General features: G+C 27.8%; 7 protein-coding genes and 1 long non-coding RNA gene across 14 annotated transcripts; 4 read left to right on the top strand and 4 right to left on the bottom strand.

The window, feature by feature from the left end:
- Nucleotides 1-13,481: 13,481 nt before the first annotated feature.
- LOC119602630 lies at nucleotides 13,482-18,630 on the bottom strand. Its single transcript, XR_005231358.1, has 2 exons — nucleotides 13,775-18,630; nucleotides 13,482-13,735 (listed from the first exon to the last, which is right to left on the bottom strand). It is a non-coding gene; the product is annotated as an uncharacterized LOC119602630 (long non-coding RNA).
- A 12,313-nt stretch (nucleotides 18,631-30,943) lies between these two features.
- On the bottom strand, nucleotides 30,944-125,696 carry LOC119602620 (calcium/calmodulin-dependent 3',5'-cyclic nucleotide phosphodiesterase 1). 3 transcript variants are annotated; one of them, XM_037954230.1, is made up of 8 exons: nucleotides 125,105-125,696; nucleotides 89,479-89,904; nucleotides 84,901-85,393; nucleotides 84,690-84,803; nucleotides 83,797-83,859; nucleotides 44,064-44,313; nucleotides 35,609-36,770; nucleotides 30,944-33,132 (listed from the first exon to the last, which is right to left on the bottom strand). In XM_037954230.1, the coding sequence occupies exons 1-8, from the start codon at nucleotides 125,532-125,534 to the stop codon at nucleotides 33,068-33,070; spliced, it is 3,003 nt and encodes a 1,000-aa protein (XP_037810158.1). In that variant the 5' UTR covers nucleotides 125,535-125,696; the 3' UTR covers nucleotides 30,944-33,067. The 3 variants fall into 3 exon arrangements, with proteins under 3 accessions (XP_037810158.1, XP_037810159.1, XP_037810160.1); XM_037954231.1 differs by having other exon boundaries at nucleotides 83,797-83,856; XM_037954232.1 differs by lacking the exon at nucleotides 83,797-83,859.
- LOC119602623 (polycomb protein esc) lies at nucleotides 75,413-78,060 on the bottom strand. Its single transcript, XM_037954239.1, has 4 exons — nucleotides 77,804-78,060; nucleotides 77,622-77,743; nucleotides 77,393-77,564; nucleotides 75,413-76,485 (listed from the first exon to the last, which is right to left on the bottom strand). The coding sequence occupies exons 1-4, from the start codon at nucleotides 77,879-77,881 to the stop codon at nucleotides 75,568-75,570; spliced, it is 1,290 nt and encodes a 429-aa protein (XP_037810167.1). The 5' UTR covers nucleotides 77,882-78,060; the 3' UTR covers nucleotides 75,413-75,567.
- LOC119602625 (serine protease inhibitor dipetalogastin-like) lies at nucleotides 92,354-92,819 on the top strand. The gene has a single exon (XM_037954241.1). The coding sequence runs from the start codon at nucleotides 92,492-92,494 to the stop codon at nucleotides 92,726-92,728; it is 237 nt and encodes a 78-aa protein (XP_037810169.1). The 5' UTR covers nucleotides 92,354-92,491; the 3' UTR covers nucleotides 92,729-92,819.
- On the bottom strand, nucleotides 94,699-95,171 carry LOC119602628 (ovomucoid). The gene has a single exon (XM_037954243.1). The coding sequence runs from the start codon at nucleotides 95,052-95,054 to the stop codon at nucleotides 94,839-94,841; it is 216 nt and encodes a 71-aa protein (XP_037810171.1). The 5' UTR covers nucleotides 95,055-95,171; the 3' UTR covers nucleotides 94,699-94,838.
- On the top strand, nucleotides 97,320-97,904 carry LOC119602627. The gene has a single exon (XM_037954242.1). The coding sequence runs from the start codon at nucleotides 97,431-97,433 to the stop codon at nucleotides 97,647-97,649; it is 219 nt and encodes a 72-aa protein (XP_037810170.1). The 5' UTR covers nucleotides 97,320-97,430; the 3' UTR covers nucleotides 97,650-97,904.
- On the top strand, nucleotides 98,008-99,488 carry LOC119602624. The gene has a single exon (XM_037954240.1). It carries the CDS (start codon nucleotides 98,743-98,745, stop codon nucleotides 98,977-98,979), a length of 237 nt encoding a protein of 78 aa, XP_037810168.1. The 5' UTR covers nucleotides 98,008-98,742; the 3' UTR covers nucleotides 98,980-99,488.
- Nucleotides 99,344-109,803, top strand: LOC119602621 (maltase 2-like). 5 transcript variants are annotated; one of them, XR_005231356.1, is made up of 9 exons: nucleotides 99,344-99,678; nucleotides 99,762-99,877; nucleotides 104,176-104,326; nucleotides 104,813-105,150; nucleotides 105,208-105,495; nucleotides 108,262-108,648; nucleotides 108,709-109,055; nucleotides 109,129-109,307; nucleotides 109,505-109,773. XR_005231356.1 is itself a non-coding variant. In XM_037954236.1 (8 exons), the coding sequence occupies exons 2-8, from the start codon at nucleotides 104,182-104,184 to the stop codon at nucleotides 109,578-109,580; spliced, it is 1,722 nt and encodes a 573-aa protein (XP_037810164.1). In that variant the 5' UTR covers nucleotides 99,344-99,877; nucleotides 104,176-104,181; the 3' UTR covers nucleotides 109,581-109,773. The 5 variants fall into 5 exon arrangements, 4 of the variants coding, with proteins under 4 accessions (XP_037810164.1, XP_037810163.1, XP_037810162.1 ...); XM_037954236.1 differs by having other exon boundaries at nucleotides 99,344-99,877; nucleotides 109,167-109,307; XM_037954235.1 differs by lacking the exons at nucleotides 99,344-99,678; nucleotides 99,762-99,877 and adding an exon at nucleotides 103,638-103,762 and having other exon boundaries at nucleotides 109,167-109,307; nucleotides 109,505-109,803.
- Nucleotides 125,697-144,179: the final 18,483 nt, after the last annotated feature.

Raw genomic sequence — 144,179 nt, 5'->3', positions numbered from 1 at the left:
GGTCCATCACCACCCCCTATCCGCCACCCGGGGACGCGCTCGGTAGGAAAAATCTGGAAAACTCCCCCGAGAATGTCAAACAATTGAAAAAATAATTTTTTGGTTTCTGAAAATAAAAAAGATTTCGATAAAGAAAATATATTAAAACAATTGTAAAAAAAAAATAATGTGTGTTTGTGTTATAAAAGTTGTGTCCGAATCGTTTTTTTGTGCGAATTTTGGACCGGAAATATTAAATATTTGTTGTTGTAGCTTTGTGTTGAATTCACACAGAACGTGTAAGTGTGAAGAGAGAAAGCTCTTTTATTCGTGGTAAAGTTTGAGTTGGCTATCTATGTCATCTATCATAGATGACATAGAAATTTTATAACACAAACACACATTTTTTATTTTTTTACAATTATTTTATTATAATTTCTTCATCAAAAACTTTTTAATTTTCACAAACCAAAAAAAAAAATATTTTTTAATTATTTGACATTTCATTTTTTGTTTTTCTAATTTCAAATTGAAGGTGCAGAGTAGCATTTTTTAGTAGGAAACAAATTTATGCAAATCGAAAAAATTAAAGAAATTTACATTTTAGCAAATATAAATGCATGAAAAATATTAACATGCTTTTATAAATGCAATCTGCAATTCAAAATGTAATAATGTAAGAAAATATTGTACTATTATTTCGACCGATTTTATGCATTTTTTAGGCATTTTATGTGTGGTAAAAAGCTTTTATACACTAACACTTCTAAAGAAAATCTTACTAATACATATTTAGAGTTAGGTTTTTTTGACAGCTGAGTTAGGTTTTTTCCGGGAGAGTTGGCCTTCTATGGTAATATTCTATGTCATCTATGTTCTATGCTGTGTGAATTCAACACTCTGAGAGATAAAAGAACAACACAAATCTTTAAACTGATTTGATGAGCTTATTGCAATGAAAAGTATCCGGTTTATTTCAAAGGGAAATAAACAAACTTTTTAAAAAGTAAAACATAACAATATGTTATATTTATACATCTGAACTAAATAAAAATGTATTACAGCCATATACATATATAGGATTTATTTGTCTTAAAGTTCGTTTTTATTGTCAAAAATCTGTTATAAAAAAATATATAATATAGACGAATATTAGATAAAATAAGATTTATGAATACAAGCGTAATGAGTATTTTTAATTAATTAATGCATTTTGTTTAGGGCGCAACTACGAGAATACATATGTAGGTACACTGTACATACATAAAGCTTTTTAATCTACTCATCCTAAGGAAATAAGAGAAGTTGTGTTTTCCCATATAAGAATTAATGATTCAAATTTTGAATAATTCAAATCTAATACAAAATGGCTTTAGTCAGTGTTTCTTAATTACTTTTGTAAAGGATTAAAGAAAAATATCAACATTAAGAAAAATATTAATGCATATCGTTAGCTTAGTACGCAAACGTAACGAGTCCATTTTTTATAGAAATTGAAATTTTAATGCAGAATGGTAGTATAACTTGAAATACACATGTTGCAATCAAAAAATTACCTTATTTTTACTTTAAACATATATGTACTTTTGCTGTGCTATGCAAACGTGCTAAGTTCTCAAAACAATAATAAAAATAATATGATAACAAATTCTTATAGATGGGATCCTACCCGGTATTTACCCAGTAGTTGGAGTATTTTTGGGGTATTTTATATTTTTGGGGTATTTATATATCATTTTAAATGGAAAATTTGGTGTCCTAAAGACCCAAACCTTGGACTAATCTAACGTTCATATGTTTGTGAATGTGTGTTATTAAAATGAACAAAATCTATCTAAAATTGCTGAAATATGGCGAACAAATAAAGAACATTTTGTTAATGGTTTATCTCCGATACTCCGATACCCACTTATCTTATACTTAAATGAGAAAGCCTTTCAATAAGAGTTTTTTCGGGCAAAAAATTTATTTGCAAAAATGTTTTTTTCGGGGAAAAAATACTTTGTCTTCAAATATTTTAAAACGATTCTTATATATAAAAAACTAAACTTGAATGAAAATAATTGTTAATATTTATAAAAAATATGAAAATCCCCAAAAATAGCACAAAAATTATAAAAAATCCCCAATTTTTACAAAAATCCCCAGATCCCTCCCCACGAAAATCTGCCCCCAAATAAAACTTGAAATCCCCAATTTAGGGACAAATCCCCACATCTGGCGACACTGCCAGCACGCTACTTCTTATTAAAACCCATTTAACTATTTAATTTTTAGATAACTAGACATAAGTTATGTTTACTTAATGACGGTACTAGAATTTATGCATATGTGGAACTAATTTTGATTAGGTCCAGAAAAATTTAAATTAAGTGATTTTCGGATGTGGAACTTGTATTGGTGCAATGACTTATTATGGGTCGATCTTGCCGAAAAAATTTAGGTGAATGTTTTGTATATTACTGTCGATCTTTACTCCGACGTCGATATTTTTAATGAACTAAATTCGTTCAAGTGTTTTTTCAAACGATGTTGATTATCTTATTTCGGAGCTATGATTACAATTTATTAACATACAATTTTTAATGAATTACATATTACTATCATTATGTTTTTCAGTTAAATAATAAAGAATTTTAGTTTAATTATACATATTTTATTTATATTTTATTAAATTATTCGAAAAAAAAAAAAACATTTTTATTCGCCATTCGTTTGTATAATCGAATAATTTTTAAAATTTAATTAAAAATTAATAAAACAAATATTGTAAATTTTTATTCGATTAATTTAAAATACTACGTATAATTGACAACTCTAATACTTATGTATGAACATTTCATAAAGCCCCCTTCACACAAGCACACAAGTAATATGATATGTCAAAATTTTGTGTAGAAGAGTACAGATGGGATAGTCTAAACACAATATGTAATGAAACCATCACACATTGAAAAAAAAATACGGATGAAAAATTTGACAGTCGTATGGCACTCTTCATGTTTTGGAAAGAAAAACAAAAAACAATCAAGTCGCATTAGATCAGGGCCCAAATTACGGCATACGATATCGATCGAAATCTCATTAGAATCTAAATGGAGATTTCGATCGATATCGTATGCCATAATTTGGGCCCAGGGATGTATTTTTATGTGAACTCATACAAAAAAAGTGTATCAGCTGTTTCCATCTTACTTTGTTATTGTTTTATACCAATCCACGGTGATCAATTCCGGCCAAAAATAATTTCTTTCAATTATTTAAATCTGATAAATTAGATTAGTAGATTATAGTTTTAAGGTTTTTAAATTAGATTTAGACACTTTTACATAAATGAAGGCTATGGTTTTTCCTTAAAGTTTTTGTTTATAAATTTGCACGCGTTTTAAAATAGTCTTAGTAAGAAATCATTCCATGTGGTTTTTCCGACTTTGTGCGGTTTAATTTTTTGGAGAAATTAAGTGATTGGGGCATACTTTAAAAACTAAAAAAGCTATACAAATCCAAAGTTTGAAGGATCATACAAAAGAAGAAGGGGCTAGAAGAGGTTGAGGGAACATTGTATCTCCTACTGTTATACAGTGCCGGCAAAAAAAATAGAAACAAGAAATTTTTTCAGTGCCAGACTATATGGTAAAATTTGATGATCAATATCTCAAATGAAAGCTATTTTTTTATACTACTACAGTTATTATAAGTTTTTGGATTCAGGAAAAAAGTTTTTGGATATAACTGAAATAGGCATTGGAAAAATAATAGAAACAAGTTATTATAATGCCTTAGGGACATAACGTAATAAATCAAAAATATATTTTTTTAATTTATTTTGGGAAGTTTCAATAAATAAATCGGTAAAAGTTTTAAAATTACCTATAAAACTATTTTTTGAAAAGATTTAGAGTCGAAAAAGTTTTGGACCCATTGATAGATATTAAAACTTACCGATTTTCAAAGCAAATTTTGGCCAATTTTGAACTACTTAACAATTCAAGCAACTTATAACGGGTAAAAATGGAATTAAACATCAAGGTCTTTGATGAAATGTTAAAAAGATGCTAAACTAAGTTAAATTAAACACAAAAAGTCCATGAGGATTTAGAATTTGGGATTAATACCATCATAGAAACGATATGTTCTATTATATAAAAATTAAAATAAATATAAAAACTAAATATTTGTTATAGTTTTCGTTTAATATTTTTTAGAAGACTAATAAGCCTATTTTATAAAAAAATAATGAAAAGAATATGTTTGTAAGATTTTATACCATATAAAAAATGGTTTCTATATTGATAATAATTCTTAATGTCAAGTCCGGTACGATATTTTGATTTGTTAAGAATTTTCGATACTTATTTGACTTGTTTCGCTTAAATTTAACTTATTTTACCATATTCTAAACTTTCAATCAAAATATCTTTGTAATTAAGTCCATTTTTACTCGTTTTAAAGTGTTTGAAATATTAAGTGGTGTAAAATTGGTCAAAATTTACTCTGAAAATCGGTAAGTTTATATATCAATGAGTCCATATTTGTTTTACAGATAACTAGCTGTACCCAGTCTGCTTTGCAATATAAATAAAAAAACACTTACACATGGGAGGTGACACGCAAATTATTGCAAGTTCGCCAATTTTTCCGAACGCTAATAAGGATTTTAATGTAAGCTATGAAAAATGAGAATAATATTGTATTGTATTTAATTAATCAATCCCCCCATTGAAAGTCCGCCCATTTTTCTCTAAATGTTCACATGAATGTCAAAGTTCTTCATGTAAAATTTGAAGATTCTAGCTTCTATAGTATCACAGATATACAATTTTTTCTATTTAATTCATAAGTGGGTTTCAAGCCACCCCCTGATGAAAGTCCGCCTTTTCCCCAAAATGTTCATATGAATATGAAAGTCCTTAGTGCAAAATTTTAAGAATCTAGTTCTATTAGTTTCCAAGATAAAAGATTTTTTGTGCCGCTCCCCCATTGGTAGTCCGCCGATTTATTACCCAAAATGTTTACAGGTATGTTAAAGTTCTTCGTGCAAAATTTGAAGATGTTAACTCTAATAGTTTCCAAGATAAACGAATTTTTATATTTAATTAATATGGGAGGTGCCACGCCCCTGCTGCTAGTGCGCCGACTTTTTATCCTAAATAATCATATTGAAACTTAAGTGGCTCCGACAAAATTTGAGGACTCTAACTATTATATTTTCTGAGATATACTGATTTAATATTTTCTTAATATGGAAGGTGCCACGCCGACTATAGCCATTCCGCCGATTTTGTCAAAAAATATTCTTATGGATGTCAAAGTTGTCCGTGCAAAATTTGAGGACTCTAATTGCACCAGTTTCCAAATATAGGACTTTTAATAGTTATTTAGTAAGTAGGCGTGGCACCTCGCCCACTTGAAATTTCAAAATAAAAAGTAGCCTATTTTTCTTTCCAGGCATACAGAAACACACTATGAAAATTTCAACAAAATCGGTTTAGCCGTTTAGGCGGCTATAGACTTCAAACAAACATACATACACATAAACAAACAAACACACATTATTTTTTATATATATAGATTTTAAAACATTTACCAATATATTTTATTATTTGTTCATGTTATTTAAGAAATATTGAAATGAAGACGCTCGACCATCGTCAGGTTCCATACACCCCATAAATTGCTTATAAAATAGAGAATGATAGATCGATGCATAAAGCCTATTTATTTTTTCAAAAATACATTTCTTATTGAAACTTCCCAAAATAAATGAAGAAAATATATTTTGGAAATGTTACGTTATGTCCCTAAGGCGTTATAATATCTTGTTTCTATTATTTTTTCCAATGACTATTTCAGTTAAATTCTAATAAAATTTCCCCAGTCCAAAAAAACTATAATACCTGAATAACAGAAGAAAGTAAACCTTAATAACTTTTAAGATATTGATTATCAAATTCAACCATATAGTTTTGTAGAAAATAGATTTTCCACTGAAAAAATTTCTTGTTTCTATTTTTTGCCGGTACTGTATATCTGGAGTAAGTATTATAAATTTCATCAGCAACTTCCTGCAACTTTAGTAATTAGAGCATTTTTAATGACTTCGTCTATTACAAATGCTGAACTTTTCCATATATTTCAACTTCATAAAAATAGAGAACGAGACGACATGTCGCGACATATTATCAATAATACAACATCATATATAGGAGGGAACGAGCAATCATGGACTGAACTAAATAAAATTTGACAGAAGGATTTTACTGCCTATAAAACTTGTTTATGTTAATATTAATGTTAATGCTGATATTTATCACTCAGTTAAATCCTTTTTCTTAAGGGGCCTTATATAGGGAATAGGATAAATTATGGACTAATTCTCATAAACTTTAATATACTTATTTAAGTTCATATGAAACATGTTTTTATTTTTAAGCCAGTGTTAAAGTGTTAAAACAATTTTTTGAATGGAATGGGAGGTAGGGCCAATTATGGACCAATTCTCATAAAACTGTATAGTGAAATTTAGGTTCCTATAAAACTTGTTTCACGCAGAGAAAGAATATATTTGTGGTAACCATAATGTAAGAGCAATATATTATGGTTAGAATTATGGTTAAAGTTAAAACATATTATGATCATTATTAGTATCAAAAATATGATGATTATATGATATTATGATCATTATTAGTATAATATTATGATTAAACATATTCCTAATATTTCATCATAATATAGTTTTATTGATCATAATGTGATGTTGTGGCATCGTATTGTAGTTTAAAGTAACTATATTATGGTTTCACATAATCATAAAATGGTTTCAAGTTATCATATTATTGTTTCAAGTAACCATATTGTAGTTTCAAGTAATCACATGGCTTCAAGTAACCATATTATGGTTACATATTAAACAATATATGGGTAATCCAATATGTTCGGCGTAAATTGTAATTATTTTTTTAGTTTTCTTTTAAACAAACACAAAACTTCCAAGCACTGGAATTCCCATAAATAAAAGTTAATATGTCCACACTTTCATGGCAATATTAAGGAATTTTAATTTTTTTTAATTATTAGTTTTTATGTACCATAAATATACATATGTATACATAAAATATATTTTATATTTCTTTTAAATTATGTAATGTTGTCTACGATATTTTTAGATATTATTTATTTCACAATCACGATCCTATAGAAGTCATAGATTTTTGGACGGAATTTACCACCGTGCTATCGTGTAAACACAAAAAAATATAAATCATACGACTTTTATTAAGTTTTTTGTTATACGGATGGAATTTTATTTTACATTTTCATTAGACTTTACGTATGTAATGTGTGTAGCTATAAAAATTAATATTCTCATTTTATAAAACGAAACTTAATGAAATGAAAAATTTGAATCTAAAAAACTTTGAAAACGTATACACTAGAGTGGGTCAAAAACACGTTTTTCTCTAGGATCAACTTTTAATAATGAAATTATATAGTATTATAACGTAAAATGGAAGACTCAAATATTATTCTATTACTTTGAGAGTTAGAACCCGTTCATCGCCGTCAAACTTTGTAAATGCGTTTATATGGGAAAATTTCTTTTTTTCGATTTTTTTTAAAGTTAAGTCTTTAAGTCTTTTAGCAAAATCGTAATGTATACAGAATTGTCCATAAAGATAGAAAAACTTAAAACTGGTTAAAAAATGTAATTAATAAAATACCCTTGAGAATTCAAATTGAATGATTAACAAATTTTTAATTTCAATTTGTAATAGATTGAATTCAAACAAAATTTTTATCATTCAGAGGGAATTTAAAAATCAATAGGAATTGTTGAAATTTATTTTAATTCAATTTGTAACAGATTGAATGCAAACAAAATTAAAGCATTCAGGAATTTTACATTCTATAGGAATTGATTCATTAGAGAATTAATTCAACTACATCGAATGCTTTAAGAATTAATTCTAGGAATTAAATCTTAGGGAATGAGTTTGAAGAATGGTTAATTCTTTAAAATATAACTCAATTTCAAATAAAGAATTAGGGAATGAATTCTTTTAGAACTTTGTAACAAACTTGGTAGGAAATCTAGTTTTTCTAACACTGTTTTTATTTAGCGCAACATTTTTTAAAAACTAAACTTTAAAAAGAAATATATCCTTTAAAAAGATTTATATGTATTGTAATAAAATAAGCACTCACCTTATTTAACACTTCCTATTTTTCTTGTTTCATTTCCGCAAATAACTTTAATTACTCTTTTTTTAATTTGCTTTTATATTAATTTTCACAAAATTTTTCTTTATATTTTTCCTTATTTACAGATTTTTCATTTGCTTTTTATATTTATTTTCTATTTTTTCTTAGCCTTTTAATATGCTCTATTATTTATTTTAAAAACTTTTTATTTCCTCATTATTTTAGTTTTTTTTTTCTTTAAAAGATCAACAATTTATTTCCTTCACTTCATTTGAAAGCTTATTGCTTATTTTATTATATTTATTTCCTCATTTTCTTTACTAAACTTATTAAAGCTCTTTTCCTCTTCTTTGCTTCACACAAACCTTTATTCACTTCCCTCTATAAAAACTGTTGCACTTAACACATTCTCCGCACTTCCATATTCACATACATATGTACATATTTATGTATTTATCAACAACGAATTGCCAAACGCCGACCGGCACAATATTTTATATTTAAAAAAAAAACTAATTTTCCCACACTATTTTCACTAATTTACACGTTATTTTTTAATAATATTTTTACACAGAAATATTAACAAACATTTATATTTTATGTTTATGCAAAAATATTAACAATTTATTAACTTTTAACCGGATTTTTTAATTAATTAAACGACCACTAATCACCAAACAACCGAACACTTTCGAGATTTCTAAAAAACTAAAAGAGAAAAATGCAAGTAACGATTCTGTTGTTGTTGTTGCTGCTGCTGTCATTATTTGATTTGTACTAAATTGTTTGTTGTAATTTTATGATGTTGGGTGGTGGGGGACAATATTTTAGAGTGCGTAAATAGATTACGAGCACAATTTTAAGTAATAAGTGCTTTTAGTGATGGTCAAACTAGGGTTCTATAAATCGACTTTAAAATAATCGAAGAATCGACTTTTTGTCGGAAAATGTCGAAGTTGACTTTATTGTCCTATCGAAGTCAAAAAGTCGACTCTCTTGTAAGAAAAAAATCGAAGAATCTATTTTGCAAATAAAACTCGAAAAAAGTTGAAAAAATTCGAAAAAAAATTGAAAAGTGGAAAATTTAATTTTTTTTGCAACAGTTTAAATTAATTTAAATAATTTTTAATTAATTAAAAATATATTTAAAAGCATTCCAAAATTTTCATATTTTTGCTTCAAGTATGAAGAAGATATTTTTCGATCAAGTCGACTTTTCATAAAAACTCGAAAAATCGACTTTTCATAAATCTTTTTGTTTCAACTATAGAACCCTTTTCATTCCTTTCTAAATGTTGATTTTTGGAATATCGAATAACCCGGTAGTTTTACTTTGCAAGACCGGTTTCGAATAATTTTATTTGCTTTAAATTAAAATTTTGAAGTAAATAATAATACAAGCCGTTTGTAAAATTTATTGGAATAACCACATAAAACTACATACTTGATAACATTTTGTTTTCAATAAAATTTTATCAATCTTAAGACTTAATTCCATTTACAATAATAATAGAAGATATTTTATATTTGCAGCTGACATTTTATGGACTGTAAATCAGACGACTAGATCTTAAGTTATAATCTTTTAAAAGGGCTTTGTTCTTACAAAGAACACACTGTAGTAAATCTGGTATGAACAAAGATTTCCCTGCACATTCCTGGACAAGGAAGGAAAATTCAATGGTATCACTTGTATAAGATACCTTTCATCCATCATAATAAAACCCAGGACACTTCTCAATCATCCGAAACACTCATAGGGAACAACATCCGACACACTCACTCTAGATATACAGGCGGGTAAGATCCGTATACCCCTACATCCAACGCTTAGTCCCACAGTCACTCCTCTGTGGGTATCTGCTGGCTTCGACAATTCCTCTTCCCGTGGGTTTAAACCACAGCCACTGGCCACCCGTAGTACCTGATTATGTGGTTCCATATTTCGACCGCATGTCTAATCATTCCAAGGATAGGCCGAGGATACATTTGATTATCACCAGTTTATACTCCTGGCAGACTAGAGGTATTGGTAGCAAATCTTTTCCGCTGGATTGCAATCACACCAAGATGGGGTCTTTCATCAAGGTAACATGCCCCCAGGGAAACGTGAGAAGGATATATATAAGTTTGTTATTCCGTTTGTATTTCCACAATATAATTTTCCGACCCTTATAGATAGCGGAGTCGATTAAGTCATGTGCGTCTGTTGAAATCAATTTTCTGAAGACCTGGGGTCTTCAAATAAAACACCAACATCCTTTCATCAGTACATTGTTTGGCATATGTAAAGGTGTCCCTAAGCATTATTTACCAGGCATGGGGGGTAATAATTACACAGAGTAAATTATTACAAGGTCAATTACAATTACTTGTAATGTGTAATTGAACAATAACCAATTACAATTACTTGTAATTTTTTGTGTAGAAGAGAACGGATGGTATCGTCTAAACGCAATATGTAACGAAATCATCACACATTGAGAGAATTTTTTGAAATGATAAAAAAAAACAAGCAAGTCGCATTAGATCAGGGATATATTTTTATGTAAACACATACGATAAAAGTGAAACAGCTGTTTCCATCTTACTATGTTATTGTTTTATACCAATCCTGTAAACACAAAAAATATAAATCATACGACTTTTATTCTCTTTTTTGTCATACGGATGGAATTTCATTTTACTTTTTCATTAGACTTGTCGTACAGAGAGGTAACACGTTTCTGCACTCTCCTTTCATGTTTTCTATAACGAAAGTGTATCTGAAAATTCGTAAGAAAAATCATACAATTTTAGAAATAACACAAACAAAAATACAGAAGATAATATTTGGTCGAAATTTTAATAATTTCAATGCCACAATTTTTCGGACACCTCTAGTGCACATCTACGAACGATTACCTTTGAAATGATATATTTTTTGCCAAGATCGGATGTATACTGTAAGCAGTGTTGCTACAACAAAATTTTTTGTCTGGCCATAATTCGATCTTTTTGATGGTCGGTATAAAAAAATTATATTTACATAGTTGTTTTATTACTAGTGATCAAAGATTTTTTTTTATTTTTTAAATTTAAAAAAGAAAATAAAAGCAAACAGCATTTAGTACAATTGTTTGCAAAAAATAACCAAAACGAAAAAATAATTCACATGTACACATGCAACATAAAAATGACAAATTTTAGTTAATAATAACCAAAGTGACAACACCTACTGTAAGAGTAAAATATTTCTTGGTGTTACACACGGAATGGCAAACAAAAAGGGTATAAAATATCTACATAAAAATAAGTAAAATAACTGTGAGTTAATTTTTATATGTTTTTTATACATATGTAAGTTTGAAAATAAAATGTCTATAACTTTGTACAAGGTAATAAGGTATTTTATACCTTGTTGGACTGGGAATTTTCTTTAGAAGATAAGATAAAAAAGTCCTATTATTTACCCAATTTTACACTTTTCAATCGATTTCAGGCACGTTTTCTCGTTATCCGATTTGGCTAAAATTTACACCAATTAGTTAAGAACACTAATGAATAAAATGAGACCCATCCAACCGAATTTCATTGATGTATGTATGTATCTTTTATTGCTTCCATAGAAAATAAAATTCATACAGTTTATATTTTATTAATTTATTTATTTAGTTACTTTATATGTATATTTATATTTTAAGTATTATATTTAATATTAATATTAGCTGTGTATATTAAATATATGGATAATAAATTTCTTTCATAAAGTTTTTTATTAATTTGTAGATTTTGTCATTTTTGTTTTATTGATTTTCTTACATTATATTGTTGTTTATTATTTTATAATTTTACCGTGATTTTAAGTTTATTAGTGTTTTTAATAGGATGTATACTAAAGGTACCTAGAAAATATCGATTTTCCTAGGATGTATAATTTTTTGAAAAGTGTAATACTAAAGGTACGTTCATGCCTATGGAATATCTGTTTTTCTGTTTTTACGAATATATCGATTATTATAATTTCTATAGAGAATTGAATTTCCTACATTTTGGTTGAGGAATATTTCCGTATAACATTAGTTGTTTTCGAGCACTATAACATTATTTTTTCATTGCAATGACATTTTCAAATCTTAATATGTTTAACTCCAATACAGATAATGTCGCATTTTTTCTTTCTAATATTAGCTAAATGTACATAATTAATATCTGCTATATCCCTTATCAAAGCATCACCCTCTGGCCCATAGTGCAGAAATATATTTAAACTGAAATCAGACTGCGGCTTCAACTAGCTCTAATATAGACTACCGACTTTAATTTGTTTTCAATATTAATAAAAGCCACTCTTTTGAAAATACAAAAATTGTTACAAAATATTTTTTCAAACATAATATATCTTTGAAGTAATCACTTGAGAAAGTCTTGATTATTGGTTTCCACATTATTTGCAATTAAAATAATCAAAAACATCAACACAAAATAGGGATTACGTCTTTTTCCTCAAAATAATTGATAGGTTTGAACGAACCTTAAGTAAACAGATTATATTTGTTATATTATCTTTCCAAATAAACAAAGTTCTAGGGATTTTTTCAACACTCAAATTTAGCAAAAACGACTAATTAGAGCATATTTTGCTTGTATTTTTGTTTACATCACGTGTACATGCAAAAAAAGAGGAAACAATGCAAAATGAATATTCTTTAAAGATATTTGTTGTTGAAAATTGTCAATAACTTTGATATTTGTCTTTGATAATACTGTTTACACCTTATTGGAAAGATAATTTTCTTTAGAAGATAATATTTGTATCAAATTATAAAAATATTTATATAATTGTATTATTTTTAAAGAAAGAAAGCCAAAACCTCCAAAAAAGCTACATCTTTAGAATTTTTATTACACATTTAAGAGTTTAGAGTAAGAACATTAAAAAAAACTTTCAGATGTTAAAAATTTTTGTAACAAAATATTTATTTATTAGGAGGATCTTTTGATTATAATTATAGTAAATTTTATAAACTTTATCTGTTTTTGAATTAATTTTAAATTCTTATTGACAATATAGACCCATCGAAAAAAGCTCTATATTTTTTGGCAATTGTAAATTTCATTTAATGTAAGACTATATGTATGTATATCGTAATTTTGAAGGAAACACGAATTAGTTTGGAACATATGCTGTTTTGTAACAAAAATATGCATATGTATAGTCGTGCGTGGCCGAACATATGATACTCTATAGTTATAAGAATAATTTAATAAATTATTTATTCATCAGTACTTATAAAAACTATAAAACTTGTTTCGTTGTGTTTTTTCCCCGTGATATAGGTATATTTAACATAATTATGAGCTTAATAGCACTATGGACAGATTTAATAGTTTTTCATTGGTTGATTAATGGGCTCGGTAAATGATTCTAAGACGATTAGTAGGTGAGTATGACAGATATTTTTTACCGTCCCCACTAAAGTGGTTTAGGGTATGAATAGAAGAATTTTATTTAATTATAGTATGCGAAAATTGGTCTTTTTTGATCTAGCGCAATTCTAACCCTTTCAAAAAGCTCCTAGCAACACTGAATGGGGGTGAATAGACTAAAAACATTCTACTACTTCAGAAAAAATGCCCAAGCCAAACTCGGACAGTTGTACAAATTTATTATTTTTCTTGTTGTAATTAAAAAATAAATATTTAATTTTAAGTATTTTATATTTTAGAACGAGAGACTGTTTGGGATAGAAATGGCTAATTTTGACAATAAGTATGTAAACTTTGTTTACATTTTTATGCTAATTAAATCCCTATTCGACTGAGATTTGATGAAAAACACAGGTTTTAGTTAAGAGAAATTATGACAGGACTTAGAGTTAACGTTTTCATGAAGTTTGAATGGATTAACAGCAGCAAAAATTACAGTTAGTGAGCTTTGTGTAATTGGATCATTATCCTAATATAAGAACCGCCTAACAATAAAAGCCATTTTCTTAAAATTATTGGTTAACTTATTCCTAAATACCATTATTAATTTATTAATCTATACCATTTTTAATTTGCAAAGAAACATAAAAAATAAAATTTTTTCTACAAAACTAATATACATACATATTTGGAACGGATGGTCACCCGGAAAATTTCCCAAAATTTTTTAATAAAAAGGCTTTTAACGATAAATGGTACTTTAATCATAATAAAGGTGAAGAAAGACCTAAAGTGCGATTCTGACTACTGTAAAATGTTTCCTAGTTCATGGAAACATCATATCAGAGTCTTGACACAATTCCTATTAAGAAATTATCCGATTCTCTAAACAAACATATATTTTTCATCTAAATTATGTAAAATAGTGATTTAGTATAAAAATGTGAAAAATTTTACTTAAATATCGTCAAAAATTAGTGATCTCATCTCCATCACAAACAGACTCTAATTCGTTCAAAAAATAAAATAATTAAAATTAAATATTTATGTTTTAATTACAGATTTTTACATTTAGATTTCCGGTGCGGGTTCCTGTTATCTGATTTGACACACATAAGTAGGTTCGTTAGTTTTAGACACTAATGAAAAAGACCCATCGCAGGAAAATCGATATTTGTTGGCACCTCTAATGTACACATTCATACAAACATATTATAATGTTATTTACTAAATAAATCTGAACTACAGTAGATCTTAAAAAATATTTTATTTTAGAAATAAAAAAGGAAATATTTAAATTTAAATAAACATTTTCGTAGATATTATTAAAAATGAACTTAATGTAAGTATTTGTATATTAGGAAAATAGTTATAGTTTTCTGCATTTTAATCATTATTTTGCATTCCTATAGTTTTAGATTTTTTTGTGTTTTTTTTTTTTTAATTTTATGATTAACAAGTAATAAATTGTTGCAGCTGAGTTTTAAATTTAGGTTATTGGTTTAAATTTAACCATACTACAGGTTTTTTAATGTATGTTAAAATAATTTTGTTAATAATTATCTTAATTTCTTTATAAACCAACTAATTTTAAATGATTGCTTTCTTTTCAATGTTTTTGTTAGTTTTTTTTATTTTTTAAATTATTATTTTTTGTCTATTATTTTAATTTTTCTAAGCAGGCGACTACAGTTTATATTTACTAAGCTTATTTTTTTGGTTCAACTAATTTATCTACTGCTACATTAGTTTTAATTATTAATGTTTTTATGTATGGCTACATACTCAAAATGTTTTTTACTTTAGTGTTTTATAACAAATAATTATTGCAACAATTTTGAATAAATTTTTATTTTGCTTAAATATTAGAAACGATATGCTTAACGGATTTAAACTTTGAAGTAAGACCCAAAAAGTTAACACCTTTTTTAACATAAAATTTATGTTTCATTTGTTTATTTATTTTTTTAATAACAAGTTTAATTTTCACAGTCTTAGAGGCACTGGGTGCTGAGAAACAAAAATATTTATAGCATATAGGGAAGAGAAGAAAAAAAAAAGAAAAAAATAGATCGAACTAAAAAGAAAGAAGAAAATACAAACAAATAAATGATAATTTTTACTGGTGCACTATTGAGCTTTGATGTACTTAAATATGTTTTTCGTGCAAATTTTTTAAGTTGATATATAATGTGACAGTGTGTTGAAGGAAATAAGGAATGTTGACAAATTAATGATTATTTTAAAAGGTTTAAATAAAATTTAAAACTGTGGAGGATATAATACATACATATATGGGCAATTATCAAAGTTTATTAATTCTTTGGAAAATTTTATTATTCACAACTTTAGTGGTAATAACATCTCGAATAAAATTTTTAGAAAATTGAATATCGTTCGTTGTTTCGCACCACGAAATTCGTTCGTAATATATACGAAAAAAGGGAATTTTGAATAAATATGGTAAAATTTACGAAATATTAATTTATGCAAACATTTTTGTTCATTTTAAAATAATTTTTCTAATTTTAGCTCAAAATTATTCTCCACACGAATTTTTAATTTTTTTTATGAAAATAATTCGTGAATAATATTATACTTTTTCTTAAATTTTATAAAAATGTTGTAGTTTTATTTAATCATAATATAGTTAATATCATTATGTTTAATTTCGCTAAAATTTAAGAAAAAAATATTACGAAAGGTTTTCGTACTTTCGTAAAAATAGAAAAGGGTTTTATTAAATAATATTTCGTATTATACACGAAATTTTTTTAAATATTACGAAAATAGAAGTTACGAAATTTTTTTCGTAAAGTTGAGCATGGATTATTTTCAGTGTAGAAAATTTAAAATTTCGTAATTAAAAACTTAAAAAAATCGTTAGCTTTGTTATTTTTTTTACTTTTTTTGTCCAGATCCTTAAACTTTTGGACAGACATACATATATTGTTATATATCAAAATACTATAATTTGTAAGTTTTTATGGCGTTTAAGCGTCGCAGAGTGGGTTTGATGGCACCTAAAATGGCGATTAATTCAGGGTAGCCTTAATTTTAATGTGTATGTATATTAAATTTTTTGGGACGAATCATCGAAAATGCATATTTTTAGCGTTACTGACTGATTCATCATCGCACAGCCCAAACGACTGGAAAATTGTACATTTAGGGGTAAAAAAGAGAAAAAACGGGTAAAAATGATTTTCTTAATTTTCTTATACAATGGCTCACACTGGGAAACTTTTGATTTTTGTGTGTGAGAGAAAGAAAAAGAAATATTAACCATCTCTTTCTCTCACACACTAAATCAAAAGTTTCTCAACAAAAGTTTTCCAGTGTAAACCAGGTCTTAGTGATACAAGAACATTTTAAATACACCTGTATCTACTCTTGGGTGTCTGGTACTTTCTGAAAATTCGTACTTTTAACGGGTGAAAATGTGTAACAAAAGTGTTTTTGGTATCTTTTTTGGTCCTTTGTAAATTTGTATCTAATAAACGAAAAAAAAATTTAAATATTTTGGATATACATATCTTCCAAAATTATTATATTATTTATATTAATTTTATATTAAGGGCCATTATTACAACAATTATTATTAAGGGCCATTATTACAACTTGCCTTTAATGTTCGTAATAATAAAAGGTAACTTTAAATAAAGTGAGGAATAATGTGAACTTTAAATATTTTCATTACTACAACATAATTTTTGTTATACTTTTAGCCGTTAATAATATTTTTCATATGAAAAATAACATTGAATTTATTTTTCATTCATATTTAAAAAAAAAAATCCTAAAGCTTACGTTAAAAGATAAAGGTAAGGTGATCTTCCCGTTAGCCTATCGGACACTTTTAGCTAAAGTTGTCTTGTAATAACGAAAAACACATTATCTGTACGATAACTTCCTAACTTTAGTTATTGGCAAGTTATAATAATGGGCCTAAGAAAACTATTTCGACTTATTGGCGTATACCTATTAAATTACGTACTAACTCCGTAATATGTATTGAAACAAAATATTTGCTATTTCATTGGGGAAAAAGTACCAAAAAGGGGAAAAAACTGGAAATTTAATTTATTTAAACTAATTGAACCAATTTTTATAAAATTTTCAAAAATAGTTTATTTACTCACACAAAATAAGCTATTGGTACATTATTTTGGAATTTGGGACCAGATTCGGGTATTTTGTTTGGTACTTTTTGAAAGCACAATTTTTCTGGAACAAATGAATGCATATTTGAATCGATTATATCTGGAACAAATGAATGCATATTTGAATCGATTATAGATTTAAAGACGGAATATTTTGTAAACTTAATTCTCGAAAAAGTATATTCCTAGACTAAAAGGGGAAAATACTCTTTTTATTAGTACTTTCCATAAAGGTAGAATTTATTCCACTTTTGGTACTTTTTCTTTCTTCAAATGATACTATTTGTATGTTCTATGGTATGAGTTTAAAACACATGATTATTAAACATACTCGGTCCTTTTTGAATATGATTCTTTATGAGAGAACTTTTTATCTCTCAAATGGTACTTTTTTGAATTTTCTAAAATATTCTACCTAGAAACATAAATTTGAACATATGTACATGGTCCTGACTGAATAATAATCTGTAAGTGGGGACTCTTTGCTTCTGTTCCATTCTTCAAATGATACCTTTTTGATTCTCTATAATGATAAATTTCTTATATATAATATTATATATAAGAACAGAAACATTAATAAAACGTTTATTCAATTAAAAATTTCTATAAAAGTAGTAAAAATGTATGTATTTATTTTTGGTTAGGTAGCGAAGCTCCCGGGGTTATTCATAAAATTATAGCTTGTTTCAGAAATTTCGCTGTAACTTTAAAACGGAAACTGATATTTTTACAAATTATGTTGCAAATTATAGCGTACATTATATTTTATGCAGAACTTTGAAAATAATTCGACATTTTGTACACACATAGAAATAGATTTAGTTTAAACTTCGAATTTACTTTTTTGAAAAAAGTCAAGGAATAAATTTTTAACATTTTTTTTTTGAATGAATAATAATAATACTATACCTAAATATAATTATTTCTACCAAAAAGAAAAATTTTTAAAAATGTTTTTCGGTTTGTTTGCAAATTTTTGGAAAATTTATTGAATTTAATCTTAATTTAGAAATTTCGCTATAGCTTTGAAATAAAATGTAATAGATTTATAAATCGAGTTTTTATAATAAATCATATGTATTTCTTATTAAAAACATAAGTTATAAATGTATGGTAAAGTCCAGAATTTTTTAATGAAGGTGTATGAAAAAAGTGACTTTTCGTCCTTTCCCAGTTAGCATTTTATGAAGATTTTGATCACATTCGAGTCATTTATGGTTCTTCTGCTCGATTAAAATGATCATATACATCGGGAGAAAATGGTACCATTTTTTAGTAATTTTCAGTGTAATTTTTATGCTTGTTACAAACAAATACAATAATAAAGAAAACAGTTTTTGACCAAGCGAAATATAATTACAAAACAAATGTATAAGAATTATATTTCGAACATCTGGATGATCTATTTATGATTTTGTTATTTTTTTTTTTTTCGAATAAATCACATATTAATCAATCATTGGAATAATTTTTTAAGGTCGCTACTCATTAATCAGTTGGGTGACTAATCACCAGACTTAGTTTAGTGAATAGTCACCCAACTACTTTCCTTAGAAGATTGTTAAACATAGCCAATTATTACAATTATAATTAAAACATTATATAATTAAAATTTCTTTTACAGAAAAGGACTCAGTGTACTGATTAATCATTTAACAATCTTCCCTATGCTAGCTGGGTTTATACGCGTGTAGACCTACTCACAACTAAGACAAATCTGTTCACGTGAAAGAAGGTACGTCAGAGTTATGGCGTTTTTTATATTTTGTAAAATAGTTGCACATTTTGATAATAATATTCCTTCTCCTGGACATAGTCTTCACCACAATCAACTAGAAATTTGTTAAAAAAAAGTTAAGAACTATAGGAAATATTCGATGTTATAGGTAACATATACCAAGTATGCTAACCTCATGACCTCCACTGTTTAACTGAAAATGCAAAATATTTTTTTTATATTTAAATATCGGAAGTTTAAGGTTCCAGTCTGAAATTATTACTTTATTAATGTTATATCCGAGAAATAAGCACTCTTTTAGCACCAAATTAAAATGTTTACCACTTTAAATACAAATAACAATATTTAGCTCATTTTGACAGCTCACTACAAGTGAGATGTTTGAAATTTTTTTACAGCGATGTAGAATTTCATCTAGTTTTAGTCAATATTACATATTATGACAAAAACTTATTTGAAATTTCAATTTAAAAAAAAGTTGCGACGAACTAAAATATTACATAAGTTATTGTTATTATCTACCAAACTAAATTTACTTTGCTAAAACAAGAAACATCCTATTAAATCATATTTTGTTGCAATTAACTTTTTTAAATTACATACATAATACATAATGAACAAAAAAAGACTAAATCATTTTTGCCCTAGGGCCTTCCGTTTAGCCAGAAAATGGACTTTTATGTTTTCTCTAAAAAGTTGAATTTTGGTGAGAAACAAAAATGATCACAGATTTTAATTCTTTTTGCCCTAGGCCCTTCCGTTTAGCCAGATTTTCTGCACGGGTTTTTGTTATCCGATTGGATTAAAATTTAACATCAGTTTTAGACACTAATGAACAAAAAAAGACTTATCCAAATGTGTATACATTAGGGTGGCCCCAAAATGGAAGTTACGGATGTTCCCACCGAAAATGAAAATTTAGTTCATTCTAAGATACCATTTTTTTAAATTTTTGTTCTGACGTCAATATTTGGCTGGAGCAAAGGATAAAAAGGTCCTTTTTTAAGGTTTTTATGATTTTTATCATATTTCTTGCAAATACACCATATACAAATTTAGTATCATATGAGGGATCTTTGGGAGACGATTTCAATGATATAACACAAATTTGTATATATCTCCAAAATTATTATAAATGTCGTAATTTTTCGGAAAATTTTTAAGTTTTTTAAATTTTTACATAAAATTATTTAATGTAATTAATTGAAATTATTGATTGCATTATAAACTTTATGTAAATTCACCGAAATGTTTTTTTCTGTTTTTCGAAATTCGATATATTATGTTTTTTATTTAAATCATATATTTTAGTTTAACTAAAATATGAACACAATTTATCCTAAGCACCTACTTGTTTGTTATGCTTGTTTTGTTAATAATGGTTTGTATGTTGTTGCTTACATTATTTTTATATGTTTTGGTAGCGTACATAGGGGTCTATAAATTCAAATAAACTTCGATCTAGATTGAATTTTGAAAAACTGTAAAACCGTTTCCGTAGAGTTTATTGAGGATTATTATGTATTAATTTCAACGAATTATATTGATATCATCTGTGTTAAAATGTAAAAAATCTGAAAATTTCCCAAAAAATTAGTAAATTTCGATTACTTTTGCTTTTACACAAAAATTTCTAATAAGCAATTTAAAGCGTCTCTAAAGGACCTTTCTAATGATATCAATATTTCATATCTTTCTTTTGGAAGAAATATGAAAAAATCATAAAACCTCAAAGAAGGACCTTTTTATCTTTTGATCCAGCTCACCAAATATTGACGCCAGGACAAAAATTTTCAGAAATGGTATCTTGGAATCAATTAAACTTTAATTTTAGTTGGGAACATTGACACCTTATTTTTCCTCCATACAAACGAGGTCACCCTAATGTACATATTTAATAAATATTCCCCGTAAAAAATCCAAAATAAAAAATTATAACTCACCACATATTATTTTGACGCGATAAAATATTGGGTTGTTATGAATTTAGACAATATAATTTGCTACATATTACAAAAAAAAAATTACATACATACTACGCTATTTTACTACAAGACTGGCATAATTCAAAATTCGGGGTTTTAGAACTGTGTATTACAATATGTTATGTTTTAAAGTATTTATATAATTTTATCTATTTTCAAAAATGTCTACTATTTTCGTTGTCAATACTAAAATTCAAAGTTTTTCATACATACATACATATGTGCATTAGAGCGGCCCCGTTTGTATTCAGGAAAAAAAGGTTTCAATGTGCCCAACTAAAATGAAAGTTTAATTGTTTTTATTAGACTCAAGATAACAAGAACAGTTGTAAAATATTTTGTGTTATTTTTATTTTATTCTGTTAGAATTAAAAGAATTAAAAATGTCTTTCAAAAATTTTTGGAAAAATAATATTGAAAACCTAAATAAATATTAAAGGATAAAAATTTTAAAAGATATTTTTGACATCTTTTTATCCTGACAGTATAAAATAAAAATAATACAAAATATTTCCCAAAACTTATTGTTCGCTTGACATCCAATTTGACATTGTTTGATCAGTAGAAGTATTTAATTTTTTTTTTTTTGAAATTTTACTTTTTAAAATTTTGAAGTCCTTTAAAAGGGACACAGGATCACGAAAACAAAAAACGCAGTTGTTCTCCATTAAATTTATAGTTTCAGACGTATATCATCTGGTTCGTGTTTAACGAATTTTTTCTCTTTTGTCGGACGGGGTTATCAATCAATGGAGGAAAAACGTTTTTAAAAATGTTAATGAAAATTTTTAATATTAAGATCCAACTATCAGTTAAGACATTATTGCTTATGGCAAGAAATAACACATTCATTTTCACACATAAAAATATATGTGTACAGGAAACTATGGACCATTAGTATTAACTCTGTGTACTCAGTTTTTCATAATCAGCTCTTATACTCCTGTAAAAGGACTTTAAAGTTTGAAGGACATACGATTTCAAAAGATGGAATTTCAAATTTATATAAAAAAGTTGGTATTAATATTAATATCAAATGAAGCTGAGCTGCTCTGCTTCAAAATAATATGATTTATTTCAATTCAATCAACAACACTAACAACACACTATTTGTAGTTAAGCTGTAATTGCTTACTCTAACAGCTTAATTACAATTGGAACCACAACCGCTATCGACAATGAGTTTTCATACATTTTATATGGAGAACAAAATATCGTCTTGTGGTTGGCGATATTGTGTTTGAAATAGATTCTATTCAGCGTTGCCACTTTGGTCCAATTGGACCAAAATTGGTAGTTACAAATCTTTGAAATGACTTTAGGTAGTTTGGTTGGTAGGTTTAAATTTTGGTCCAAATTTGGTAGGATGAGATAATTTTGATCTCAAGCATATGAATTTATAAATATTTCTGACCTATTTATGGCAAAGTAATAAGAATTTTAATAAATACGTCAATCTTAGGTTTATCCTTGTTAAGTTTATATTGTTTGTTCTAAGAAAATATTAAGTTTCTATGTATTTCTAGATTTCTGATTCATGAATGTTAGTTAGTAGTTAGTTTGAAATGAGGATGTTATATAAAATCCAAAGGAATACTTGTAGGCCTGCATCGGTCCCGTTGTGAACTTCCTAACCAATGCCTCAGGTGGGAATCGAACGCACGACGTCAGGTCTGACTATAACATAAACCACTAAGCTACTGGAGGCCACACTAATTCATTTTTTTCTAAGAAGCCAGATTCATGAATGAATATATAATTTGGTTGGTCTACTACCTTACAAACGGAATCACAAAATTAATATATTGATATATTGATTTTGTGATTCCGTTTGTAAGTATATATTTTTTCTAGGTTCTTATTAGATTCTAAGACGATATAGCCATGTCCGCCCGTCTGTCTGTTGAAACAGTTTTTTAAGAACTGAAATCTATGTCGATTGGTCCACGATTGATCCTATTACAGCCATATAGCCCCTTTTACGGAAAATAATTTTATTATCAATAAATAACAAATTAGTTAACCGTAGTATAATGAAAGGATTTATCCATAAAGTCCTCAATTTATACGATACATGCTGATGGTGGATATACATACATATATGATTCGTCATAGCCGAATATAATACTATTACAATTTTCTCGAGAATGATTTTGGTACAAATTTTGTCGAAAAAAGCAATTATGTATTTCATAACTATATAGTACCAAAGTATTTGGAAATTTAGTCTAATTACGTAAAAGTAAACCATTGATTCTTTGGAACAAATCATTGTATGATATTACATATTAGTTTTAAAAATAATGGAACTGTAAACAGAAGCAATTGTCCCTAAGGAAAAATTTGGTAGTTTTTGTAACGTTTTGGTAGTTTTTTGTCGGAACTTTGGTAAGAAAAATAAATTGTGGGAGGCAACGCTGATTCTATTATACTTTTATTGCGCTCTCTAGCGATCTTCTCATTGTTCTCTTATTTTTATGTTGTTAATATATTTATGTTATAATATATTGCTAAAAATCATGCAAAATTGCAAAAACAGGGTTGTTATAATGCGCATTTTTCGCCATGTTTTATTATTAATCGAAGATATTGAATGAAATAAATATAAATTAAAATGAGAAAACATTTTATATTTGTTCCCGTATTTTGTTCTGAATAATTTTTTAATCATTCCTATTTATTTCCTAAAAATACATAATTATAATTTAAATAAACATCATTTTGCTTTGATTTTTTGTGGTCTGTCGACAGTCGCTTAATTTTAATTCGTCGCTCGCTATTTTTGTGTGGTTTATCGACAGCGGTTCCAATTGTAATTAAGCTGTAAATCAGGACTAAGAGTTATCATAATGTGCAAAATTACATAATATCTGTGCCATGGCGAAATCGTAACTTGAAGTCAATTCATCAGCTGATTGTTATTTTTAAATGAACGTTTTATACAACTGTCAAAGTGTGTTGCCAGAAACAGAAATTCGTATAAACATAGGGATTAATTTCATTTTCAGGATACTAAAATAATTTAAATTTGTAGTTAAAAAAGTAATTGTTGATATTATTAACATTCACTTTGTATACATACATAAATATTTATGAATATCTTAAACATAATGTTCTTAATGAAAACTGTTTAAATTGAAGGAATAAAAACAATATATTTACAGAATGAAACAATTTAACATTTTGTAGTAAAATCATTTCAAGAATATGGGATAACAATAACATAATAATTGCAGTTTTCACTCTTGGTAGTAAATAACCCTTGTAGGGTTTATTATTATTTACATCAACTCAACAACAAAATGTATTTTTTTTAAATATACAATGCTGTATTAGATCTATGTAACATGAAAAAAAGGTCTAGTATATAGGCTTGATATATTTATTAAAAAAAAAACAGCTAGCTGAATGTCTTACGGCCACAATTATTTTATTTTGATTCTTAAATCAATTAATTAAAATATCGAAAATATCGTGTGCGCTAAGCGATATAATGGAGGTCAAAGGTCACAAAAATTTGTTTTCGGCGAATATATTGCTTAATATGCGTCGCACGCATTTTAATGTAATGATATTATCGCAGGTCCTTTTATAATTAGAATTAAAAAAAATTTGTGGTCCCAATCCACATATTTAAAGTAATATTCCCACAACATTTTATTAAAATTAGTCTTCATCTATAAATATTTTGTAACAATTCTTTAATTTTCATAAGAATAAAAACTAGGGTTGTCAATTATTCGTGTTTAAAATTATTCAAATAAAAATTTACAATATGTTTCATTCGTGTTGTCGATGAAATAAAAACGAATAGAAGTTTTTATTCGAATGATTTAATAAAATATAAATAAAACAGAATAATATATACCTTGAAAATGACACCGTTTTTTCTTTTTCGAGTATTACAAGAATCAGTTATTGAAACTTGGTAGAAAACGGTAATAAGTCGGTAACTTAGTTGAATTTCAACCGATTTTAAATTTCTCAACGTATTTAAATACATATTTTTATTTTAGTTTTGCACCGTTTTTCAAGGATGTTTTTACAAACTATTTTATATAATAACCGTATTATTTATTAATGAATTATAAAACTATGTCTGTGTAAAACGCAACTTGGGTTTTAAAAATCAGTTAACAATTGACTAAGTTAATGATCTTTTTCTTAATATACAGTTGTTCAAAAACTAATTTTCTTAAAGATACTTTATATGAGAAATGAGGTTAAATGTTGTCAAATTAATCGAATCTAAGACTTAATGAACCAAATTAGTTAGTGTTTATCTGTTTCACTTATTGCAAACAGTTTTAAAACAAATGCAATCAATTTTAAACGTGGAAGCATTGTTTTAAATTGCAAAAAGTTTTGTTTCAATTATAACAAATCTTTAGATTTAGTATTTGTTTTACAAAATATTTCTTAGTTCGTAGAATATTCGTAGAAAGTAACATTAAAATATCTTTCGAATATTCGATTAATCGAATTTTCGAATTATTCTTTATTCTAAATTGTAAATGTTTATTCGTTCAAAGAAAAACGAATCTTTTTCCCCGATTAATCGAATAATTTTTATTCGAATGACAACCCTAATAAAAACCCCATGGTACAAATTAATATTGGTACCAAATTAAAACCGGTTATCTATATTGGAGCTAAATGAGGTCGTAATCTGATTTCAATAAATTTTAGTGGAAATATTTTCCTGACTTTGTGGATTACGTTCACCGTTTTTTTAATTATATTCATAATTATGACCTATGGCCCCATCGGAAATTTAGGATAGACGGACATTGCACTATGGGTCAGAGAGTGTTGCATTGATAATTTTAAATTACGTATCTTTAGCTAATATTAGAAAGACAAATTCTGATATAATCTGCTTCAGTGTTAAAAATATTAAGATTTAAAAATAACTGCAATGAAAAAATAATGCACTATAGCTCGAAAACAACTAATGATACGCAAAAATATTCTTCAACCAAAATGTCGGAAATTCAATTCTCTATAGAATTTATAATTGCATTAAAATGCGTACGACGCATATTATGAAAGATATTTGCCAAAAACAAATTTTTGTAACCTTTGACCTCCAATATCTCGCTTAGCGCATACGATGTTTTCGGTGACATTTAATTCCTTACTAATTATGCTAAGGAGAAGCTATGTATGTGCCAAATTTCATTAAGCTATCTAAAATTCTGCAGTAAAACATTATTTTCCTGGGCAAAATATAAATTTTCTAAAATACAAAACATAAATAAATAAAAAATTAAACAAATTGTGATCAACAATGCTATTGGGATATACGAGGAACAAGAAATATCAAAAATATTTTGTAGCAGTTGCACTAAAGGTGAGTTCTTTGTAATTTTTTGGTTGATACTGCTGTTGTTGAGTTGACAATTATCGGCCGTGTATAATTCGGGTCGTCCCGGAGCGGAGATCCAATATATTTGACTATATAGTCTAATGAAGTTTTGACCGTGAAAATTACAACTTTAGAGACAGATCTTAAAAACAAAGAAAACAATTAAGATGTCTCCCGGCAATTAGATTGTGTCTTAAGCTGGTGGTAATATAATGAATGTTTTAAAAACTCCCAATGACTACTTTAATCTAGTTGTGTTAAGACATTTCGATTCTATTTCACTGATTTTTGTAATAAACTTTAAAATTTCAAATTTAAGTTAATTTTTGTGTAATAACAAAACATTGAATTTAAATTATAGTTTTAAGTAGAGAAATGTTGGCCATATGGGATTTTCTTTATTTACAACATATACAAACATTTTTGGACATATGTAAATATGTAACTATACAACTTTTGTTCTTTTGTAGAATTGACTTCACCTTTTGATTTCGCTATGATCTGTGTTTTTAGTTAATGGAAAATAAAAATAGATAAATATTTTAATTAAAAATGGATTGGTTATATCATGCGGAGAGCTTTAGGAAATTAAAAAATATATGTATATATTTGAGCTTTTCTTCTTTCCTTAATTTATTTTAGTTGCTCTTATAATTTATTTTCTTTATTCATAAATACAATATAATTTGCATTTAATTTATATTAGTTATAAATACTTAGTTTCATTAATTTATTTTTGGTTATACATATTAATTTATTTTATATATTTATATTTTTGTGTAATTAGATATATATATATATATATATATATATATATATATATATATATATATATATATATATATATATATATATATATATATATATATATATATTTATATATATGTATATATTTGCATGTATATATAAAGTTTATTTGTTTTACTACCTTAATAAAGCTATGATCCCAATTTCAGCTGATATTATGGTACCTACTGCTAAGTGCATTTACCATTGCTCTGAACAAAAATGTTATGTAAGGAAGGGATTAAAACAATTCTCATTATTTTATTTTTGTGTGAGGGAAATGTAGTTTATTGTTTCAGAGTAATGGTAAACCTTAAAAGACTGGTCCCGCTATCAGACATTTTGAAAAATGTTTTTGTTTTGTATTTATTTTTGTAACACTTAGTTATTCTTTTCTTGGTATAGTTATTACCCATTCATGTGTTTTTTCATTTTTTTTTTTTCGTTTAAACAAAAACCAAACTAAAAATAACTTCAAATAATATTTAAATTGGTGTATTCTTGGTATAAAAATAACTAAAGTTCTTTCTTTTTTGAAATGTAGTAAGTATGTACATAAATACTTATGTACATATGTAAGTATTATGCATTTATTATGTGTATGTATTAGATATTAACTACTTGTTGCTTTTAATGACAAATATTTGTAGTTTTTTTCTTCATTTGTAAACTCTTAGCAATAATATATTAACAGTTTTCTTTCTGATTAAAACAATAAATCGAAGTTAAAGCGACATGGCCATACATTAATTTCTCTCTCAAACTTACTATTAAGGCTTGAATATAACCTTGAATATAAGCTTGAATATATAAAGTCGTTGGAGGTGACGTTTAACGCTATTGGAAGAATTTTGAATTTAATAAGGATGTTGACCTTTTATTTATTTTTTTCTCAAGAACCTGCAAACAAATTCAGTCAAATTATTGGATTTTTGTTTATACAATAAAATTGTTGTATGAATGTTTTTATAGTTCAAAAATATGACTTCATATCTTATTATTTAAGTAATATTTTAAATATATAATTTGCGCATCTAATCTTAAATAAAATTAGTTATCAATTAAATGTAAAACGTTTTTAAGTGTAGATGTTTTTTGGGCTTATTTCATATGTTTTTTATTTGAAAATATTTAATATTTGAAAATCAGGGCAACATTAAAGAGAGAAATTAAGAAAACGTAGAGAAAATAACATTAATTTTATTTTTGATTTTCAACGTCAACGTTTCTTTTTGTATGAAAATTGTGAAAAACGATTGGTTATATTCAAGCCTTTAGTTGTGTTTTTTTTTCGAAGTTTATATAAATTTTCCGTACAAATTTAAGTAGGTATAAATTTCATAAGTAGCGATAGATTTACTTATCGCCTGTATTAATAGCTGTGTTTTTCTTTTAAATTTATATCTAAATTATAAAAACTTCGAATAAAACGGTATGTCTGCTTAATATGAATTTGACAGAATTCTAATTTTTAATTAGTTTGGACCCAAAATGTTTCCACACCAAAAAAAAAAGCAAACAAATTTAGACATTTTTTCCAATATCCTTTGAAATTTTGTATCTGTCAATTTGATTTCACTTAAATTCACAAACCATCACAAAAGTGATTTGTCGCTAGATATTAGCAATAATACATTTTAAGTTTCTACTCTAGTATTATTATAATAATAAACAAAGTACATACAGAAGGGATTAAATCCGTGAAAGTTTCGTAACCCGCTATACCGGTTGATATTTTTCAAATTCAGAAAAAACCGGTTAACCGGTTTTTCATTACAATTAAAAAAATATATTTTAATTTGAAAAACTTAATGTTTATGTTTAAATTTGATTAATAAAACATGGCCCTAAATGATTTTTAACAGTTTAAAAGATTATAACTTTAGATCTAGTCGTCTGATTTACATTATTTCTTTAATATAAAAAAATTAGGAAAAAAGTGGGACACTTCTGTTAAACATAAGGTACTATGTAATCCTAGCTTATTTTAAAAGCCCTGTTTAGGAAATTTGCATAGGCATTCCAACACTTCCATAAAATTTCAGCCGTAAATTAATTATTGTAATTGGAATATAATCTTAAGATTGCTAAATTTTATCAAACAGTTATCCATTTTACAAATAATTTTTTTTAATTAATTAGGAAAATCAAAAAAATTTAACCAAAAGAGCTGTAGAAAAATATACTCTAGTTCCTCGACTCGAATATTTTTAAAATTTAGACGGGCTGTATTATTATTTACTTAAAAATTTCATTTAAATAATCTTTGAATACAAAGCAAATAAAAGTATTCGAAACCGGGTTTTAAAAAGTGAAAAAACCGGGTTATTCGATATTCGAAAAATCAACATTAAGAAAAAACCGACACTGGTAAAGCAGAAAAAACCGGTTTTAAAACCGGTTGGAAAATCGATAAAAAGCATACAATGTCGATCACCCTAGTATTCACCCACTTTGCTCTAATATTATTTGCCTGCTTACCGCGTAAGTGAAAGTTTATTTTTGAATTTAAATGTTTATCAGACATTGAGAACACGTTAGGAATATATTTGCCATCAATAACTTATTTTGACCAAAATTTTAGTTGTCACTTTTTTAATATAACGACTCGATTTTATTGTTAACAAATATAAATAAAATAAAATTTTTAAACCGATATTGAACAATTCATTAGTGTAAATTAATCAAAAAAAATTATAAAATAATAGGGCCTGCCACAGAAAGTTTCAAGACTTTGAATTATTTTTTTTATATTGTTATTTTTCAAAAAATAAATCTACAACTCTTTCGAAATTTTGTTTAAAGTTGTAATCAATTTTTTTACTATGTAGTAATTCCACTTTCGATCGAAATGGAACACTGTGACAGAACCCAATGTTCTATCCCGAAGTGTAGAACATATTCAAACTCCTTCTTTTCTTACGTATACATAATAATCTGATATTTTCATAAATAATATATTACTTATATGTGTAATTTATATTATATAAAAATTTCAAACGTTATAAAGTATTAAATTCTTACAACTGAAATACATAAATGTTATACGAGTAATTGCAAAACAATCACAATTTCGCAATTTTAAAAATTAAATTTTATTAAGTGGAAAATTACAAATGTAATACGATCTTTAACACATACTATTTTATGTCGGATCCTGGAAAAATTCATCAGTGATTAAGTTCCGACTACTCCTCCTGCTTCACCGAACCGAAAGTAGTGCCTAACTGTGCTATTTTTTTTTAAAAACAATTTCATTTGTGTGACTGAAAATAAATAGTTTTGAAATACAGTAATGAAAAATAAAACAAAAATTAATTAACTAAAATTTTATTTTGTAATCATATTTCGAGCATCATTATCTACCACTGTGCATATTTAAACAAATATTGCAAAAGAAGATACATATGCAATTATTAATACCAAATAAATGTCTCGAATAAGTCTAACAATAGTAACAATTATAATAAAACTGAAAGTACACAACACGCGTTGAGGCGGCAACCCTTTTCACGCTTTTATAGTACAGGGTCAATGTAAGCGGAATGCTGACGTATGCAGCAATCATTCAATCGCTTCCCGCTTAAAAATTTTGGTGTTGATTTTCAAAACATTTAAATGAACAATTTGTATGACAATTGATTTTTAAGCGGCCGTGTGGCAAAGTTGAACAAAATTCAATTTTGCCACGTTGCCGCTTCTCTCGTCATTGTCAAATCAAAATATTCGTAATGTGTCAATATTTTTATATGGAAAATTTTGTAAACACACTAATTTTATTAGAGCTGGTAATACTGCTGCCGCTAGTTTTCTAGCATTAAACGCGTCTGTCAGAACAGTAAAATCAATGTATTTGTATGATGCAAGTTACAAATAAAAAAGCTTAGGATGCCTTGACGCGTATAATGCTTAAAGCAGATCTACTATTGTAAGCGTCACAAGCAGCGCACGAACACGCCAGCTGATTTTGATAATTTATATTATTTTTTTAATGTGTGTTTATCTATTTTATTAAATTAAAATGAGTTTAACGGTGAAAAAATAAATAAAAGCTGCAGAAAAAGGCGAAGTTCTCCATCAAAAATAAAACGAAGTAACTTCCAAAAGAATAACATTTATCACCACTTCCAAAGTAGCACTTTGCCTTCTGAGGATGATGATGTTTAAAGACTTCCGAATAAGCGAAAATGATTCTATTTTCATATTTTCAATGTTGAAGATATATTTTTTGTTCTTACATTTTTATGAGATAAAAACGTTATTTATATTTGAGTTTTTGTATTAAATGTGTCTATTACCCTAATTACTGTTAATATTATTTAAGTCAAATTAGTTGTATTCTATAATACTACAATTTCACTTCCAAATAAATTGCTGGGTCTTTCTAAATAAAACAAAAATAGGCGCTTATTGACGCGTAACTTGAAGAGTAGAATGTATAAAAAGCATACAATGCTTTGACGCGAAAACGCGTAGTATGGATCTCCAGCTTTTAAAAGTTTTCGCGCTTTATAAACTGCAAGTTACACAGTGCACGTCATTTCAATCTTATTTTCATATTTTAAAGGATACTATTGCTTTAAAATCAAAAATTTAAGTTTTTTATATTTTTTTAAATATTTGACATTTATTGTTAATGAAATGTATTTATTTTAAAATTATTTTTGTTCTACAGAAAACAAAATTCGCGGCAGACGCATTACAAACTACAGTGTACATACATATATCTTGTTATATGAAAATACACTAGTTCAACTTTTTTGATAGAAGTCTATAACGAATTGCGGCGAACAACGCGTTTTGTGTACTTCTCCCTTAAGGACAATTGTGTTTAATATAATGGTAGTAATAAATAGTAATACGTAGTATAATTTTAAGTTTTTATATGTATTTCAATAATAATACATATGTACATACTCATACATATTTTTGTTTGTTTTTTGCTTACATAAAATTTCAATACATTCTCTAGCATACATACATATGTACGTAGTTTATTAATAAATATTAAATAATTAATTTTATACAATTGAGTTGCAGTTAGTACACTGCATTTTTTTAATTTTTCTTGCATTTAATAATTGTATTATATATTTACAAATAAATTGTTAAACTAGGGGGAAATGAAAAAATTTACAAAAAAAAAATAAAGAATATATTTATCAAGCGTATTTATGTGGTGTTTTTGTTATTATTTTTAATAATTTCCTATTTTGTTGTTGTTGTTTTAGTTTTATATTAAATTGTTACAATAAATTCTTAAAATAATTTTTAATTAAATTATTATTAATAAATTTTGTTCATGTTTTTTTTGTTCTTAAAATTAAATTTTTTATATTTGAGCTTTTTCTTCAAAATGTGTCGCATTTTACTTCTGAAGAACGGTTTGTTCAAAAGGATACTGCTTGTGTTTTGGGGTGGAGAGTGAGAAAACAAATTAATTCTCAATTGCTGGCTTGTCTGCTTCTTCTAATGCTGCTGCAACTGCTCTAGCTTCAGCGTCTGAAAAATGGCAAACTTGTTATTAAACTGTATGACATAATAACTTTGAACGAAAATATCGTGTAAACTATATATTATATATTTTATATTTAAAAAATTAAACGCAATTAAGCTGCTCACTTTTTTCACCTTTTTAATGGTAAGAATATGGCCTTTAAAAGTCCATAATTTTGTAATCCTCCAATATCCAAAATCTGATTTATTTATTACACATAAAGCTATGTATATATATACATAGCTTTATAGATTGTAATCGGTATCGAAAACGAAATTCCATACATTTGCACCTCAAAAATTTGTTCTAGAAATCAGCAATGGAAATCAGAAATGTAACAGCAACGAAAAACAAATCATTTTTTTTCTTTCATATGATATATCAAATTGATTTTCAGAGGAGGTCCTTTTAGGATTTCTTGTGTTAATTTTGGTCCGAATTTGTGGTCTAAATAGAATGAGTCTACTATAGACAAAGAATGTGTATACTTTTTGGATTTACGACGAAATAAAATGGAATCATACCACTTTAAAACATAAAAGGTTCAAAATATACAAAATTAGCTGTGCTAAATTTTGTTCTGGAGAAGTCAAAAATAAACCAAGACCGTAATTTTCAAGCGAACTGAATGAAATTATGGCTCAAAAAATAATTTAAAAAAATTTTAGTAACCAATCCCGGGATTCGGGATTTTCCAATCCTGAAAAATCCCGGGAATTTCGGAATATCTATTTCATAGATTTTTTTGCTCCATAATATTTTACCAATATTCAACAAATTGGCATTGGAAAAACTAATAGAAACAATTCTTAGATATTATTGCAAAGGGGGCAGAAGCTAAGATTCCATAAATGCGTTTTTGGATTTAATTTTGAATATTTTAATTATAAATGAAGTTCTTAATATAAAAGTATACTTTTCACTTTGTTTTTTATGATAACGATCGTTTGTTCACCGTATGGTTCCTGACAGCTGATTCAGGGGTCCCACATTCAAAATTTCTGAGGGAATTGAGGACCATTCCAAAAAAATATTTTTTTATTTTTCTCGTGTTGCTGTTAGTCGGGAGACTCTGACTTCTGAAACTTTCATAAAGAAGAGAACTTTTCGCATTTTATGACAAAAAAGCAACAACAACATTATTGGAAAAAAACGAACATATGTTTGGATGTTTATTGGTTTTATTGCTTTGTGTATTTTGTTGTTGGTTTTTTGTGAGTTTTGTTTCGTTTGGTGTAAGTCGTTGTTGTTTTATTGTTTTGTCTTGATAAAGTGATACAGTGGTTTTCCGGTTTAACAAAAGATATGTCAGGCCCATTCATAAAAACGAAAAATTCGTTAAACCGAATAAAAAAAATTATATGATTTAATGATAAAAATATGGTAATGGAAGGTAAGAATTATATTTTTAAAATCCGTTTTAATGCGTTCATATAGATTGTGACCATTTCTATGCATTTTTTTGCAGTTTGTAAATTTTTTTTTTTTTAATTAAAAAAAACCCAAATTAACGATTTCAAGAAAAAATCTATTAAAGTTAGATAAATGGATTTTATTCCCATGTGTAAAATTCTGAATATTTTCGAGTAATTTTGTTGACAAACAATTCCATTTCTCTCTGTATTTTTAAAATAATCACAAAGTTTCTTTAGATAAAGATTTTTACCTTAAAATGTACATATATCTTTTTTTTAATCTTATTTATATTTCAGAACATTATTTTTATATGTAAATTTAATTTCTATTGTAAGATTTTTTTTTTTGAATTTCAAACTGTGTATTCATTCAGTTGGATTTAGAATTTCAATTTTAAAGGCTTTTGGATAATTATAAAGTTTAGTGCTCTTTTTGTATTGTTTTCACCACTTTTTATAAAAAAATTTTTAGAAATTCGTTATATCGAGTACAAAATTGACTCATTTATTCGTAATATAAGGTATTCAATGAAAAAAAATTGCTCATTCGTTAAATCCCGAATTCGTAAACTGAGTATTCGTTAAACCGGGAAACTAGTGTATTTATTAAATTAAACCTATGGTGAAGAGTATACATATGTACATAAAAGATTCGACAAAGGCGAACTCTACTTGTTTAGTTTCAGTTTTCGTTATCGACGATTACATCTTTAAAAAGGTAAACGAAACGGGCACTTTTGTAGAAAATGTATATTGATTTTATAAACAAACTATATATTCAAATTAAACTGTGAATCTATTCGTATTTATATCGACTAGAAACAAGTTAAATAAATAAATGTTGGTTATTTGTTGCTAAAATAGTTAAAACAAAGAAATATTTCTCAGAAATATTTCCCTGAATATTAACAACATAGATTTCGCTTGTGGAAATATTATTTTTAATTCTTAGAAATATTTTGCAGTTAAAAAAATTAAAAAATTTCGTATTAGTTAGTTGGTTGCGTTGTGCTTTTCGGTAAACATTAGTCATAAAAAGACAAATAATAATAATAGATCCTCTAACCTTTTATTGCCTGTTCCTTCCAAATTTTCTTATTATCCGTTAGACATGTAATCCATGGCTTTCGTATGGTAAACTTTTGTTTGAATGCTGATGCCGCTGTACTACTGCTACCACCCCCAGTTCCAGTACCCTGGATTGTCGACTTATCGTCCCCAGACTTATTTTCATTACTCTCTTCGATAGCTTCACACGTTGTTGAGCGATTGCGCAGCGAGTTTTTAGCATTAGAAGTTGGTCCGTCGATAGGAACGTCCCCAGCATCTATGCTGGCATTGACATTTTTACACATAGGTGCTATAGGGGCCAAAACATGTTCCAACATATCAGCCATTACCGACATACTGGGATCTACAATAAAATCGATAAATCCTATCTGAGACTCCGCTACTAGGGTATTATTTCGATCACAAAGTGGACTAAAGGGCAGTCCCAGCTCACGTTCGAGATCACCTTGACGGAAAAATTCTTCTAACAGTAACATTGTCCAGCGATGATGCAGATTCCATCGTTTGGCAGGATGTGAAATATCACAACAATGTAAAACCAGGGCTAAAGCTTTCGACTTGTCGACTGTAGCCTCGTTGAGCGTCAATAAATTTTTCATGTTCTTAAGCTGTTGAAAGTGGAAGGACATATCGGTCGATAAAACCATATCTATAATTAAGGTTCTCAGTTCGCGATATTCTTCGCGCGACAGGTTGGATAACACGTTACAGTCGTCGTCTTTGAGTAATCGAAAAGCGGCACTGATGTGATGATTTTCCAAAACTGCACGGTCATTATATAACAAAGCCGTTTCGGAGCCTGACATCACATGAAAATTATTGGTGGTGCCAGTATGTTCATAATCATGAATTAAAGCCGCCAAAAGAGTGGCATAAATCTCTAAATCCGTCAACCAATTCATGAGACCCGTTTGGCACAACATATGATGTACTGTTTGGGTGACATCAGCCGCATGTAAATTATTATGATATGGATTGCGATAACGACAGTAGCCCTCCTCGATGCGATTGAGAAAGGTTTCCAAGGTAGCGGGGGCGATTTTAAATTTATGTATAATGCCATAACGATTGAGCAAATCATAGCCGATATATTTGACAGGTTGGCCATTAGCTGCTTCTGCCAAAGCGAAAACATCGAAACACCAATCGTCCAAAGTCTGAAAAAATTAATGAAATTAATTTATTATACACAGGTTTAATGGTTTATCTCAGTTTTTTTCAGTGGCAACAAAAAAGTATATACATATCGTCACACAGTGGTATAGGAAAAAAAAAAGAGGGAAATAATTCGGTAACTTCTAAACGGTTAATCCGATTTTAATGAAATTTGGTGTGCACAAAGAGGAGGTGTTGTCGAGTTTAGGTTTTGAATTTGGACCTTATAGGCCAACCAGGGGCCCGGCGGGGGGTCATCAAATTAGGACACCTCGGCTATGTTAAATTTTTAAAACGATCCTATTTCTTCATTTGAGTTCCGATTTAAAAAAAATTTCGTATATAGAATCTCCTCATCGAGCACTATAAAAAATGTTGTCATAGCAGTAAATTATCTCTTATAGTTTAGGAGATATTCGCATTTGAAAATTAAAATTTTAAAATTTTTACCGTCCTTACTTTAGTTTTTTTTGATAATAGCAGGTCCAAATATTCCCGATTTTCGCCATTTTTTTTTATTCGCTTAACAACAAGTTTATATATCAAGCAGTGAAAGAATTATGTAAAAATCATGACTGAGTCCAAAGTTATAGGCATTTTAATTTAAAAAATTAAAAAAAGGCGATTTTTTGTCATTTTTTTGGGAAAAAAGTATCTTTTTCTTTTTAAGTTATCTAAAAAGTTTCTAAGAAGATGTATATAGAATTTATACTTTTTGGAAAGCTGACTTTACATAAAGTACGATAAATGAAACAAAACCTAAAAATTTTTGATACCGAGGGGACCAGGTCCATCCAAAAAAACCCTATTTTTTATGGAAAATTAAATTTTGAGCAAAAATTCTCAAATCGCATAGTCGATATCAAATTATAGTGACCTGTTTTATATGACCCAATATGTTCTTAATCATTTTGTAACGGGTTTCGATAACCCCGCCCCTGGTATGGATATAATAGGCAAAAAACTAAAAAATCCCATTTTTGGGATTTTTTAAAACTTTTTTGGGAATTCCGGGATTTCTAATAAGAAAATTCGAAATTTTGATTTAATTTTGGATTTTAAGTAAAAAAATCTACCTAACTGTAAAATTTCATCAAAAAATATTCATAAATAAAATTTTTATTGCAATTAGAAAAATTTGTATCTTCGCAAAAACTGAATAAAAAACATTTTTTAATTTTTTTTAAAAAAAGTATTCCGCGAATTTTTTAATTTTCAAAAATTATATACAGTTTTGAAAAATAGACAAAATTACCTTTCCATTGATATATAACATGCCTACCTAATGTTTTTTAAGTGACAAATTAATTAGGGAAAACTCAACATCTTTTAGAAAATTTGCCTAGCACTATTATTTTCATCCATAAGGTTAACTCTTAAATTTGTTACATATATGGATGAAAATAATAGTGCTAGGTAAATTTTCTAAAAGATGTTGAGTTTTCCCTAATTAATTTGTCACTTAAAAAACATTAGGTAGGCATGTTATATATCAATGGAAAGGTAATTTTGTCTATTTTTCAAAACTGTATATAATTTTTGAAAATTAAAAAATTCGCGGAATACTTTTTTTAAAAAAAATTAAAAAATGTTTTTTATTCAGTTTTTGCGAAGATACAAATTTTTCAAATTGCAATAAAAATTTTATTTATGAATATTTTTTGATGAAATTTTACAGTTAGGTAGATTTTTTTACTCAAAATCCAAAATTAAATAAAAATTTCGAATTTTCTTATTAGAAATCCCGGAATTCCCAAAAAAGTTTTAAAAAATCCCAAAAATGGGATTTTTTGGTTTTTTGCCTATTATATCCATACCAGGGGCGGGGTTATCGAAACCCGTTACAAAATGATTAAGAACTTATTGGGTCATATAAAACAGGTCACTATAATTTGATATCGACTATGCGATTTGAGAATTTTTGCTCAAAATTTAATTTTCCATAAAAAATAGGGTTTTTTTGGATGGACCTGGTCCCCTCGGTATCAAAAATTTTTAGGTTTTGTTTCATTTATCGTATTTTATGTAAAGTCAGCTTTCCAAAAAGTATAAATTCTATATACATCTTCTTAGAAACTTTTTAGATAACTTAAAAAGAAAAAGATACTTTTTTCCCAAAAAAATGACAAAAAATCGCCTTTTTTTAATTTTTTAAATTTAAATGCCTATAACTTTGGACTCAGTCATGATTTTTACATAATTCTTTCACTGCTTGGTATATAAACTTGTTGTTAAGCAAATAAAAAAAAATGGCGAAAATCGGAAATATTTGGACCTGCTATTATCAAAAAAACTAAAGTAAGGACGGTAAAAATTTTAAAATTTTAATATTCAAATGCGAATATCTCCTAAACTATAAGAGATAATTTACTGCTACGACGACATTTTTTATAGTGCTCGATGAGGAGATTCTATATACGAAATTTTTTTTAAATCGGAACTCAAATGAAGAAATAGGATCGTTTTAAAAATTTAACATAGCCGAGGTGTCCTAATTTGAGGACCCCCCGCCGGGCCCCTGGTTGGCCTATAAGGTCCAAATTCAAAACCTAAACTTGACAACACCTCCTCTTTGTGCATACCAAATTTCATTAAAATCGGATTAACCGTTTAGAAGTTACCGAATTATTTCCCTCTTTTTTTTTTTCCTATACCACTGTGCGTCACCTAAAGGGAGAAGCAAAAGACTATTTAAATTGAAAAGTTTGTTCCAATCAGCGCGATTTATTTTTATAAAATAAACAAATTGTTTAATAGTGAAACCTATTATTTGTTTTGATAGTTGACATTGACGTACATAAAAATGGATAAATTGGACTTTTAAACTTTAATATTTAAATGTTTTTGTAGATAGGGACTTTTTCTGCAATAAAATCGATTTTGGATTTCTGGTTAGTTAGGGCCGTTGGCGTTTCAGGTGACGATATGTACATTAGAGTATCCCGAGGAAAAGCCTTTTTAAGAATTTCATGTAGGAATACCGCTCAATCGATGCCTATTAATGTACTGAACACAATAAAAATAAAAACATTTTTTTTGGAATGATCCTCAGTTCCCTACCAGCGATTGAAAATCTTTACCTCAGTATAATTTTTAAAAAATATAATATTTTCGATTTTTTCGAAATGGATCTCAAAAATTCCGTAATTTTAAGCTGATTACGGGAAAAATAATTTTAAAATTTTTGTAGAATATTTTTGGTCCACAAAATGATTTTTAGTGAGTTGGAGTCAAATTTGTCGTAATTTTTAGCTTATACACAAAAATATTTAAAAATTAGTTTGACATTTGGTTTACTCAGTTTCAGAATTTTTTGAAATTTATATGTCTCTTATTCACACATGAAAACATCTATATTTATATTTATTAATATATTTATTAATATTAATATCAAATGAAGCTGACAATCTCTGCTCAAAATAATATTATTCATTTCAATTCATCATGATTAAAACAGAAAAGGGAGCTTAAAGAAAATTTGTCACAAAATAGTATTCAACAATTTTTGTTTCGAAAATGAGACCTTTTTTAAATTTAATTTTTTTTTTTAGATTTTTTTGTCTAAGTGAGTGAAATAAATAATACAGATAGAATGTACAGATTTCATTTGATACCAATATTAGCATAATACAACACATACAAATATTTAAATTATTTGTTTGAAATTGTCAGTCCTTTGAACTTTGGAGTCCTTTTATAAGGACATAAGAGCTGATTATAAAAAACGGAGTATGCAGAATTGCTATAAATGGACTCTAGTTTCTCATGCATATCAACTTTTCTATGTGTGAAAGCTTTTTTCAAAAAAGGGTGTAATACAATAAAAGTCGTTTTGCAGACCAGAAATACTCTAATTTTTTTGAACATATTGTACTGAGATCAAGATTTTCAATCGCAGGTAGGGAACTGAGGACCTTTTTCAAAAAATTGTTTTTTATTTTTCTCGCCAAATTGAAACGCATCGTTTTAGAGGTATTCCTCCTAAAAAGTGGTCCACGGGACACCCTAATGTACATAAGTTGTTTTTTGTACTTCTCAGAAGAACTTTTTACAGTTTTAAATTCGAAAGTAAATCACTTATACATAGTTGAGTATGAAGATTCAATTTTTCATTGGTCAAAACTCTGTACCTTTCAAACCGATAGAAATATTTTATATTTTTTTATTGAATTTTTCCCCAGTTTTAATTTTATTTAAATCAGTTCAGCAGCTGTTGAGAAATTTAAGGTTGAAGTTAAACATTATTATGAAATGCAGTTATTTTTCAAAATACATACATATTAAATACATTAGTTAACAAATCTGCGAAGTCATATTTTTCTGAAGAAACGCGATGTAACATAAATACAGCTAAATTAATCTGTTTTTTTTTTTTTTGCTTTTCTGAAAACTTAGTGAAAACCCACACATATTCAAAACACGGACGAAATGCAGGATGTAATAAATAAGGTGAGAGCATTTCGGCAACAAACACAACATTATTTTGTTGTCTAGAGTTAGGTTTTGTCAAAATAAAATTTCTAAAATTGAAAAGTAATAAACATCGGAAAGAAATAGTTTTTGTGTATTTTACAATATTACACCGTCCAACACTCAAAATTAAAAACGAACCAGATATTATAAGTCTGAAACTAGAGATTAATGTCCGAAATCAGAAAGAAGAAAAGAAAACAAATTTTAAAATTTTGTATGAACTACTCAGTTTTTGTTAGTGTTTTTCTGAATACGGGCCTAAACGAAGCAAAACTGAGTTCAGAGTTTTTTATTTCGTTATCCTGTTTCCTTGTAAAAGAACAAAGAAGCACTTTTAAGAAAAATGTATTAATACTTCTTTATTAATACTTTGAAATAAAAAGTAATAATCTAGAACATTTGCACCATGTAGGTCTGAAATCTTAAGAATTCCAAAGCAATTAAAAGTTTTTCATAATCTCCCATTAACCAGTTGGTGGGAATCGAATCTACCACCTCAGATCTACCAGAATAGAACACTAACCTACCGTAGCTCTGTGGACCATTTTTCGAAATGGCGGTCAAAAATTATGTTTTTATGATCACATATTTTAAAGTTATGTTACTTATTTGAAAGTAAACACTCGTAAACCTCGGGAGTAAAAAAATTACAACTGTATTTTAACACTATCATAACGAACAGAGTGATCAAACATAAACTATCACAGCATTTTGCTTAATTTTCAATTTTCTTAGTAAATTTTTAAATGATTACTTTAACTTTAAAAAAAAAAAGATTTTAAAGTGAAATAAATTTTGTAAAATTATTTGACTTCCAAACTATTACTGTTAGAAAAAAATAAGTCTTTATGTTATATTATTAGAACATACAATTTTTTATAGTTCCAAATTTACCAAAAATCGGGTAGTTAATAGACTAATTAATAGACTCCCTCGTAATTCCGAGGGAACAAAAAAGAATAAAAACAAACAAAAAAGTTCTATACTGTGATATAGCCCGAACCCTCTCCTACACTTGTATACCCCATTATATATCCTGCCGGATCCGCAATTTTTCTCACTCAAAGTATGTTATTTTGTGAGAAATTTACGAATAAAGCATTTGAAACGTGTGTGTGTTTCTTTGTATTTTTATTTTTAGTCTATATACTGAAAACCGATTAAATTCACAGTATCTCCTATAAGTTTAGAAGAAACGACTTATTTTTTTTTTGAAATTTTTAATGGGCGAGGGCCCACATTAAAAATAAGTATTAAAATTCTTATATATAAGAAACTTCAATAGCTAGAATTCTCAAATTTTTCAAGAAAATTATAACCGCTAAAGTCAACAGTACGAGAACCAATGTATATTTCAAACTAATGGATACCTTATCACTATTTTGTTGTGCATTTCTGATCCATACAAGTCCAATGCTGGAAAATGGAAAAGTACCTCTATTGAATTAGACGAAGAAGCTAAACAAAATATTTAGAAGAAATATTTACTATTTTTTTTATGTATCGTAGTTTTTAAGTACACAGAGCTTATTATAAATACAAATTAGTTTTTAATTAAAAAATCCTTTACCGAAGTTACTTACATTTAGAAACGATAGTCATTTAAATTTAATCGTCTATTAAAAAACCAACATTGGGCCCTTGTGAATATTAGAACTAAAAAGTTTTAGGGGAGCCAACGTTTGACATTTTCTGACAAGATTAAAGTTATTTTTTTTTAAATATTAGTTGTGAACTAAAAACTAGAAATATAAGATTGCATAAGAAACAAAAAATAACATGATGTAACACTTCACTTTATACTTAAATTCAACTAAAAACGGAAGAGTTGACTTCAACCCCCCATAACTTTTTTCTAGAAAACCGATTTTTAAGTTATGGCAATAATTGAAGCCCTAAGTCTCATCTACCAAACAAAAAAAAAAAAAAAAGGGTTCAAAAATTCCAATTCAATCAAAAGTTATAGATTTTTGACTGCCATCTGGTAGTGTGGTCCACTGTGCAGAGGTTTCAAATTATTTTTTTCAACTTAAACCTAAGAATAAATTCTAAGTCAAAGAAATGTAGCATAGAGCAGTAGCATCTGCGGCCATCAACTCAAACAAATTTAAAAAATTGTAAATATGAATACTACAACCAATTGTATATCCACTACACCTTGAAATACTTAAAAAAATAAATTTTTCGTTTTCATAGCAACGAGATACATACATATATTAACAGCATCTGTTTTTAGGGAATAAAAAAAAACATATGAGTGTTAGATTAGTCCAAGGTTTGAGTCTTTAGAACATCCGGTATTTACACACAATATTGCCAACTACCGGGTAAATCTCATCTATAATGAATCTCATCTATAATGATAAGCCATTCGTAGCGCCTCCCAAACCCCCCTCACATGTTGTCAAAATTGCATATCATTCCTTTGTGTAAAACATGAAAGCAATAGGTAAAAAATTAAAAAAATAATCTTTTTATCCTTCGACCCAGCTTATCAGATATTGACCCCAGAAAAAACTTCGAGAAATTATATCTTGGAATTGGCGAAACTTTAATTTACCTCGTTTTTCCTCGTTTACAAACGTATGGGAAACCTCTTCAGATATGAACACGCACCGGTTGAGTTGTTACACATATTTTATGTGTTTTCCTATATTCTGATGCACAAATAAAACATTCGTTTGGCCTGGTTCTGAACTTAATTTATTACAAAATTTAAAAAAATTTCCCATCGTTATTTGTAGGTCCAATTTCATGTTTGCAAAAACTTTAAACAAGTCTTAAAGTACAATTATATTTTTTATTTTATATTTTACACTCACCTTAAGTACTTTGACAACTTCTGCAGGAAATTGTAATAATGCTGTACTTGATACCTTGCGATAAATACGATCCACAAATATACCAGCACGTATGGCATGTGCCACCGAACGGAATTTGGGTTTCTCATCGTTTTTTTTGCGTGTTGTTGCCAATTGTCGTGTAAATGTCGAAGCCAACCACTCACGAACTTCTGGCGGAACAGCATCCGGTTGCACTTCAGAAAGTTCATCATCTTCATCGGCAAGACGTCTGTTGGTTTTTTATTAAAACAGTGTGATTCCATCAAATTTCATTATTGTGTCGTTGTTGGAGTTTTGTTAAAAAGGAAAGGAGATTTCAAGGATATTTAGGTTAAGCGTACAACAGGAAGTAAGGAGGGAAAGAGAAGAAGAAAATTATTTCAATTAGTAAACGAGTTTTCATATATGTAATTTTAGCATTATTTTTAAATGGCTTGAAAGAAATACAGCTTCAAGTACAATAAGAAACGAAATCCAAAAAAGTATAAACTAAAAAATATATTCTAATAATATATTAAAAGATCTTAAATTTAAACAAAATTCAACAAAGAAAACCAAAAAAAAAGATGATCCTTAAAAACGTACATATGAATATTTAAAGAAACTAAAAAAAAATATAATCTTCTTTTCGATCTTGTGATTACAGCATCATTGCGAATATAAAAAAAAATTTTGGATATAATATACGAATATCTATTGAAAAAAGAAAAATGTTAGTAAAATTTTGTTTTTATAGTGAGTGCATTAAGAATTATTGAGTTTCAATTTCTTTATGTAAGTGTAAACTGCTGGAGGAGAGAGTGAATCTTTAATGAATGTGCCAAAATAGGAACATACATACATACATACAATGTAGGTAGATGTGCAAGATATTAGTGTATGAAAACTAAATGACATTTCACATGCTTTTCCTGGAAAGTTTAAATTTACAAATATTTATACATGGGTCATTTCAATAACTTTCGAACAGGTTTGTACCTTACCCTTTCCGATATTAATGAAACTTGGTACACACATTCTTTGTATAAATTAGAAGTTTAAAGTTCTCCAAAACTTTTCAAATTGATTTGACATCGTATATATTCTAAACTATTTAGCCGATTTTAATTTTTAGTCCCTAATTGAAGCCTATGGCTTGTAATTTGACAATATTTTGTTTAAAATTTTAGCGTAAGTATAATGACATTAAAAAACGTCTTTTAGGATATCCCAAAAAAGGTACCTTCCATTTATTTTATTCATTCACATAAAATTGCAACAATATATAAAAAATTCAGAATGGGACAATGAGGGGATCTCAAGTAAGCCAACTTTTAGTAAAATAATCCTCATCATTTCCATACAAATTTCATAAATTTTAATTTTATGTTAATGAAACATTTAATTTTTTGTTTTAAATTTTTTAATTTATTTTTGTGTTCATCATGAAAAAATTATAATCTTTGAAATTTGTATGGATATGATGAGGATTATTTTACTAAAAGCTTATTTACTTGAAATCTCCTCATTGTCCCATTCTGACATTTTTATATTTTGTTTTGAGAACACTAAAAGCTCTTTTTGGTGAAGGAATAAAGAATGGAAGATGCCGTTTTTAAGATATCATTATTCTCATTTTTAAAATATAATATTTTTCCAAATTATCGTTTAACTACAAAGCATACGCTTTAATTATGGAGTAAAACGATTTAAATAGGATATATAGTTTAGAAAATAATATGAACTTTGAACCTCGATAAAATCTCAACCGTTACGAATTTAAAAATTTTGGAGAAATTTGAAATTTGGTACACATATTTCATTGAAATCAGAGAGGGTCATGTTTAAAATCACACTTTTTTGTTCGAAATTTTTTGAAATTATCCATATACATATATACTTAATAGTACAAAACTATGATTATTCGGATATAATATTTCGAACTCAACTATCACATAAATGTTGTAATATTGTTATACAGGTAATAGGTTCAGACCAAAGTAGTACTATTTATTATATTAATTTGTGCATGCATTACAATAAAAACAAACATTAAATGGTTTCTCGTACATACTAAGTAAGTATTACAGAAAGAATTATAGCTACAATTTTTGCAAACACCTTTTAGAAAAAAGTTTTATGTTCAACGAAAACTTTAACTTATTCAATAAATGTTTTTGTTAAGTTTGCCACCGTATGGAATACAATAACAAAATAACTCAGTAGGATTTTGAGTTAACTTAAAGCTAACTTAGGGTTAACCACAAATGAGTCAGAGGAGACTATTCAGTTATTCATCGTAATGTCATAGGAAGGAGACAGTACTTACTCACTTTGCACCAGTTCCAGCTAACCAGAATTTACCTCATTATGAGTTAGCTTCTGGTGCATAAATAAAAAGCAATTGATATCCCAAGACGAAGAGCTGTACCAACTATCATTAACCTATTAAAAATTCCATAGCTTGATCATTTTTTCGAATCATTTTTCTGGGCTAAGACAAATAAAATTGAGTTGCCACATCATATAAAATTATTACATTTGTTTTGCAAATGTTAAATAAATTAAACAAGAGTGTTATATTCGGCTATGCCGAATCTTTTATACCCACCATCAAAACTGTGTACTTATTTATTCTATGTACTTATTCATGCAGTATATATTAATATCTGCAATTTTATTGAATTGAAGAAGATTTTTTAATCCTATACACTTCGATTTTGTCGAATTTTATCGCTATATATGATTTTGGAGAAAGTTATGAGCGATTCCTATTAAAGTAATTTAGGGCGATTTTTTTGCTATACTGATATTTTCAAGTTAGGTCAATTATGTATGTAGCGCTGCTTTTAAAATTAAGTGGGGAGATTTAGGTTCCCACAAAACTAGTTTGTGTTGAATTTCATTGCAATACTGACATTTTAAAACTAGTAATAAGCATTCAAGTTATTTATGAAGGGGACCTTATATGGGGATTATTGACCCCTTCTTATAAAATTAAGTGGGGACGTTTTTGACGTTTTTGTTCGTGTAGAATTTCATTGCAATATTGTTAATTTAAAGATACACTGAAACAAATCCATGCCTAATATATACAAAAAATGTCGTACATTGTACGAATCGTTTGTTGTTTCGCACCACGAAATTCTTTCGTAATATATACGAAATTGTACGAAATATTTTAGTATAATGTAAAATAATCTTGAAGAAATTAATTTACATAAATTGAAAAAAGGCAATTTTGAATAAATATGGTAAAATTTACGAAATATTAATTTATACAAACATTTTTGCTTATTTCAAAATAGTTTTTCTAATTTTAGTTCAAAATTATTCTCCACACGAATTTTTTTTTTTTTTATGAAAATAATTCGTGAATATTATTATACTTTTTCTTAAATTTTAAAAATTGTTGTAGTTTTATTTAATCATAATATAATTAATATCATTATGTTTAATTTCGCTAAAATTTAAGAAAAAAAAAAATATTACGAAAGGTTTTCGTACTTTCGTAAAAATAGAAAAGGGATTTATTAAATAATATTTCGTATTATACACGAAATTAATGATTAACCATGGTGCCCTCTATTATACGAGATTTATTCGGTTCTTTTTGAACAATAAAGCACATTGTGAATTAAAAGAAAAGGGAAAATCTCCTTACGATGAGTCGGAATCATATACATATATAAGTACGTACACATGTTTAATATTTTGGAAACAATGAAGAAATAGCTATCTGAACTCCTTTCAACAATTTCTGCTAGGACCAATAGGTGAAAAAAGTTACACTCATTTGAATAAAACACTGTATGAAAAAAAATATTTTTTCATCGAATTTTCGATTTAAGGTCCGCGAAGACGAACGAAGAAATACCAAGAATGAACAATATTATGCTTTTATAAATGTTATAAAAATAAGTATTGAAAATATTTCCAAATTTATTAATTCGTAATAAGCACTGTAGATAAATATATAAAATAAACTATTTTTTTAATGAATTGACTTTGCGACCTTATTGTGGAAGGAATTTATTTGCAATTCAAAAATACTCCACATAGGACTTTTGGGAAATCAGTTTTTATATTGAAATGTTCTTCCCATTTTATGTACAGATTTTAATTTTCGTTCGAAATTTGGGTTTAGAGGTATATTTGATAAATTATTATACCATGCAGCGGTTGTTAGCATTACATCCATAACATCAGCAATATTTATCTTTTCAAACGTAATCTATCTTAATTAGTGGACAAATTGACCAAAATGAAGAATTTAAGACGGTAATATAAAAACTGGTATACAGCATCATTTAAACAATCTAAATAAAGAACTAAAAGTCGCGGTTCTAATGTGACAGTGGAAGTCAAAGGTCATAAGTATCAAATCTTTGCATATATCTCTATTATTATGCATCGTACGACTTTTAATGGTTTTGTAGAGAATACCATTTCCAATATTTTGGTAAAAATTATTTTCGCGGATCATCAGTTGTTTTTGAATTATTTTATTTTCATTTTTCTTAGCTGTACTACTTAAAAATAGCAATAAGATTAACACTAATAAAGATATTATGATTACTATTCCTGCATAAATTAGCAGAAAATACTTTTTTCTTATTAAATCATTTATCTTAGAATTTCGACTTATTAGCACAGCATCTGTCTATGCAAAATTTCAAATAGGTTTAGAAGTTGCAATTATACTTTCAATTTGAAATATAACTTGGTGGACTTAATCTACCAAATACGTAGACTAGTCCAACAAATTTTCATAAAAATTGTGCTTTAAATAAAAAGTTACAATAGAAATATTAACGGAAGGACGGACAAAATTGAATCGAACCATAAAGTGATTGTAATTTGATGAATGCACCAAAAGGCGGGAGATGATCCGTTACTTACGGAATTATAATCACTAGTGTAAATAAAATATTATTATAGTGGTTTTAAGATTTAAATAAATATATAAATGCTTTTGTACGCATAAGTATAACCAGTAGAGCTACAAATTGCAATAATAAAACTTTAAGATTATTAATGCGAACGGATTCATCACCTCAGCAGTTCGGTCGGACAGTCCCGAACTCCCTATTTAACCTACCACATTGGGTTGCACCTAGCCACCTGACCAAGTGACTAGCTATTTTAACATGTGCTTGTCCTACGAGGAAGTCAATCGTCACAATAGGTTACAAAGAGGCAGACAAGTGCTTTGAAAGTGTCCCTCTCTCGCTTACAAAGGGGACACTATTATCTTCATCCTCGTTAACAAAGACTATATCCGTGACGTAAGACGAATTAAAGCCAACCAGGTGGTTTCACGTTAGTGGAAATCACTGTCTTTTTCGGATGACTCTTTGTCGAACTGCAGGGACGTGTTAGGGTCTGTTTATATTCACACAAAATATTTTGAAACAATTTTTTTATTTTTTTAACTCTAAAATTAAAAAATTTTAGTGATAATTTTATTTTTTTAACTATAACTCAATTGAGTGATAGTGTAGAAAAAAGCAATACACTCAAATAGTTAAAAATTGAGTGAATAAATAATAAAATAAAATAATAAAGAATAAAAGTAGTGAATAATTTTGAACTACCACTAATTATTAGTGATAGTTAAAAATTAGTGCACTACCCCCATCTCTGATAATTGCACATAAATATAATTCAAAAAATAAAACTTAAACTTTATTATGAAGCTTAATTCATAATAAATATTATTTATTCTATCCCAATCGACGAATTTTTTGTAGAGGATGAAAACAAATTTTTGTAGAGGATGAAAGATGGACATTCGTCCCAATTGTGCGTGTACTAAAAATCAATAGCAATAGTTTAATTTTATTTTGGTTTTTGTCTTAACACATAAAATCAGTTTTCGATATCGAGTGGCTTACTAGCAAGGCCTTCATATACATACATACATATGTACATATGTATATAATTTGTTTACTGTTTCAGTCGGTGTTTTTGACAATAGAGTTCTGAAAAATTGCGATAACATGTATATCGATGTAGTAGACCATTTTCAATTAAAAAGTCCATTTTCAAAAAAATCACAATTGTCTATATGAAATGAGAGGGCAGCACAAAGCATATATTTATACTATATACATAAATATATGGACACTAAATTAAGGAAAACAAACAATAACACATTGATTAATAGTTCCTGCTATTTGAATTTTGAGGATTTTATGAAAAAGATTTTAATATTTTGAGAAATTAGATTGATATTGGTTTAAAAAGTGTTTACAAGATTTTATTTCGTTGACCTGTGTTATTTTCAAAACGAAAAATATATGTATATGCATATACAATTTTTATTTAGCTTATTATTATTTTACTAATGAACATTTTAATAGTGTGCATTATTTTATTATATATTTTTTATTTGTTTTTAAACACCAAAAATCACTTTCCTTTCAAAATCGTAATAAAACATTTTGTTTAAAATTTCGGCTTTTAAATGATTTCTCTTTATTTATAATTTATTATTTTTAATATAAATTGAAACTGAAAATTAACACACATATAGAGAGGTATTAACACAACAATCACATGTAAAAATCACATATCACACTACTTTGAAACAACACAGGAAAAAAGATATATATATACATACATAAGTATGTATATGTAAATTAGAGTGTCCCGAGGAACAGCCTTTTTAAGATTTTCATACAGGAATATCTCTCAATAAATGCGTATTAATGTACTGAACACGAGAAAAATAAAAAATATTTTTTCGAATGGTCCTCAGTTCTTTACCAGCGATTGAAAATCCTGACCTCAGTATTATTGCTGAAAAATAAAATATCTTCGATTTTCTTGAAATGGGACTCAAAAATTCCGTAATTTGAAGCTGACTACGGGAAACTTTTTGTAGAGTATTTCTGGTTCACAAATTGATTTTTAGTGGATTCAAATGACATATTATTTTCACTTTTTAATTTTAGCTTACACAGAAAAATATTTAAAAAGTAGTTTGGCATTTGGTTTGGTCCATTTCAGAATTTTTTTTTATTTATATGCCCCTTATAATACACTAAGAGCTACAATCTCATTTTCCGGTTATCGTTTAACCGGTAGATATTCTGCCGGTTAAAATAATTTTTGTATGAAAGCTGTCAGTATATCGTTTCGATAAAAAATAACAAGACATTGAGAAAACGGGGGTTAAAGTTGTTTTGCTTACCAGAAATATACTAACAAAAATTTTAATTAGTTTTTACATAATTTAATTAGTTTTTACATAATTTTTTAGACCAATTTCGAAAACATTGCGGAAATGTTTTTGAAAATATTGTACTGTGATCAAGATTTTCAATCGCAGGTTGGGAACTGAAGTTCTTTTAAAAAAACATTTTTATTTTTATCGTATTTAGTACATTAAAACGTATCGTTTGAGATGAATTAGTCCAAAAAAGTGGTCCACGAGACACTCTAATGTACATATATATATAAGAAATTATCAAAGTTATTTAATTCTTTTGAAATTGAAATACATAGACAAGACTTCCAGCCTATAAAGTGGAAAATTGTAAAACTCTAACGTAATCGATTTCGTAAGTTTACAAGATTTAAAAAAATCATAACTAACTTTTTTACCCTCATTTTATTTTTTGTCCATAGCTTTAAATTTTTGAACACTATTCTTTACTGTACTACTAACTAACGACACTTAGGAGATATATTTTTTACAAGCTAGGCGCTGACGACCCTTAATAAAATACAAAAATTGAAACAACCAGAGTTATCTAATTTAATTATACACCTAAATATATCAAAGATTTTATGCTAATGCGATCATAAATGTATTTAAAATGTCCATGTAAGCTAAAAAACGTCACTTTTATCTAAACACAAACATGAACAAAATTGGTCAAAATTAGCATCATTTGCAAGTTTTACTAATTTTCTGGTATGTATTTAATTCGCTGGATTTAAATTATTTTTACATAACATATCTTTTAAAATTTATGTCACTGATGCGGGATAGTTTGCTGGATATTTTGAGATCAAAATCTTATTTTCATGAAAATGGCAGATAGAAACTATTGAATATAGTCCAATAGTTTCTATCTGCCATTTTCATGAAATAAGATTTTGATCTCAAAATATCCAGCAAACTATCCCGCATCAGTGACATAAATTTTAAAAGAAAAAAATATTTTTGGCAATTTCATAGCAGTTTTTAAATTTCTCTATCTTATAAACAGAAAAATTCTGAATGCAAAACTCTCTATCTCATCCGAAAATTGCTTCAAACTCTATTATTTTGGATAATTTTCTGTTGCAAAACAAATGTTTGTACTAAATTGGACATGCTAAACACAAATCCGCAAAAATATTTGAAATCGGTTTAATAGTTTTCGAGATATCGCACATTATGATACTAATTTGATTAATTTTATTGTGTTTAACCTTAAAACATTGATTTTGGACCAAAACATTATAATCTGTTACTTTTTCGACAATTTGGTTTCTATTATTTTATTAAATTGCATAAAATATAATATTTATTGATATTAAATCAAATAAAAAATTTATATTTCTATGAAACACTCATTATCTGAAGGTTGTAAAAAAAAATTTTCGTAGAAAAAAAAGCTCTATCTGATATAAAGTTGTGAATAATTCTGCAAATAATGCAAAATTTTAAATTCTTTTTATATAACGATTTAGAATATGGTCTTAAAAATATATTGTAGAAGAAAAAATTCAAAAATCCTCACGAACTGGCGAAATAAACAGTTTTTTTGCTCTCCTGAAAAATTGTGTTATTTTAGATAGAGACTATTGAATATAGTCCCTCGATATGTAAATACTATTTTTTATTTTAAACCCGCTATAACTTTTGCACCCCTTGGTCAAAACGAATGGATTCATCACGCGTTAAGGACTGTATATATTCACACAAAATATTTTTAATGTACCATAATTTTTTGGATTTTTTAACTCTAAAATTAAAAAACTTTGATAATTACTCATATACACATATACAATTTATATATATACATTGTATTTTTCTTCGCACACCTTTTCTTGGTCTCCTTGGCACGGTACTGTATAATAAACTGAATTAGTTCCACTGTTATAATACTATTGCGGCTATTTTGGCGTGTTAAGCGACTCATATCGCCGCTAAAGGATTAAAATTTAAGACACGAAAATTATTTTATGTGAATGAAATTCCTTTCGTTTTTGTTGTACTCGTAGCACTCGTCGTCGTCTTGGTTTTACTCGTTTTGTTTGTTGTTGTTGCGTAAAATACAACATAAAATTTTTATGGAAGAACATGTACAGTTTTGGAACTTAAGCACTTTTTTGCATTTAGTAGGACATGTCGAACTTAAACGTTACCTTAACATAAGAAAGCCGTATCTAAAATTCAAATTATTTTTCGTAAGGCGAAAGAAATCTAATTAAAAACAGATGTTTGAGATCAGGGGACAGTTTTAATGCAGTTTAAAATGTTTATTAAATAGCTATTATTTGCCAAATCAGAGAAAATGCAAATTTTCTTTTATTTTATGTTAGATACGTCTTTTTTATAGTAAGGTGACGATGTGTATGTACATTAGAGGTGACCAAAAAATATGTATCTATTTTGGCTATTTTTATCAATTTTTATTGATTTCTTCAAAAACAACGCCATACAAATTTTTTTATCTAATGTTATGTTTTATACCTTATTGGAAAGATATTTTCTCTAAAAGATAAAATTTTGTTCAATTATTAAAAAATATATTTGAATGGCATTATTTTTGAAGAAAATAAAAAAATTATTATTATTTTAACAATTTAACAATTTTCAATCAATATCGGGCCGTTAACCGATTTTACTACAAATTTACACCAGAAATCTGAGAAAAATAGATAATTTTTGGGCTCTTCTAATATACATACATATGTATGTATATACTAGAGTATTCAGTTAATTCCTTCATTTAACATTATCCCACTTTTGTGTTAAAATTTTTTGTAAAATTATTATTTTTCAATAATTTTTTATAATTAATCGCTTAATAGATTGAATACTCTAGTACATACATGTACAAATGTATACCAACACTACGTTACGTAGTTTATTATATATTGCGTTTATTAGACAACAATTAGGACAATTTGTCATGAAATTTTGTTGGTGTTTCCTTGCTGGTTGCTTTTTGCTGGTGGTGAGTATGGTTAGACATGCGTGCTTAAATACTTTAAAAAAAGTTTGAAAATTCGTTCGCGTTTTTTAGTGTATTTCGTATAAATTTGGTGGTATTTTGCGCGTTTTGTGTGTCTTTACGATGAGGTTAAAGTTTAAACTAAATTGTGTCCAAAAATCATCCATCCGCTAAGTCAGCCTATTCATTCTTCTATTAGTAATTAAAATAAATTTCTTTTATTTTTCTTCTTTATGTTTTCTCTATTTTTCGCCAACTCACGCTATTTATTTACATTATTTTGTGGTTAAGTTAAAACTACAAAGAATATTTTCCAAAATAAAAATAACAATTATGTTGTTACTATTAATAGCACTTTATACAATTTCGGTATTTTTTGCCATTGCATTTGTAACACATCGAAATATTGGTTTGTAGACCAATGTATTTTAAATTAAAGAAACTAAAGATTCTTTCCGCATTTTTCTTCTTTTCTTTCCGCATTTTTTTCTTCTTTTCCATTCACGTTAATAATTTTTATCATTTAAAATTAAAAACATATACATATGTCCGTTAGAAGTGCCCAAAAATATCGATTTTGTTCGGGTATTTTTTTAATTATTAGTATCGAAAACTTACTTCTGTAAAATTTTACCCCAGTCGGATAACGGCAATTCGTGCGGAAATCGATTGAAAAGTGTAAATAGTAGGACTTTTTTTGATTTCTTCAAAAATTATGCCATTGGAATTATATTTTATTAATATGTCGACCAAATCTTATCTTCTAAAGGAAATTGTCTATCCAACGAGGTAAATATCAATTGACAAATAATAAAGTTATAGGTATTTTCTTTCCACAAATATGTAGCAAAGACGACTAATTTGTTTTTTGTATTTTAAATCACTTGAACATGCAAAAAAAAAAATATGAAACAATGCAAAAAATGCATAATTATTTGAATATAGTACTTAGTTAAAAAAACACACATTTGAGCTAGACTTATAAATGAACGATATGCACTATTTGAGTTGAAAGTGTTATGAGTCCAAAAGATGTTGCAATAATACTTGATTTTTTAGGATGAAGGGCAATAGGGAGCTCCAAAATGCATTCTACTCTGTTTTTTAACTAAAAAATCAAATTTGAAAATCTTTCTTGCACTGAACAGAATTTGAATTAGAGCATAGCAGAAAAATTTATTAATTTTGAATATCAATGTTTAGTAAATTGAAGGGTGCATACGTGTCGACATTGGTCATTCTTTAATTTATATATTAATGTCATCCTTTAAGTAGTTATTTCTTATACGTTATATCAATTTCTATATTCCCAAGTTTTTTTGTATTCACCTAGTACTTGTACAATTCTCGTTTCATATTGCATGTATTTTTTTATTACAATATTTTGTCCATTTAGGTTTATAGTCAACATGTATATATATATACATACATATGTATGTATGTAGTCCAGATAACAACCAACATCTATTTTAATGTCAAGGAGTCATGAAATGTCAATAAGAACAATAATTTCTATATACTTATATACATACATACATAAATATGTATATGTATGTATGTTTATATAACAATTTGTATGAATGTGTATGTCTACGAATCCTTTTCAAATTCGTAACATATCAGAAAATAGAGCACTGAAGGAGCAGATAAAAAACAGCTTGAACCTTTTATACCCTACACCACTTAGTGGGAAGAGTATATTGGATTTGTGCTGATGGTTGCAACGTATACCAATTGTATACCAATCGGCTCAGTATCATTTTTTGAGTCGATTATGCCATGTCCGTCGCAATTTTGAATTGGATGAAATTGGTACACGAATTACTTCCGATTTTTGTTGATATTGGTTCATTATTTCACCTAGCCCCCTTAATTGAGATTTGGAGCTCATAATTATACCAAATACATTATTATCCCTACAAAAATTCAACTAATTCTGAAAATGCTTCAACGTCGTTAATTCCCTTATAAACACATGTTTTTCAATCAAATTCGGCATTATTCACTTTATCCCAGCAAAAACTCGGTAATGGATTGTACTTCCATAACCACTTACTTTTCAATGACTACTACTTACCGTCTGCATTACTTAGAAGTACTCTAGTAATGACTTTCTTCTAATCTGATATAGAAGTACTTTATTTTCGGCTTTGTCATTTTGTTTGCACATTTTATTTAATTGTGTGCTAAGAATTGTGTTTTACAAAAAAGAAAAAATTAAATTTGTATGTGAAAATCATTATTGACGCGCAATAAAAGTGAGTGAGTAGAACATTTGACTAACAAACCGACGTCCCTGGTTCGTATTCTAGCTGGCTATTTTTATTATTAAAAAAATAAAACAACATACTAAACAACTTCTTTGTAATAGAAATAGCAAGTACTTCTTTAACTCCCTATTTGTAAGCGAGCGTGGAAGTACTTGCCTCCAATGACATCACCGTGTTAAAATAATGACTTAAAATGCTAATGAAGAAGTAGTGAAAAGAGGTTTTATTAGCTTTTTAACTCATTACTTTTCAATGTAAGTTTTTCTTGGGATGTCAACAAAAATCCCTCAACCAAATTTTCATCAAAAATATATCGATAATAAGAAAAAAATTCAACATAAATGTATCATATGGTCGGCCACGCCCGTCTATATTTTTTACTTGTTTTATTCTTGATACGATTGTACTTCTCGTGCAACCGGTTAGGAATAAAATTATAAAACGGAAACTTTTATCTTGATTCTGAATTTGTTAACGTGGTGAACACTTAGAACACACATACATAGTACATCATAAGCAATAGTTGGGAAAGTGATAGAAGGTGGCAAGGCAAATTACGGCAGAGTACTCCAATGGACTGTTTTACGTGTATTAACATTTATTGGAAGGATTTGCATGTTAAGTTCTTTTTGCTATTTAGTATTTGTTTTGTTATTTCGTTAACAAACACATTTATTCGGTATCACCTAAGCTCAATTCATATGCAAAGTTTATTATATTTCTTTACCACTTCCTTAGATGGTGGAATTATTAAAGACAGTTAATTTTAACAAAGATAAAACTAATGACCTTGGAAATTCTGAACCCAAACTAAACCGTACTTAGTTTTGGAAGAAATTTACAAAAGCGGTAGGTATAACCGCTTTTGAAAATTTCAAAACATCTGGCAAAAACATCTACAAAATTAGAAATACGTATTTAAATGCAGTAGATGTGCATCACTGCAGCATAATAAAAAAAGAAACGTTTAAAAATGCACCACTTAGAATTTTGCGTCAAAAGTTTTTATTTGCTCTGATTTAGACTCGGCAATTTTACTTCCGAAAGTTTTTATACCCACCATCAAAAAAGATGGGGGTATATTGTTTTTGTCACTCCGTTTGAAACACATCGAAATATTGGTCTAAGACCCAGAAAAGTATATACAGTGTATCACATAAGTATTCGAATTTGGTTGTACTTTGAAAAGAAACATAATTTAATAATATTTTTTGTTTGTGAAATGAATATTTAAATTTCTTATATTGTCTAGAGAGTCCTAAGGTATAATATCACACTCTTTAAAATTTGGAAGAATTACATTTACCTAAATTGATTTAACTTTTTTTAAAAAAAGTCCATAAAATTGCCTCACAAAAGTATTCGAATTTTTCCTGTATTTCATATATGACCATATTATACGAAACACAAAAATTATAATCGAGTGGTTTTTTGTTTAAAATTGTGTTAAGGGGTTACTACCGACCGAAATTATATATTTTTGGCCCATTTGTTCCACAATTTTGGAGAATTTGTACCATCTTTTCATGTAATATCATTAAAATGGCGATTTTTTACCATATTTGCAAATTTTTGTTTCCTTTTTTTCTGAAGTAAACCCAAACTTTAATATTGGGATTTAATATACCCCTTGAGGTATCTAAAAATAATAATTTTTGTTATAAGGATCTGTACTTAAAAGTTCCAAGATGTATTTTTGGTATCGTTCTTCTGTTTCTAATTGAATTGTATGGATCTTAAGTCCCTTTTCTTACCACTAGGGTCGTTATTTTCCGACAAAGTTGGCTATTATACATTCATGTACATATTAGCACTAATATATTTTAAATTTTCAATACATTATATCGGTATACAACTCCAAAACATGCCTTAACAAAACGTCATCCTATACAGTAGATTTGAGTTTTTACTATTCGTAACTTTCACGCTTATGTTGCCCATTACAATAACAATGTAAGTCCAAAATTTTGGGTTTATTTTGATCATAGTAATCAATATTTAAACAGATATCGATATTTTTGAGTTAGACCATAATGATATAGTGGCATGTAGCCTGGAGGTCATTGGTATATAAAAATAATGATACTACCATTGAATGGTGTTTCTTCGAGGCATGCTTTGGAGTTGTACACTTCCACAATACATTGAAAACTTAAAATATATAAAAGCTGATATCTACAAGAATATATACAAGAAAACTTTCCCCGAAAATTTTTTACCCTAGTATTATGAAAATGGACTTAAGTTCCAATATATTGAATTAGCGACAGAATAATGATATCAATAATATATCTTGGATCGTTTAAATACAGATTTTTGTAACAAAAAATGCTATTTTTAGATACTCCAAGGGGTCTATTAAATCCCAATATCAAACTTTGGTCTTATCTCTGGAAAAAAAGAGAAAATACTACAAATATTGCCAAAAATCGCCATTTAAATGGTATTACATAAAAAGAGGGTACAAATCCCCAAAAATTGTGGACCAAATGGGCCAAAAATATATCATTTCGGTTGATAGTAACCCCCTAAAATAATTTAAAGCATAAAAACCAGTCGATTCTAAAATTTGTGTTTCGTATAATATGCTCAAATATGAACAACAGGAAAAATTCGTATACTTTTGTGAGGCAATTTTATGGACTTTTTTAAAAAAAGCTAAATTAATTTAAGTAAATGTAAATTTTTCAAGTTTTAAAAAGCGTGATATCAAACCTAAGGACTGTCTAGACAATATAACAAATTAATTTTTTTTTTTTTTGCACACAAAATATATTATTAAATTTAGTTTCTTTTCATAGTTTACCTAAATTCGAATACTTATGAGAGACACTGTATGTATATTCTTGATCCTCATTAGATTCTAAGACGATCTAGCCATGATGAAATTCGACATAAGCAAGTTTTGTATGAGCCAAAATTATAGAGCATTGCAAAAAATTGACATTGGAGCCACAATTTCAACAAACACTTAATTTTCTAATGCAATAGAGCGCATTTTAGAAAAGTTTGCTGAAAAAAATAATAAAATTAATAACAAAATTAAACAATTATTTGTAGTTAAAATGTAAACAAAATTATTTCTAATTAATAATAAGACAAATTTTGGACTTGGAATCAGAGTTTCAGGAAGGATGAAAAATGTTGGTGTTGCCGTAGGAAAGCATCTTCAAAAGCTAATCGAAATTTGCAATATGGCTTGGTATTTTTTCTGACAACACAGAAATACATATAAATCTAATATCAATTATTTTCGATTCGAAAACAAAAATTTTCGATTTTGTATGTTTAATACACTGTGCTTCGAATGCTTTTTCTTTCGAATCAAAACACCGAGTAATCCCTTGGATCGGTCCATAATTAATCTTAATTCCCAAATCGGTATTACCAATAATTTCCCACATACATACATATAAATCAAATATCAATTATTATCGATTCGAAAACAAAAATTTTCGATTTTGTATGTTTAATACACTGTGTTTCGAATGCTTTTTCTTTCGAATCGAAACACCGAGTAACCCCCTGGAACGGTCCATAATTAATCAAAACTCCCATAAAAGATCCACTTCCGAAAATTAATTAAACGAACATAATTCATTAACAAATAATCATATCGGGACAAAATTTAACAGGAAAATGTTGTTTACATAAACAAATTATTCTGTCGGCCAATAATCGGTCATATCTCCCATATAAAGCCCTCTTCTGAAAATTAATCGTTAATAATTTCAGTGTTATTAACGGTTAATAACACTGTAAAAATGCCGATACATGTAAACTAAACTTTTGATCGTAGAATCTGTTGGCATACTCCGGTTTGAAAAGTTAGGTCAAAATAAGGAGATATTTCACTTTCAAGTTTTTATTGACTCCGAAGAGTCAAAAGAAGAGTATGTGCCAAATTTCATAAAGACGGACATAGCTAAATAGACTCAGAAAGTGATGCCGATTAGTATACTTTAAGGTGGGTGTGGAACCAATATTTTTGGGTGTTACAAACATCAGCACAAACTCATAATACCCTCCCCACAATAGCGGTGTAGGATATAAATATTCTTAATTACTTAACGCTGGATTCATAAAAAGCAAGAGAACAACGATTTACATCTATTTTCATCTTGGGCGTTAATCAGTTAAGTTATTTCGAAAATGGACGCAAACCCCTTATTTATACCATAACTGTTTTTTTATTGAATTATGTATTTGATTAAAGTTTTATTGAGTAATGTTTGTATGTGTAAAAAATAGCTTGTTCTTCTTGATAATTATTGAAATTTTAGTACACACAGGGTGGGTTATACTAAATTAAAATTCTTTGTAGTTTTGAATATTAAAATTTAATTTGCAGCAAATTTTAACACGCATAATTTTGTTTCTATTTATATAATATACATTTTTTATTTTGAATGAAATTAATTTCCATTTCATTCTAAAAATAAGACACTTTTATTTATTTTTCTATCTGCCGCTCATACATTTCACTCTTAGTTGCCGCAGAATGTTGTTGCACCAACATTTTATTCAAATATCAATTACAATATTCCAATTGTACATTTTATTCACACTTTGATTTTTCAATCGGCACTGAATTCTTACAGATAGATGACTTCACGTTCAAGTTTAATTCTTACTAACAACAATGACAATAAAAACATTAATTTTAATTGAAATAATACCCTGTTTGTTATTGTTGTACTCATATCTAATATTTTGTGTATTTTGTGATTTCTTCGACTTATAAATATTTATTTTCGTAGCGTTATATGTATGTATGTCTCCCATTTTATCTGAGGCAGTGATTACACCTTAAAAAATACTACAACTAGAACCTGAACATGGCTGATATGATAGACGGTCTAATATCAAAGACCCAATGACTGTTTGTTTATATCACATTATTATTAGCCTGCCCTTAGTTTTAATCGTATTTGAAGAATTTTGAAATATTTAGTATGTGATGAATATAAATACATACAATTGTATGTATGGATGTGTTCTAAATACTCGCGTTTATGTATTTTGTGGCGTTAATTTTATAATATCCCAATATACCAAACGATATTGAGGCGATATCATCAAGGTATAGTGTTTTATGTAATAATCTTATGGGTCTAATTTATTTATAATATTAATTTCCATGAAATTTCGATAAACATATGTATGTGCATAGCTTTCACTGTCAAAGTTTAACTGTAACGAAATTTACATCTACAATTAAATATATAGTTAAAATTTAGTTTTCCGTTTATTTAAATTATTTAAATGTTACTTTAATTACTTTATTTGATTTATTTCACTTTTCGCTTTTTTACAAAGTGATTTGTGGGTAAAATAAACGTGGATATATAAGTAATTTGTAAGTCTAAAAAGTAATTTTCTTGTGGCCGTTGTCGGGATTTTAGGTTTGTGTGTAGGGATGCCAAATTGCGAAACCCTGATTTTTAATATTTTTAAAAAAAATTTAAAAATCGCGATGTTATATATATATATGTTTGTTTATTTGTTCGTTTGGACTTTATAGACAGCTAAACGGCTGGACCGATTTTTCCGAAATTTTCTTAGTGTCTTCCTGTATGTCCGGAAGGAACTATAGGTTACTTTATAATTCAAGTGGGCGACGGGCACCTTCCATATGAAGAAAACATTAAATAAGTATATCTGAGAAAATATAACAGATAGAGTCCTCAAATTTTGTCGGAACTACTTTAGTGTCAATATGATTATTTAAGGAAAAAGGTGGCGGACTAGCTGTAGGGGCGTGTCACCTCCCATATTAATTAAATACAGAAATTCGCTTATCTGGCAAACTATTAGAGTTAGAATCTTCAAATTTTGCACGAAGAACTTTAATATTTATCTGAACATTTTGGGGAAAAGGGCGGACCTTCATGAGGGGGCTTTGAACTCCCACCCCATATGAATCAAATAGAATATTTCGTATATCTGAGAAACTATTAGAGCTAAAATCCTCAAATTTTGTCGTTTGTCTGGGAAACTAATAGACCTAAAATCTTCAAATTTTGCACGAAGGAATTTAACATTTATTTGAACATTTTGGGGAAAATGGGCGGACTTTCAATAAGGGGGTTGGAACCTCCCATATGAATTAAATAGAAAAAATCTTATGTCTGGGAAACTAATAGAGCAAAAATCCTTTGAAATTAATGTGAACATTTGGGTAATAAACTGACGGACTAGCAAATTGGAACCTCCCATATGAATTAAATAAAAAATTCGTATATCTGAGAAACTATTAGAGCTACAAAATTCAAGTTTTACATGAAAAACTTTGACATTAATGTAAACATTTAGAGAAAAATGGGCGGACTTTCAATGGAAACTTGGTTAACTTTAATTTACGTGGCATCCGCAATATGTAAAAATGTATATCTGGAAAACTATTATAGTTAGAATCTTCAAAATCGTGAAGGGTAGCAAAGCACAGCGTATTATAGCTAGTGTATTATAAAATAAGATAATTTAAAAATTCTTTTATTAAATAATATGCGTAAGTAGAAAATTTAAAACAGTTTAGCCTCCATTGAAATAAACTTTCAATGGTAATCGAGATCGACCCTCTAAAAAAGTATTATTTCTGTACGAGATATAAGAAGCAATTATTTGTGTATTTCCTCTATTAAGTATCTTGGATTTTAAAATTTTATATAAAAAGCATTCCAAAAATATTTAAAAATTAAGTAATTTTTATATAAATTTTTCCTCTGAACACGGTGTAAATATAGTTTTATTCTCTGTATCTAGATAGCACTGCATTCAAAGTACAATTTTATTATTTTTTGTACTTTGAGCCAGCAAAAGTTGAGAAATGCATTACATCGAAGTAATCCCAATACTAGTCCCTTGCTGAAATTATGGGAGTACAGGATCTGCAACATAGTCCTATGTAATGCACACTATGGACCATGTTGTTTTCAAAAATAATAAACATAATACATGCCTGTTTTACATAGGACTACTAAACGGATCATGTACTCCAATAATGTTTACAGGCGAGTAGTTTTTGGATTACCTAAATGGATTATGTAGTCCAAAAATGTTTGCAGGGGAATTATGTTTTATTTTTGTTAAAAAAATATCGTGTGCGCCATCATAATCACACGACTTTTTTGACAAATTGTTGCCTTATTGTTAACTTGCGCAGGCCTTTAATACATAGTGGGTGTATTAATATTGTAATATGAAATAGAAATTGTGATTTTTTTGCTAAATTATTAGTACATTTTGAAAATTCATTTACATTTTCCGGGATTCCGATATCGTCATTTCGGTATTTATTTTAATATCCCGAGTCCCGGATTTGCAAAATTCATTACCGATCGGCATCCCTATTTTTGTGCCATAAATATTAACACGATTTTGTTTCTAGTTATTTATATAAATAACTAGCTATACCAAGTATGCTTTGCTACCCTAAAATCAATGTAAATAAAAAGTAAGAAATTATAGTCGGGCGAGGCCGAACAGATAATACCCTACACCAAATATAAAAATAAAATGTGATTCAGTTTTCGTAATAAAACATTTAAGTGGAAGTGTACCTTGCCTTAGATATACTTATGGCATTTATTGTTGAATAAAATTGTGGACATTTAAGTCATATTTTGAAGGAAGCTTTGTATGTGTATATTAAACATAATTAAGAACTAAAAACCCTATTCGCCGGCTTCCAGCTTCGTCTATGGTACACATTTTTTATTTAATTCTTATAGTGTTCAAATGTTCACATGGATGTCAGAGTTCTTCGCGGAATATTTGATGATTCTAGCTCTAACAGAATTTTGTACTTAATCCATATGCGAGGAGCCAATCCTCCCTAATGATTTTTTCAACATGGATGTTACAGTTCTTCGTACAAAATTTTAAGATTCTAGCTCCAATAATTTCCTAAGAAAACGAATTTTTGTATTTAATTCATATAAGAAGTACCACGCCCCTAAAATCAAGTCCGATAATTTATTACCCAAATATTGACACAGATGTCAAAATTATTACTGCAAAGTTTTAGAATTTTAGCTCTAATAGTTTTTGAAATAAACAATTTTTTGTATTTAATTCATATTTGAGGTGCCAAGGCTCCTTATGAAAGTCCGCCCATTTCTCTCCCAAATATTCACATGGATATTAAAAGTCTTCGTGCAAAATTTTAAGATTCTAACTGCAATAGTTTCCCAGATAAACTAATTTTTCTATTTAATTCCTATGGGAGGTGTCACGCTCCTATTGCTAGTCCGCCAATTTGTTGTCCTAAATGTTCATGTCGATACTAAAGTGGCTCCGAAAAAATTTTTGGATGCACCCTTGTTTACAAAGAGTACATCCGTGACGTGAAAGACAATTAGAGCTGGCGTTGTCAACTTAGACCTTTTAGCACTGTTTTTAGTGCTGTTAAAAATTTTCGACGCGAACAAATTTCGAGTTAGTTCCTAGTGCTTTTTCAAAAACTTTGGTAGCACTAAATTTAACATCGAGGAAATTAAGAAATATTTTAAAAATCATAATTTTTTTTAGGTAATTTTAATTTAATTTTATAAAATTTTCTAATCTGTTCCACGATTTCGAAATTATCGGTTACATGTGTTTTAGATGATATCGTTTTTCTGTTCCTATTTTTTATCATTTAAGTAAAGTAGAGAAAGTCTGTTAACTAAAAGTCTAATAACTAACATAAAAATTACGAAATTAAGTACGTTCAAGTCAATTTCTGAGGAGCACCTAAGACCTATTCGGGAGGCACAATTGGACAAATTATCTTGGACATTACGACCTTTTGTTTGCAAAATTACACTATAGGGGTATAGGGTATAAAAACAAGCTTTTAAATTTATATTTTTTAATTAGATCGATAATTTTGGTTCAAAAGTATTACACTCACAACTCTTTAAAAGCTTACTCAAAAATTTTGTTATCCTTGATACAATATTTTATTTTTTGGTTTAAACATATTTGTTAGTTTTATATGGCTGACACTTTTTCTTCCCGAACGTAGTATGTATATCCGAGAAGTCTCATAATTGCTTAAAATACTAGGTTAAGTTCGGCGTTTGTTAGTCAAACTTTTTTGCCTTATGTCATTGAAAGTTTCCCTTTTTATATCCTACACCACTTTAGTGGGGAGGGTTTGTTCTGATGATTGTAACGCACAAAAATACCCATCCGTCTCCGTCCATCCGGCTGGCTGCCCATAATTCAATTAATTCATATTTTACTCGTTTTTTTTGTGTAGATATTTTTGTTCACATTAACTCTGCTTGCAAAACAAAGCCAAATGCATAATTTTTTTATATACATATGTATGTCGTCTTGCTTTAAAAAGAAATAAGAATATTATAAAATATTATTTCCTATGCATACTAAAATGAAAATACATATGTAGTCAATACAAGAGAACACATAATTTCAGGAGAGCAAATACGGTTTATTTTGATAATTCGTCAGAATTTATTCTATATTTAAAGTATTCATATGAGTTTTTAAAATTTTGCAAATTATTAATTTTGGATAAAAAAACTAACAGATTGAGAGTTTTTCATAGAAATACAAAAAAAAAAATTTTTTTGATTTAATATACATAAACTTAACGCCAGTTTAGACTATACAAAAGCGTGTAGATTATAAGGTTAAGTCATTTCATTTTCGGCGAATTCAGGAAATTTATATATGGAGTTTGATAGCGTCGGTTTTGAGAGAAAATTATTTTCCATGAAAAAAAATCATCTGTTGAAATGACTTCACCTATAAGCAATATGATCAGTCAAAACTTCCTGTAGAAAAGAACGGATAGAATAGTTCAATAAGAAACCATCACACATTAAGCGAAAATACAGATGAACAATTTTACCGTCGTATGGCTCTCTTCATTTTTTTAAATGATTCATGTTTTTTTTTACTAAAGCGACATGGACATACATCCAATTGGATCTCTCAAACTGCAATTTTTTTATTATGTTAATAAAAAAAAACTTAAATTAAAAAAATAGCTTTTCAATTTTTCTTTCCATCTAATATTACTTTAGCATTGCCTCCGACCTACATACATCACGGAAGCAATTTCAAATGTGAAAAACTTAAAATAAAAACTTGTAGGTGTAACTGCAAGGTAACTGATATAAAAGTAGCGAGAACTATTCTATCGATTTCAAATATCTGGACAATTTCTTTTCCAAATTGCCAAGAATACTTATTAAGAATAATCGATTTTAAAGTATAGTTTGAAAAATATGCAGTTTTTTGCATTCAGAAATAAAATCTTTCGAGTCATAATTAATCTGTTGTCTGTAAATTTTACTTATATCACAGATATTGGCTTAATTGCTGAATATTTTGCCATATAATATTAAAAAAAAAAAAATTAAGAACATATATTCGTCAAAATTTTAGAAAAGAAACATATAATAATCCGGTCGGTAAGGATTTTTATACTATATTCTAAATAAATACTTATTCAATATATTCAAAAGTGTGTGAAAGTGCGTTTTTGGTAAAATCTCAAACACGTATGTATATGATTGAGTTTAAATTGTGTTATTTTCGAAAACATTTACATAATTTAATAAAAAGAATTTCTTTAAAACGGCCAAACAGAATATTAACAAAACGTTTATAAATTAATTAAAAATGTTTTAATATTTTTAATACATATATGGAATAGAAAAAAGTTGCAAATATGATACGTATGTATTTACACTACCCTAAATATTTTGCCCATTTTAATCCCACCTTAAAAATGGGGATAAATTGATTTTATCGATTCATAACTACTTTAAACATCTTGCCTTGACCGTATTACACATTATACAGAAATAGTTGTTTTAAATCCATTGGTGGGTAAACAAGGTTAACATATTTAAAATTGTTAAAAAAAAATGTTTAAAAATATTCTGCATTTATCGTCTAGCTGTATGGAATAATTAGTGGTTCAGAAAACCCTTCAATGCATTTTATATAAAAATTTTACTTTTTAAGAATCAAAATCGTATCGTAGTAAACATAATTTTTTTTGAGAAATATATTTCTTTTTTAATAAAATACATTAATTCATTTTTGTACACAGAAAAATATACATACATACCCCATTACGTAATATTGACATTTCATTAAAAATATTTGATTAATATTTTGTTACTCCTAAATTACTATCGAACGTGTAATTTAATTGAGTTTTCATTGAATAGACCAGTTTACCAATGGTTTCCTAAGAAATTTGTTCATATATGTATCTTCATAAGAGTACTTTTTATGCTTTATTGCCGTTTTTCTTATCATATGGTCCAAAAATTTTCACAAAACTTCAAGGAGGTTTGAGTTAGAACCCTAGGGAAGAATTAAATTTTTATAGTACATTGCAAGAACATACATTTCAGTACAAGGCCCATTTTGGGTACTTGCCCTGTTAGTGGTTACAAGGATTAGTACGATATGATTTTGATTCATGTAAAATGCATTTTTAAAGACGGTATGTACAAATATATACTATTCTGTGCCACTGAACATACTTATAAAAAAGAGGTACCATTAAACGGTACAACGCATGGGAGTCCAGTTGAGGTTTTGAAAGTCATTTTAACCTTCATTTTAGATCGTAAATTTGCAACTTTTTTCAACAGACATTTCATAATTTGTATTTTTTAATATTAAACGGAAACCAACCCCATCGTGTATAAAGGGCAATTGTTGTTATTGTTGATGTTATTGTGTCTACTATCATCACTGGTACTGGTCTGCTGATGGTGTTGCAAAGTGACATTTTGTCGATTGCGATTACGTCTTTTAAATAGAGTAACATTTAACGAAGCACTGGAGCATTGAAGTGATGATGAGGCTGATGAACATCGACTATTTGTTTGTTTTTGTTCAAGATGTGGGAGAATGCAAGGAAAGAAGAAATAAGTCATACTTAGCAAAATACATATTTATATAAATTGAAACGTGAGCTTAAAAACTATGTAATTCATTTTACTCATTGTACTTATTTCTACCATTAAGCTTGTTTTGTTTAAAAATACATACGTTGAGAAAATAAATCAACTTTAATATGATGCTACGGGATTTTTTAAATAAGAAAATAGGTGAAAAGCTGTCATTTAACAATTAAAAGTGATGAATTAAACATAGTGGTTATGATTAACCATTACTATAACATATATTTTATTTTTGCACTCTTTGAGATCTTATCTAAGACTTAGTAGATACAATATGTTAATACACAATCAAAAGTTTTAATTTTTTTTTTAAATATTATAATATAATGTATTTTATATTATATACATACATAGGTATATACATATGTATATATAAACGGTCTCCAATAATTAAAGACTTAATACTTTTATTGAAAATTTCACGTGAACTAACTAGAATCTATATTATTTCATACAATTGAGAAAAATGTTGCTGAAATATTGTTAGAAACTTTTCACATGTTATTCAACAATACGAATAGATTACTACTACTTCAGTAACATTATTTTTTTTTTTTGTATAAAGTTTTTAAAAATTGTACGTGAAATTTTGAACAGAATACCTAGCTTAAAACTAAAATACAAAGTTAAACAAAACACCAAAGTTATTCATGTACAAGAATGAACATGTAAAAAGAAGAACAAGAACAAGCATGTTGCAAGGTAGCGAAAGGGTCAAGGCCAAGCTTTAACATATGAATTATATAAAGTAGGATTTGTACTTCAATACATATTTGATAAACCAAAAGTATAGTGGTCAGAATACTTCAGTTAAATTCTTAGTTATCAATCGATTTGAGAATTTAAATCAATTATTTCGGCTTAAAGAATAATAGAAATAAACTTAACATATTATATTCTCCTATTTCTATTACATGTTTCAATTACATAAAAGTTCGACACCTGCTTCTTCATACATATGTATGTGTGTATATTACAACATTACTTTCAAACTTTCACCAATGCATGATAGTATCACTAATATTAATTGAAATTACAAAAATATTTTTAAAATTAACAAAAATTGTTATGTAATTTAAAATTAATTTCTTGGTGCTAAACCACGATGCATTTTGCATAATGTACGAAAGTTTTCGTGTATATTTTTGACGTAGTGAACTTAAATATAAATATGTAGTGTATATAGTAGATATGTATTTTTTGCAAAAAATATTTTGACCTAATGTGTGCTTTGTCAAGAGCTTAACTGGCAAAAAAAAAAATTGACATAAAATAACCTTTTACACTCACATAAGAAACCATTAACTGGGAACCAACCAACCCAGCAAAAAAAATTGCAGTAGTGCAAAGGAAATGTAAGTTTCATGACTTCTTTAATAACAGTGCTAATACAACTCATTCTAAATGACTTCCTAAATTCAACCTATTCCGCAGTTAAAAAATTTCTTTAAAACTTAAAAAATTAAGTCAGATTGTTAATTTAATCAAATAAGATTTATGTGTTATTAGAAATAATTTTTATTATTAAAATTATTTTATGTATTTTCCCATATTTATTATAATATTTTTCTTAAAAATATTTAAAATATCTTCCAAAAACACATACAAAAGAAATAGCTTGAACCAATGAAACATCGTTTTCGAATCATCGAGTTTGCATTGGTTCAATTATTCGAAATTCTCGCATAAACACATGATCTCCAATGACACGCTAATGTTAAAATCATGCATGTTTCATCTAAATCGAACCACTTCGTCATCACTTGCACCTCTGATTAAACAACATCTTTGTCATGTAACTTTTTGCTGGGAAACAATAGAAATGTAAAATGACCTGGCTCACAAACAATGTCAACTAGAGCTGTTTTGAATGCTCTCCAATAACTAACACAAAAGTACTAAAATTGGCTAAAATCGAAAAAACGAAGCAAATGTAATTTGCTAGAAAATAGAGAAGGGAGCTAAACACGAAGATGAAAACAGCATTTTGTTACGATATGAGTTCATTGCATGAATTTTCTGTTGTACGTTGCCTTTAACTTTCTTTTTGAATTCTTTGGGGAAGACAACACAATCGAATAAAATGACTTAATAAAAAAATAGCAAAAATTAGTAATTGACATTTCATGTCTTGAAAATCGAAAAATATTAAATGGAGAGAGATATTGAGGGTTAGTCAATGTCAAATAACATTAACTTAAATTGTTCATAAATTGCTAAAAAGAATTTAATTATTTATGTGTTTTTTCCAGAAATTTAGTAACCTAAAGGCTTTATTTAGGTTGTCATCGTAGTTATAATTGATGGCAATAACAATTAAATTTTTTGTTTCTCTTTCAATGGATAAAGTTTTATTTGACCTTAATGGGGACACGTATAAAATTTAAATGTTTTTATATTTTCTGTTCTTAATAAAGATGTTACCGAAATAAAGACCTAAAATCTAATGAATAAATCAACTTGAACCAACAAAACTTTTTTGACTTTTTAATCCAATATTGTTGTTGAAAAAACTAGAGAATGGTATACAGAAAAAAGTTTTCAATTGTTTACAATTTGTACCACTTTTTTAATTGACTCTTATATGTCATACACGTGTACTGGTTAAATGCAAACATTGTCTAGTGTTGGATTTTGTCTATCATTTCAATTGTGACTGCATTTTATGCATGAACACAGACACCTTTTATCCGTTTTTGAAATGTGAATTATTCTCGTACTATACGTGCAATAACAATTTTAATATTACCTTTTGAGTTTTCTACAATATTTAACGTAGAAATATCATATTAAACATGCCCTACAAACATTTGGAAGATATCGTCCATAGAAGATATCAAAGCAATATTAAATTTTTATAATTTGGAAGAAAATCATCCAAGCAATATTTTTTTGATATCGCAATGTTAATATTTAAAAGTAAAATCGGCAATAAACAATAAAAATATTTAAATTAATATTTTTTTGATTTTGTAAAGTATTTTTTGTTGCCAAATTGTTGTATTTATTTCTGTAAGAGGATTTTCATCCTACGCAATACGTTTAGGATATCGTTATGTTATCGCATAGATGATATTATAGCAATAAAAATATTTTTTTCAAACTTCAAAATATTTTCAAAATAAGAAAAAAACTAATTTTTTTAAATAAATCTTACTACAATAAGTTAATACGCGATAAATCAAGACGACATCATTACAATGGTAATTTATGCTTGGAAAAATGTAAGTTTATCTTTATTTTCACATAAAAAATGGATAGTCATGATGTTTTGGTTTTCAGAGTACTTAAAAGAAATCAATATTAAAAGAATCTTCCTGTGGGTAAAACAAAATTGTGCTGGGGAAACGTTAATTTGGCATATTTATATTAATATATTTTCCATATTGTAATATTTTATTGCTAACACTAATAAATGTGTCTTCAAATTGCCAATTTTTTAATTTCTTATACTTTTCTTCCTAAAGATATTAGGAGAATATCTCCAATATATCTTCCAGACGATTATCTGAAGATATCTTCTTATTTTCACCATGCTGATTATCTAGCAATGTCTCTTTTTTGTCTTCTAGGAGTATTGCTTTCGTATTGCTTAGAAGTATCCCCCTGGCCGCACAATCTCTCCCGAAGGACGTATCTTCCGCAATACGAATATGATTGTTGCCGCAATAATTTTTTTCTTCTAAGCAATACGAATTCGTATCGTTTTCGTATCTTCTTGCTTGTAGGGATGGATAGTCCTGAGTAAATGAGAATCTATAAGAGGGTATTTTTTTCGTTCTTCAAAAAGTACTTTTTGGTTTTCTATAATATTATACATGCAGGATCCACACATAGCAAACCACACTGGGTAAAAATAAAATAATTTTTCTTAAAATATTTGCTAACTTTTCTAATTTATGATTTATACAGTAAAGGAATTATTGAATTTATTCAAATTGTTGCTAAATCCTTGTTGAAATTAATCCTCGGTTCCATTTTAGAATTTAAATTAATTTTTAATTAAAACCGTTGTAAAATTAAAACCTGTTTAGAAACTTTAAACTCCTTGCTACATGAATAGCACATTTTTCAAAAATTAACACAGATTAACTCCCAATTTATAACAAAAACATATTTTAAAAGTGAAAATTATTGATATTAAAAAATGTATATATACTGACAGGGGATGGAAAGTGAGATTTTGTTTCAGTATCAACAAATATTTCAGAGGGTACTTTTTTGGATCAGAGAGTACTAAAATAATTTTTTCGCTAAAATTTTGTAACTTTTAAATACATTATATTTAGACATTTTAAAATAATCCGCAACGGAAGTAGAAATGTCATTATATGTTAATATGATGAATCTGTGTTCGTCCCTCAATGTTAACCTTTTAGATACAGTTTGATAAAATTTGCTATGTAATTTCTTGTCCATAGCAACTTTGTTAAAGCAGTTATTATACAATTTGCTGTATTTTAATAAATCCGGTCTTAATTAATATCAGGCTAAAAATTTGTTGTGATTGTTTATTGTCAATATATCGCTTAAATATGTTTTATTAAACTAAAATCCGACGTAGGTGTTCATTGTGCTCCATGACATGAGACTTCACACAGAATATTTGTTCGTACATCTGATTCTGAATATGTCATGAAACAATAATTTCCCAGCAAAAAATAATTGATGTCATACTTTACAAACGACAACTTAATCACATCTAAAAATGCGATTGCATACTTTTCGCTTTTATAAACCAAACATATACTTACAAATTAAAACACAATTAAAAATGAGAAAAGAGATGTAGAAAAGTCACTACAAACAAAATATTCGAAGTACTTTAAATTTTGATGAAATTTACATAAGCGTTTCATTGAAAGAATGTGGTTTATTTTTAACGTACAAATATCGGATTTTTACAGCTTCTAAAGATAAGATTAGATGTAGTTCAAAGTTGTCAAAAATGAACAACATCCCTCCAATGACACGCTAATGTAAAATTCATAGGTTTTTCACCTGAATTTGAAGCACTTCGGGTTACTAGTTGTGATGAAAATTCTACATCTTTTTCCACACTTTTTTTGCTGGGTTGCTTTAAAGTCCAAATATTTTTGACCAAAAACTTCTTTTATTATATTAAATGCTTAATTTCAAAATATATTGCTTTATATTAGATAGAAATTGAAAATGAAATTCGAGTTTATATCTTTTGGAAATCATTCAAAGTCAACTATTTTTCCAAAATTGAAATTTCTGGTAATTTTCTCATAAAATATTAACAATGGAATTTAAATTAGATTAATAATATTCATATAATGTCAATCAAGATAAAAAAGTTTTAAAACTAGATCTCTTTACTTCTGGTAATATTGAAGAGAATTCCATTACTCTATAACTTTTTAGCCGTTTTTTCCAGAAGTTATAGTGGATGCATTTTTGAGATTTTTTTAAAAATAAAATTAAATAAATTTTAATAAATATTTGAAATTTTAAAGATACTTTGGCCCCCATTTCTCAATGTATGTATTGTCATTTTTTATCGAAATGAAATTTTTATAATTTTCATACAAAAATTATTTTAACCGGCAGATTGTCTAACGGTTAAACGATAATCGGATATTAAGATTGTGGCAAAAAATGAAATATCATAAGTTATACTGTCCTAATAAATTTTTCGAATGGACCTCTGTATAATTTGTGAAAATAAAATATCTTGGATTTGGAAATGGGTCTCAAAAATTCCGTAATTTTCAGCTGATTTACTTTATTTTAAACTTTTTGTCAAAATTTTCGTAATGTTTAGCTTACACAGAAAAATATTCAAAAAATAGTTTGGCATTTGATTTGGTAATTTTCAGAATTTTTTAAATTATTTTGAAAATTATATAATCCATTGTCCTACCACGAACATGATATTTTCGAAAAATCCTACAGATATTATGCCCCACCCAATCAATCTCATGATTTTTTTTAATGCACAAGCGGTATTTTGTTTACGCCACACAAGTCTTCGGCTTTGATACCGGAAAATGTTGTATACACTTTAATTTGTAACAAAATAAGTTTTCCAGTTGTATTCCGCTTTGTTTGCGTAATTTTGGGATACTCCAAGTGTTACTTTACTTTCGTTACTGAAATAAACAGTTTCTTAAGTGAAACACATGCCTTATATTGATTCAGATGATGAAAATTTTGTATAGTTTGTGCATTTACAGATACATTTTAACATCTTGTTCAACTCTTGGCTATTTCAATGACACTAATATCTGAATCATGTCTCATATCATATATATTAAACAAATAATACTGGCCTACATATAATTTGAGAATGTTTTGCAAAAAATGTTTCTTCATTACTCATTTTAATAATTAATTCTTTGATTTTGTTTAAAATTTTGGTACCGGCATTATTCTTACACTTATTTTAAATGTAAACAAAGTAAAAATTTAACGAAAAGAATTTAAAGCAGTCCTGACATTAGAAATTAGAATACATCTCATTTTAATTCACAATTGTATTTTAACTGTTTTTCTTCTGTACGGACAATTTTTTGAGTTTTATTATAGAGGTGTTGCGTTTAAAAAAATAAAAAACAAAGTATTATTTAAAATGTTTGCAATTAGAAAATAAGTATCACCTATAATAAAAACCAATTATTTTGTAAATCGGACAAATATTATTTGAGTCATTGTATGTATAAAACTTCCTGAAAGTATTAAACGCTGTGAATATTTTGTGTCACTTTTTCAAAAACACTATTGTCCAATTTACAATTGGTGTTGTACGGTTGTATCGTAGTATGTCGTAATTTTTTTATTGATTTATTTTTGTTTCAAAAAATTTTATTTGAACAATTTTTATGACATACAACGATACGACATCGATTGTGAATTGGACATATATTTTGAGTAATAAACATTAAGTTGCAATTAGGCAAATTTTTTTAATAAAATACAAAATTGAATTATATTCCTTTTGTTATGATTAAAACAAGTTTTATTTAAATATTTTGATTTCGATTTAAAATCATACAACGAGAACGTGAACATTTTTATAAAAAATACTAATGACAACATAATAATGAATGGATTTCTTAAACATCTACCTACTTACAATCGTCCCCTTAGTTTAAGGTGAGTGTATGTCGGCATTTTTACGATTCCAACGCCAAACGGTACCATCATCACATACCCAAACCAAAACATTTGCATCTCGCGAAAAAGCTGTTTGTCTTACAATTGAAGTACAGCGTACATTATTCAAAGTGCTACAATGAGTATGCTTGGGATCTGAAGGATCTAACTCCCAAACATAAACTTTCCCATATTGGTTGCCCAGTGCTATGATCTTATGCCAGGGATTAAAACCGAAGCGTACAAACCAAATTTCACATTCGTCATAATCGAATTCACAGATAATGGTGCAGGAAGCATCATTCGGTTTTAGTTGAGAAATATTTTGGTGTAGTTGACCAGGCTTCCAGCAAACAATAGAATTCTCGCATGACTTGGAGAGTACAAAATCTCCAAACCACTGGACACAGTCCACATAGTTGCGATGAATATCGCGTGTTGAAAATTCCGGAAAATGTTGCATGATTGTGGGGAATGGTAGTTGAGATTTATTGGGATTAAATGTGCGAGACATTTCAATGGTTTCTTTAAATTCCTGGGTATCAATGCGCCACAGTTTCAGTGAGTGGTCCATTCCACTGGACATTATACGTTCGCCACGTAAATCAAAGTCAATAGAGAGTACCTCGTCACGGTGGCCTTCAACACCTCCAAAAATAGCAATACAAACATGTGTCTGTATATTCCACAAACGTATGGCATGATCTTTACTACCAGACAACAACAGATTAGGCTGACGTGGATGAAACTTCAATTCATTTATTGCTTGACCATGACCTACATAATTTCCCACCGCTTCGTTTCTTTGTATATCGATAACTCTTATGACACCACGATAACCAGCAGTGGCTAAAAGCGGTACAGATAATTTAGAATCGTAAGACCATGTGCAGGTGTAAAAAACTTCGTCGGGCTGTTGTTAAAAATAAAAGAAAATTTAAAGAGATACTAATTCAGGTTTCACTAGACGAAGGATATTACAATACTTATTAGGGAGCAGCACTCTACAACGTAATCTTAATAGAAGAAACACGTATATAACATTTAATTTTTATTTCGTTAGGTGGAAGAATTTGATACGCTTTTCTTATTTTATGTTTGTTTTATATTTACATATGATATTTTATTTCGGGTATCTCCGACAGGTTAGTTGGCAGTGTTTAGTCTGTCGGCCTATATTCAACAAGTGCCACCTCAACAAAGTGTAGATTCAGTAGGGCAAAACAGTTAAATTAGTGAAATATTGCACAAAAAGAACATTTTTTCCATAATACATTTTTAAAAACCTTACTAATTTCTACTTACGTATAATATTTTATATTTCGCATTTTTTAGCCAACTTTTTCGTCAAATATTTGTTCAGTTGGCATGTTTTGTTCACAGAAAATAATAAAAAAGCTTTGCTATATTCACACCATATAAGTTGGACAACTCACGGAATATTGCCATACAGAATTAGTCATATAGAATACACAATTTTCATACTATAAAATATTTTTAAATTGAGAAGTAGGTACATGCCAACATTTTTTTAATTAAATGCACAGTTATTAGCATATTTAAATACATTTTAAGTAAACTTATAAACGGCCCTTTCTAACATTTTAAAAATTTCACAGGAGAGGCTAAAAACTATTTAAATTGAAAAGTTTGTTTCTATAAGCGCGGTTTATTTTTGTAATTGTACTTAAGTTTTCAAAACTTAAGTACAAATTCTTCCTAGGTAAAACTGCAAAACCCGCTCTTATTCTTTAATGGTAGTTTCTGAGAGCTGCTCCTATAATTTTAATTTTTATATACAAACAATATTTTAAACCTACATCAGGATCGGCATAGCACATTATTAACTTAATACCTCCTTTGCGTGGACACTCATAAACGCTGCATCTATTGCTTCCCGCTGTCGCAAAAATATTGGGTTGGTCTTTGCACAGTAAATAGTTAAAGGCCACGCCAAATATGGCTTGACCATGATCCTCCTTTAAATGACAACTTGAATAGAAATAAATCATTTATTAAACAATTCTTCGTGTTGGTAATAAATCATACTCATATTTGAAAGCCGGTACATTGACATGTGATTTACTATGACGACTTTTTCGACGGCCTCCACGGGAGCCAGGTGATTTGCTACGCGAAGTGGTGCTGGTGCTGACGCTAGCAGTTTCATCCTAAAGAAAAAATTATTATATTTTTTCCGGCAGAAAGCTGAATAGGTGTGTGTCACTTACACAAATCGATTCATTTTCACTATTTTCTGCTTTGGCACTTTCTTTGGGAGATAATTTATCGGCTTTTACTTTGGACATGTTATTTTTATTTTGCTTTTATTTGTTGTTTATTTTATTTACACACGCTGTTAATTTTGTTTATTGCCATTAATTAAACTTTTTGCACTTTAACAAAACTAGATAATATATTCAATATACATTTCAAACATAAACATTGTGTAATGACAGCAAATTTGGCGGGTAAAATTTGTTAATGTCAGAAACACGGCATTATCGACAACAGCTGGTTGCTGGGGAATAGGCATTATCGATAAGAGATACCAGACTGAATCAACACATAATACTAGGGTTCTATAATTGAAACAAAAGGTCGATTATGCCAATTAAACTATATTAGAAACGAAAATGCCTAAATATTAATAAAACAAAAATCTTAGGGCTTTGGCGCAAACTCTTTCTATCGAACTCGGTTATAATGAATTCTCGGTTATTACGAACTATTTTTCAAGTTTGAAAATTTGGTAACTATTTTTATACAAAAACATTTCTTTTAACGAACTCGGTTATAACGAATCCTCGTAAAAAAAATTACTTATTCAGTACAATTTTCCTTTTTTCATAGCGAATTTAAAAAACCATGTATTGAAATCATGCAGCTTTTTAAAAAAAAAAAAAAAAAACTTAATCTGTTAAAAAAATATATGAACAAATAAAATCAATGGTGGCTTTTTGCATAGAATATTTAAATAAATTTATATAATTCATTTTCTTTTAGATGCGTAAAATGACACTTTATTTTTTGATCTACAAAATCTTCACCCGTGTTATTACGAACTTCGCTTACAACGAACAAATTTAACTGGTCCCTCCGAAGTTCGTTATAAACGGGTTTGACTGTTCATATACATTTTATGAAAAAAAGTATTTTTAAATGAAATATATTTTAAATAAATTTAATTTTAAAATAAATTCATTTACATACATACATGCATACATACATATCTATCACATAAATTATTTACATAAAAGTGTTAAATCTGAGAAAAGACATGCTGAAAAACATTAAAATTGAATTGATATTTACAATAGCATAGATTTTAAGATTAAGAGGACATAGTGACAATAGAAGAGAAAGATCATTTAAGACAGAAGTTAGAATAGAAGAGAACAAAGGACAAGGGCAAAAACTCTTAATTGTTTTCAAAATATTTTGTTGTGGGAGAGTATTTTGTTTGTGTAATATTGTTTTATATGTGTAGGCTCAGTTCTTAAAAGCTGTTTAAAGACAAACAAACAAAAGGAAACAAATTCATTTGAAACAAAATAACTTAGGTAAATAATTCAGTTATACAATAAATATGTTACGGAAAATAATATTATGTACGTTTTGTTTGTCGACATGGATCTGGCCCAGACCGGTGTTCTTAGACGTTTCTGCCTCTGTATGGTTGCTTTATTACTACAACTGCTACTGCTAACTGAACTGTTGCTAATATTATCCGATGGGGCTTGTCGAGAGCTTGAGCAGGTGATGGTAACAGTCTGTTTGTGTGCATCGTCCCCGTCTGATGCATTTCGTATGCCAGGGTTATCCCTGTCCACCGGAGGTCCCGTGGGACCACTATGTGTCTGAGGGGCTGAACACACTCCCTTGGTGCGACTGTCTATGCTGGTTTGATTGTTAGACGCATTTTGTGTTTGAAAATTTGAAGCTTCAGCTGAGAGCTCACTTCCCTCCGTCGTACTGCCCAACATGGAGCAGGTAATGTTAATATTGTTGTTCTCATTTGAGGCAGCATTAGGGTCCAATGATGAATGTGTTGTGTGCTCATGTTGACTACATTCAACATTTTTACAGTCACCATTGCATCGTTCATCCTTTGTTTCCAATTTGTTGCCTTGACTAAGGTAATATGGGGATTTAATTAATTTTATTTTGTGTTTTATGGTTTTATCGTTTCGTTTAGTTAGGAGTAGGTGGGGTTTTTAAAGAGTTTATTGTTGTTTTAGCGTTTTATAGACAAAACAACAGCAAATTCAGCAATTAGCAGTGAAGTAAGAGCAACCAATTTCAGAAAGGCAATCAATCAATTTTTTAAATTTGTTTTTAAATTCACATGTTGAGTAAAATAAATTGTAGGCAGTTTAGAAGGAGGAAAAAAGATAAGAGAAAATGTTTTTTAAATTAAAGTTATTTGTCGTATCCTGCAAATATAATTATTGTACAATGACAAAAATAACCTGAAAATGATTGAACAAAAATATAAAAATGTAGCTAAAAAACGAATACCATCGATCCATAAATGTTTGATAAATATTACGTTTATTTTTTATTCGCCCCATCGAAGCTGTTTATGTTTCCCCCGAAAATTTAAATTTTAGTTCATTTTAAATAAGATACCATTTCTTAAAATTTTTGTCTTGTCAACTTTTGGTGAGCTGGATCAAAGGATAAAAATTTTCTTTTTTGAGGTTTCAAGATATTTTTCAAATTTCTTACAAAGAAACTATATATGTATGTACATAAATATGGTATAATATGAAAGTTTTTCAAAGGCGCTTTCAATATTAAATATTTATATGCGATAACAAAAGTATTAACAAATATTAAATTTTTCGGAAAAATTTTTGGTTTATCATATTTTTACATAGAATAGAAGAACATATATTTAATTAGTTCAAATTATTACATATTACGTATCCTATAATATCACTAATGAAATGTTTTTTCTGTTTTTCAAAATTGATCTAGTTTGTATTTTGTTGAAATTTTTCGAAACACATTTCTCCCTGATCTTGTGTTAGCTATTTAATCAATATGATCATAAGATTTTAATTAATATATGTACATACTTCCTTGTAAATATATTTTTAATGTTGTTGTTTACCTTACTAAGCGATGTTTGGGATGCAAGTTGGTTTCAAATAAAATTTGCTCTAGATTAAATTGCGAAAAACGAAAAAAAACGTTTCGGTGAAATTTAATGCTTTTTGATATACAAAAAAGATTTCTCGAGCTAAAGTTCGAAATATTGGAAAATATATGTATATTTTATTTTATAAAACAGAAAAACTAAGTTTTAATTTTACATTATTGGACAATCAAATAAAGTAGTTCTAGTTTCTTTCCCAGAATGTATGTATTTTTATAACCCAGGGTACAACAGCAAATATTGAATTTTAATGTCTAAACAAATGGTTGAGGTACTTGAAATATATGTATATAACCCTAAAAAAATAAAATGGAATCAAAAGGTGAAGTTAAAAAAAAAAAAAAATTGTAACTCGTTCCCATTTTGGAATGACTGTGTCAATGACCTCGAAGTCATAAAATCTTTTTTATTTGCATAAAACAAAAAAGTCGAAGTAAAACTTTTAAATGGTTTATGATACATACATATGTATATGTATGTATATAAATTTTAAATTAAATTTTAAAAAATTAAAATTTTTTCAATTTTTCAAAAATTATAAAAATTTCTATATTTTTGAACTAGAGCAATAATTTTTAATATGACAAGACCTTTCATATTATTTTGATATTATACTTTGAGTGAAATATTAAAAAATGGAAGTGTCTTAAAAGGTTATCAACAAATTTGTCCATTTGGAAGTTTTTATTATAGCCTTGCATTTGTAAAGATTGCTGATTTAAGATTGAACATTAAACATTTTCTTAAAAACATAAACGATTTAATGGTCTAGTAATTATCATTAAAAAAAATAAAAACAATTTTAACATTTTCCTTATTTTGTAAAATTAATGTCATTTTGACATTTTAATTAATTTGTAGTTTTGTTTTTTATCGTTTGTATATTTTTTTAGTAAAGTTTTAGTGTATTATTCAGCAAAATTGTGATTAAGTAAATGCAAAAGTATTTTATGTAAAAATAAAAATTACATTTTATATTTGCTTTCTGGAATTTTAACTGTTTGTTGTTTTTTTAAATTATAATAATACTTTTTGGCTTTAGAAATAATTTATACCAGAGTTAAACAACCATGTTGTTAAAAAAAATATTTTTTTATGACAAAATAAAATTTATGTATTTTTGCATGTCATTTTAGATTGATATAGTCAGTCATACATACATACAAAATTTATCACTTTATTGTTTGTTAAAAAAAAAATGTTTTAATAGTTTTATTTTTTAGACGTCGTTTGCTTTGAAAAATATAAACCAAAAAGGACATTTTTCGATTCACTATGTTATATTCTTTGTTTGGACTGAACAGTAACAAATGCATATAATACGAGTTAATGTAAATTAAAACATCAATATTTATGTATATGCACCTTTTCTGTATGATCCGAAAAAAATTACATGTAATGTTGAAGGAAGCGTTTTTTTAAACTGCATACAGTTACTTTATTTGCATTAAGTCTTGTAATGAGTTCAATGAAATGTTTGTTTGGTATCCTTGGTTACCTTGTACTTTTTTTTTTTTGAAGAATTAAAAATGCTGAAAATTTTAAACTGATTTTTTTTTCATCAAGACATTAAAATATTCTATTTGAACATCTTAAATTCACCGCAACTAAAGTAAAATTTTTTAATAAAAAGCTACAAAATATGTTTGTATGTGTAACTCCAATGAATTATACTCCATTTGGAAAATAGCTTAAATGGAGAATATACATTTAAAGTTGAAAATTTCTTTTGTAGGTAATTTGCTGAAAATAGATTTATGTGATAAAGATAGCTTATCCAGAATAGAAAGAGATCATTATGAAAACACCAAGAATTTAAAATGACACAAATAATTCCTATATATATAATATTAAAACTGTTTTCTCCCTCTCTCTCTATTGAGAATCAAAAGTCACATTAAAACTTAATTAAAATTGTCTACATACACACAATAATAAACATTTAGATAATTTATTTTTAAAGGTTTGATATTTAAAAGATCAAATCATTTCAAAATCCTAAACTAAGAAGTAACGAATTATGTATAATAAAGATTTGTGTTGGGATAGTGTACATTAAAGATTGTAGGCATTCTTTCTAAGAGATTTAAAGATTTCATTAGGCCAACAGAAAATGGACTAAAAAATACACAAATCTAAATTTGATATTTACTTTCTATTCGCTGTTCTTTGTTCTGTTAATAATATTCAAAAACATGTTAATGTAATGAAAACGACAATGAATTTAATAAAGAAGATATGAAGGGATAAAATGCGTCTCAACTATGTGACCGAAAAAGTATGGGAGTAATTTTTCATTGTATTGGAACTTGAAATACAATGACTGACTGAATGATGATAAATGGAAAGTACATTAACAGAATCATGCTTGTAAGATACAAGAAAATTTAAATGAATGTATAATGAAAACAGTCCTAAATAATAACACCAAAAATATAAGACCCAAACACAATTGAGGCGACGAAAGGACGATGACACGAAAACGTATATATTTTATATTTCAGAATTTTTAACATGGAATAGTCGATGTACACATGAAACTAGACGTGGCTTCAAGAAACCTTTCAAATGATACCACATATTGTATATTTTGTTTAAAAAATGTAAAATTTAAAAAAAAATGGATAAAAAGGTACTTTTTTGTAAACGGTCCAGCTTACGAATCGCCATCGATAGACTAGAAATATTTTGGGAACAATCATAAATCAAAACAAAGATTTTTTGAAGCTGTATAAAATATATACATATATATGTATGTATGTATATTAGACCATACAGACTCTTTTAAGTCTAAAAATTTCACCTACAAAAAACGTTTTTAAAAACCTTTAAAAAAATTAAATTTTAATTTTTTTATAATTGAAATAACAAAAAAATGGAAAAAAATGGAATTTATTATTGTAGTAAAATTTATTTATTTTACATTTATAAACTTTATGTCGCCTTAATTGTGTTTACGCTTTAAATCAAAATTCTCTTAGATTTAAGCTACGAGGAGGCAATATAAAAATGTAAGGTTATAAACGAAAACTTGCACAAATAAAACACATGAAAACTTACTCTTCACATTCAACGGACGAGCACGAATTTTGCCTCAACTTTGATTTACCTGTCGTGGGACTTCTCGTATTTTGAAATTTGATTTTTGATTGATGGTGATTGAAAATAGAAACAAAATATAATAATGAAGAATTTTATAAAAACTAAAAATTTTATTTAATTATGTTACATACATAAACAATAACAAAACAACAAAGGCACTTGGCTAGATACACAAATAAAAAACAAAAATGGCAGGTCGGGCTGCTGATGAGGGAAGAAAAACAAAATGGTTTCCAATGAACGAATTCTGACAAATATGGATGATATTTAAGCGGACATCGAAAAAAATCGATTTTTATATACATACATATACAAACACAAACGATGGATGACATTAAAAAAAAGTTTAACATTGAGCATGACTTAAACGATTAAAATTATATTTGTTTTTTATTCCCATTTAAACTGTTGAAGCTCTTCCATACGCTTAAAAGCAATAAAGGAATATATATTTGTTAAATTTATGTAAATGAGAGAGAGAGAAACCTTTAATACTAAAATTTTCATATGAGTTGGTTATGAATTAAATTAGTCAGCCTTTTTAAATTAAGCGTAATATTCTCACCATTCACTTCCAATTTCTTGCGACTTGTAAACTACTATATATATATATATATATATTACCACTAAAAAATTTGTTAGTTATATTTTAATTTTTTTTAAACAAATACTTGGAGTCATGGCGATCAAACATAAATAGGCTGTAGATTTTACGATTATGTTATTTTTTTTATAACATTTTGGGAGCTGTTTAAGTTACTAATAACAAATTAGCAGATATTGTCAATTACATTGCGATCAGCTTTATAAAAGCTTAATACATAACATTTGCTAGCTTTAAAACAACTTACTTGGATTCATCGAGGAACACGGCCTCAAGGACACGTGCAGCATAATGTAAATTTTTTTGTAATACATCGGCTTGTATTTCGCCTGTATTAAGCATGCGCAGAAGACTTCGAAGTCTGGAAGGGGAAAATTAAGAAATTGTTAATAAACAAAAATAAATTTTTTCGGAACTTTTGTAGTTTTACCAATCTACAAAAATAGAAGTGGCCTTACCTTAATGCTGCTTTATCACATGCATCTGGTGTATCGACAGCTGGTAAGTTTTCAGTAGCTAAATCGACAGTAGACGAAGTTATAGTTAAACCCGATGCCGCGCTAGACGCTGAATCTTCCCTTGTATTTTCCATTTCATCGCCCGGCGTTATAGTATTATTTCCCGAATTAGGTGAAGTTGGTAACATTTTTATATCTTGGGTCCCAGTGGTTGTGGCGTTACTGGTCGTGTCGAAAATGGCTGATTGCGCCTGTGATTTATTTGATATTGGTGCTGTTATATTGTTGGTGTGTTGATGTGTGGAATCGTTAAGACGACTGTCGTGAGAGTTGTTGCCACTCGATGATTTGATCGTGGTCTCGCTTAATAAACTATGATGAGTTGAGGATGATGGTGTGGGTGTACTAGCCAATGAATATAAATGCTGGTTATCGTATTGGCTGAAACTTTTACGACTATTGGAACGGCGCACAATGGTAAGAGCTCCGTGTCCTTGAAAGAGGGAGAGAGATAAAAAATAAATTAAAGCAATATACAATGGATGAAAAATTATTATTTTTGACATCTTAGATAACCTTTAATATATAGGTAAAATATTCGATGCCATTTTGCGAGAAAATGGTGGGTGATAAAGAAAAACAGATATCAGATTCGATTTCAGCAGCTAAAAATACATTAAAAATTGTCCAACTGGTTTCAAGAATTTTTAAGACCCATTTCGAAAAGATTGAAGACATTTTTTTAACATATTGTACCAAGATCAAGATCAAGGCCCTTTCCAGAAAAATAGTTTTTATTTTTCTTGTATTAAGTACATTAAAACGCCCGTAAACGCCTACTATGTAAACGTTGCAATCAAACTACAGGTGCTAATTATGAAGATAATTTGATGATATTTTACAATTACTCCCTTTTTACCCCAAAGACAACCCCATTGAAATGGATCCAATATACCATGAATGAAAATGAACTTATCTATGTGCCAGGGATGGAAAATGAGATTTTGTTTCAGTATCAAAAAATATTTCAGAGGGTACTTTTTTGGATCTTAGAGTACTAAAATATTTTTTTTTGCTGAAAGTTGTTAATTTTTTAAATACACTTTCACATATTTAGACATTTTTAAATAATTAACAACAGAAGTAGAAAAGGTATTATATATACCGTAGGGTGATCTATTATTCGACATTTTCCAAAAACCGGTTTTCGAGTAGTTCGAATAGTTGACATTTGAAAAAAAAACCGTTTGATATTTTTCAAATTCAGAGAAAACGGATTTTTATTATACATAAAAACATCTAGTTTAATTTGAAAAAAAATTATGACCCGAACTGATTTTTTAAAATAAACATTATTTCTTTAATGTAAAAAATTGGGAAGAATCATAATCCTAGTTTATTCTAAAGTCCCTGTTTAGTAAATTTTCATAGGCATTCCAACACTGCTATAATATTTCAGCGCCAAATTAATTATTGTAATTGGAATATAATCTTAAGATTGATAAAATTTTATCCAACAGTTATTCCAATCAATTTTACAAATAATTTTTTTTAAATTATTAGGAAAATCAAAAAAGTTTAACCAAAGGTGCCTTAGAAAAATATACTCTAGTTTCTTGACTCGAATATTTTAAAATTTAGACAGGTATTATTATTTATTTCAACATTTAATTGAAGTAATCTTTGAATACAAAGCAAATAAAAGTATTCGAAACCGGTTTTTAAAAAGTTAAAAAACCGGGTTATTCGATATTCGAAAAAATCAACATTTAGAAAAAACCGACATTGGTTAACTGAATAGTTAAACTGAAAAATTTTATTGATAACACTGTGATACAAAAGTGAAGAAAAATAAAATGCAGGCGTTCTCATATACCAATTCTATTTCGTTATATTCCATAGAGTACGAATATATTTTTAGTTTTCCCCTATCACTTCGTTAACTTACTTTTTAAGAGCAAAATATGCGAAAAAGAGCCATTTTTGAAGTTTTAAATTTGAAAAATCATAAGTTTAGAAGTTTTCATCCGATTTTCAAATTCGGTATTTTTTTAATGATACAAGTGTTGCATTTTAATCCAAAAAAATAAATCCAAAATTTATGGTCAAATGTCTGAGTTACGGTCGTTTAAGTAAAAAAACTCACACTTTTTTAAAAAATTTTCATTTTCATCATGCTTTACTTTGGCCATGAGGCAGTGAGTTCATCTTTTATTACTTTCCTGAAGAATCACATAAAGGAAGGTTTCTAAAACTTGTTATTTCATAAAAATCTATGAAAAACTGGATGATTTATGCCAATTTTTCTAATAGCATGTTCCTCGAATTTTAGGTTTTCTCCATACAAATTAATTTTTGTATAAAAATGTTTATAAACATTTTTTAAACTTGTTACAAAGAAAACCAGAAACATGAATGTTTTTGTATGGAAGAAATATGCAATATTTTTATAAAACTTAGCACAACTCATAACTTTTTTCATCGATTATTTTAAATTGACCATCATTGGAAACCCAACTTAAAGTGCCTTTTTTCAAATGTAATAAAAGCTAAAGTTACTGCTTCATGGCCAACGTAAAGCAGTATGAAAATTAAAAATTGTGAAAAAAGTGTGAGTTTTTTTACTTAAATGGCCATAACCAAGACATTAATCATAAATTTTGGATTTATTTTTTTGGGTTGAAAGACAACACTTGTATCATTAAAACAAAATATCCAATTTGAAAATCGGTTGCAAACTACCCAACTTATATTTTTTTAAAGTTAAAACTTCAAAAATAGCTCTTTTTCACATCTTTTGCTCTTAAAAAGGAACTAAACGAAGTGATCGGGAAAAATTAAAAATATATTCCTACTCTATGGACTATAACGAAATGGAATTGGTATATGAGAACCCCTGCATTTTTTTGCTGTATCACTGTGTAATAGAATAAAGTGTTATATACCATTGTAAAGCTAATGAAATTACGCGTATGCTGATGTATGTTAGATAAATATAGCTAACAGAATACCTGAGACAAAATAGAGTTTAAAATATTAAGATAAAATACAAAATATAAAGAATTTCGAAAAACAGAAAAAACCATTTCGGTGAAATTTAGGTGAGTTGAGGTTTATAATATAATAATTTCAATTAATTACATTATACATTTCTATGTAAAAATATGAAAAACTTAAAATTTTCCCGAAAAATTACGACATTTGTAATCATTTTGGTGTATGTCATTGAAATCGTCTCCCAAGGACCTTTCATATGATATTAAATTTGCATATGGTTTATTTGTCAAAAATGTGAAAAAAATAACATAAAAACCCTAAAAAGGACATTTTTATCCTTTGATCCAGCTCACCAAATATTGACGTCAGGACAAAAATTTTGAGAAATGGTATCTTAGAATGAACTAAATTTTCATTTTTGGTGGGAACATCAGGAATTTCCATTTTGGGGCCACCCTAATATACATATGTGTTATTAAATTAAAATTCGATGTACATAGGTGTTCATTTTTTAAAAAATCAATAGTCATATCAAATTCTACACATGAGACCATACATAAGACCATCCATGACATGAAACAGTAATTTGCTTTAAAGTCCAAATAATTTTCACCAAAAAATTTCTCTTATTATCTATGGTTGAATTCTTAATTTCAAAACATATCGTTTTATATTAGATAGAAATTGAGTCCTTCGAGCTTCTATCATTTGGAAATAATTAGTTTTAAAGTCAAATATTTTTTCAAAATTGAAATTTTTGGTAATTTTTTTCATATAATATTAACAATGGAATTTAATTAGATTAATATTCATATAATGTCAATCAAGATAAAAATTCGAAATGAGCTGCATTGGTTATTTGCAAAACATACTTCTAAAAAGTGGCTTTAAAAACTAGATTTCAAAACATTCTTAGAATTTCAAATTTTAAAACAAACTTTTAAAGATACTTTGACCCCATTTTCTCATTGTCTGATTATGTTTTATCATAACGATAAATTGACATTTTACATACAAAAATTATTTTAACCGGCAGTATATCCACCTGTTAAACGATAACCGGAGGTTGAGATATTGGCCTGAGAGTATCAAATAAGACTCGGGAGTATCACGGTACTTTTGAACATCAAATAGTATCAAAAAAAGTACCATCGTACCAAATTTGCCATCCCTGCTATGTGCTTTCATAAACGGGCATTAGTTAGTTGAACGGACAAAGATATAAAATCCTCATAAAAGGTCTATGCGAACATTATGAGCTGAACTGTTTCCTAATGTAGTGTTTAATTGTAAGATGAAAAAACGGTAGACAACATAAATAATTTTACGAAAAATAGATTTTAATCAGGCTTTTTTTATAAAAATAACAATCAAAAATGCTCTTAAAATATAATCCCAGAGAAAAATATATTCATACTTATTACAATTGTTCGAATTGTTCCAACATAATAAAAATAAAATATTAAATGGAAAAAGAATCAACAAAAGGGACTGAATATACAACAACAATAACAATAAAATGTGTTGGAAACAAGAGTAAGAAAAGGAATAAAAATGGAAATTGGAATAATAAACACTTACTTGCAACTTGACCATTTATAGTAGACACAGAGCTATTACTTGTAATTGAGATGCTACTGCTGATACTCTCTGGGGTATTATGAACACCAGAGGGACTTTTAATATTTGAAAAATCTTGTTTACTATTACTAACATCAACTCCTGCTGTTGTTGTTGTTGACGTTGCTGCTGCTCCTGCACCAACTCTTGCGGCTGATATACCAGTTCCACCTACTCCACCACCTGCAGCTGCTGCTGATTGTGAATTTGTAAATGTTGCTTTATCGCTCGTTGAATATTGATCTTGTAGTTGTGGGATTTTGGTTGCTGGTAGTTGTTGGGAATTGGTGTTGCCCGTTTGTTGTGTATGGCAACCCGTAGCAAGATTGCTCCCACCCGAACAAGATAAATCGTCTCTTTTTGGTAGATTTTCTGGAGTGCTAGCAACTGCAAACAATTAAGAGAAATAAAAGAATGAGTAAAACTAAATATTATTTTTCGTTAACTCAAAAAAACACACACACACATTACGAAATATTTGCAACAAAGCAAAATAACAAAATATTATGTACATTGTACATACATACATACATACAATATGTATTTTTTGTATCTTCCTTTAACTAATTTATTTTATTCTTGTTCAATCTTTAAAAATACGGTTGTATTTATTCCAACTTTAAGTTCCTTTTTCAAAAGGGGTTGCAAAAATTAGTTACATGAATATTGTAAGAATTTCTCATGAAATCTTCATCACCTTGGAAAGTTATTGCTGTGTTGTTTCAACAGATTTAAATTGTACTTAATGTCTAACATATGGCATCCTCCTCAAAAGGTAAAATAGCTTTAGTTTGTAACAGAAAGCCACAGGTTTTAGGTCATTGAAAAATTAATAGCATCCGAGGAAAACCTTTTTATAATGCCTCTCAGGCTTCATGGGGATAAAGTTGTAGTTAATTTAATTGAAACGAAAAGCTAGAAAAAATACAAAATCACAAATGAAAAAAATCCCCAATAAGAATTTTAAAAGTCTAGAAATCAAAAGTACACTGTTAGAAAAAAAAAAAATATTTTTGATAATGAAAGGAAATTTTTTTCGTAACAAAATGATTTCGTAATGTACAAGAAGAGTTCTTTATTTAGATATTTTACGAAATTAAATAATTTTTAATATTAGCCCAGGAAAATAAGGGTTTTGCTGCGGAATTTTAGATAGCTAAATTAAAATTGGCACATAGCTTCTCTTTAGCATAATTATTAAGGAATTAAATGTCACCGAAAATATCTTGTGCGCTAAGCGAGATATTGGAGGTCAAAGGTTACAAAAATCTGTTTCTAGCGAATATAATTAATAATTTCCTACATTTTGGTTTGGTTAAAATGTGCCCAACGCATATTAGGCATGATCTAATTTTTGTCGATTCGAAGCTCCGTCACTAAAATAGCAACTTACAAAAACGTAGTTACGATCGTAATGCAGAATACACACAATCGTAAAGCATTGAAGTAAAATGGAAATGCTTCTTCTTTTTCTTACGATTCCGTTTTTTGTTGGAATACAAATTTTTGATCGTAGCGTAACTGAATGCAGAAACGTAATCGAAATGTAGAATTGGGGTGATTACTTTAATGTTAAACTCGAAACCTTTCAGAAACATGCTATTACTTCCCAGGTATTTATTTTTGTCACATAATGTAATATATAAACAGTTATCATAAATGTCGGTATTTAGATAAAGTTATTATCTCTTTAAAAAATCTATCATATTCTATACACTTTAAAAGGTGTATTGTTTTTTTTGTTATCACATTGATTTTAAAAATCCAATTTTACGGTAAAGGAGAGACTATTTTGATGACTTTTTGTTCAAAATTTTCTAGCAATCATCCGAACACTTAATGAATTTAAAAACAAATGCAGTGATTCATTTAATTTTTTTATAACTCAATGAAGTAGACTATATTATGAATTATTTTATGGTGGTTGATATTCTGGTTCGAGGTGATTCATTGCAAATGCTTCATTTTCTAATCTGTACAATAAATTGTTAGTAATCTGATAGCAGTTAAGACCCAATTTTTCTGATTTTCCATAATATTACAACACAGATAACTGGGAGTAGAAATGTACTTGAACCCACTTCAATTTATTTGCTATCTAATGGTTAATGTTCCAGAATTGGTTAATTCAGCAGTAACGTTTACACGAGTTGTGCTATAGGACCACATACATACATATTCACATTAGAGTGTCTCAATTTTTTTGTAGGCACACCTCTCAAACGATGCGTATTACTGTAATTAATACGGGAAAAATAAGAAATAAAATTTTCGAAATCGTCTTCAGTTCTCTTCCAGCGATTGAAACTCTCTGGTAGAGAACTTTCTCAGTACAATTAAAAAAAGATTTTCTTAAATTTTATCTAAATGGATCTCAAAAATTCCCTAATTTTGAGCTTATTACAGGAAAAATAATTGTAACATTTTTAGGGTATTTTTTATCCAAAAAAGACTTACGATAAACTTGGATTTTAACTTTTTTTGAAATGGGCATAACATTTTTCGTAATCTATTTAATTTGTACTGAGGTTTTCAATAGCTGTTAGAAAAGTGAGGACCCTTTCAAAAAATATTGTTTATTTTGACTTGTGCCTACATTAAATTCCCAAAAACGCTGTTCGTCGGGACACTCTAATGCACATCTTATCTGTTATAAACAATTCTAATAATACTCTGTGTACGACAATCTTGACCATAATCTTTAACAACGTGTCCCTTTAGCCCAAATCTGTTGATAACGTTGCAACTACATATTTATTTCTGTTTCACTTAACATAAATAAAGTACGTAGAATTACTCCTATTAACTTTTTTTGTTATCATATCAACATTTGTTTATACAAAAAAAAAACAAGTTTTTACCAATCGCTCTAATAACATTTCAAGTACCTTTATAAACGACTACAAAATATCATACAATTTCCAATTTTAAGTTTAGTTCATACAAACACTTTGTTGAGTTAACATCGTTTACAATGAAATTTTTTGCCGTCTTTTCCATTCTTTTGTTGGCAATTTTAGCATTTGCCGTGGCTGATAAAGCCTCCACTGATGATTTGACCGATTCCACGTGTATGTGTCCCCGTATTTTGGAACCTGTTTGTGGTGATGATTTTGTAACTTATCCTAATAGTTGTGAATTTACTTGTGCCCAATCGAAAATGGCTCGAAAAGGCAGAACACTTGCTATTGCTCATCCTGGCAGCTGTTGATGAAATAAAATATTGCTTCAAGGATACAATTTGGTCTTTAAACACATAATACGGATATTTTTTTTTTAATTCAATAAACAATAGAAAAAAATCGAAATGTTTTTCAATTAAAAGCAATTGTAACAATTTTAAAGTGGTTTCTAAAAAATTATTTTAATAAATCATGTTTTATAAAGGTGACTTAAAAAATGATTAAGTATTTAGCATTCTAGTCTGTTAGATCAGGGGTGGTGGGTTTGATTCCCACCCAAAAGACAGCAATACTAACTAAGTGACTAACTAACTAACTAACTAACCTCTTTTATTTTGTTACTTTTTATTTTAGAAACTGCAAGAGCTAGAGACCTCAAATTCTATATGGACAACTTTGACATCCATATGAGCAAAATGAGCAGACTGGATATAGTGGTACTTTTCATATACAGAAAATATTGAATAGTGTGTGATAACTCCATTTAAATTATGTATACAAATATATTTGAGAATCTGTTAGAGCTAGAATCCTCAAATTTTGCAAGAACAACTTAACATCCATCTGAACTACAAAAGTATCAATATGAACATTTGGTTTAAGAGTAAGTCGACTAAAAATAGTGGGCTTGGTTCCTTCCATATAAAATAAATACTAAATGACCTAAATCTGAGAATATATAACAGCTAGACAAATTTTTTAGTGTAGCGAAGCACGCTGGGGAAGCTAGTTCCCTTAAAAATATTAGTATCACAATAACTTTCTATATAACTTTTTGAGGATCAACTTAACACTTGTTCTTTCAGAAAATAACTTTTTAAAATATTTCATAATAAAGGCAAAAAACATAAATGCTTATTATAAAAAATAATGGCACTACATGCTAAACAGGAAAATGTCCTGCGATATCTTTCGAAAACTCTTTTTCCATAAAAAATCATCAATATGCGTCAAAATAAAATTTGTACTGAACTTATATCCATAAAAAGTAAAGCGGTTTAGTTTCGTGCGTGAAAGCTTTAAAGAAAAAAAATAAAAAAAATGTTATCAGGATCAGCATTGCGGCCCGAGTTCAGTTTATTTAAAATGGATATAGCATACAAGTTCTACATGCTAGAAATATTTTAAAACCACATCTCGATTCAAGAGCACTTCAGCTATCACATTTTTTTTGTAGACCTTGGTAATATAGGAATAGAACTGTGTGTTCGAGATATGTATGTATGAGTGCTCCAAAAAATTTTGTTGCGAATTTTGGCCGCCCTCCTCTTGAATTGTTATTTGGGTTGTAAAACTAAGTCATGCAAAATATACCCCGATAGGATAACGTTTCTAAATTATATTTTAGTTTTTTTTTGAAACTTTGTTAAACAATTTTACATTTTTTAGATCTCATAGAGATTTATGGACAATATATTAGAGAATAAAACAGTAAATTAAATGTGTAACTATTATAGTTTAGCTATTTCGAATTGTTATACATTTTAAATAAAATATTTTCAAAGTATTACAGTTCATACAGTAGAAAATATATCCCTGAAGTTTTATTCATATAAGGCAATATTAAACCAATAAACTTTGCAGGTCAAAAGTCGCATTTTGCAATATTTTAAAATTCTTATTGAACCATATCGAAATATGTATTATTTATTCGGCATTATTTAATAAGAATACCTTTTTAGTTTGTAGTCCTATATTTTAAATAACAGAGAAAAAACAAAAAATAACCTTTTAAAGCAATGGTTCCAAAATGGGGGTTCGTTGCAACATTCTATAGGGTCCAAAAGACCCTAAAAAATTTGCAACATTTTTGCAAAATCATGCGAAAATAGTGAACAAAATCAGTTGCAAGTATCGATAAATTGAAGGTCATATTTTTACTATCCAAATCCAAACACTAAATCCGGTTTCGGTAAGTACAATTTTTAAATTGCTTGATTTCATCTTTCCTTTAAAATATAATTAAACAAGATTTAAAAGTAAACACAATTTTAGGCACTTTTTTTTAATAATTTACACAATTTTATTTATTAATGTACACAATTATATTTTTTATGAAAGACAACAACATATTTAATGAAACATTTGTTAGAAAAAACATTGAACATGTTTATATAGATTCTAAACTAATTAAAATCCTTAGCAGGGTCCAGAACGCATTAATGATAAACTGCGTCCACTGCGTTCCACTTCACGTCTACTACAATCAAATTGACAACGATTCGCATAAGTCACAGAATTTGAGCCACATACGGGATCATAATTACGGGGACAGGGACAAAAGTCGGCATTAGTTTGAACAATAAATGCGAATATTGCCAAAACAATGGCCAAAACTACGTGCAAGAATTTCATCCTGTTGAATTTGTAGCTTGTAATTCCACCGATTTTTTAAATAAAGGAATTTTTCAATGTTAATTGTTAAATGTATAAGAGTAGACTGACTGATTAGTCAACATTGAGTAAGTATTTTTTTATCAGCAAAAGTGGTTGGATTTTTGTTATTTCGTATCTCCTCATTTGAAACCTACAAATTGCCATAGAACTATTTGTTGCTGCGACTAGTCGTATAAAAATGTATGTATTGACGTATTATTTGTGGTATATCTTATCGGGTATTTTTTGTTTTTATTTTTTTTATAAAGAATGAAAATGGCATTTATACATTGAAATTTATTAATTTCATAGGCAATAGTGGGGAAATGACAGAGGGGTGCCGTAATTCTGTGGTTGTTTTGACCTTCGAATCATTTGGAATCCAATAGGTTTTGTAGGGGGGAGTATAGATATTTTCGCGTTTTTGCCTTATAAAATTAAAATATTGAGGAACAAAGACTTATCACTATCGTTGCCACCATTTAACGTTAATTAAGCAAAAATAATACAACAACCAGTTAAATAGTATACATTTTAAAGAATAAATTAATTTTTTCATTTCACATTCATATCTATGGGGGTTTTATTCAACAAATATTTATTTATTTACAAAAACCATAAGGTTTTGTTAATTTTATGATAATTCCCTTTTGTACATTAAACTTCTGCTGACTCTATATTTCGATGATTGTCTATTTGAGTGTTTTTATTAATGCATTCGATTATCTGGTCTTTTATACACTACACTATAGCGTGGAGGGTATGGTCTTGTGCTGAAGTTTGAAACGCACAAAAGGTATTGGTCCTACAAGAAACTCAAACTTCCCTTTAGAAAATAATTTAAACGTCCATAATTGACTTATGACCATTAGTATTAAGATATAAATATATAAAGCCTATTTCAAAAAATCAGTTTTTTATCAATAAATACATAGCTTAAATACATCGGGTATTATATGGTCGGCCATGTCCGTCTATATTTTCTTGCTTGTTTTATTTCGGTTTATTTTTCGTTTCTTGTTAAATTTCATTTAAATATATTTTTATGACTGTAAAACGTTTAAACAATTTTACTTGTGTAAGAGCTTTTCTTTTCTAGTGAAAAAGCTTTTTCGTAAAACTATTGATATTTATAAATAGAACTAAAACAAGTATGAAATTATAGTCGGGCATGGCCGACCATATAAAAACCTACACCACTTAAGAGAATAAAATGCGGTTTATTTTTTCATTATAAAGCATTAAAGTTAAATGCCTCCGATATATTTAAGCAATTTATTGATTAAAACCTAATTTAATGAAAGAAACTTTATATCGGGACTGGGGGAAAATGTGGACCGATCTCCATACAATTTGGTGGATGAATCTACGTTTACATAAAATGTATTTTTCCTGAATATCATCGCGACATTTTTTAAGCGAATTGTGCATATTTAACAATTTTTTTTTTAACAATTTTTTTTTTTCATAGCTAAATCGACTCAGAAAGTAATTCTGGGTGTTACAACCATCAGCACAAACGCATAATACGCTCCCCACTATAGTGTTGTAGGGTATAAAAACAAAATACGCAAAGCTATAAAAACAACACACATCCAAGCAAATGTTTTTTCCAATAAGCAGTGTTATTGTTGCTTTTTTATCAAAGCATGCAAAAAATTTATTTTTTTGATGAAATTTTTAGAGGTTGTCTCGGATTTTTGTTTATATCTCCGTTTTTTATTAACGTTATTGTTGAAGATTTGGATCCCGATGATATCTGGGGTCTTTAGATAATTGATTTCAACAAACAGACGTACAGACGGACGTTGATTAATAGATTATAAGTTTAGAAAATTCTATTGAGGAATTTACAAATGGAATGACGAAGGGTATATTAAACTTCCGAAATTGTAGTACTCTAACAAAATGCATCTCTCCTTGCTTTAAAAAAACACAATAAATTAAACATTTACCCCCGTTCAATTAAGATATCAATCGTTTATTACGCACATTTTCAATACAAAATTCCTACAATAAACAGTCAACAACTTTATAAAGCGTTTATGAATATAGTTTATGAATGTAATTACTTATTTGTGTTTGTTTACTTAACTTTGTGTAAATTTTTTTTCGGATATTAGAAGAACAACACTTTAAATCAATATTAAACATGAAAATAAAAACAAAACGGAGAATGAGAAAGAGAAAAGTGTGTTAAAATAAAATAAAAATATTCCTACTCTCGAGCTATTCAAGTGCGAAGTTGATAATATAAATTTCAGTCTTAAATAGACAAACGAACTTGTCTCACTTATTTTTGTCTGTTTATATTTTAGAATTAGAAAAATTTAAGTAAAACATTATACAATCACAATGAAAATTTTTGCTTTAATCTTGGGTATTTTTCTTACCCTTTCTGCCTTTGTGAGCATCAATGAAGCAGCATTTTGCCCCTGCGATTTGTCGAACAAGGAAATGATTTGTGGTTCGAATGGTGTCACCTACAAAAATCGATGTGAATTTGAATGCACTCAAAGGGAATACAAAAAATTGGGACGCACTTTGAATATACGAAATGTGGGATCTTGTTAAAGGTCGGAGTCGGACCATAATGGATGGCTTTATTAATGAAAAAAAAATAAAAGCTAATTATAATAATTATCATAATAATGAAGAAAATATTCATTGTGTTTAAGTATCAATTTATTTTTAATCGCAGATATTTTTAAAATGAGTTAGAAGACAGCTTTAATTTAAAGCATATTTAAATATTATTTTCAATAATCGTTCGTTAATCGAAAAAATTGTGTGATTTGTGCTACTAATAAAATCAAATTAATTATTCAATTGGTGTTTTTTATTAATTAAATTTGCATCTTTATTTGGCATTCAAGGTAAATTGTGTTTTCTGATCACTCATCTGTAAAAAGTTAAGTAAGTACAAGTTCGGATATTTTGCAAACTTAATTAATTTATAATTATGAACAAAGCGAGCCTAAATTTTGATTAGCCTATTAATTTGCAGATATGATAATAGATATCAGTAATTGTGAACATGTCACTTCTTTATATTCCTATTCAAAATGTTTCAGTAAATTGGAATACTATAACGCTAAGGTGGGATTAATTATTAGTGCTACAAATATCGGTTTTAACTCCAATGTAGTGTTGTAGGGTATAATGAGTTAATGTCGCTTTCACTTTTACTTTTTGCATTTCAAATATCAAAGCAAACGTGAGTAAAATGAGCAGCTATATTATAAGATACAGTCAGTTATAATTGGATATTTCACAATTAAAATTTAAGTCTAATTTAAAGCACACTCTTAGTAGCATACGGAAATTTAACTGGATTTTAATAACAGCATCAACTACGTCATTTCTACAAAGCAAATTTGTTGTGAATAAATATTTGTTAAAGATAAAAAGTACATTTAAATATATTTTTTAATAAAAATAAGAAAATAAAATAAACAAATTACTCAGAACTCATCATAAATATAAAAATAAATAAAAAAGTAACTAGAAAAATTCCACTGTACTAGAAAAGCAGCAACTTTAACTGCATACAAATTATTTTAGCGAGTTTCATTGAAGTGAAATATAAGAAATTTATTATAATCGCTTTTAAATTTTAAAATTTTGTTAAATTTTTGTTTTTGTCAAGAAAAAAAAAAAAAAAAATATGAAATATTTGTTTATTTTCTTTGCCATTTTGTTTTTGGCCTGCTGTATAACTGTTTCAAATGCTGGTCTATTTGATCGCAAGGAGAAAAAAGAGAAGATTTGTGGCTCGAATGGCATCACGTACATAAATCGTTATGAGTTTGAGAAATCCCAACAATTTTACAAAAAACTACGTCGTCCATTGGAAATGGCTAATGAAGGAGCTTGCCCCAGAGAAAAACGACAAAATTTTTAAATAATATGTACATAGTTTGATTTTCAAATAAAAAGCTTTAATTTATATTTTTTAATTAAAAGTGAAAGAGTCATACGGCAGTTATAAATCTTAATTAAAACTGGCTTTAATCTCAGCTTTTAATTGCACATTTATTAATGTAATTCCTACATTTCTTTACAAATTCAAATAAATATTATTCACTCTCCAACTTGATTTAGTCATTTTAATTAGTGTATATTTGTAGATCTGATAACCTCTGCTTCTTTTTGTTTAATGTATTCATTTTTATGATGTAAATAGATTTAAGGAAAATGTACATATGAAAAACAAAAAGCTAAAAACTGACACAATTGCGTTGCAAATATATTCTGCTAATTAGTATGGATTAACAGTTTCAACTATTTTTACTATATTTTTTACGTCTAAATAATATAAATCAAAATATTTTCTTTTTTTCTCATCAGAAGATTATTGAAATAATAAAGATCGGTTGAACAAAACAAAAGTTATAGAACAACGTTAAAAAATGTGTCATATTTTTACACGATGATGAGATATAAAATATTTATGTATTTACGAAATGGTAGTGTGCTGAATATGCATGTGTAGGCACTACTTACACAGATAAAAATTACAACAAATCAATTGTCATATTAAAAAAAAAAAATCGTCAATACAATCAAGTTTTTAATTAAAAAGGAACTAACAACCAATTTTGTAAATATAAAATTTATTTTTGTTACTGAAAATTGTTAACATTCAACAAAGTTTGTAATATAGAACAAATAATTTGTTTACAGATAACAATAATATTTAATAATGGATTTATCATATTGATAAACTGTTGTTGCTTAAACGCTTATAACTCTCAAATGGAGCTACCTTAAAAATTTGTAGTCTTATACTTTCAAATATTGTAAGTACAATACTATTAGAAGTTTATTAAAAAAGTTTTATTTGAAATAATGTTTGATATTTGAGTTCGGTCCCATAAGGGTTAAGCAAAATAGTGATTTACCCAAAATTGTGACGTGATAGGAAGAAATCGAAAGCAGGCGCAGATTGAGTGTGGCAATATCTTATGTTCTAACACAGTTTTTTAAAGGAAGATTTGAGTGCAGACCAGTGATATTTGGAAAATTGGATAGAGCGTTAACAAAAATGTTTTATTACTTGATTAAAATTGTATTGTTTTCTGTGTGCATTTGATATTTTCATTTGGAATGTGAGACTTTTATAAAATTGTTTTTATTTGTTTAATTTTGTATTAAAAATATTCGTTGCAATTTTATGAGCGGAACATCCGCGGCACATCCGTTGTCTAAAGTTAAAAAAAGTGGTTAGCTCAAAATGCGTTGTAAATAGTGAGCTTTCCACGTTTGTTAACATTTAGACAACTGATGTGCATAAAGTTTAGATTGCGACAACGAATTGTTGCAATGTTGACAAAGTTGTGTGGTCTACATTTAGGGTTGCCAGCCTGGCTGGACTTGGCTGGATTGTCCAGCTTTTTTGATGCTTGTCCAGTTTCAAGCTAAAATTTAATTTGTCCAGCTAAATCGATTTTTTTAGTACACTGCAATAATTTTTAGGTTATCTTTGTCAAATCATGTTAGCCAACACTGATTGTACATTTGTTATACAACTAAGTTATGATTTCCCTCTTCTATCATGTCTCAACACTTGAACAGCTGATGTCGCAATAAATATTAGGTCTGTTCGCGTACTCGATAATTTGTAACAATTTGCAACAATTGTTATTGGATTCCGTTCGCGTACTTTTGAAAACTTTCAACGAGAGAGTAAGAGAGCGATAAAAATTACAGTTCGTTGATAGAGAATTTTTGATTTTACTAGGTATTTTTTCCCCAGTAAAAAATATCAAACTTATATTCACAACATATGTTTGATTTATGAATATGTAAACAAACCAAAGAAATCGAAAATTTGGTAAATTTTAATTTTTTTAAAGAAATATACAAATTAATTACACACGAATGTTAAAAAAATTATTTGTAGATTTATTTTAATTTTATTTATCATAAACTAGTTTTTAAAAGAGTTTATTTGTTGTGGAAAATCATTACAAATATTGCAAATCTAGCGTATTTAAAACAATTTAGTTTGTCTTTCTCTTATCGATTTTGTGTAAATTTTTATTTTAATAATATGTTTGTATCATAAAGTTTTAAAACAATAATATATTTATAATGATACTGCATGTTTTGTTAACTTTAAATATCTATTTATTTATAGGAAAAATCAAAGTTTCAATTATTTATTTTTTAGTGTTTTGTTAGCGATTGAGATTTTGTTTATAAACAAAAACTTGCACATTTTTTTAAAAAATTGGCTTTCGCGTACTTTTTTGGATATTTTTTTGATTGAGAGTAAATTAAAAATTACTCTCTATCATAAAGTTACTGGATATTTCTTACAGCAAAGTACGCGAAAAGACATATTTTTAAAATTTAAAACTTCAAAAAATTTCTGAAATTATGATATTCTAAAAGCTTTTATTTAAGAAAATGGAATTAATTGGATTGCTTTAATTTAAATTTATCTTCTGTCGATTAATTTCCACAAGATTAAACAATTTTCTTCACAAACATGAAGATTTAAGATTTTCATGTATAAAATAATTAAATTTATGTAATCCCGAAATTCCCGTAAAATCCCGGGATTACAATTTTCAAAATCCCGAATCCCGGGATTTGTAAAAACCAGTGCAGTTTGGCATCCCTACCTCCCCACTAAAGTAGTGTAGGGTATAAAAAGATACCAAAATAATTTTACTAATTAAAATATCCACATCTTCCTCTAATTAAAAAAATTTCGGAATTTGTTAATGGAAAATGTGTGCTGGAATTATTCAAAATCATTATTTAATTTGAAAAGCTTGGAATAAATACGGCGCTACATACAGAAAAAGCTGTGTAGAATTTTTGGTAGATAATTCTCTAAATGTATAAAAAGATATCGAAAGATGAATTTATCCAAATTTAATGTGAACAATGCTTTATATGCATAGTTTGAGAGGTCTACCTATATAAGATTTCTAAAAGTGCTGTCTTTCGGGACACTCTAATGAGTACTCAAATACATCTCTTCATGGTTTTTTTTTTAGATTTGAGCTGCATTTAAAAATGGCAACCGAATTTATATCTAGATAATTTTTTGATGGTTGATTTAACTGATCACAGAGTATCTCGATTTAACAATAAATTTAAATTTTATATTTTTGATATAAAACTCGATTTGTATGGAAAATATGAGTGATTACGGATCTTTATTGTTTTCTCAAATTGAGTTATTTAAAATACATTTTTAAAGAGTTATATAAGTAGAAATTTTAAAGGGGAGATATGAATGATTTTCTATATAAATTTAAGTGTTATATAAGGACCAAAGCCGATTTAAAATTCGAATTTATGAATATGTAATATATTATTTACCCTATTTTAGGAGCGGTTTTTGTTCAGTAGTTTTTATTCTGCATACAAATGTGGCATTGTAGACATTCATTCAAGATCAAAAATAGCTTATAGTTTTCTCGATCGTGGGAAACTTATTTATACGGATCTACAACAATATAATTTTGATAAAAAAATGCTACTTTCTCGATAGTAATAAACTACATCGGATTCTGTTTTATAAAAGTTATTTTTTGAGGATATACAGCCGGTGGAAAATATAAGTGATGGGAGTATTATATACGGATCTATAACCGATTTTACGCTGATGAAAAACGATTTTTGATAATAAATTAAGTTGATTACAGATTTTTATTTTACCTAATCGTAAAGTTAGTTAAGGATCTGGATTTGAGTACTCAATTCATAAGGGAGGTGCCAAGACTCCCTAATAAAAGTCTGCCCATTTTTCTTCCAATTGTTCAAATAGATGTTAAAGTTATTCATACAAAATTCGAAGATCTCTTAAATATGGAGAATGGATGTTAATTTTTCCAAAATCTAAAAATCTACAAATTCACAAAAAATAAAAAGCTCTACAAAAAGGAAATTTTCTTTAGGTTTGGCAGCACTGCTTTTATCATGTTGCCTACAATTAAGCATTTTTTAAATATGTACGTATATACATATATTTTTTCGCTTCTACTACATTACCAAAATAAGGTTTTCTTAAAGCATACTTTAGGGCACTATTAAATTCCAAGTGTAATCTAAGAATTGTTTTTTCAATTATCTTTGTGTTTTTCTTTAACTATTTAGTAGAGCTTTTTATAACCATCTGGCATCGTTTTGCTCTTGGTTTTATGCAGTTTTCACATTTATTACAATTGGAACCACAAATGCTTCGACAATGAGTTTTCATATATTTTGCATGGAGAGCAAAAAAAATCTAGTGGTTGGGATATAAATTATATCATCTAATCTATTATGTTTTGTCTCGCTCTCTGGCAATCCTCTCAATATTCATTTATTTCACACATTGCGCAGTTCTCGCTAGGTTTAATATTAACGGAAGCTATTAAATAAAATAAATATAAAAAAAGCGAAAATCTTTAAAGAATAACTTTACTTTTAAACAGAAACATCATTTTGCGTTAATTTTTTCTTATAAAGGTCAAAAAATTTAGTCCATTGACAGTAGTTTAATTATAATTCGTCGCCCTCGGTTCTAATTGTAATCATGATGTTACTGCGCGTTTATATTTTTAGCTGAAATTTTGTGTGTTCAATCAGTAGCATGTCTAAAATTTTAGTGGATTATCGTGTGAGATCTCTTTGTGTGCTGAGCAATTAAAAGAGATTTAATTGTTTGTTTTGATTAAACATTAGTGAGAAATCTAATAAAATAAAATTAAAAATATACGATTTTACATAAAAACAACAAAATTATTGAAAATAACACGAAAAACGTTTCTTTATTTGTTGAGAATGTAATAATTGTCACAATAAAATAATTGATGCAGTTTGTCTAAATAAATTTTTTATTAGTTTATATTTAAGCATGAATATATTTCACTAAAAGTTTCAGTTAGTGCTCAGCCAAGAGTATTTAATGAGTTAAAAAAACAACAAAAATATATAAAATATTTCAATGAAACAAAAATTTTAATCTATACTCTTTAAAAATAACAAAAGCAACAAACTTAATTTTGCAAAAACAAATCAATATACATACATATTTGCTACAAATTTAGAAAATATGCTTGAATTTTATGCTTTATTCTTCATCTTAATGTTCCAGAGACCGATGACTATGACTAAAGCTGAATCTGATGCAGACTCAAGTAAAATTATCGAGGTGGACAATGATTGGTGGAAACATGCGGTATTTTATCAAATTTATCCACGTTCATTTAAGGACAGTGATGATGATGGTATAGGGGATCTACAAGGTAATTTTTTTAGGAGGTTTTTACTAGTACTGAGGGTGTTCATTAAAGTATTTAATCGACTAACAGCTATTCGTTTTTTCGTTTAATAATTGTTCGAATGATATGAAATTGCATAATACCAAATAATGATTATTCGAACAATTTGAAATTTGATTGCTAACCGATTAAGTAAAAACCTTAAATCGGATTAACTGATTAAAAAAAAATGGAAAATTTCGAATAAAAGTCATTGGTCTCGTATTCATAATTATGAAATGTGACTATCTGAAATTATGGACAGACAGACATGGAAGGATAACGTGTTTCTAACCTAGGACACCTCAATATAAAATGAAGTATTTTTTTAATATATATTTAGATTAGTTTTGGGCGAGTCCTAGTCCGTTGAGGAGTATTCATTACACGCTTATACGGAGTAGTCTCAATTTTTGCAGGGTACATACACACAGAAGAACGTATAAAATACATATTTACTTATTAATTTAGGCGTAATCCAGAAATTACCGTACCTTGCTGAAACTGGTATTACGGCTACATGGTTAAGTCCCATCTTTCAATCACCCATGGTCGATTTTGGCTATGATATTTCTAATTTTAAGGACATACACAACGAATACGGAACCATGGAGGACTTCGAAGAACTTATATTAAAAGCGAATAATTTGGATATTAAAATTATTTTGGACTTTGTACCCAATCATTCTTCCGATCAGAGTGAATGGTTTATAAAATCAGCAGCTAGAGAAGAAGGTTATGAAGATTTCTATGTTTGGTCAGATGGTAAGATAAACGATGATGGAGAACACGAGCCACCAAATAATTGGGTAAATAATATTTAATAAAGCGAAAACATTTATATTGATATAATTTTATTTGATCAGCAATCAGTATTCTATGGTTCAGCTTGGACTTGGCATACCGAAAGAAAGCAATACTATTATCATCAATTTACTAAAGAACAACCAGATTTAAACTACCGTAATCCTAAGGTGGTAAAAGCTATGGATGAGGTTATACTATTTTGGCTTGATAAAGGAGTTAGTGGTTTTCGTGTAGATGCTGTGAATCATTTATTTGAACACCCCGACTTGGTAGATGAACCTATAAGTGGCAAAACAGAAGATCCAAATTCATATGAATATACTCAACACATCCACACCAAAGATTTGGTAAATATTTTAATATATTTTTATAGAAACGCATCAGACAAATAAGGCATTTGCGGCAGAATTTTAGATATGTAGCTAAATGAAAATGGGCCATATATACTGATATATTAATGAAATAAGTGGAATTAACTGATTTTCATATGTTGGACTGATTCAATTATGGACTGATCCGGAAACAATTTGGCATGTTGATTTATATACATATGTATATTAGATAGACTCACTATGTATGGAAAGCAAAATCATGTTTTTGTTAATCATCTCAAAATTTAGTTTGCGTTGTTAAATGATGATTCCCAAAATATTTTGAGCGGTGACCGTTCGTGAGCTGGACCAAATTTAAAAAATGTATATTTAAATTACTTTTTTTTTTTTAAATTTTAGTTCTGTTTTGAAACACTATATTTAATATGTATGTTTTAAAGGCTGCGTCCAATGATGTAATAATAATAATAGACGCGGCGGCCAAAAGCCTTTCAAATGATACCACATATTGTATATTTTGTTAAACAAAAATAATAAAAATTACTAAAAAGGGACATTTTTGTAACCGGTTCAGCTCATGAAAGGCTATCTAGACTTAAAATATTTTGAGAACAAAAAAGTATGTTGAAGATGGGTGAAATTTTAAATTGGACATGTAAACATGTCCCCTTTAGGATATTTTCTTGAAAACTGTCCAGCTCACGAATGGACAACATTAAACCCAGAATATTTTGGGTAACATCATATGATGTTATCCAAAACTATTTTTCATAGGTATATACAAAACACTAATTCATGTGGAATATTTTTTGATACATATCTTAATTTTTCAATGACATATTGTGTTTTTAGGTGATTTTCGGAAGTGGGACATATGACCAATTATGGACCGATCCGGAAACAATTTGGCAAAGTGATTTATATGTACACAGAACATATTTCTGTAAAATTTTATTTCGATATCTTTATTTATTCTTTCTGCATTTAAATGAATTTCGCAGAATGATTTACATTTACACAAAATGTCTTTATGTCTTTACTTCGTCATCACTTGTAATTCTGATCAAACTGCATCTTTGTAATGTAACTTTTTGCTGTATCGGTATTTTGACTTATATCGGTATTGATATTTTAACGATATGGGTTTTTGGCTTATTTCAGTATCGGTATTTTAGCAGTAACGGTAGTAGTGCTGAAAAGGTATTTTAGAGGTAACCATAGCTTAGCGATAACGGTTAAATTAAGTTAAAATTGAAAAAGTATTTTCTTTCCATAAAAAATATTTTTTAAAACATACTCATGGTGTAGGGTATCATATGGGCAATTCCATGAAAAGGTAAACCACGACTGAAAAAATAAAAACCTTATAATAACTTTTGCATTTTTGAGGATAATTCAACAAAGTTTGGTTTATGATCTTTTGTAGCACCAAAGACGAAAACTGTTAAAAATTTTAAAATCGGTCTATTTTTACGCCTCGCCGCCATAAAAACAGATCCGCAATATCACTTTTTAGCTCATAATTCTGTTAATTATTATACTACCCCTTCAAAAATCTAAAATATATATAGTCAGCCTAAACCATTATGCCGAATGATTGGACCTTATTTAACCCTAGTTCCATTCAAAGTTTAATTTCAGAAAAATACTTAAACGTCCGTAACTCACTTCTAATCACTAGTATTATGATTAAATTTGGCACAAACAAGTTTTATATGAATAAAAATCCCACGCCCAAATTTTATGAGGATCGGTCCATATTTGACCCTAGTCGCATTCAACTTCTTTTCGAAACTCACCTTGAGCACTGTGGTTCCAAATCAAAATCTTAGTGGACAAATGATTAAAGGCTCTTTTTTTAGATTGATCCCTCTGAATCCAAAGAAAATGTTTAAAAAGATTTGTATTTGCTATTTTGGAAGTTACAGTAGTATATGAAACTATAAAATTAAAAAATATGATTTTTAACAAAGTTTTCTTCGTTTTTTATGAGGATTTGGTGTCTCTGAAACTAACTATGGAGTTTAAAATTGCCTACCATGTATATTTTTCTTGTTATATTTGATAGGATTTATTAATACATTTCCCTAAATTACATTTTATTAAAAGCAAAAAAATACAATTTCGCCGGGTTTTGGCGGATATAATTTTACTGCAGAGATATTCACTGGAAGTTCCTTTAAACGATACATTTAATCTATATACGGGCTTCGACGGTCTTTTTTGGCAAGCTATATAATATTGTACAAAAAATAATATATTTGAGACCCAAGTTTAAAGGACTAAAACAGGACATTGAATATAAAATTTGCATTAAGAAAAGTCTTATCTTATGTTTATATAAATTTTGAAGTCTGGGTTTCTAGTTATATGGTGAAATAATTAATGTATGTACATTTAATTTAGTTAAGGATTCATATATTAAGAATGTTTAAACGAAAATATTATCCCACATTTGTTGAATTTCTCGCACTTCTCTTGTGAAAAAGAAACGTCCATTTGAAAAACTCTTTTGTATTGGAGGAGAGCATTTTGTTAGCAACCGAAAAAAACTTTATTTATCCACATTCAGAAGATACCGATTTTTAATTTTGTCCACCTAGATATTTGGATCCACAGTGCAGAGGTATCTTTGTTATCGATATAATACAATTCAGTATAAATATCGTAAACTTTATGGCCACCTTTCGAAATTCACTTTAAATTAAAAAACACACACGTGGGTATAAAAAAGACATAGACGTAGGCAAATAAAACACAGTTACATATTTATTTTTTAAGCCCGAAGTATATGATATGTTATATCACTGGCGTGCTTTATTGGATGATTACTCTCAAACTCATGGTGGCCCCGCTCGCATTATGATGACTGAGGCCTATGCGGAATTGAAATTTTTAATGGACTATTATGAGAATAGAGAAGGTGCCAAAGGACCTCAATTTCCCTTTAACTTTTTGTTGCTAACAGATCTTAATGATAAATCAGATGCCAGAGATTTTGTATTTAACATACAGAAATGGTTGACATATATGCCGAAAAATCATACAGCCAATTGGGTTATGGGTAACCATGATAATCCACGCATAGCTTCCAGATTTAGTAAAAATATTGTTGACGCCATTAATATGCTGATTATGACACTACCAGGTGTGGCGGTTACATATAATGTGGGTATTTAGTTTCATTTACAGTAAAAAATATGTAATTCAAATTAATTATTATCAAAGGGGGAGGAAATTGGCATGGAAGATTTTCGTGATATTAGTTGGTTGGATACCGTCGATCCGCCGGCACGTAACGCTGGACCAGATAATTATAAACTGGTCTCACGTGATCCAGAACGTACACCTTTCCAATGGAGTGCAGATAAAAATGCCGGCTTTTCAAATGCCGACAAAACTTGGTTGCCGGTTAACCCAAATTATGAAGAACTAAATTTGGAATTACAAAAAGCCGCAGAAAAGAGTCATTATAAGATTTATAAGGATTTGGTGCAAATGCGGAAATTGGAGGTATTACAACATGGACGTACACGTTTGGAGGTTATAAATCGTAATGTTTTTGCAGTAATAAGGTAAGAAAATTTTTAAATATTTAATCAATTGCAAGGATTAAAGACCATTAACAATTTTTTATGAGTCTTTCAGAAGATGACTTCTATTTTAAAATTAATTCCTCTTTAAAGATTTTTAAAAGGCCATACATCTATTATAACTATTATGAATGTGGGATCTGAGGAAGAGGTTGTTAATTTGGACGATGTACTAGATGACATTAAACAATTGACAGTGCTAATATCAGGAGTAAATTCTATTTATGATAAAGGGTAAGTATTTGTGCTGAAAAGTCTTTTTCTTTATTTCTTATCTCATATGCTAAACGCTTTTCCCTTTGCCTCCCTTGTTAATCAATTGATTTATTAAATTAATTTGCTAAATTTATTACTATTGTTATTATTGCTGTTTTTATGTTTTCGTTTGTATTGTTGTGTTTTATCTTTATTTTTTCTCGGCAAATAAATAGGATTGTTATGGCTGCGAAAGAAGTTACAAATTTTATTATGGCACCCCAGGAAGCTGTTGTTTGCATGATTGAATGAACGAAACAATCGACTAAAAAAGTAATTCCCGACTCATACGATTAAACCGCACAAATATTTGTTCCCTTGCTAAGTATAAAATATGTATTAAATATTTTTAATACTAAAATAATTGTTGTTAAAATAAACCCAATATATATAAGTAATATCGAACAAATACGAACAAAATAAATACGTTTAGTTGTGTATGGAATTTCTATCGAGTTTAAATATTAAAAAAATACTAAATTGTTCAATTGAAATAAAAATTTTTTATCATGGGTTTCGTAGTTATTTCGTGGTAATGTAAAAAAGAGTAAGAGCCTTTTTAATTTAATTTCCCTATGGAGTTTTATCTAACATTTATCTACTTGGCATGTGAGAGGATTGTACACACGGAAAATATTTAAATTACACAGTGCAACAAGAATTTTTAATTTATAGGCATTTAAAGTTTTGCAATTTTGTGAACAATTTATTGCATTTTATATGTGTGTATATTTGACTACTTAAGGTCAAAGATATTTAAATTTATTAATGTTTATACTTTGTGGGCTTTAATTTTCTTTCAATTTTAATAATTGTTAGTAGATACACTACTAAAAATTTTCAAATTTTATTTGATTTATCAAAAAATAAAATTTGAAATTTTAAAATTTGTACAGAAGTAAAATAGATTAGTTTACTAAAATTAGATTTTCTATGGATCCCCTTATGGTCCAATTCTTATATTTTATATGTTGTTGATGATACCGTTTTTAAGATATCCTTGACTCAAGGACATTTTAAAACCATAATATTTCTAATAAAATATTGTTAAACTACGTCACATTGGCATTAATTACAGTCTAAAATGATTAAAATCCTATAAATGTGTTAGAATATATACAATTTCAATTTTAATCCTTTTTATAACTCTTACGAGCTAACTTTTTAAAACCCTTTGGGGAATTAGGTCTATTAATTTTCTACTTTCATTTCCCGTTTTCGAAGACCCAAAATTTGTTGCATAGTGTTATAGGTGAATAAAAAGTGGGAAATTATATTTAATGTTTATTCTTTTTTATACTTTTCGTAGAAATTTTCAAAACACCTCCAAAATCTTGATATACAGGTAGAAACGGGTTTTCGTACCTTTGCATTTAAAAGCCAGTAAAAACAAATTTCAAGTTTCTAAACGGATTTAGGAAGTAAATTGTTGGAAATTTGTATCATAATAATAAAAAAGTAATTTTTAATGCATTTTTTATTTAATTAAAAATTAATATGAACCATGTCCAGTAATAGGTAAGTAAAACTGTAAAGTGCTATTATCCTCGAATTTTCGCGATTTCGACAATGACTTACATACTATTCCAAAATAAGAAGAAACATGGGTACAAATAACAGTTCTTATTCTTTCTTCTATTTGTTATTATTGGCAAATAAAGTTATTTTTTCTTTTTTGCTGTATTCAAAAAGTAATTAAAAACTCATGAGGTTTTTATACTTTTGTTATGTTGTATTTCATTGCACTTCATTTGCAAATCCTTTACCATTGCGTTTTATTTTTGAAGAATATAATAACAAAAAAACATTTTTTTTAGATTTGTTCTCGTTTTGATTGCATGTTTTGTGGTAATTTTCGTTGCCAAAACAAAATATATGTATAATATAAACATTAGGGTATAACTTTCCTTGGCCGCCAATATATTTTATTTTTTGTTTTGTGCGAGTATTTAAAAAAAACAATTGCATGAGGAATTTACATGCAAGTTTCTTGCTTTACATTTAAAACAATTAGCAACTTCCATTTACGGGAATTATATAAAGTTTTAATTTTAAGACAATATGAAAGTCTAAATAGTATTTCTGGAATATTTACATTTATAATTTGTCTAACACATCAGATTCAGTAGCTTCATATTTAATAAGGTGCTCCCGTATTAAATTTTGCACAATGTGTTATGGCTTAAAGCAAACATTAAAACAATTTTGATACCATTTCTTTGAAATTAAATTATGACAAGAAATTAAAAAAACTTAAATATGTATATAGCGGAATTTATTAAAACCGATTATCATCTTCTTGGTATTTCTGTGTTAATTAGATTTCTTTAATTTTTCACAAAAGTTTTTATACCCTCCCCCACAGTGATGATACAGGGTACATATGGGCATTTCCACCGAAAAGTCCACCGTGGCTCAAAAACTAAAAGTCATCAAAAATAAAATTTCAACTTCTATTATTATAGAAAAAGATTCAAATTTTATTAAATTAAAGACCCCAAAGCTTTTCTTAACAACTATGATGAGAAATCGGAATTAAAAGTTACAATAATATTTCAGGCATATTTTTGCACCTTTAGTAGCATTTGCTTTTAATAGTTTTTATTATTTTAAAGGCTAATATTTAAATGGACTTTTATCGGAAAATACTTGTTGGAATAATAGTTATCTTAAAACATACAAATATAAAAAGATAAAGATCCTTAAAAGGCAAATTTTCGGTTTTCTTTCATAGACTTTTAAATGTCACGTTCGTCACGTTGAAACAGGATTTATCCCGATAACTTAAATTTAAAAGAAAAAAAATAATTCTAAGCGGGGTTATTTTTTATAGAATTTCAAAGTCTGTCACGTCACATTACATAAATTTTCTCAAGTGCAACCTTCGAATTGTGAAATATTGTTATTTAAAAAGATGTGATATTTATGCAATTTATTCAATTAGGTGATAGTTATGATTTTTCAGTTGATAAGTGGAAGAAAAAGCACAGAAATTCAACAAATGATATTTGTAAGAAATGTATGGAAAAAAAGTGATTTTAGGATATCGGCTTTATATGGGCGTTATGACCGATTATTGTATTATCATCAGAAGGGTCAGTAGTTGTACATTTGAAAGTTTTTTGTGTGTTTGTATTATCAGGATGGCGAAATTTAAGTTATATATCCAAGTTTATGGGTATATCAAATGTGGGCTTTGTATGGAAGCTATGCCTAATCATGGACCAATTTTTAAAAAAATTTGGATGAACGATTTTTGTGTATGTCAAAATTATTTGTGTTGAATTTTATGGTGATATAAGCATTTTTAAAAGTTTTATGTTAATTAATGTTAATTCTTATATTATTCTTATACGGGAGCTATTTTCAACTAAAATGTTATTAAATAGTCGAAATATTTCTCTGATTCCAAAAACTTTCAACAATGTCCGTCCAAAATAAATCTATGGACTAATTAATTTTCAATAATATTGCAAATTTCAGGATTGGAAATTTTTGTCACATCACGTCATGTCACGTCACACATAACGGCTTGTACAAAAAATCTGAAAACAATTTTTTAGTTCTGAAAGCTGAAAAACAATCAATAAATATTCCAAATTACAATAAAAAAGGTTTTAACCAAATAGCCAGATGAAACTCGCAGATTTTTACATTTTTGTCAAAAAATCAACAATTGCAATTTTATTAATTTTTCCAAACGTTAGTATGGATTTTAATGCTACCCGTGCAAAATTAAAAGATTTTAGCTCTAATAGTTATATTATTCTAATATAAGATTTTCTTTACGTGGGAGGTGCCACGCCCACTATAGGTAGGGCAATAATTTTGTCCCCATATGTTCATATGATGCCAAAGCTGTCCATACAAAATTGAAGGGCTCTAGCTATTGCAGTTTTTGAGCTTTAGTTACATTTTTTACAAGAAATAATAAGTAAATCAAAAATGTTCCTTGCCAAATTTCACCTAAAAACCAAAAACCAATACGTATGAGTAACATTAGAGCTTTTAAAATAAATCTTAATACGCATCAGCTATTTTATTTCAAACAACTTCTATGTAATATTTATTTGAAATGGTTTTGTTTAGATTTAAAATCTCTTTCAACTCTACTGCTGGTAAAAACAGTTTAACTCTAATGGGCCATCAAGCTTTAGTGTGTCGTATTCCACTTGGTTTTTCAGTGTAAGTTTTTTATGTTATTTAATTGTTTTTTATGCACAAATTTAAAACTTTCCGTTTTTTATTGTAGAGAACGTCGTGCTATAGTGAAATCTATTGTTAAAGCAGCGAACGTCATATTAGTTGGTCTTTTAATGTACAATTTATGGAATAATAAATGGACCAAGTTGAATTTTAATAAAAGGTATCATTTTAAAAAAATACATTGCAAGTTCTACAAATTTATATTCATACATGTTTTGTAAATTTAAAAAGTGTGGATGAACTTAATCTAATAATTGGATATTGACTTATTAATTATTGAACTAGACCCTTCAATATTTAAATGTTCATAGATTTATAAAAAATATTTATATTTTTTTATTTTTTGTATGTTTTAAAATAGAACGGAACTAGAACTGAACTAGAACTGAACTAGAACGGGAACTAGAATGAACTATAACTGAACTAGAACTGAACTAGAACTGAACTAGAACTGAACTAGAAACTGAACTAGAACTGAACTAGAACTGACTAAGAACTGAACTAGAACTGAACTAGAACTGAACTAGAACTGAACTAGAACTGAACTAGAACTGAACTAAGAAATGAACTAGAACTGAACTAGAACTGAACTAGAACTGAACTAGAACTGAACTAGAACTGAACTAGAACTGAACCTAGAACTGAACTAGAACTGAACTAGAACTGAACTAGAACGAAACTAGAACTGAACTAGAACTGAACTAGAACTGAACTAGAACTGAACTAGAACTGAACTAGAACTGAACTAGAACTGAACTAGAACTGAACTAGAACTGAACTAGAACTGAACTAGAACTGAACTAGAACTGAACTAGAACTGAACTAGAACTGAACTAGAACTGAACTAGAACTGAACTAGAACTGAACTAGAACTGAACTAGAACTGAACTAGAACTGAACTAGAACTGAACTAGAACTGAACTAGAACTGAACTAGAACTGAACTAGAACTGAACTAGAACTGAACTAGAACTGAACTAGAACTGAACTAGAACTGAACTAGAACTGAACTAGAACTGAACTAGAACTGAACTAGAACTGAACTAGAACTGAACTAGAACTGAACTAGAACTGAACTAGAACTGAACTAGAACTGAACTAGAACTGAACTAGAACTGAACTAGAACTGAACTAGAACTGAACTAGAACTGAACTAGAACTGAACTAGAACTGAACTAGAACTGAACTAGAACTGAACTAGAACTGAACTAGAACTGAACTAGAACTGAACTAGAACTGAACTAGAACTGAACTAGAACTGAACTAGAACTGAACTAGAACTGAACTAGAACTGAACTAGAACTGAACTAGAACTGAACTAGAACTGAACTAGAACTGAACTAGAACTGAACTAGAACTGAACTAGAACTGAACTAGAACTGAACTAGAACTGAACTAGAACTGAACTAGAACTGAACTAGAACTGAACTAGAACTGAACTAGAACTGAACTAGAACTGAACTAGAACTGAACTAGACCTGAATAGAACTGAAACTAGAACTGACTAGAACTGAACTAGAACTGAACTAGAACTGAACTAGAACTGAACTAGAACTGAACTACAACTGAACTAGAACCTGACTGAACTGAACTGAGAACTGAACTAGAACTGAACTAGAACTGAACTAGACTGAACTAGAACTGAACTAACTTAACTAGAAACTGAACTAGAACTGAACTAGAACATGAACTAGAACTGAACTAGAACTGAACTAGAACTGAACTAGAACTGACTCACACTAGAACTGAACTAGAACTGAACTAGAACTGAACTAGAACTGAACTAGAACTGAACTAGAACTGAACTAGAACTGAACTAGAACTGAACTAGAACTGAACTTGAACTAGAACTGAAGTAGAACTGAACTAGAACTCAACTAACCGAACTAAAACAGAACTTAAAAAATTAAAATTTTTATTTTATGGAATGTGGTTGCTACATACCGAATTAAATTTGTTTTTGGAATACCGAAAGACTCACCTGAAAGAAATAGAAATTAAATAAATTTTTTAACAAATGTAAAGAATATAAGAGTACAATTATGTATAAATTACATTATGCAAAAAATTTAAGGTTATGATCAGGGAGGAGAAAAAATTAGAAATCAAACCTATTTTTCAAATGTATTCAAAAATAAGCTTGAATTGCAAACTTCATATATATTGTTTACATCACCTGAAAATAAGACATTCATTCATACATTCATTTTATAATTTTCTTCAATTATATCTACGATTATTTCTCCTATATATAGCGTTTATACGCTCCCTTGCTGTAGAAAAAATGTTCTGTTTTTATTTTCTAAAATAATTTATTTGTTGAAGAAAATTTTCTATGTTCAATTGAAACAGAACTTTGAAAATTTTATAAATATCACACATTATATTTTATTAAACGTTTTTTGTTTTTTGCTACACTTTTTAATTTGAAAACAATTTGAAAAATACATTATTTAGTTAAGCAAATTTTCAAAAATGTTCACAGGGTATGAATCAATGTTTATTGGGTTAAACCTGTAATCATTGCATGTATGTATGTGTATGTACGTACCACTTATAGTTGCAGGAAAAGAACACGCAAATGAAAAGACTAGAATCAGTCAAACTTGTGCATTACTCTTATTTGCTTACGTTTAATTTTCTAGTACTCCAGTTTAATAAAGATCATTCTTTAGGAAAAGATTTTAACATGAGACTTTAACTTATGTAAGTCCTTGAAGGCAAACAGTTTCTTACAAACTTGAAACTCTTGTTTTTTTATATTTTTTAGTATTATTGCTTAAAAAAAACTTATTTTACATGTTTCTAAATATTAAGGATAACTTTATAATGATTTGGTTAAGTAGTTAAAAATAAATTAATTAATTTGAGTATAAAAACATGTTTGTGCTACAACTACCTGCATATGTACGAACGTACGTTCCAGTTACCCTTAAGTAGTTCAGCAACTGTCAAGAAATTATGTTTATGATTACAAATTGCTATTGTTGTTGACACCAATCCCTTTCTTCGTAATTTTAACTAGAACACTAGAATATATTCCACAAAAGTAACTCTATGCTGTAATAATGCCTAATTATGATCTTTTATTCATGATAATTTCCTTTGGTCTTAGTAGCGTTAAGAAAAAACCATTAAAAAAACATATTATAAAATTTAATAATTTAACATTTCTCTTAATATTAACATTTATTTATGGCACAACAACAAGAAAAATATAAATAAGATAAAAATGAATATTATAATGGCAACAGAAGAAATAAAGAAATTCCGACAGAAATACGACGGCAAGAACAATATTTAAAATAATATCACGTAAACTTCTAGAATGTGTTTGTGGAATCACAAGGACAAGCGATGTACTTACTATAGTGAGAGTTGAATTAAAAAATGTCTTACCAAAGTAATGTACACTTAATAAATAGAAATTTATTTTTTAAATTATTAGAAAAAATTTAATCAAATATTGTATATATTGTAAAACTGAATTAATAAAAAAATTGCAAAATCTTTAAATCAAAATTACATTCCGTGAAATTGTGAAAAATCACATATTGTGTTTAAAAACAAATTTATATAACTATTTCCAATTTCACTGTTTTATACATTTCTATGAAATAAAAAGAAAATTGTGTACTTTTTCAACTGATGAAAAAACATCAAAGAATTCCTCCAAATGAAAGCAAAACTGTTAAGAATTCTTATAAAATCTCATCATAAGCATCAATAAGTTTTCATAGCAAGAATACAAGTCAACAGTTAGTTACCTTAGATTCAGCCGGATTTATGTGTGTTGATCTTAAGATTTCATTGGCATGTTTTTTTTTCGTATCAAATAGCATTATAAACAAGTATGAAAGTATAGTCGGTCATGGCAGACCATATAATACCCTACACCAGTGTGAGTATAATGACTTATTATTGAATTAAGCACCTAATACTAGTAATATCAATGTTTATAAGGGAATTAAGTACGCTCGAGTAATTTTCTGAGGGGGGCTTTGTATGGGAGCTTCGCTCAATTGAATCCCGATCATAACAAGAGTCAGTATAATCCTAAAGTTTTGTAAAAAAAATCAGTGCAGCCAATTTGGTAGAGATACTAGTATTTTCAATAGGCGTCGTCCTTGGCCCTTGTTGCAAATTTAATCAAATTATCTTGATAACTGGGTGCTTCGTAATCCTAACCAAAATTTTGATTACTTTTTTAGAAAATTTTAATAGATTAAAATGTTTCTATTTTTACGTTCAATATTATTAAAATTTATCACGTGAAAAAATTCCCATTCAGTAAGGAGTGTGTATTTTTAATTTCATTCGTTTAGTTTCCACATTATAGAAAATTTCAAAAAAGTACCAAAAGTCCCTTTCATTAGATTCTCATTCTATGTTCAATATTGTAAAAAATTCAAAAAGTACCTTCTGAAAAACGAAAAAGTACAAATATCTCTCTCAATAAATTCTTATTTAATAAGGACCGTGTATCATGTGTTTCGATTCCTCACTATAGAGAATCTAAAAGGTACCATTTGAAGAATGGAAAAGGACCAATACATGTTCAAATTTATGTTTCTATGTTGAATATTTAGAAAATCTAAAAAGTATCATTTGAGAGATAAAAAGTGCCAAAACAATTTACCCGAATTTGGTCTTATATAGGTCTTAGTACCCGATTTCCAAAATACATAATATACTAATATCTTATTTTGTGTGAGTAAATCAACTATTTTTAAAATTCTATAAAAATTATCAAATATTTTCTTTGAATAAATATTACAGAGTTAGTACGTAATTTAAAAGGTATACGTCAATAAGTCGAATAACTTTTCATAATGTGCTAAAAAAACATTTTCACCCTTAAAAGTACGAATTTCAAAAAAGTATCAGACACCCATCTGCTCATTTTAAGAGTAATATTGTGTAACATAATTAAGAAAAACCAATATTTTGTGCGTTACAACAGCATCACAAACCTAATGATGTACGGCTGTATTTATAAAAACTTATTTTAGGTTTATTAAACAATTTTAGGCAAAATTCAGGAAAATCGTATTTATAAACGTGAAATAGCTTAAAACACCTTCAATAAACCATTGACAATTAGAAGAATTTTATTGTAGGCTCGACCCTTCTTTAAGCCAACAATAACTTGATTTTTAACAATTTTTTTCTCAGATAAAGATTTTCCGGTAATTTTAGGTTGATTGCGAAAAGTAATTATGGTTTCTTTTAAAATAAAATCTAAAAATTCTAATTTTAACGTTTACAAATTTGTAAATAAAATCCCAGAAAATTTTTAAACGATTATATTTTGAGGAAAAAACTCAAATCTAGGCATTATTGGATTAATGCATGAATATTTGACAATATTCCAATTGTCCAGTACTATTTTTAAGCAATTTGGAAATGCCCGTCTGTCAACCAAATGATGAACAAAATCATTTGTTTTGGCTTTTTCAAAGTTTGTTGGTTAAATATAATGCCATAAAGTAATTAACCATGTAAATTATATTGATTAGTGTTATACTAATGCAAAATATATTCGCGGGATTAAAATTAGTCAAATATCAAAGAAATCTATCAATATTTGCAAAAATTTATCAAAAATTACAAGGAAAATAAGTAAAAATAAGAAAATGTGTCATAGTGATGTTATTTTGTCGCAAAATATCCGTTATTCGGATACTTTTAATAATAATTAGAAATTATATGTTATATTTATACATCTGAACTAAATAGACATTTATTAAAGCCATATATATATTTATTTTTCTTAAAAGTTTGTTTTTATTGTCAAAAATCTTTTATAAACAAAAATATGAAATTAAGAAAACCGAATCAACGAATATTTTATCCTAATTGTACGCAACACTAACACATAAAATGACAGCCATATTGTACAGTGCTGCCAACTTAAACATAAATCAGCACAATAGTTAATATACGTTTATTATTTGTTTATGAATATCATAATTTTGTTAATGGTTTTTAAGGCTAAAGTGTGCTTTAACTATCGAGTGCATTAAAAGCAAAATAAGATTTTTTTAGTAGTGTATAAAAACACATTTCATTCAGCAGCAAATTTGTAAGGGATGATATTCAACTTTAAACAAGTTTTATTTAAATTTATCTTTATCGTAAATATAACTTTACAATACAAAACCTCTGATCTTAATTTAAATAAATTTTTACTTAACATATATTTGTGAAAACATGATTTTTAATTTTGATGTTTACAACAACAAAATTTTTTCAAAAATTATTCTGTATAGACGGGTCCGCACTTCTTCCTCTACAGAGGTAGCGGAAGTGGTGCGGAAACTTTTTTGATCGCATCGGAAAAGTAAGATTGCGTTTTTCAGTGTTTTTTGTTTGGAGTTTTTGGGTATGGCATTTAAAATTTGAAATTTGCAAAAATAATCAAAATGTCGTAAAACTAACGCACATATTCCCAGTATTGATGTTTCTTTTTGCAAATTTTTGTAAATATTACCATAGCTAAGCCTTGTAGATTGTGAAAAGTTAAAATTAATACTTGCACTTTATTTGAAAATTGCATTAAAAAACTCAAAGATAAAACTCAAGAATAATTTTCATTTTTCAAACAAAATAAAAACTTAATAAATAATTATTATTTTCTAAGTAATATATAAAACTCATAAAATAATAATCAAAATTATTTTTATATAAAACTTAAAAAATAAAAATTATTGCGTTAACCGAAATGCATCTTTTGAGAAACAATTTTTATATTCAATTAAAGGTATGGCCGTTATTTAGAATTAGTGCATTCAACAATATTATTATGTAATACACTTGTTTTCCAAAAGTTTTTTGTTGAAACCAGATACCAACTTACGAAATAAAATCAATTTCAATGTTTTTTCTGATTATATCTGACGAATAAATTAAATATGGTGGGAAAAACTTATTCATTTATACGTATTTGTCTGTAAAAAGAAAGGATTTGTTGTGTCAGTTGTTCGGTGTTTTTCAGTACTTTAAAACCTGTCAATAACATAAAACAAATTTTAATTAATTTTTTAACAAACATTTATACATCTACATTTAAGTATTTATGAAGAAAACACCCACGAAAGGGGTCTTTCAGAAACAATTTTTTTTTTGTTTTAAATAAAAAAAAAAAAAAAAACAGAGTGATGTATAACTAGAGAAACAAAGTTTTTGCAAAAATGTTTACATTTTTCCTTTCCGATAACTTCATATAATTCAAACTTAATTCTTTACAGGCTTTAATTAATTTTATTACATATTTACCCAGCAAAAATTTTCATTACCTAGTAATCTAGAAAGTAATATTGGAATCACGTGGAAACTAATTAATTTTGGGGTGAATATCTAATTATTTTTGTTCGACGAGGTTCAAATAATATGTACCTACCTTAAACAAATTAATAAATGGTTACTAATTTGATTACAAAAACTTTGCGAAATAACTAGTTACAAATAAACCTACAAATATGTTATGTGATAGCTAGTTATTTTGGGCCGACTTTGTATGTAGAAAACAAAAAATAAAAAAATTTCTCGGCCGGGAATTTGAACCCAGGCATTCAGTTGTTTTCTATGTTTCTCACTACAGCCGCTTACTCGATGCTCCATTAACATGTTGCTTTTTGAGAACGACTTTTTACAAAAATATATAAATGAATGTAATTTTGAAAAAAAAAAAATAAACAGTATCCAGCAGGGCTCGAACCACGAACCTCCTGTTTGTTAAACGAATGACCTAGACAATTGAGCCATAACAAATCCAAATTGTTTTGTTCTTTACCAGTAATAACCTATTCAGCTAAATGAAATATGTGGATGATAATGAACACTCATTACCAAGTAATGTATGAATAACTACTGGCTATTACCAAAAATTTCAGATTTTTGCTGGGTATGAATTAAAAAATAATTTAATTTGTGTTATAAAGATATATGTATGTATGTTGTTGTATGTATGTATGTATGTATGTATGTATGTATGTTGTATGTTGTATGTATGTATGTATGTATGTATGTATGTATGTATGTATGTATGTAATGTATGTAGGTATGTATGTATGGTATGTATGTATGTATGTATGTATGTATGTCTGTACTGTCTGTTAGTCTGTATTCATGTAGTCGTATAGTCTGTCTGTATGTCTGTCTGTCTGTCTGTCTGTATGTCTGTATGTCATTATGTATGTCTTGTCTGTATGTATGTCTGTCATGTCTGTTCTGTCTGTCTGTCTGTCTGTCTGTATGTCTGTCTGTCTGTATGTCTGTAGGTCTGTCTGTACTGTCTGTCTGTCTGCTTCTGGCTGTATGCTGTCTGTCTGTCCGTCTGTCTGTCTGTCTTCTGTCTGTCTTGTACTGTCTGTCCTGTCTGTATGTCTGTCTGTCTGTATGTTCGGTCTGTCGTATGTCTGATGTCCCCTATGGAGGTCTGTCTGATGTCTGTACCTTCTGCACCATGTTGTCTTTCTCTTTGGAGCGACTGTCTGTCCTTACCGTGGCTAAAGTCTCAAACCATCTTTTACATTTCCGTTTTCCCCACGAAACGTTCAACCTTTTCCTTCGATCGCACCCCATCCCTCCTGAGCCCATTTCTTTGTATATGTATGTATTGACGTTGTTGTCAGAGGTGTGTGTGGGTTTTAATATTTTTCATTCGTTTTATGTCCTTTCTTGTTGTTTGTGCCTCTGCTGCCTTTTAAAGATTGTCTCGGTATTTAAGGTTATTTATGGTATTGTCAGTATGTAGGCGCCCAAAATATTTAACCGCAATAATTGAATGACTGTATAAAGAGTTATAGCGAGGGTAGGGAATATCTGGAAGAGACGAAAATGAGGAAAAGACAATTAAATGTACACATGTTTGTATATAAGAATGGATATACAGTCAAATTCGTTTATAACGAACTCGGTTATAACGAATTCTCGGTTTTTATGAACTATTTCTCAAGTCTGACATTTTGATAACCATTTTCATATAAAAAACATCTTTTATAATGAATCCTCGCATAAAACGAACTACTTATCGGTGCCCCAGGTACGATTTCATTAAATTTTCCTTATTTTATAACGAAATTCAAAAATTTGGTGTTGAATTCATAAGAAAATATACAGCTTTGTTTGAAAAGCACTAATTTGTTAAAAAAAAATATATGAACAAATAAAATCAATGGTGATTTTTTATAATGAAACTGAAATAAATGTATAATTCATATTCTTTTAATATTTAAAGTGCAGAAAATGCCACTATATTTTTTGATCTACAAAAACTTCTCTTGCTTATAACGAAGAATTTTACTGGTCAACGGAGTTCGTTAAAAACGTGTTTGACTGTAATAATGAATGAAGATGAACCCGTGCCTATGTGCATAAAACTAGAAAACACTCAACGGAAATGCTTGTTTTTTTGCAAGTGAAAGTAATTGTTTATGTGTTTGAATGTTTGTTCAATAACTGCAATTTTCAAGGACTTCTGAAAGGTTAAAGAAAAAAAATATTAAGTATATTTTACGCAAAATACATACATATATAAGAATGTATACATTTTCGACAAAAACATAAATATAAATGGCATCTTTGGTTAAATTGTATTCAATTTATATTCATATTATGAAAAATGTATTTTATTAGTATGATATTTTTATTCGGTATTTATTCTCCTTTACTCTGCTTTTATGTTGAGTGTATATAGTGTCAAATATTTAACATTAAGTTTAGCGTGAAATTAACTACTTTTTATTTTATCTGACAGCATGCAGTCCAACATAATACACTTGCAATGTATTTTATTTCATTTTTTCTCTTTTTTTGGCTAAATACGTGTATTGTGTAATCATTTATTTGCTGCAGTTGAAATATATTACAGCATTTTAATGCATATATTTCGTTCATTCATGTTCTTTCCGTTCTGTATTTTTGAACATGAGAAATTTTTCTTTAAGCTACAGCATTACTTTTCTCTTTGTAAAACATAATCTACAAATGTTGAAGAAAAAATTGCCATAGATTTTTCAGAATGATAAATGACCTTTAGAACAGTTATGTTCCTTATGCGGTCGCACTAAAACTGTATAAGATTTTATGTACATTAGAGGACCCCAAAAAATATCGATTTTCTTTTTTTCTTGTAGACTTATTTTCTTTATTCTAACTGGTGTAGTAAAATTTTAAGTAGTTCAATTGTATAACGGGAACCCGTGCGGGAAATCGATTAAAAGTAATAAAGTGATATCCCTTTTTTGGATTTTTCCAAAAATAATTAAATCTATATAATTAAATAAACTAAAAATGCATGTTTTTGGCCATATTTGAGATTTTACAACAGCGCCGTTTAGATTCGGAATCAGCGCTGCTCAATTCATTAGAAAGGTATATTATGATCTCTAGGTTAAAAATTTGGTGGCCTGTACTATTTTGTTTTCACAATTTTCACATGTAAAACAATGAGAAAACAACACAAAAATTCATATTTTCTGAATATACTTATGTGTATATGGGTGTATATAACATTGTTATTTGTTCTTCGATGTTAATGTCTTAACCTAAATGATAAGATTTATTTCGAAAGTTAAAAACTTTTGAGAAAACTTTTACGCTGTTGTCCGATTGGATTAAAATTTTACACCGGCTATTTTTAAATACTAATGAACGAAATAAAACCCATTCAAAGTTGATATTTATTGGACCCTCTAATGTACATTAAGGTGGCCCCAAAATGGAAGTCGCTGATGTTCCCACCGAAAATGAAAATTTATTTCATTCTAAGATACTATTTCTCAAAATTTTGACGTCAATATTTGGTGAGCTAGATCAAAGGATAAAAATGTCCTTTTTTAAGGTTTTTTTTTTGATTTTTTTCATATTTCTGGCAAATAAACCATGCACAAATTTGGTATCATATGAAAGGTCTTTGAGAGATGATTTCAATGACATAACACAAATTTGTATACAACTCCAAAATTATTACAAATGTCGTAATTTTTCGGAAAATTTTTAAGTTTTTAAAATTTTTACATAGAATTACAAATTTTAGCAAATTATAAAAAATATTTTTTTGTTTCAATGTTAATGTTAAAAATATAATGCTTACAAAAACGTTGTACTAAGAAAAATATCAATTACTTAGTCAATTGTTAACGGATTTTTAAGAACAAAGTTGAACTTTACCCAGAATATATGTACATAGTTTTCTAATGAATTAATAAGTAGTAGGGCTCTTTTATAAAATAGAGTTGTAAAAATATCCGAAAACTTGGAAAACGATGCAAAACTAAAGTCAAAAATATGTTAGTTTAAGAAATGCACAAATATTTATCGACGTTACTTAAACATCATATATGTATGTATATCCTTATAAAGGCCTCAGTTTCCACTTTCTAAATCCGTTGAGACCTAAGGTAAAATAGTAAAAACAAGAACAGTATAATTTTATTTTCTAAATTTCTAAAATAACATGACATTAAAAAAAAATATTTTGTATAAATATTCAATATAAATAGTTTACTGTTCTTTTACAAATTTAATCGCTTTGTAAAAAAGACTAAACTCCATCTGACAACTTACCTATAACATAGGAATAACCATCTAAAGTTAAAACACATTTTCTGGTTGTTGTACCACCCGCCATACTCGTTAAACGCAATGATCTGCCCAAGCCTGACTTTGAAAAAGAACCTTGACCACTTGGACTGCTGTCGTCGTAGTTAAAACTTTCTCTACGCTGGCAACCATCATTAACATCGAACTCATTACACAACTCTGCATCCGTTTTTATATCTGACTTTGAGGTTGTCATCACACCATCCGAAGAGTGATCACGTTGCGATCGTGTCTCCGAACCGCGAGAACGATTTCGCGATAAACGTTTATCGGAACCACAATTGATGGATGAATCGGAGCCACAGGAATCATTAAGAGATTTTGTAGCTTGAATACCCTCTAGGCTTTGTGGTTTTTCACGGCGCGGTTTTATTGCATCAACTTTTTCACTCATTTTTTTATAAACGTCGTAACTTACGAAAGGGAAGATTCATTAAAAAAACAATTTTGAACGTAACCGTTTAAATGCTTTTAAGTCTTATTTGAAATCCATGTTTAAAGCGTAAAAGTTATTTTATGAAACCAGCTGTCGCTACATACCTGATGAAGTTTATATCTGTATTTGTGTTTGATTTTAAAACTCAAATTTTTATAGTATTTTATTTTACTTTATTTCATTATTCACAATAACTGTTTAAAGAATAATATAATAATAATTTTTTAAGATAAAATAAATAAAACAAATTATGTAATTTGAAAGAATTTGTTAAAACTCTTTGTTTTATTAAAAAAAATTATTTATAAAAAATATCAAATCAAAGTTTTTTTAAATTTTTCCATTAAAACCGTATTTAGGGTTGGCATTCGAATTGAAGAAAAAAATATTTTTTCTTCGAACGAATAACATTTTTGCAATTCAGAATAAAGAATAATTCGAAAAAATTTCGTGCATTAATCGAATATTTCAATAATATTTTATAGTTATTTTTTACAACTATATTATTATAGCAACGAAAAAATATGTTAAAATGTTGTAAAACAAGAAATAAACCTAACCATCTGTTATAATTCAAATAAAAAGTTAATTTTTGCAATTTATACAATTTATAAATAATTTATAAAATTTTTTTAAATCGTAAAAATAAATGTTTATTGTATAAAAGTAATTTTTAAATTTTTTTTATTAAAAATTAAATTAAATAGGCAAAAATTGGGGCACACAGCGATATATAAATAGAGGGAAATCTTTCTGAAACTCCTAAATGGTTTGCCCGATTCTAATGAAATTTCACATACATACGTAAAGAGGAAGTGTTTTCAAGAAAAAATCACTAATATAGAATCCCCATGTCCTCGTCGTAGCTACATATTATCTCTTATAGCTTTGGAGATATTCGCAACTGAAAATTAAATATTTAACGTTTTTATCGATTCAAAAAGATGTATGTAAAATTTATATTTTTGGAAAAGCCAATTTTTTAAGAACTATTTCAATTGGAAACAAATATAAAAGATTCAACTTTAGAGCAAAAATTCTCAAATCGCATAATCGATATTAAATTATATGTTCTTAATTATTCTGTAAAGGGTTTTGATAACCCCGCGAATGGTATGGATATTACGGCAAAAAAAAAAAAACTAAAAAAAATAAATTTTGTTAATTTTTAAAACTTTTTCACAATTTATTTTAGTTTTACATTCACAGAAAAAACTAATTTTAAAAAATTTTCAATTAAACGATAAATCAAAAAATTCATTTTGTGTGTGAATCATAAAAATGTGTAATCACCCTGTAGGATTTTGTGAGTTAACTAAAAATCAAGTTAACTTTTTGATAACTTCTTATGACTAGCTTGAAAGTAACTCAAAAATGATCGAGGAAATGAACAAACATTTCAATAAAATTTTAAATAAAAAATAAAATAGAAACTCGTATCAAATTTGTCAAACAATTTGTATTGAAAAAATGAAATTATGAAAATGAAAATTTGTTTCAGCAATGAAAAATGAATTTATTATTATTAAATTTACATTTTCAGGAATATAAGACATAGATAATGGTGTATATAGGAAGGAAATGTTGCTGCATGTTGAACGCATTTATAATCACTAACAATTTGTTAAAAATAGTATAAAAATATAAGAAAATTGCACAGGTAACTCACAGCTGATCTTTAATTTATGCACTAGAAGCTAACTCATCTTGAGGTAACTTCTGGTTAACTGAAACTGATGTATAGTGAGTGAGTACTGACTCGTTCCTATGACATCACATTGAAAAACTGAATAGTATTTTATAAGCAAAATGGTTAGCTTTTGAGTCACCTCTGACTCATTTGTGGTTAACCATAAGTTAGTTTTAAGTTAACTCAAAATCCTACTGGGCAAATACGTATTTAACAACAACAAAAATAGAAAAAAATAAAAATTTTGTGTATGAAATCAGTTATAAGCAGGGAAACCAAAATATGCAAACGCATGTTTTTTGTGGATAAGATATGCATGTTTTTCATGGATAAGATATTTACACGTTTCAGACCAATTTAAGAATTTTGGCATCGATTTGTTAGATCATATTTCTGCATATTTTACCCATAAGAGCATAATTTTGCATGATTTCACTTTTGTAGCATATTTAAGGCATATTTTCGAGTTTTTAGAGTATATTTTACTCTTTTAGTGCATATTTTGAAGTTTTTCGCTTTTTCCATTTTCGTAGATTTTTAATTTTCTTTTCAAAACTTTATTTAAACAAAATCAAATTTAAATTTTTTAATTTTTTTAATTTTTTCGCCTATTTTATAATTTTGAAAAAAATTATTTTCATTTGTAGAACTTGAAAACTGCAAAAAATACATTAGTCTCATGAAAACCAATGTTATAGTTTTTTATTCAATTGCTTTAGATTTCATGAGGCCAATGCATTTTTATCGTTTAAAAAACTAGTATTTATAACACTGTTAGTATGTCAAAAAGACACAGAAAATGCCGAGACACCAAAACTTAATTTTGGGTCGTAGAAAAAAGTTTTCACGCATACACATAAGAACTAATAATAAAAAACTAAAAATATGTGCATAATTAATTCAAATGGACTCTAGTTTCATGTATTTATATATTTTTCTATGCGTGAAAATGTTTTTTTTAATTAAATAATCAAAAAACACCTCAGAAACAGTGTAAATTCTAAAATCCAATATCTCCCGATTTTGACCCAACTTTTCAAAACGGAGTATGCCACTAGATTCTACGACCGAAAATTAAGTTCACGTGTTTCGGCGTTTTTCTGTGTCTTTTTCAAATTTTACTTACAGTGTAATTATTGGATTTTATGACAACACCGATTAAAATGTCAGTTTAGAAGCTATGAATACAATTGGAAGAAATGTGTTAAACTTTGTCGTTTGAAATATGTTTTTTTGGGGACCAAATGGCTTCACGTTATTTATTTGTTATCTGAACGTAAAACTGAGTTCTATTAAACTAGTTTTTCAAACTATGAAATGAATCAATCATAAAAAAATCTTCTAGGATGAAATATGACATTAAATATTTATTATTTCATTACAATTTCAGTCTTTTTGAGCTTTTCAATGTTTTAAAAATAATAAAAAAAAAATTATTTTTGAAATATTTTTAAATTTTTAGAGCATATTTTGAGTTTCTTATGGCATATTTAAAGCGCTTAAAACACTTTTTTTAGAGCATATTTTCGGTTTCCCTGGTTATAAGTTGTAAATGAATATACAATTTTTGTTATAGCTTGAACTTCAATAAATAAAATAATTGAAAACGAGGTTCTGTTAATTGAAATCGTTTTTCAGTTTTTTCTTTATTCTCAATGAAAAAGTCTATGTAACTGTAATTTTTTTTTAATATTCATATATAGAAATTTTATTCTGAATTGCTAAAAAATAAATTTCTGAAAAGTTTACTTAATTTCCAATCCATTGATATACATTTAAAACGTCTAACTTGTCCTGTTCACATGATAAATTTAGGAGGAAATATTTAACATCTCATTGTAATTTTCGCGAAGACGGGAAATATTTGAATCCGCTTTTATCAAAATACTGGACTGGGGTCCAGTTTTAGTGCTTTAGTTTTAGTTTTACATTAGGAAATTTTATTTAGCAATTCAGAAATTAATATAAGACTTTTTTAAAAAATGTGACAAAAATAGATTTTTGTTGAAATTTTACGGAGGCAACAATTTTAAAATATAAATAAAATGTCTATTTAAGAATATTTTTAACAAAAAATTACAATTATATAAACTTTTTCCATAAGAATGTAAAATTAAAAAGAAATTGTGAAATTTGTTATCACGAATCCCTCAATTCTCAAAAATGTTTTGAAAAATTCCAAAAATGGGGTTTTTTAGCTATAATATCCACACCAGAGCCGGGGTTATCGAAACCCTTTACGAAATAATTAAGAACATGTTGGGCCATCTAAAATGGGTTATTATATTTCGATATCGACTTTGCGATTTGAGAATTTTTGGACATACGTTTAATATTATATAAAAAATTGTATTTTTTTACATGGACTTGGTACTCTCAACATGCAAAATTTTGATTTTTTTTTTAATTATCTTATATATCTTCCTAGAAATTTTTAAAGATAACACAAGTTAAATTATTAATATTTTCAACTCAGAAAAAAAAAATTCAATAATATAAAATTTAGGTCTTCATTAACCCACATTTTACCAGATTTCTTACTTTTAAAGTATAATACATTTCGAAAATTTTATTCACATTTTATTCCAGAATTACAAACTTACGGATCTGAATTTATCCCTCACAGTTCAAACTCTTGAAAGTGTGAGTGATAAAAATGGCATCCATTTACCAAGATTTAAAATTACTGCAACGTAGTTTTTAATATTTTTGTGGCAGGAATCCATTTTTAAAGTATTGTGAGGAAGATCGGTAAAATTTGTTATATAAAAAATATCTACAAATCTAAAAAATATTAAATTTTTTTCTTCCGAATTTAACCCTTTTTAACAATTTCTTTCCTTATGAATAATTCAAAAATTTTACGTCTTAGATTTTTTAATGGACTTAGACGGTAAAAATAAAGAAAACCATGTAGGTTTTATATCATAAGCAAAATCGTAAAATTTCATTAAAATCGGACCAACCGTTTAGAAGTTACAGAATTATTTCCCTCTATTTTTTTTCTTTACCACTGTGCAAAGCTTTAAGATACCATCGTACCTTATAATATCTACATACATAGCTTGTAAAATATTTTACAGATGACTACTTAGTACGGGTGAGTTTCTGTATTTGTCTGAATAAATACACAACACAAACAATTTAAGTCCTCTTTAGTATATACAAAAGATGCATATGTAAATACAGTACTACTTTTGATGACTAGAACCCAGCAAACATTTCATTCTTGTTTTCGGATTTCTTTTTATTTAATTTATATTCATATTTTTAACGTTTCTCAATAAAAAATAAAAAACTTTTCTCATCAGAAAATTTAAAAGTGATCTTTGCCTTTAAATAATAAGATCAAAATATGAAATTGGACAATGTAAAATTACATGTAATTTTCTCCACTTGAAGTTCTTTTAAAGGAAAAACGATCAGAAAATGAAAAACTGCAAATACAGTACAACTATATCAAGTATGTACGTATATGGTCTTGCTCATGTGTCTAGCATTTCCCCCATTTTGTTGGATGGTGTCCTGCATAAATATGATAATAAAAATTCTTAATAAATGCAGCATACAAACTTGAACTACACAACTAGCAATTTAATTTATAGTTTGTAAAAGATGTCTATGTCTATTTCACAAAACTGTATTTATAAACATTGTAAAAGTAACAACTACCTACATACTCGTATATAGTCGAAATTTAAAATGTTTTATAGTTAAGGATTTTTTCGTATAAACCAATTATTTACTAGAACTCAAATATTTCTTCACATTTTATTTTATGTTTTATTTATTTTTGTCAGTATATCTTCAAATGAATGTGAAATAAGCTTAACTTTTTTAACAGAAAAAAAAACAAAAATTTTCTGCTTCCAGGTAAACGTGTACAACTGTCAGTAGCATTCTTTTCTATGCACGGAAAATCGGTAGTTGTGAGTGGTAATGGAACCAATAGCATAGAGATTGTGTTGAAAAAATTGTCAGAAAATATGTTTTCTATGTGAATTGAATATACACAGGAGATTTATCAATGTGTACAAATGTACTTACAATTTAAAACACAATGGCAATGATTTTAGAAAATTCTCTTTCATATTTTATAGAGAATAAAAAGTTTGTAAATTTAATTAAGCTGTAGTTTTGTTTTGTAAAAACTTTAACACATTTTGAAATACTTAAAAAAAATTTAATTTTCTGTTGACAAATATTAAGGGACGTGAACACACACATATATACCTATACTTTAAAATATTTTATTTTTGTTTGAAAAGTGTTTTAGAAATTGTATAAATGTTTCGACAATTTATGCCATTTAACTAGTTGCCGTTGCACAACAACAAATACTATTATATGTAGTTTTTATTGCAATTTCGACTGACACTGATTGATATTGAAAGTTTTTTTAATTATTCATGATGCAGTAGTGTTCAGGCTTCTTCTTTTTCTTCTTTAATGAAAAAACCATGCTATTAAAAAGTTGGTATGAAAAATTGATAAATTAATAATAACAATATGTGCGAAATTAAATTATAAATGCATTTCAAGCACATGAGTAACAATGACAAGGAGGAATAAGTTAGTAATTAACAATTTGAAGGTTTTGCATTTTATATTATAATTTATTAAAATTAATTAATTCTTTAATTTTATTGAAGTTACGATTATTAATCGTCTCTGCCTCTATAAACCTTTAGTTATAAAAGTGCATTCTGGCAAAATTTCTGGAGGTGACGCCACGGCATAGAAGTGGAATTAGGTTTTTGCAAAAATTTTACCACTTAATTTAAATTTTTGGATTTTATCAGCAAATAATTGGATTATATATTCAATTATCATTCCAATAAGATATAAAACACTAAAACTCGATCAAAAATTGTAAAAGTAGTCCTTCGGTAGGTTAGTGGTTAGTTTTGTAGTCTGGCAGACCGGATGTGGTGGGTTCAATTCCCACCTGAGGCATTGGAGCGCATAATAGGCCCGATATAGAGCCAGGTGTATTTCTTCGGATTTGATATATGTACATTATCCTTTCAAACTAACTTTTACAAATTCTTCAGAACATTTAGTATCACAAAATCGTAAACCGCATTTGGGTACGGACATAAAATGCAAAAACCCTTCTGACGGCAGTTTCAAAACTACAATTTTGTTTAGCAAATTTTAATTTTTTTTAGAAAATCTCCATATGACTTATGAACAATAAAGAACGAAAAAAATAGTAAAGAAATTAGGTCGATATCTCCCACAATAGCGGTTCCAGCGATTTGAATTTTGAGGAATTCGGAGAAAACTATTTTTTGGTAATATTTTTGAAAATTAGCCTTAATACCTTACTGTTATGCACTTTACCCTTTTCAGAATATAAAATCCCAGATAATAGGAAACATAATCTGAAGTTTTAGTAATATCGAATAACCCATAAACTGTGAAGGTCAAACTCAAGCTCAACTCAATATTAGGACATTTTCTTGAAACCATAGTGAAATAGTATCTTGTTTTCAAACGATTTAAATAAAATATTTGAAAAATATATAATGAAGACGCGTTATTATGGTGATAAAATTCGAAATTAAGAATTAAATGTAAATATATTTATATAAAATGTCCATAATATATGAACTAAATATTTAATGCCATTTTGCGAAAAAATTGTGGGTGATAGAGAAAAACAGATATTAGATTCGGTTTCAAAAGATTTTACAAACGTTCATTTCGTTGTCCCTAGTTATTAAACTTTAATATTATATGAAAAGTGGGGAAATAAAATATACATTTTTTATTATACAACAGACAGCGTATTTGTTAATTTGAAAAGGCTGTAGATGGGTATTTGGGTAAATAAATTTTTAATTTAATTTTCATTCATATCGTTATCCAGTTTTAATCATATCTTTAACCATTTGGAAAGCTATGTACTTGTCATGAACATAATTGTTGTTGTATCAAGATATACCCTGCCAGCAATTTTGTAGTCGACTACGAGAAAAATTCACTTCTAGTTTACTTTTACAGACTGACTATAAGCTAACTACAATGTAATGCAGAGCTGTCCCGAAATTTTGTATTTGGCAACGTAAAGAACCGACTTTTAAATACAAACTACAAGCTAACTATAATGTAATGCAGAAGTGCCTCAAAATTATCTGGAGAGAATTAATTGTATTTCAACATGTTTTCTCTTGTTTCTCTATTATTATGATTTTATTTGTTAATTTTAGTAGACTGACTATAAACGAACAACAATGTAATGCAGAAATGTTCCAAAATTTGGTATTTATTAACGTAAACAACCGACTTTCAAAGACTAGCTACAAGCTAACTATCATATAATGCGGGAGTACCCCAAAATTATCTGGAGAGCATTTTGTTTCGACATGTTTTCTCATGTTTCTTTATTATTTGGAATTTTGTTTTACATTTTTGTCATTTTCTTGTATACGTTGTGAAATTAGAGTCAGTAAATTGGAAAAATTAATTATAAAAGGTTAAATATTTCAAAACTCGGTCCCTAAATTCTGCTGATTAATACTGTAAATATAATACATCAACAGTTAACATTACTCATAACATTTTAAAATTTATTTTAGATTTGGGTCAATGGGAATCATGGAAATAATGAACAAATCATTCATAATTTTATGGATACCGGTGTTATTATTAGTTCCCCTGCAGAAAACTGATGTCTATTAATTTTAACGAACTAATATCATAACTTGTATTAAAGCGAAATATAATTTAGATAACTAGTAGTTAAGTTTTAAATATATTAAAAAAAATGTTATTAATTAATACAGTAGGGAATACAAAAGAAAACTATTACTTGACTTTTCTGAAACTAACTTTAAGTTAGTTAATAAAGAGTTACCTTTAAGCTAATTTTTTAGTAACTAACTTTAAGCTAGTTGAAAAGTCATGCAGAGTCGGACAATTGACTACTGCGTAGGACATCGCCATGTTAAAATAGTCAGTTGGCTCCATTAAGAATAATCCAAGAATCAATCATAACTAGTTGATGAAAAAGTCGGCTTTTAATGCATTTAAAGTTAGTTGAGTTGCTGGCAGGGTAATATGTTATTTTTTTAAATCACACAAGTATCATACTAAAATTTCTATATATTTTTTGTCATATTTTTTATATAAATTCATAAATACGATAAAACAGCAGAAATTTGCTTTAAAATTGAAGACTTTGTAGTTCATAAACAGTTGAATTTTATGTTGTCGATGTGGGAGTCAAACTTTATGAAAACGCTTAAAATTTATATTACACCGTTTTTATTTCTTGATGACTACTTTTTGTATTGCTTCATTATAATATTCTGCCAAAAGCTTGGATGAACAAAGAAAAATAATTTAAAATAAAATGTAGCAACTGTGGTTGTGTTAGAAGAGCAAACCCATAAAAATAACTTTATCACAGCAACTTTTTATTGTAAGTATTTTCTTTAGATGTTTGAAGCAGCATTAACTGCTGCGTTTACTTTAAATGCAAAAAATCTTTGAAAAATTGTTAGCTCTTCGAACAAAATGCATACAAAGAAATTGTTCAAATTAAGTGGTGACTGCTCATAAAATTCTTGCTGTTAAGAACAGTTACGAAGGATCATTATCTGGCAAAATCACTTCTAATAAGAAGTTCATTGAGTTTTGTATTATGATTGTTCGTATATTTTTTTATTAAATTTGCTTTCTCTACCGTTTCACATATAATAAACGTTATTGTAAGTTTTTGGAATGAATCGGTTCTATATTGTATTTTCATTCAATTACATATATGTATGTATGCATAGTTTGTGGTCGATAAACTTAGGAAAAATTGGGTCTGTATCATTGATTAAATAAAGCTGAGCTTTCTGCACTGAAGTTTTACGCTTTAATACTTAATTATAATATTAACACATGATGAAAATAGAACAAAATAGAAAATTATATTTATATGAAAATAACATATTTCTTTATTATTACAATTAATTTTAAATTACCCCAACATACTTTAGAAATATTGTCATAAAGTTAATTTAAAATATTATACAAGATATTTCCGTTTGCATTACACTAAGTTCAACTTATTTGATTCGCTATAACTGTAGTACTATGCGTATGATATATTTAATAATAATAATAAATACCAATCATACGTCATGGTGTACTCATTTACTAGGGATGCCAAACGAGACTGCCGGATTACAACAAATAAAAATTTTTAACATTATTTTTTTAGAACATGCATTTTTAGTGCATCCAAATTCTGTCAAATTAATGTCATATTTCTTAGATTTTCTTTCAATTCAGCAGTTGCTCGTTTATCAAAAATGTTGCCCAAATCAATGCATTGTCCGCAAATATGCATATGTACGCATTGAAATTTTTACAAATAACAAATTAACAATATTATTAATGATCCAAAAACTTTCATAAAATTATGATATCAAAATTTCAAAAAATATCGCTTGAATATGTAATAGATTTTTATTTAATTCCCCTACAGTTCCAAAAGTGCCAATTGGCACCTTTCATTAGTTATATTATAACTAACTAGTTACCTCTGGTAAATAAAGTTTTGTCGAAACGTTCACTATTTTTGAAAACGAAAATAAACCAAAAAAATTGTTTTCATAATACATGAATGAAAATTGTTTAATATATTTTGACAATAAATTGGATTTTGTATTAGTGACAGTGAAACTCTGATATTAATACAAAGTATTGTAATGTAAAACCCCTTATAGTAATGAAATAATTTACACCATTTTTTTAATCACAAATGTATAAAATATGCTTAGAAATATTTCCTTACACCCGATAAACTAATAGGTAGCATATGATTGATATTATTACTTACACATACAGACATATACATATGTATACCGATAACCTAAACAAAGCATTACTAAGTAGTTTTTTTATTATTTACTTAAATATTCTATTTACCCACAGTCAGGAATCAATATTAATGTGTTGTTTCTAGATAACGTGTGAGTAGTTTGAGTTAAAATTTTACTTGTATTTTGTTTTTGTTACAATAACAAAATACAAGTAAAATTTGTGCTCAAACTGCTCGATCGGTATTTAGAAACAGCACATAAGGCAAAAGTTTTTCAGCCAAGAGAAAAAGTCAAGTAACTCATTATTTATTGTAATCGCATGACAATGGAATCACATGTAAATGACATGAGTCAGAGAGCATATGAAACATAATTTAGATAAAAAACTTTTACCATCAGTGACAACAAATCTGCAAAACTATTTTTATATACAAAAACATTATCACAAACAAAAAATCTATAAAAAAGTTTGTCAGTTTATCAGAAAGAATAAAAAAATATTCCCATTTAAAATATTTACATGCATACTGAATAAGTAAATCTAAGTGTAAAAATAATTATATAAGTTAATTCGTAGTTTTTATCTAATACATTACAGGAAAAAATCATCTCAAAAATACTCAAATATATATTAGACCGACTCAGTCTGTATAGAATGCAAAAACGTGTTTTTGTTAGCCCTCTCAAAATTTACCTTGCTTTGTTTTATGATGATTCCCAAAATATTTTAAGTGTAGCGATGACCGTTCGTGAGCTGGATCAATTTAAAAAAAAGGTATTTTTGAGTTATTTTTATACCCTACACCACTTTAGTGGGGAGGGTATATTGGATTTGTGCTGATGTTTGTAACATACAAAAATATTCGTCATAGGCCCACCTTAAAGTATACCAATCGGCTTAGAATCGTTTTCTGAGTCGATTAAGCTATGTCCGTCCGTCCGTCTGGTTGGCTGTCCATGTAAACCTTGTGCGCAAGGTACAGGTCGCAATTTTCAAGATAATTGGATGAAATTTGGCACACACGTTTTATTTGACCCAACGACGAAGCCTATTGAAAATGGTTAAAATCGGTCCATTATTTCACCTAGCCCCCATAGAACAGAACAAATTTCATAAAGATCGGGCCCCATTTGACCCTAGCTTCAGAAAATTACTTGAATGTCCCAAATTAACTTATAAACACAAATATCGCGATGAAATTCAGCACAATAAAATATTGTTTAAATATATTCACAAAATTTTATCGGGCTTGGTCCATATTTGCCCCTAGCACCCATATAAAGCCTCCTTCAGAAAATTAGTTTTTCATCATAAATTGCTTAAATGTATCGGAACAAGGGAATATTGAAGATAAATGCTTTATTATGAAAAATAAATCACATTTAATATTCATAACTGGTGTAGGGTATCATATGGTCGGCCACGCCCGACTATACTTTCTTACTTGTTTTTTATAATTTTTTAACAATCCAATATGGGATATCGTCTGAGGGGTAACTCAAGCAGCATTTTTTGTGAGTCGGTCTAATGTATATACATACATACATTAGGCTGTATTATTTTTTTTTGAATTCCAATTTCCTCATATGTTTATCTGCGACTAAAACTATGGATTTTGAGCAACATTTTTTAGAGCAAAGACTGCAGAATAAATTGGAAATCAGCTTTAATCATTGATTTTATAGTAAATATTACTGGGACCGTAACTGTTATAAATGAAATTAAAACAATATTTCTTAACAGAAACAGGGAAATATTTCTCTAACTTCACCTGCGGAAAAAGTGTTAAGTTTAAGTTTTGAATTCGGACCTCATGAGCCTACCTAGGATCCCAAAGTAGGAAACCTCCGATAAGTTAATTTTTTAAAATTATCCTACGAGTATGTTTTTGATAACTGGTTTTTTTTTTTTTTTTTTTTTTTTTTTTTTTTGTAAAAATATTAAATAAATTTCTAATTCATATTCTTTTAATTTCGTAATATGTCACCATGGAACTACGAAAACTTCACTCATATTATTACAAACTCAGCTTATAACGAACCAATTTGAGTGGTCCCCCGGAGTTCGTTATAAACGGGTTTGACTGTACTAAATTTTATGAACTTATATGTTTGTTTGAATTAATTTTAAATTCTTATGAACAAGCTCTATATTTTTTTTTTGCAATTGTACTGCCGATTTATTGTAAGACTATATCTTAATTTTGAAGATAACATGAATAAGTTGGGAACATATGCTCTACAGTTATAAGAATAATTTAATAAATCATTTATGTTGAATTTTACTTTTGAAATTGCGTGCAAATTTCATCAAATTGTCTTGAACATTACGACCCGAACCTAGGCAGCGAACAGGCAGCGCATCAATTTTAAACTTAATGCATGTTGAAATTATTTGCTAAAACTACACAAACAGCTGATTTACTAATAAACAAAGCATCGTTGCACTGTTTTGAAACTTTACATGTGTACAAGACTTAAATACCGCAGTGAAATTGTGTTTAAACTTTGTATTGTTACGTTTTGGAAGTCCGCCTATACTTTTAAAAGTATATATACAATTTTTTACCGTCCGCACTGAAGTGGTTTAGGGTATACATTTTATTTAATTATGCGAAAATTGGATCTAGTGCAATTAACAATTGTTACTGGATTCTTGCAACGCGTATGAGAGCGATAAATATGACAGTTCGTTGATACAGAATTTTTTGATTTTACTGGATATTGTTGATACATGAATATGTAAACAAACCAAAAAAAAAAAAAATAAAATAAAATTTGGTAAATTTTACATTTGTTGAAAGAAGTACATATATAAATTAATATCACAAGAATATTAAGAAAAAAAGTATTTGCAATTAGATTTACTAAAATTTTATTTATCATAAATTAGTTTTTAAAAATGTTAGTTTGTTGTGAAAAATTATAACAAATATTGTCAATCTAGTGTTTTTAAATTTAGTGTGTTTTTCTTTCAACGATTTTGTGTAAATTTTTATTTCAATAATATGTTTGTAACATGAAGTTTTAATACAATACTATATTTTTAATGATAATACATGTTTTGTTAACTTTAAATCGTATTTTCAATTGTTTGTTTTTTGGTGTTTTGTTAGCGATTGTGATTTCAGCAAAAGGGCATTACCAATATTTGTTTTATAAACAAAAACAATTTTTTTGCAAAATGGCATTCACGTACATTTTAGGATATTTTTTTAATTGATTGGAGTTTTATTAAGATTTTGCAAAAGTGTGATAAAAAAAAATATAATGAAAAAAATAAACAATAAGTTTTTAAATAATATCAAAAAACACAATACATATTTTATATGTATTATTACTCGGAGAAAAACAATAGTGTTATTCGTTATTAAACTTCAAAGAAATCTGTTCGTTAGGGGAGAGAGTAATTTCTGAATTGTAATTTCTCAGACTAGAGCAAAACTGATATAAATGAATCAAGTCTATACAAAAACAAGTTAGAAAGTATAGTCGGGCGTGGCCGACCATATGATACCCTACACCAGTTATGAATATTAAATGTGATTTATTTTAATATCGCATTTATCTTCAATATTCCCTTGTTCCGATACATTTAAGCAATTTATGGATGAAAAACTAATTTTCTGAAAGAGGCTTTATATGGGGGCTAGGGGCAAATATGGACCAAGCCCGATAAAATTTTGTGAATATATTTATATTTACATAATATTTTTTATAGTGCTGAATTTCATCGCGATATTTGTGTTTATAAGTTAATTTGGGACATTCAAGTAATTTTCTGAAGCGGACTTTGTATGGGAGCTAGGGTCAAATGGGGCCCGATCTTTATGAAATTTGGCAGGGTTATCAAGACTTCTATAAAACTTAGTTGTGCCGTATTTTATCGATATATCTGTATATTTAACATAATTATGAGCTTAGAAGCCCTTTTCGGGGGGTTCTGTTCTATGGGGGCTAGGTGAAATAATGGACCGATTTTAACCATTTTCAATAGGCTTCGTCCTTGGGTCAAATAAAACGTGCGTGCCAAATTTCATCCAATTATATTGATGTATCATGTAAACCTGTAGCTTGCGCACAAGGTTTACATGGACAGCCAGCCAGCCAGACGGACGGACGGACATAGCTTAATCGACTCAGAAAACGATTCTAAGCCGATTGGTATACTTTAAGGTGGGTCTAGGACGAATATTTTTGTATGTTACAAACATCAGCACAAATCCAATATACCCTCCCCACTAAAGTGGTGTAGGGTATAAATATTTTTGAGTTATGATACTAGTAAGTAATATGAAGAATGGAAGGAAACTAATTAGACAAATAATATTATTGTCAAAAACACAAACGAAATATTAAAATTTGTGTTTTCTTTAAGGAAATTGTTATTATTGCGTGAAGAAAATGGGATATTTTGGATTTTGATAAGGGAACTAATTTTAATAATAGTAAAACCAGAAATTTAATTATTTATTAAAGTTGTAAATTAAATAATTTTAACCCCCACCCATTAGGGACTTCAATGTCTAAAGCTGTTTTTCATTGTGTTATTGTTGGCCTTCAGAGTTTTGTTAAATTTAGTTGAGTAAATAGTATTTTAATTGTTTATTTAGTTTTTATAGTAACAATCACCCATCATCAAAATCAACATCATCATCAACATTTTCATACTAGTATACATACATTCGTATTAGTATACATACATACATCGTACATATGTACATAGTATATATGTTTAGTATATATAGTATGTTCATGTCATCAGCAATAGCAAAAACATTTTCTGACGCCATGACGACGCCAACAAGTACGTGAATTTTTTTATTTCATATTGTTTTCGTTTTTCCTCGGTTTTTGCTTTGCTTTACGGACTCTTCCTTTATCTGGGTGATGGGTTACAAAATTGTGTTTGTAGGTTTAAACGGACATGTTATTTAATACAAACTTCATAGTGTAGTATTTCACTTGTTTCTAGGGTAATGACATGAAAAATATCCAAAGGAAAAAAAAGAACAAAACATGAAATATTGTCTTAAAAAATTCTAAGTAGTATACAAAAACAACCTGAAAAATTAAATATTTTTAGGAAAATTTAATGAAATTAAGAAATTTTAATTTAACAGAAGAATTCAATGTGTTATTTTAATATTTGGCAACCTAAACTAAAATAAAGTTATGCAAATATTTAATCAGATAACAAGAACTTGAGTTGAATATCAATTAAAATAAAATGTCTAAAAATATTATTATTATTTCAAAATTAATATCAATTCTCATTAAAAATAATTCGTTTTGATTTGCATTTGAACATCCACATTTTTAGATTTAGGCAATTTATAACAAGAATAAAAAATTTGTTTCTTTATTTAATTCAGTTTATTTATGTATAATGTCCCAGCAAAATCTCAGTAATGGCTTGTACTTACATTTACTTTTCTATGACTACTACCTACCGACTGCATTACTTTTAAATACTTTTATATAAACTTACATATAATCAGATTCTTAAGCACTTCATTTTGAGTTTTGCCATTTTATTTGCACATTTTATTGAATTGTGCGCTAGGCACTTTTTTTAAAACACACACAGAATGAAATGTGTGAAAACCATTATTGGACGCACAATAAAATAACTAAGCAGAGGTGTTATGAATAAGACAGCGAACTAACGAACAATAAGCCCAGGTTCGTATTATGTGTGAGCTACTTTTTAACTAGTTATTTGTAAGTACATACTTATATAAGTGGTAAGTATTTGCCACCTTTTTAAAATACCGAGTTAAAATGCTAATGAGTAAGTAGCTAAAAACTTTTTAAATCATTACTTTTCAATGTAACTTTTTATTGGGTTATTCTATAGTTTTTGATAATATTCCTATATTTCACCAATTTCAGTCTAAAAATTTAAAAAAAATAAATAATTTAAAATACAAAAAAAATTAAATTTTTCATTTCATTCGAAAAATTTTTCAGTCTAAAAATTTTTACAAAATAAATAATTTTAAATTGAGAAAAAATACAAAAAAAAAAAAAAAATTAAAATTTTAGATATTTGAAGGAATAACTCAACAAGCCATTTTATGTTTCTTATATTAAAAAGATTTTTCCCATAAATTTAGAAGTGAACTGAACCCTATAGCTTTAAAAGTGCTTAAAATTTTCGTAAAAAGCGCCATAACTTTTAATTCGTTAAAAATAATTAAAATTTGATTTTTGTATAAAATTAAATTAAATTTTGTGAAATTATTTAAAAAAATATATTTTTTTGTTTTACAAATTTCTTTTTAAATTCAGAGTCATATAAAAGAAAAAATCACAAATGTTTCAGAGTCCTACCTGCTGTAGTTTCCCATATATACGAACTTGAGTGCTTAATTCATACGTCCACTATTGCAAGTCCACCCATTTTTTTCCAAATGTTCATATGGATTTCAATGTTGCTAGTGAAAAATATTTCCAAGATTTGCGAATTTTTTAATTTAATTCATATGGGAAATCGATGCCCCCATTGTTAATCCGCCAATTTATTACCCAAATGTTTAAATGTCAAAGTTGTTAGTACAATGTTTGAAGATTGTGGCTCCTATAGTTTCCCAAATGTAAAAATTTTGGTATGTAATTCATGTGGGAGGAACCATGCCCTTTTTGCTAGACAGGTACATTTTTTTCCCAAATTATTCGTATGGATTTCTATGTTACCCGTGCAAAATTGTTAAAATTTTATGGAAGGGACCATACCCCTATAATCCGCCAATTTACTAGACAAATGTTTACATTGATGTCAAAATTGGTGCCACGCCCAATATTGCTAGTGTACCAATTTTTGTCCAAAATATTCATATTGATGCTACTGTTAGTAGTACAAAATATGAGTACTCTAACTTTATAGTTTCCCAGAAGTACTAATTTTGGTATTAACTTTATAAGAGAGATGACATGCCCACTATTTCTTGTCCGCCCATTTTGTACAAAATTATCGCACAAAATTTGAGAACTGTATCTGTAATAGTTTCCAAAATTTACGGCATTTGGTATTGACACTCAATATTAAGCGTGGGTCGTGCCATACACACTATTGCTAGTTCGCCCATTTTTCCCGCAATGTTCATATTGCTATCAAAATTGTACGTGCGAAATTTGAGGACTGAATTTGTACCGGTTTCAGAGATATACGACTTTTAATATTTATTTAGAAATTGGGCGTGGCACTTCGTCCACTTGCAATTTCAAAATAAGAAGTAGCTTATTTTTCCTTCCAACTAGCCATTGATTGTTTTTTGTACGAATAAAAAAATAAAATCACCAGTATAAGCAATTCCGTATCGTAAGAGAGATATGATATAAAGCCTTTAAAAGGGTAATTCATGTTTTAAAACAAATACTTTTTGTCAAATGATATCATAATACTAAAATGTTTGATTTGTTCAGAATAAACTTTTTTCTGAAGGAGGTGTTTTATAGAGGAAGGCGTTAGTTATGAACCAATCCACATAAGACGTTGAATTTAATCGCTAAGCACGATTTTCGAAGCATGTTATGAGCGCTTATAAAATTAAGTAGGGAGATTTATGTCCCTTCAAAACTGGTTTATGTAGAATTTCATTGAAATATATAGCTAATGGGGATCTTATAAGGGGGTATGATCAATCATGGATCGATTCTTATAAAACTAAATAGGGAGACATTAGTTCCACATAGATTTTCATAGCTATATTGTTTTTTAAGACATATATGAGTGTTAAAGTAATATTCTGACAGAATATATATATATATATACATAAATATATATGTTAGGCTTCACGCAATACTTTTGAAATTGTGATATCATACCTTTTATGACAGTTTTTGGAACAGCGCTAATATTGGCATAATTATTTTGTTAAAATTTCAACTCCTTCATCTGCATATCTGCGGCCAAAATATCGATTTTGGGCGACATTTTTTAATCCGAAAACTGCTGTACATATTTCAAATCTGACTTTAGTATACTATTCTACAGGAAAATTTAAGATATATGAACTTAATTTGACAGAATTTAGATGCACTATAAATGCATGACAGCAAAGGAAAAAATGCAATTTAAAAAAATCA

This window comes from Lucilia sericata, unplaced genomic scaffold, assembly GCF_015586225.1.
Source record: "Lucilia sericata isolate MDLA Ls3-8-SP2 unplaced genomic scaffold, ASM1558622v1 Contig000245F_arrow, whole genome shotgun sequence".
Lineage (NCBI taxonomy): Eukaryota > Metazoa > Arthropoda > Insecta > Diptera > Calliphoridae > Lucilia > Lucilia sericata.
This window is presented reverse-complemented; position numbering and strand designations above follow the sequence as displayed.

Excerpts from the sequence above, each read along its gene's own strand:
- LOC119602624 (XM_037954240.1), top strand. The coding sequence starts at position 98,743 with ATGAAATATTTGTTTATTTTCTTTGCCATTTTGTTTTTGGCCTGCTGT.
- LOC119602623 (XM_037954239.1), bottom strand. The coding sequence starts at position 77,881 with ATGTCCAAAGTAAAAGCCGATAAATTATCTCCCAAAGAAAGTGCCAAA. Across the intron at positions 77,744-77,803 it reads GTGAAAATGAATCGATTTGT|GATGAAACTGCTAGCGTCAG; the intron begins GTAAGTGACACA and ends TTTTTTCTTTAG. Across the intron at positions 77,565-77,621 it reads GTACCGGCTTTCAAATATGA|TTGTCATTTAAAGGAGGATC; the intron begins GTATGATTTATT and ends TTTCTATTCAAG.
- LOC119602628 (XM_037954243.1), bottom strand. The coding sequence starts at position 95,054 with ATGAAATTCTTGCACGTAGTTTTGGCCATTGTTTTGGCAATATTCGCA.
- LOC119602620 (XM_037954230.1), bottom strand. The coding sequence starts at position 125,534 with ATGAGTGAAAAAGTTGATGCAATAAAACCGCGCCGTGAAAAACCACAA. Across the intron at positions 89,905-125,104 it reads TGGTTATTCCTATGTTATAG|TTGCTAGCACTCCAGAAAAT; the intron begins GTAAGTTGTCAG and ends AATTGTTTGCAG. Across the intron at positions 83,860-84,689 it reads GTGTTCCTCGATGAATCCAA|AAGTCCCACGACAGGTAAAT; the intron begins GTAAGTTGTTTT and ends TCAAAATACGAG.
- LOC119602625 (XM_037954241.1), top strand. The coding sequence starts at position 92,492 with ATGAAATTTTTTGCCGTCTTTTCCATTCTTTTGTTGGCAATTTTAGCA.
- LOC119602627 (XM_037954242.1), top strand. The coding sequence starts at position 97,431 with ATGAAAATTTTTGCTTTAATCTTGGGTATTTTTCTTACCCTTTCTGCC.
- LOC119602621 (XM_037954235.1), top strand. The coding sequence starts at position 104,182 with ATGACTATGACTAAAGCTGAATCTGATGCAGACTCAAGTAAAATTATC. Across the intron at positions 105,151-105,207 it reads ACGAGCCACCAAATAATTGG|CAATCAGTATTCTATGGTTC; the intron begins GTAAATAATATT and ends TTATTTGATCAG. Across the intron at positions 109,056-109,166 it reads AATGTTTTTGCAGTAATAAG|ATTTTTAAAAGGCCATACAT; the intron begins GTAAGAAAATTT and ends TCCTCTTTAAAG.